This window comes from Budorcas taxicolor, chromosome X (assembly GCF_023091745.1).
Source record: "Budorcas taxicolor isolate Tak-1 chromosome X, Takin1.1, whole genome shotgun sequence".
Classification (NCBI taxonomy): Eukaryota; Metazoa; Chordata; class Mammalia; order Artiodactyla; family Bovidae; genus Budorcas; species Budorcas taxicolor.
This window is the reverse complement of record NC_068935.1, coordinates 90,007,341-90,151,519: the sequence shown is the minus strand read 5'-3', so window position 1 is coordinate 90,151,519 and position 144,179 is coordinate 90,007,341. Positions and strand designations below refer to the sequence as shown.

The 144,179-nt window shown below is 44.6% G+C and overlaps 1 protein-coding gene across 2 annotated transcripts; it reads right to left on the bottom strand.

Moving 5' to 3' along the window:
• Nucleotides 1–40,432: 40,432 nt before the first annotated feature.
• LOC128070560 (P antigen family member 3-like) lies at nucleotides 40,433–119,394 on the bottom strand. Of its 2 annotated transcripts, none has more exons than XM_052663858.1 (5): nucleotides 119,346–119,394; nucleotides 44,857–44,936; nucleotides 44,251–44,389; nucleotides 43,725–43,850; nucleotides 40,433–40,477 (listed from the first exon to the last, which is right to left on the bottom strand). In XM_052663858.1, exons 2-5 carry the CDS (start codon nucleotides 44,926–44,928, stop codon nucleotides 40,455–40,457), a joined length of 360 nt encoding a protein of 119 aa, XP_052519818.1. In that variant the 5' UTR covers nucleotides 44,929–44,936; nucleotides 119,346–119,394; the 3' UTR covers nucleotides 40,433–40,454. The 2 variants fall into 2 exon arrangements, with proteins under 2 accessions (XP_052519818.1, XP_052519817.1); XM_052663857.1 differs by lacking the exon at nucleotides 119,346–119,394 and adding an exon at nucleotides 48,102–48,150.
• Nucleotides 119,395–144,179: the final 24,785 nt, after the last annotated feature.

The window sequence follows — 144,179 nt, the reverse complement described above, 5'->3', positions numbered from 1 at the left end:
TCTTAGCAATAGTTTTTTTGGCATGTCTCCTCAGGCAACAGCAACAAAAGCAAAAGTAAACAACTGGGAGTTCATCAAACGAAAAAGCTTTTACACAGCAAGGGAAACCATCAACAAAAGAAAAAGGCAACCTGCTGAGTGGGAGAAGATATGAGCAAGTGATACACATTGGAAAAGAGGTAGATATCCAAAATAGCTAAAGGACTCATAGAATGTATTTGGAGAAACACCCAAAACCCGATTTTAACATGGGGCAAAGCACTGAAGACATTTCTGCAAAGACGAGATACAGATGGCTAATAGACATATGAAAAGATGCTCAACATCTCCTCATCAGGGATTAGAAAATCAAGACCACAGAGAAGTACTTCCTCATACCTGTCAAGTAGCTGTTATCAAAAGGGAAACAAGTAAGAAATGTTGGGGAGGATGTAGAGAAAGGGAAACCCTCGTGAGGTGTTGGTGGAGATGTATATCGGTGCAGTCACTATGGAGACAATGAGGGTTTCCTCAAAAACTGAAAACAAGAACTACCATATTATCCAGCAGATCCACTTCTCGGTATTTTTCTAAGAATAGAAGAAACACTAGTGACAAAACAGATATGTGCTCCTCTCTTCACTGAAGTGTCATTACAGCCAAGGGGAGCCAAGATATTAAAGGAACCTAAGTGCCCATCAATAGATGAGTCAAAAAGGAAGAAATGGTATACACACACACAAACACACAGTGGAATATTACTCACCAGTGGAAAAAAAGACTGAAATCTTGTCGTTGTCGACAACATAGATGGATCTAGAGGGTGTTATGGCCAAGTAAAACTAGGCACACAGAGAAAGACAAATACCACACCATTTTATTTACATGTGGAACCTCAGAAATAAAATAAGAGAGCACGGGAAACAAGACAGAAATAGATTCAGAGGCACAGAGAACAAACTGGTGGTTACCAGAGGAGGACGAAGTAGGGAGATATGTAAAACAGGGAAGGGGTTAGGAGATACAAACTTCCAGTTATAAAATAAGTCATGGGAACGGAATGTACATATAGGGAATATAGTCAATAACCTTGTAAGAAATCTCTGTGGTGACACATGGTAACTAAACTTATCATAGCAATTCATTTCATGTTTAAAAATATGGAATCACTCTGTGAAACAAATATAATATCATATGTCAAATTTGGGCCTCCCCAGTGGTTCAGCGGTAAAGAATCGTGCAATGCTGGAGCTGCAGGAGGCATGAGTTGGACTCCTGGGTTGGGAAGATCCCCTGGAGGGCATGGCAAGCCACTCCAGTATTCTTGCCTGCAGAATCCCACGGACAGAGGAGCCTGGCGGGCTACAGTCATGTGGTTGCAAAGAGTTGGACATGGCTGATGTGACTTAGCCTGCACAAATGCATGGCAAGTTTACTGAAGAATAAACAGTGAGGGCTCTGAATGGAGGATGCTGAGGTTTGTGGGTCACTTTTCCTCTGGTGGCCTATGTGACTCTGAGCTATCCCCCTAACTTCCCTGTCCTCTGCTTTCTCACCTCATCAATTAGGATTGAGCTCTTCCAAAATGATGGGTCTTTGAAGGAGGAGTAAATAAGGTGACAGAAAGAAATATCTTGAATGTGGTCTGATACCTCGTAAAGGATGAACAACCTTGAAATGCCATGTTAGCCCTGCTAAATGTGCCCACATTGACTAAAGTCATGCCTCTGAGTTTCAAGATGAAAAGCTCCCTTGGAGCTGGGAGACAAGTCCTGCAAGATGGGTTGAGCTCTGAAGCTCTCTGATGAGATCACAAGTTCAGACTACAATAAATATACCTGTTCTCAAGTGCCTCTGTCTGCAGAAGACTCGTGGATTTCTGCAGAAATATAGCTCTGGGAGATATCTGAGAGCACAGACTGACAGACAGCAGAATTTATTTTCACTTCTGAAGAATCTCACAGGCACTTGCTGGCTACACAACACTGGGCTCTGAGTGTCAGGAGGAAAAGTACATTTCATCACTCATGTCTCCTGTAATGAAAAGGGAAGCTATTTTTTACTCGGGGAAAGATGTTTGTGAATCACAGATCTGAGAAAGATCTTATATTCAGAATACGTAAGGAATTTTAAAATTGCAAAGGATAAAATGCAGTGGAAGACAGATCCTTGTGCCAGGGGTTGGGGTGTGGGAAGGGAAACCAGAAAGGTGTAGCACCTGGGCGTTTTTAGGGTGATGGATGTGGCCTGTGTCCTGGTCGTGGTGGTGATCACTGGAATCTCTCTACAGCTCAGAGAGCTGCACACCCAACGACAAGCAGGCCAGGAATTCCCTGGTGGTCCAGTGGTTAAGAATGTGCCTGCCATATAAAATTAGTACACAGAAACCCCTTGCATTTCTGTAAAGTAAGAAGGAAAAATCAGAAAGAGTAATTAAGGAAACAATCCCATTCACCATTGCAATGAAAAGAATAAAATACTTAGGAATAAATTCATGTAAAGAAACAAAAGACCTGAATACAGCAACCTATTAAAAAAAACTGATGAAAGAAATCAAAGATGACACAAATAAATGGAGAAATGTACCACGTTCTTGGATTGGAAGAATCAGTATAGTGAAAATGACTCTACTACCCAAAGCAATCTGTAGATTCATCACAATCCCAATCAAACTACCAGAGGTATTTTTCACAGAACTAGAACAAATAATTTCACATTTCGTATGGAAACACTAAAGACTCCAAATACCCAAAGCAACCTTGGGAAAGAAGAATGGAACTGGAGGAATCAACCTTGCTGACTTCAGACTATACTACAAAGCTACAGTCATCAAGACAGTATGGTACTGGCACAAAGACAGAGATATAGATGAACGGAACAAAATAGAGAACCCAGAGATAAATCCACACACCTATGCACACGTTCTCTTTGACAAAGGAGGCACAAATATACAGTGGTGTAACCAAAGTCTCTTCAACATGTGATGCTAGGGAAAATGCTCAACTATGTGTAAAACAAAGAAACTGGAAGTCTTTCTAACACCATACACAGAAATAAACTCAAAATGGATTAAAGACCTAAATGTAAGATAAAAAACTATAAAACTCTTGAGAGGAAACCATAGACAGAACACTCTCTGACATAAATTGCAGCAAGATCCTCTATGACCCACCCCCCAGAGTAATGGAAATAAAAACATAAATATACAAAAGGGACCAAATTTAACTTAAATGCTTTTGCACAATGAAGGAAACTATAAGCAAGGTGAAAAGACAGCCCTCAGAAAGGGAGAAAATAATATCAAATGAAACAACTGACAAAGAAAGAATCTCCAAAATATATAAGCAGCTCATGCAGCTCAACACCAGAAAAAGGAACGACCTCATAAAAGTTGGACAAGAGACCTAAACAGACATTTCTGCAAAGACATACAGATGGCTACCAAACAAATGAAGAGATGCTGAACATCATTTATTATTAGAAAACTGCAAATCCAAACCACATTGAGGTATCATCTCACACATGTCAGAATGGCCATCATCAAAAAGTCGACAAACAATGAATGCTGGAGATGGCGTGGAGAAAAGGGAACTTTCTTCCACCATTGGTGGGAATGCAAACTGGTATAGCCACTGTGGAGAACAGAGTGGAGATTCCTTAAAAAACTTGGAAGAGAACTGCCACACAACCCAGCAATCCCACTGCTGGGCATATCACCCTGAAGAAACCAGAAGTGAAACAGACACATGTACCCCAATGTTCATAGCAGCACTATTTACAATAGCTAGGACAGGGAAGGGACGTAGATGTCCATCAGCAGATGAATGGATAAGGAAGTTGTGGTACATATACAGAATGGAACATTACTCAGCTATAAAAAGGAACACATTTGAATCAGTGCTAATGAGGTGGATGAACCTGGAGCCTGTTATACAGAGAGAAGTAAGTCAGAAGGAGAAAGACAAATACTGATATTAATGCCTATATATGGAATTTAGAAAGATGGTGGCAACGATTCTACATGCAGGGAAGCAAAGGAGACAGGGACGTACAGAACACACTTTTCAACTCGGTAAAAGAAGGTGAGGGTGGGATGATTTGAGAGAATAGCTGTGAAACATGTACATTACCATATGTAAAATCGATGACCAGTGCAAGTTCAATGCATGAAGCAGGGCACCCAAAGCTGGTGCTCTGGGACAACCCAGAGGGATAGGGTGGGGAGGGAGGTGGGATGGGGGTTCAGGAGGGGAGGACACATGCATGCCTGTGGCTGATTCGTGTTGATATATGGCAGAAAACATCACAATATCATATAGTAATTATTCTCTGATTAAAATAATGATTAAAAAATAAAAGAGATCCCACCTGCCAATGCAAAAACATCACAGTATTGTAATTATCCTCCAATTAAAATAAACTAATTTTAAAAGAGGAAATCTGGTGATATATACAATGGAATATTATTCAGTCACAAAAAAGAAAATTATGCCTTTTGCAACAACATGAATGGCCTTCAAAGGCTTTATGCTACGTGAAAAAAGTGAAAGAGAGAGACATGTATTGTATGTTCTCACTTATATGCAGAATCTAAAAAAGTCAAACTTACAGAAATAAGAGTTTAGAATGGTGGTTTCAAGGCCCTGGGGAAAATGTTGAATACAGGGTACAAACTTACAGGTATGAAATGACTAAGTTACGTGGATCCAATGTATAGCATGCTGAGTACAATTAACAAAACTGTACTATACAGTGAAAGCTAAGAGGGTAGATCTGAGAGGTTATTTCCTCAACAATTTTTATAAAGGATTATGTGAGGGGATAGAGTGCCAACCCTGCCATGGTAATCGTTTTGCCAGATATGTGTGTACCAAATCATCACACTGGCACCTTAAACTTACAGGTTACATGTCAATAATACCTCAAAAAAGGTGGAAAAAATAAGAGAGTCCTAAGTTTTTCTGATGGGAGAGCCCTCAAGTTATATTCTGTGTCCCTCTGACATCTCCCCATCATTCTTGAACTTTCCCTTATTACTGACATGACAAGGTGAACCAGGCTCATTTATCCTTTCCTTCCTCAGCCTGGAAACCCATCGTTTAGTGGAGAAAGGTGTTCAGAAGCTAGGATGTGAGGACTGGTGTCATTATTGCCATTGGAATGTTGCTGTTTCCAGTAACTTGGGAATATATGTGTGTACACAATCACACACACATAGACATACATCTATAGTTATATATCAGTCTAGCCACATATGCACACCGATCGAATACAAGAAGTTTGCATGGAAACCTTGAATTCCAGTAGAATTCCTCAGAATTTGTTCTAGTTTACTTCCTTTCCATACTGGAAATTCCCTTTTCCAGAAATGACAGACGTGGCTCTCAGCATTCTTACGTATTTGCCGAGCTGATGAATGCCAATGCATATAAGTGATCCTTCCTCCACAAAAACGTCCTCCTCACAGTCTATGCAGAACCATCCCTTGCCCTTGACTTCCACACCTCACTCAAGCTTGAATTCATGAAGCAGTTAGCCTCCTTCCCACCCAATCCCCAGGGATATCCTTTCCACCTTGGGCTCTGACTCTCCAGGCAGGGATGCCCCTTTACACATACACATGCCTTGCCTGGCAACACCTAATGGCTTTAGGACTGACTTGCTCAGGCACAAAAAAGGGAAGGGAAATAAAGGGTAGGGACAGGAAAAGGTCAGTATGTCCTAATACAGTCAGCCAATCAACGTGAACTAGGCAAACTCAAGCAATATAATGAAGCCAGTCGTCTTTTTTTTTTCCCCTCATTGTCCTCCAACTTCCCTTCCTGCCTCGGTCCTTTGCCCCAGTTTCTTTTTCTTAAGTCCTCCCCTCCATCAAGAGTGCTAATGTTATGGGGCATGATTCCCACATTATAACTGATCTCTGCTGCTTGGCTGACATTCAGAGTGACTTCCCTGCGGCTGGGACACTCAAACTCTCTCTCTCACTCATCATGGACCAGAGGCTTCACTCCTAATTTCAGAGATAGGTAGGAGAGAAGGTGCAGGGTACATGTTGGAGCCTTCAGTCCTTCATCTTTGAAATGTGGATGATCACAAATTGTGGGAGAAACAGACAGTAGCAACCAGACCCCTTTCAATGAGTGCTACATGCCAAACCCAGTGCATCACAGGACTCCATGACATTCAGGAGCACGCCAAGTAGGTTTCCATGCCAGGACAGTTGCATTCGTTGTTCCTTCTGCCTGGAATGCTCTTCCCTTAGATAACCCCACAGCCTGCTCCCTCACTCCCTCCAGATCTCTGCTCACTTGCCATCTTTCAGGGAGACTTTCCCTCATTACCTTGAATAAAATAATAACATCATACCTACATATACCCTTTCCCCTGATCTAGCATTATCTTTCTTCATAGTGCCTGCCACCCTTGATTTATTTACTCACCACCAAGTCTATGAAAGGACTTCCCTGGTGATTCAGATGGTAAAGCATCTGTGTACAATGCGGGAGACCCGGGTTCGATCCCTGGGTCGGGAAGATCTGCTGGAGAAGGAAATGGCAATCCACTCCAGTACTATTGCCTGGAAAATCCCACGGACAGAGGAGCATGGTAGGCTACAGTCCATGGGGTTGCAAAAAGTCAGACACGACTGAGCGACTTCACTTCACTTAAGTCTATGAAAGGAGACTTGGTCAGTTCTGTCCTGTCACAAACTCCTCCAATAGTGTTCACGTTTATGGCATGCGCTCAGAAAACATTTGCTGAAGGATAGTCTGAAGCCAGGCCCTTTGCACACATCGCTAACACGCACAGGTACCCTGCAAGACGCACACTGGCCCCACTGTACTAATTATGATACATACTGAGATTCCAGGAGACAACTTATATGCTCAACAACACACAGTCAGCATGTCAGGTTCCAGGCCTTGGAATCATGTCTGCCAGCTTCCAAACCCTCAGTTCCCAGACAGAGACCTCTCAGCCAAGAACATAAGAGGTTTTATTTCTGACACAAAGACTCCAAGCAGCTCAGATAGATACCCAGAGACACCAAAAAGAACTCACTGAATCTCTGCACAGACAGAGCACAACTCGTCTCAGACCCTCAAACACAACTGAGACCGTAACCATACACACTGTGACAAAGACCCTCCAAACAGACCAAAGTCTTCCAGACAAAAACAAATGAGAGCTGCACAGATACTTCACATCATGGAGACTGACTCCCAAACCACTCGACACTTACCAATCTAATACCAACACCCCTAAAGGGAAAGACAGAACTTTTAACAACTCAAGAACATCATAGAACTTTAGATAAAGTCCCCGGACAGATGGAAAACCTGCACCCTGTGCACAGATACACAAGCAGTTGATAGTTTACACCCTTAGACCAACACATCCTTAAAGCTGCTCAGAGATATTACAACTTAGAGTCCAGAATCAGAAACTCGAGCTCTCACAAGTTCAGGTGCACACGCCTACACAGAGATCTCACACTCAGGGACTGAAACGCCAGAAAGCTCCAAAAATGCACACCCTGGAATACAGCCACACGCATCCTAGGGGCTCTGTACTATGCCTCACAAAATCCACTCAGATCAATATCCCACCACGCACAACTCCGCCCAAAGGCTCAAGGAGATCAAATGTACCCAAACACCACCTGTGTTGTCACACAAGCGATACACAAGCCCAGGCTCCCTGACACAGGTTACTCTCCAGGGAGAGACAGCAAACTCAAGAGACCTCTCCCTGGACACGAATTGCATGCATTTGTGCGAATAATCGTGCGCTGCCACAGGATCCAGACTGACCGAGAGCTGAACAAGAGTGAAACGCCGTCACCATGCACAGCCAGCGGCTGCACCAAACCTCGCCACTAACCAGGGCAGCTATTCGACCCCTTCGGGAAAAGCAATAAAACTCGCAGAAAAATTTTATGTTCTAAAAAGCCGCTTACGGCTACACGCCTCTCGCCCTCAGTTACAGCTCTGCCATCCCAGTGCCTGTAAGAAACAGCCAGCCAATTGGAACTGGACAGGAGACAAAGCAGGGCGGAAGTCGCGGGACTTCCAGCCCCTACTCGCGCCCCGGAAGAGCTAATTCCGGCAATCACGCGGTGACCAATCAATGCCCAGAACGCTTCCGTGACGCCATACCCCAAACTGGCAGCCCATCTCGCTCCGTAGCCGTCCCCCCTTGGATGTAACCATGTAGAAACGAAGGGGTGGAATTGGAAACGAGACGAAGACACTTGCAGCTTAATACCGGTGTCCACTCGGACTCAAATGCAGCGAGAAGACAGAATGGAGCGAGTGGGGATGGACCCAGTGACGCCATGAAATCTGGTCGATGCCTGACGCGGTGTAAAGGTAGTCTCTTTGTTGTCATACGCCCCCTCGAATGGTACCTTCAGAGTGGGTGGTCCTACCGCTACCCCTCAGTGGTACATCCCAGGACAGACCTGTTTCATCTCGCGCGCCCCTTGGTGGTGAGACTGGGGAACAGCCGATGTAGATGCCCTTGGACAATTAGGGGGTGATCCTCCAAGGGTGGAAAGGCAAAGTTCGGATGAAAACCCCACCGACTGCTGCAATCTTGGACTCAGAAAAATGTCTTCATAAACTGAAGATTACTTCTCTGTAGTGGCCACTGTCGTAACAGGAAGCATTGAAAGCATTTTCTCTGTGCTGGGCATTGTGTTTGTTTGTGCTTTCCTGTTTAATACAGAATATTAGGTCTCAATGGGGAGAGCCAGCCACAGTCCCCCAGCAGGCAGGGGAGAGAAAGCTTCTGCCTGGGATCTGAAGGTCTGGAGTGGGGAAGGCCTCTGTCGTTGATTGCGAGTAATATGTGAGAAGGACAACAGGACTTTCCATTCTGTTAGGAAAGGGGTCAACTCCAAGGGGACCCAAGGACATCACGTAGGTGAGATAAAGACCATGGCTTTCTCACCATCTTGTCACCCCGGAATATGATCTCCAGCACAGTCTTCAGCCTGTTTAGCTATGCCTCTCTCAAAAAGTTTGAATTTGCTTATTCATTCCGACATTCATTCATCCTCTCCACAGTTTCTGTCAAGCACAGCTATGTGTGTTCAGTTCATTTCAGTCTCTCAGTCGTGTGACTCTTTGCGACCCCATGAATTGCAACACGCCAGGGCTCCCTGTGCATCACCAACTCCTGTAGTTCACTCAAACTCACGTCCATCAAGTCGGTGATGCCATCGAGCCATTTCATCCTCTGTCGTCCCCTTCTCCTCCTGCTCCCAATCCCTCCCAGCATCAGAGTCTTTTCCAATGAGTCAACTCTTTGCATGAGGTGGCCAAAGTACTGGAGCTTCAGCTTTAGCATCATTCCTTTCAAAGAAATCCCAGGGTTGATCTCCTTTAGAATGGACTGGTTGGATCTCCTTGAAGTCCAAGGGACTCTCAAGAGTCTCCTCCAACACCACAGTTCAAAAGCATCAATTCTTCAGTGCTCAGCTTTCTTCACAGTCCAACTCTCACATCCATACATGACTACTGGAAAAACCATAGCCTTGACTAGATGGACCCTGGTGGCAAAGTAATGTCTCTGCTTTTGAATATACCATCTAGGTTGGTCATATCTTTCCTTCCAAGGAGTAAGCATCTTTTAATTTCATGGCTGCAATCACCATCTGCAGTGATTTTGGAACCCCCCCAAAATAAAGTCTGATACTTTTTCCACTGTTTCCCCATCTATTTCCCATGAAGTGACGGGACCAGATGCCATGATCTTCATTTTCTGAATGTTGAGCTTTAAGCCAACTTTTTCACTCTCCTCTTTCACTTTTATCAGGTGGCTTTTTAGTTCCTCTTCACTTTCTGCCATAAGGGTGGTATCATCTGCATATCTGAGATTATTGATATTTCTCCTGGAAATCTTGATTCCAGCTTGTGCTTCTTCCAGCCCAGCGTTTCCAATGATGTATTCTGCATAAAAGTTAAATAAGCAGGGTGACAGTATACAGCCTTGATGTAATCCTTTTCCTATTTGGAAACAGTCTGTTGTTCCATGACCAGTTCTAACTGTTACTTCCTGACCTGTATATAGGTTTCTCAAGAGGCTCAGGCGGTCTGGTATTTACATCTCTTTCAGAATTTTCCACAGTTTATTGTGATCCACACAGTCAAAGGTTTTGGCATAGTCAATAAAGCAGAAATGGATGTTTTTCTGGAACTCTCTTGCTTTTTCCATGATCCAGCAATTTGATCCCTGGTTCCTCTGCCTTTTCTAAAACCAGCTTGAACATCTGGAAGTTTGGTTCACGTATGGCTGAAGCCTGGCTTGGAGAATTTTGAGCATTACTTTACTATAGCGTGAGATGAGTGCAATTGTGCGGTAGTTTGAGCATTCTTTTGCATTGCCTTTCTTTGGGATTGGAATGAAAACTTGTGTTAGAGAAGAGAAAATCAACTTTGTCTTCATGGAACTTACATTGTGTTGGGGTCATACAGCCCCAAAAGATAAGTAATTTATCAGGTATTCGTAATGGCTGTGATTAACATTAAACTGGGATAGTGAAATAGACAAAGGGGATGATATCTAGAAAGAGTGGCCAGGGAAGTTTCTTCTAAGATTGTGACATTTGAGCAAAAGCCTGGAGGAGATGCCTATCTGGGAGAAAAGTATCCCAGATAGAGTAAGGCCAGTGGAAAACCTGGGGAGTGGAACTCTGTGTAGTGTTTATGAAAAGAGTGAGGAGGGCTGTGTGACTGTCACAGCATGATGGAGGGAGAGCCAGGAGATCCGATGAGAGCAGTGATGAGGGGCGGGTCCCCTAGGGCCTTCTGGCCACAGCGGGGACTTTGACTTGAGCTGCAGGAGGGTTCTTACCAGAGAAGCCCCCAGGGTTCTTTCAGAGGCCCAGATCACACAATGATTGTTGAGGAGCTCTTGATTCATCCCAGGAAAACCACAGACCTTCTGCAGTTGAATATGCCTTTCCTGGAATCCCTTACACTCAAGGGGAATCCCGCCTACTGCTCCCAGTGAACATCTGTGTCAATTGACGATACCCTCAGGAGAGACAGAGGAAGGACCCTCACGGTGTGAGTGAGGTCACAGTCAGTCTCGTAAAGGCAAAGAGGGAGGATGTAACAGGCACAGAGATGGCAGGGAGAAAGACAAAGATAGAACAGTGGACAGGAACAGAGAGACTATTTCTGGAAGTAAAGGATCCCCAATTAGCACCCACATGTGGGCCCCCAGCCCTGCTAATGGATGATGTACCTGTCTCTACAGGAGAAAAGAAGCTGCTTCCCCACCCCTGCCTGCCCCCCGCCCCCTACCAGGGACTGTCTCTAGGAAATGCCTCAGTTGCCCATGGCCTGGGTCTTAATCATGCTCCCTTGGCACACATCAGGGTCCTCTGCCCTGATCAAGACATGGAGATGTTCCAATCATGGGGAGGCTCACGCTGTACACAGGGTCCCTCACAACCTGTCCAGCCCTGACTGCCCTGCTGCTGACCTCAGTGCCAATGAATGCTTTAATGGGGGAAAGAGAGGCATGGATCTCTGCATTTGTGGTGGAGCCTCATGCAAATTGGTGAATGTGAGGTTTCTCCCCACCTGCTTGGAGGCTCACCTCTGTATTTTCCACCACCACGTCCCCAAGGAATGTGCAGATTACATTCCATACATCAGGTAAGAAGCTGGGTGTGTGATGGGGAGAGACAGAGACATATGCTGACAGTGAGACAGTCACGGGGTCCTTGGGGCCCTGTACCAACGTCCCCCTCCCCCACTCCTTGGTCAGGCTTCTGCTGAGTCTTCCCTGCCTCCTCCAAGGAGCCCAAGCCTGCATCCAGTTCCTCCTGTCCTCATGAGCCATGACCTTCCATCTGCACTGGGCCTTGGGCTCCCATCTGCAAATGGTGGCCTCTTTGTTGTGGGTTGTGCAGATTGTCTGAGTGAATGTGTGTACACAGTTTTTTCACAGGGCCCCTATCAAGGGTGGTAGTCATGTCAGGAAGTATTGTTTTTATCACTATTGTTACCGCGTGCTCCTGTGTACTGCACATGACTTGCCCTCCCTGAGGATGGGGCCACAAGCTTTTATCTCTGTATAGAGGTATGGCAGAAATTGTAGCCAATGTGATATCCCAGGTCTACTTCTAAGACCCAGGAGAGTGGGGTCCATCCAGCCTTCCTCTTAAGACTACGCTCTTATGCAAATCCATGAACAGCTCAGAGACCAACCCTCTGGACAAAACCCTCCCATATAGTTCAGAGACTTCATGCCTGGGACATAGATCCATGAACAGTTCAGAGAGCACTCATCCTGGACAGCAACCCCAGACAGCTCAAATACATCACAGGCTGCAGCCTGTGGACTGCAGCATGCCAGACCTCCCTGTCCATCACCAACTCCCGGAGTTTACTCAAACTGACGTCCATTGAGTCAGTGATGCCATCCAACCATCTCATCCTCTGTCATCCCCTTCTCCTGTCTTCAATCTTTCCCAGCATCAGGGTCTTTTCAATTGAGTCAGTTCTTCGCATCAGGTGGCCAAAGTATTGGAGTTTCAGTTTCAGCATCTGTTCTTCCAATGAATATTCAGGACTGATTTCTTTTAGGATGGACTGGTTGGATCTCCTTGCAGTCCAAGGGACTCTCAAGAGTCTTCTGCAACACCACAGTTCAAAAGCATCAATTCTTCAGTGCTCAGCTTTCTTTATAATCCAACTCTCACATCCATACATGACTACTGGGAAAACCATAGCCTTGACTAGATGGACCTTCGTTGGCAAAATAATGTCTCTGCTTTTTAACATGCTGTCTAGGTTGGTCCTAATTTTTCTTCCAAGGAGCAAGCCTCTCTTAATTTAATGCCTGCAATCACCATCTGCAGTGATTTTGGAGCCCCCCCAAATAAAGTCTGTCACTGTTTCCACTGTTTCCCCATCTATTTGCCATGAAGTGATAGGACCAGATACCTTGATCTTAGTTTTCTGAATGTTGAATTTTAAGCCAACTTTTTCACTCTCCTCTTTCACTTTCTTCAGGGACTCTTGAGTTCCTCTTCACTTTCTGCCATAAGGGTGGTGTCACCTGCATATATGAGGTTATTGATATTTCTCCCAGCAGTCTTGATTCCAGCTTGTGCTTCTTCCAGCCTAGCATTTCTCATGATGTACTCTGCATAGAAGTTAAACAAGGAGAGTGACAATATACAGCCTTGAATTACCCCTTTTCCTATTTAGAACCAGTCTGTTGTTCCATGTACAGTTCTGGCTGTTGCTTCCTGACATGCATGCAGATTTTTCAAGAGGCAGGTTAGGTGATCTGGTATTCCCATCTCTTTCAGAATTTTCTAGAGTTTGTTGTGGTCCACGCAGTCAAAGGCTTTGGCAGAGTCAATAAAGCAGAAAGATGATTTTCTGGAACTCTGTTCGCTTTTTTTTTTTTTTTTTTTTGAGATCCAAAGGATGTTGGCAAGTTGATCTCTGGTTCCTCTGCCTTTTCTAAATCCATGTTGAACATCTGGCCTCAGGTAAATTCATATCCTGAAGACAAACAGCATCACTCACAGCCAGTTCTACAGTTGTTAATTTGTAACCACTGTGGTTGCTGGCCTAAAGTGCATTCTGAAGGAATTTAGGGTGAAAAACAATATGAGACATACTATGCTTTGGACAGGTCGGCCTTTATTTATTTACAGATAGCTCAGGAAAAGCTTCAGTGACCTTAGAGTCTTGCATCTTCCACACACAGAAAACCATGAAAATAATGAATTGTGACAGCTGATCTCTGTGTTTCACAGTAATCTTTTACCAATATGCATGCTTGACTGCATGTACTTCCTAGGAAAAAATCATACTGCCTTCTCTGCTACCTCCTCCAAGCAGTTTCCTCATAAATAAGAGAGTAATTCATACCCAAAATGTTACAGACATTGTTTACATAGTGAAACTGAAAACTGTTTTGTTGTTTTCTGCTTTTTTCTACTTTTCAGTTTTTCTTTAATGAGTATGGAGTTCTTTCATATTTTTTTTTCTTTTGCAATAACTTATTTTATTTATTTATTTTTCTGCTTTACAATATTGTATTGGTTTTGCCATACATCAACATGAATCCACCACGGGTGTACACGTGTTCCCCATCCTGAACCCTCCTCCCACCTCCCTCCCCATCCCATCCCTCTGGGTCATCCCAGTGCACCAGCCCCGAGCATCCTGTATCCTGCATCGAACCTGGACTGGTGATTTGTTTCACATATGATATTATACATGTTTCAGTGCCATTCTCCCAAATCATCCCACCCTCGCCCTCTCCCACAGAGTCCAAAAGACTGTTCTATACATCTGTGTCTCTTTTGCTGTCTCGTATACAGGGTTATCATTACCATCTTTCTAAATTTCATATATATGCATAGTATACTGTATTGGTGTTTTTCTTTCTGGCTTACTTCACTCTGTGTAATCGGCTCCAGTTTCATCCACCTCATTAGAACTGATTCAAATGTATTCTTTTTAATGGCTGAGTACTACTCCATTGTGTATACGTACCACAGCTTTATTAATCATTTGTCTGCTGATGGACCTCTAGGTTGCTTCCATGTCCTGGCTATTATAAAGAGTGCTGCGATGAATGTTGCGGTACATGTTTCTGTTTCAATTCTGGTTTCCCCGGTGTGTATGCCCAGCAGTGGGATTTGCTGGGTCATATGGCAGTTCTATTTCCAGTTTTTTAAGGAATCTCCACACTGTTCTCCATAGTCGCGGTACTAGTTTGCATTCCCACCAACAGTGTAAGAGGGTTCCCTTTTCTCCACACCCTCTCCAGCATTTATTGCTTGTAGACTTTTGGATCGCAGCCATTCTGACTGGAGTGAAATGGTACCTCATTGTGGTTTTGATTTTGTATGCTTTTCTTTAAGTAGACACTACTCTAGCTAACAGGTCTCCTTTAGCTCAGAGGCTTCACCCCCCTCTCCCAGATCCTACAGCCTGCACCCTGGGGCACAGAGCCTCACGTCTTTCCCTCAGGGCTGCTGTGTTGGCATTTGCACTGTTCAGTCAACCCCAAGGGAGAGAGAGGCCTCCAGTCCTGCAGTCCCTGCCGTCTGCATTCATCAGCATTTCATCCTGAGGAAGGCAGATTCATCCTGGAGGTGGGGATTGCCTGAGAGCTGAGGGGTTCTGAAATTGATTTCCCATGTCTGGGTCCTCAGAATGGACTTAACCCACCCTGGTCACCTCTGGTCGTGGCGACTTTGTATCCTGCCCCACGGGAGATACAGAGTGAATCCCAGATTCACAGAATGAGTCCTGGGGACCTGGTCCTCTCTGTCATGTCTCAGCACGCACTGTAGGCTACTGAATTATGGAGATAGGAGAGGTCTTCCCCTCACTGTGCTTATGACAGCTCCTTTACATCCCTCTAATCATCTGTCATTTTCCAGAGTCTGGTGACAGCTGCCACAAATCCTCTCTATCCCCAAATCCCCACCCTCTCTCCTCACCTTCCACCAGGCCTCCTTCCCACTCCAGGAGCCTCTTTAGCCCCCTCTCCTAGCCCTGCTCACAGGGCCTCAGTTACATCCTCACCCCATTTGTGGCTTCTCACCCAGCACCTGCACAGCATCAGACGATCCCCTGAGGACCTTGCCTGCTCCCTGCATTCTGCAGGACACCTCTCTCCTGCCCACACACAGGTGTCTGTCTTCAAGTCCTGGTGAGGGCTGAACTGAAAATCTCTCCAGGATCCAGAGAAAATCCAGACCCAGACCAGGCGTCCAAGGCACTTCCCTCAGGGCTGGGGGGAAAGGAAGGGGGGTCTCTGAGAGAAAGAGCTGGACTCAAGGTCCTGCAGGGGTGACAGGGTTTTCTTCAAGTGAGATGGCACCTTAGAAGTGCATAGGACACTGCAACTCAGACGATTGATTGCCTAGAACTCAAAGATGCGCCCACAGGTGCCAGCTGACTCCTTGAGTGACCTCACTAAAGCAGCCACTGACTGGGGAAGCGTCTCCAGCCTGTTTACTGGGCAGTGAACACTCCTGGAGACTGGATTCCACTGGTCCTCCAGTGCTCAGGCCCAAGACCCCCACTGTGAACTCTTGCCCATCAACCTCAGCACCTAACTGTGTGAGCCCTGGTCTGATCTGGGGTCTCTGTCCCTGTACCCCGTGAGAGCCTGAGCCTGTGCTTTCCACGTGGGCTCCCCAGAGTGGTCTAGGATTCCTTGCCTCCCAAGCCCCACAACCAATCACTGCTGCTTGTGTATCCAAATCTGCAGTGGGCGGGCATGGCCAAAATGGGGCTGGAGCATCCTCCTGGACTTCTGAGAAAGGGGACTCCCCTCGGTCCAGGTTTGAGGCCTGGGTCGCCAGGGTAGCATCCTCCCCATCTGTGTCAAAGGCTGCAGTTGGCCACCCTGGGCAGTGGTGGACGGTTTGTCCTTCCATACACAGTACTTGCATTGTTACCAAATGGAACCCTCTCCCCTGTAGTGCCTTCTACTTCCTGTGGTTATGCTTCCCATCTGTGCAGGCACAATGGAGTGTTCCAGTCTCACACCTCACCCTCCAACACCCCCAGGAGGTGAGACCCCATGGGGAGCCATTTTTCACTCAGGCTTGTTGGTCCTGGCTGGGACCCGACTATTTGCATGTCTAGCCATGCTCAGCCTCCCTCCTACACAACTGGGGAACTTCATGATGAGCAAAGGTCTAAGCATCCTGTTCACTGCAGCAGGGTGTCTGCTCCAAGAATGATGTGACGGGGTAGTAAAAAGCTTTACTTCTGCTGCTTTACTGATGAACATCAGCTTTGCTGATGGACAGCATTTTGGCAGCATCTATGAAAGTGAAAAATCCTTACAAAATCTTTGTCCTTGTTGATTTAATATTAAGAATCAATTAATTTAATACACCACATCGGTAGAATAAGGGAGAAAAACCACATTATCATCTCAGTAGCTACCTAAAAAGTGTTGGACAAAATTCAGCATCTGTTCAAGATACAAAGACTCAAACTAGAAGTAGAAGGCAACATTTTCAATCTGATATAAAACATCTATGAAAAACCCACAGCTATCATTGTACTTAATGATAAAAGGCAGAAGTACTTCCCCTGAAAATCAGGAACAATAGAAGGATATTATCTCTTACCACTTCTATTCCACATTGTCCTGGAGGTTCTGGACAGGGTAGTTAAGCAAGGGAAGGAAATAAAATGAATCTACATTGGAAAAGAAGGAAAACTATTCTATTTGCAGATGATGTAATCTTTTGTGGGAGCTCTCAATGACCTTGTATATATTCCACAGACACAGAGTCTGCCTAGTTGATCGTGTGGATTTAATTTGCAGCTTGTACAGCTGGTGGGAGGGTTTTGGGTCTTCTTCCTTAGTCACACTGCCCCTGGGTTTCAATTGTGGTTTTATTTCCACCTCTGGATATGGGTTGTCCACTGGGGTTTGCTCCTGAGGCTGCCGTGGAGGACTTGGGTTTGCCCCTGTGAGGGCCAGGTGTGGAGGTGGTGCAGCTGCTTGAGTCGCAGGGCTTCTGGTAACACCAGGTACTCAGGGGAGTTGGCGGCTAGGGCAGCAGGAATTATAGTGCTCTAGAGTGAAGCGAAGTGAAGTTGCTCAGTCGTGTCCGAGTCTTTGCAACTCCATGGACTATAGCCTATCAGGCTCCTCCGTCCATGGGATTTTCCAGGCAAGAGTACTGGAGTGGGTTGCCATTTCCTTCTGGCAACCAGTATTGGCCAATACGCTCCAGTATTCTTGCCTGGAGAACCCTCTCCCTGACAGAGAAGCCTGGCAAGCCATAGTCCACAGGGTCGAAGACAGTCAGACATTACCGAAATGACCCTGCATGCTTAGACATAAGAGATTTTTTTTTTGCCTGTGGCAGCTCTGTCCTAGTGGGAGTTGAGCATGAACGTTGCACAGCAGCTTGGCTTGCGGGGACCCTGGTGGTGCCAAGTGTGCAGGGACATGGACTGCCTCTGCCACAGGAGATATGGCCCTATCAGAGTCTTTTCTTCAAGACTCTTGTACCTGGAAATCAGAAGGCCTCTTTGGCCAGTCTTTCTCCATAGCTCTGCTCATTCAGGCACTTAGAGGGCTTCCTTACCTGGGGTCCTTCTCTGTTGTTCATGCATCAGGCACTTAAAAGGGCACCCTGGGTGGGGTCCTACTCTGTAGTTCAGTGCATCAGACGTTTGATGGGCCAGCCTCTCTATTGTTCAGCTGCCAATGCTAGCATGTGGGGGTCCAGAGGCTATGGTGATGGCTCCACCCCCTACGCATGACTCAGCAGTATCACCTTACTTCCATGGCTGCCCGGATTTCCTCCACAGGCATTTCCGACCACAGTCTCCTCCCTCACATCCCCTCCATCTCTCTGCAGTCAGCAGCAGCCCTCACCCTGAGATTGCTCCACAATCCCTAAACTCCAGCTCCCAGCCACTGTGCCATCTAGCATATGTATGGCTGCGGCAAGGATGTCTGATTCTCATTCCATTTAGGCTGCCACAGATGAGCTGTTTCACTCTCAGCCTTAAATGTTTCTCCTCTGACTCAGATAATTGCCCCGCTGTGGGGATCGGACCCCTGCTTCAGTTCCCCCACCCGCCGAGGGCAGGTCCAGCCCTGCTAACACTCCCGTTTTCCCCCCTGGTTCCTTCATCCTACCGAGTTTTGCATGGGTCTATGTATTCTTTCCCACTGGTCAGGTACTCCTGTCCGCACTCAGCTGGTGTTCTGCATGCACTTCTGTGTCTGAGGGTATATTCCTGATGTGTCCGTGGAGAGAGATGTATTCCCCATCCACCTACTCCTCTGCCATCTTGTCGATCCATGATATAACCATGTATATAGAAAATTCTAAAGAACCACCCTCTCCCCACAGAGACTATTAGACCTAATACAGGGGCTCGACAGGTTTACAGAATACAAAGTCATATACAAAGAGCAACTAGATCTCTATACATGCCTTCAAGACTTGAACAATACAAACTACAAAACGTTGCTGAGTGAAATTAAAGACCGTCTAGATAAGTGGAGATTACACTTCAGTTCAGTCACTCAGTTGTGTCCGACTCTTTGCGATCACATGGACTGCAGCACGCCAGGCTTCCCTGTCCAGCACCAACTCCAGAAGCTTGCTCAGATTTTTATGGATTCGGGAGATGACATTTATGGGTTGGAAGACTTACTATTGTGTTAAGATGGCAGTACTCCCCTAATAGAGGCCTATCAAAATTCAAACTGCTCTGTTCCCCCAGAAATCAACAAACTGATCCTAGAATTGTGAGGATTAAAAGGGTCCTGGGATGGCCAAAACAGTGTGAAGAAAGAACAAGTACTTATGCTTCCCAATTTCAAAACCCACTTCAAAGCTACAGTAATCAAGACATTATGGTACTGACATAAGGATTGTATATAGACAGAGAACAGAATAGAATGGAGAGTCAAGAAACAAGCCCATATCTCTATGGTCAGGGGATTATTGTGAGGGGTGTAGAGGCCATTCAATGGCAAAGAATAATGTTTCAACAAATGGTTTTGGGATAGCTGGATGTTCACATGCAAAAGAATCAGTTTCGACCTATACCTCACACTGTATATAACAATTACCTAAAAGTTGATAAAACACCTAAATATAAGAGCTAAAACTATAAAGCACTCAGAAGAAAACAGAGACATAAATGTTAATCTTGGATTAGGCAATGATTTCCTAGATATGATGCAAAAAGCGCAAGCACCAACGGAAACAAAAATAGGCAGTTTGGAATCATCAAAATTAAAACGTTTATCCCTTAAACGATACTATCAAGAATGTGAGACATCTAGGGCACCTACTGGATGCTGGCAGGGAGCCTTGAAACCCAGGCGGACCAGAGGAACACCAGAGCAACCCTGTATGATGTGGGGGTGGGGAGCAAGGGGGCAGTTGTGGAGGCTAGTTGGGGTTACTGTTCCTGAAGGTCAGCCAGGGGAGAAAAGGTTTTCCTACACCTGCAGAGGCACTGGAGAGGATCACTGGGGATGGGGAGAGACCCTTGGTTGTTTTTTTTTTCATTAATCTATTTATTTTAATTGGAGGCTAATTACTTTACAATATTGTGGTGATTTTTGCCATACATTCACATGGATCAGCCATGGGTGTACAGGTGTTCCTCATCCTGAGCCTCCCTCCCACCTCCCTCCCCATCCCGTCCCTCAGGGTCTTCCCAGTGCACCAGCCCTGAGCACCCTGTCCCATGCATCGAACCTGGACTCGCGATCTGTTTTCCATATGATAATATACATGTTTCAATGTTATCCTCTCAAATCATCCCACCCTCCCCTTCTCCCACCAAGTCCAAAAGTCTGTTCGTTACATATGTGCCTCTTTTGCTGTCTCACATACAGGGTCATCGTTACCATGTCTCTAAATTCCATATATATGCATTGATATACTTATTGGTGTTTTTCTTTCTGACTTACTTCACTGTATCAGTCCAGTTCAGTTCAGTCACTCAGTCGTGTCCGACTCTTTGTGACCCCATGAATCGCAGCATGCCAGGCCTCCCTGTCCATCACCATCTCCTGGAGTTCACTCAGACTCATGTCCATCGAGTCAGTGATGCCATCCAGCCATCTCATCCTCTGTCGTCCCCTTCTCCTCCTGCCCACAATCCCTCCCAGCATCAGAGTCTTTTCCAATGAGTCAACTCTTCGCATGAGGTGGCCAAAGTATTGGAGTTTCAGCTTTAGCATCATTCCTTCCAAAGAAATCCCAGGGCTGATCTCCTTCAGAATGGACTGGTTGGATCTCCTTGCAGTCCCAGGGACTCTCAAGAGTCTTCTCCAACACCACAGTTCAAAAGCATCAATTCTTCGGCGCTCAGCCCTCTTTATAGTCCAACTCTTACATCCATACATGACCACTGGAAAAACCATAGCCTTGACTAGACGGACCTTAGTCTGCTTTTGGATATGCTATCTAGGTTGGTCCTAACTTTTCTTCCAAGGAGTAAGCGTCTTTTAATTTCATGGCTGCAGTCACCATCTGCAATGATTTTGGAGCCCCCCAAAATAAAGTCTGACACTGTTTCCACTGTTTCCCCATCTATTTCCCATGAAGTGATAAGACCGGATGCCATGATCTTCGTTTTCTGAATGTTGAGCTTTAAGTCAACTTTTTCGCTCTCCTCTTTCACTTTCATCAAGAGGCTTTTTAGTTCCTCCTCACTTTCTGCCATATAGGCTCCAGTTTCATCCACCTCATTAGAACTGATTCAAATGCATTCTTTTTAATGGCTGAGTAATACTCCATTGTCTATATGTACCACAGCTTTCTTATCCATTCATCTGCCAGTGGACATCTAGGTTGATTCCATGTCCTGGCTATTGTAAACAGTGCTGCGATGAACACTGGGATACATGTGTCTCTTTCAATTCTGGTTTCCTCGGTGTGTCTGCCCAGCAGTGGGATTGCTGGGTCATATGGCAGTTCTATTTCCAGTTTTTAAAGGAATCTCCACACTGTTCTCCATAGTGGTGGTACTAGTTTGCATTCCCACCAACAGTGTAAGAGGGTTCCTTTTTCTCTGCACCCTCTCCAGCATTTATTGTTTGTAGATTTTATGCCAGATGCCATTCTGACCAGTGTAAGATGGTACCTCATTGTGGTTTTGGTTTGCATTTCTCTGATAATGAGTGATGTTGAGCATCTTTTTATGTGTTTGTTAGCAAGCTGTATATCTTCTTTGTAGAAATGTCTGTTTAGTTCTTTGGTCCATTTTTTGATTGGGTCATTTATTTTTCTGGAATTGAACTGTAGGGGCTGCTAGTATATGTTTTAGGTTAATTCTTTGTCCATTGCTTCGTTTCCTATTATTTTCTCCCATTCTGAAGGCTGTCTTTTCACCTTGCTCATAGTTTCCTTCGTTGTGCAAAAGCTTTGAAGTTTAATTAGACCCCAATTGTTTCTTTTTGCTTTTGTTTCCATTATTCTGGGCAGTGGGTCATAGAGGAATTTGTGTTGTCATCTGTCTACGTAAGGAGCAGCTGGTGTTACTTGACAATTTTTAAAATTGATTTTAATTGGAGGCTAATCACTTTACAGTATTGTGGTGGTTTTTGCCATACATTCACATGAATCAGCCATGGGTGTACATGTGTCCCCCATCCCGAACCCCCTCCTATATCCCTCTCATCCCATCCCTCTGGGTTGTTCCAGTTCACTGGCTTTGAGTGCCCTGTTTCATGCATGGAACTTGGACTGGTCATCTATTTCACATATGGTAATATACGTGTTTCAGTGCTGTTCCTTAAGATCATCACATCCTCGCCTTCTCCCACAGAGTCCAAAAGCCTGTTCTTTATCTGTGTGTCTTTTCATATCTCGCATATAGGATTGTCATTACCATCTTTTAAAATTCCATGTATGTAGGTTAATATACTGTATTGGTGTTTTTCTGTCTGACTTACTTCACTCTGTATAAAAGGCTCCAGTTTCATCCACCTAATTAAAACTGATTCAAATGCATTGTTTAATAGCTGATTAATACTCCATTGTGTATATGTAACACAGCTTTTTTATTCATTTATCTGCCGGTGGACATCTAGGTTGCTCCCATGTCCTGGCTATTGTAAACAGTGCTGCGATGAACACTGGGGTAACACGTGTCTCTTTCAATTCTGGTTTCCTCAGTGTGTATGCCCAGCAGTGGGATTATTGGGTCGTATGGCAGCTTTATTTCCAGTTTTTAAAGGAATCTCCACACTGTTCTCCATAGTGGCTGTACTAGTTTGCATTCCCACCAACAGTGTAAGAAGTTTCCCTTTACTCCACACCCTCTCCAGCATTTATTGTTTGTAGACTTTCTGATAGCAGCCATTCTGACCAGCATGAGATCATACCTCATTGTGGTTTTGATTTGCATTTCTCTGATAATGAGTGATGTTGAGCATCTTTTCATGTGTTTGTTAGGTATTTGTATGTCTTCTTTGGAGAAATATCCATTAAGTTCTTTGGCCCAGTTTTTGATTGGGTCATTTATTGTTTTGTTATTGAGCTGCATGAGCTGTTTGTATATTTTTGAGATTAATTCTTTGTGATTTTTTCCTACCAATTGATACCAGTAAGACACTGGGAAAGAGTAAAAGAAAACTAATAAAGACACTGACTGTATTTCTACCGATTGCAATTGGGAGAGCACCACAGACCTGAAGATCAGACTGCCAGCAAGGTGGTTTTGCACTGTACTTCATTCCACAGAGAGTAGTAGAGAAGTGACAGTGGGGACATTTGCAGATGGGAAAACATTTAGGGGAAAATCTCGTCGACAGAGAGGAAATGATTATCTTTGTGACTAGCTAGTATCAGGAGAACTGACTTTTAATCTCCGTTCCTAGTCATGAGACAGAAAACAAGGAGTTGGATGGTCTGTGTCTGCCCTTTAATGACAAGGAGGAAGGTCTGTTCTTGACCTTGTAGTAGGTAAACCCAGGAGTCACTGGATACTTTGGATAAGTCTTACGGATCCGACGGGGAAGGGTGGTACTTTGCATTAAGTCATTTTGGGGACATGAAAGTCTGCAGAGATTTCTTTACTGTGGCTTTTCTTAACAGCTCAGGTGAAGTTGAACTTTGTCAGCACAGTAAATATGAGCATCTTTCATGCCGGTCCCCGTAGACAAGTATAAAGGCAGAGAGGTTCGAACACCCCTCACCTTTTAAAATTGGATTATAATTGCTTTAAATGTTGTGCTAATTTTTGCTGTAGGACAAGGGTGAATCAGTTATAAGTATATACATATATCCCCTCCCTCTTGAACTTCTCTTCCACCCCCCAACCCCACCCCTCTAGGTCATTGCTGCTGCTGCTGCTGCTAAGTCACTTCAGTCGTGGCCAACTCTGTGTGACCCCAAAGACGGCAGCCCACCAGGCTCCCCAGTCCCTGGGATTCTCCAGGCAAGAACACTGGAGTGGGTTGCCATTTCCTTCTCCAGTGCATGAAAGTGAAAAGTGAAAGCGAAGTCACTCACTCGTGCCCGACTCTTAGCAACCCCATGGACTGCAGCCTATCAGGCTCTCCCGTCCATGGGATTCTCCAGGCAAGAGTACTGGAGTGGGATGCCATTGCCTTGTCTGCTCTAGGTCATTACAGAGCACCAAACTGAGCTTCCTGTGCTATACAGAAGCTTGCCACTAGCTATCTGTTTTACACATGGTAATCTGTATATTTCAGTGCCACTCTCTCAATTCAATCCGTCCTCTCCTTGCCTGCTGTGTCCATAATTTTCTTGTCCATGTCTGAGACTCTAATCTTGCCCTGCAAATAGGTTCATCAGTACTGTTTTTCTAAATTTCACATATATGTGTTGATGTATGATATTTGTTTTTCTCTTTCTGATTTATTTCACTCTGTATAACAGGCTCTGCTGCTGCTGCTGCTGCTAAGTTGCTTCAGTCGTGTCCGACTCTGTGCAACCCCACAGACGGTAGCCCACCAGGCTCCCCCGACCCTGGGATTATCTAGGAAAGAACACTAGAGTGGGTTGCCATTTCCTTCTCCAATGCATGAAAGTGAAAAGTGAAAGTGAAGTCGCTCAATTGTGTCCGACTCTTAGCAACCCCATGGACTGTAGCCCACCAGGCTCCTCCATCCATGGGATTTTTCCAGGCAAGAGTACTGGAGAGGGGTGACATTGCCTTCTCCTATAACAGGCTCTAGCTTCATCCAGTTCACTAGAAATGACTCAAATTTGTTTCCTCTTATAACTGATTAATATTCCATTGTATACATGTACTACAACATCTTTATCCATTCATTGACAGACATCTACATTTCTTCCATGTCGTGGATATTGTAGATACTGGTGCAAGGAACATTTGGGTGCATGTGCCTTTCTGAATTATAGTTTTCTCAGGGCGTATGCCCAATAGTGTGATTTCTGGGCCATATGGTAGTTTTATGGGCTTCCCTGGCAGCTCAGCTGGTAAAGAATCCATGTGCAGTGTGGGAGAACCCAGTTCAAATCCTGGGTCGGGAAGACCCCCTGGAGAAGGGATAGGCTAGCCACTCCAGTATTTATGGGCTTCCCTGGTGGCTCAGACAATAACGGATCTGCCTGCACTGCAGGAGACCGGCTTCAGTCCCTGGGTTGGGAAGATCCCCTGGAGGAGGGCATGGCAACCCTCCTCGGTATTCTTGCCTGGGGAATCCCCATGGGCAGAGTAGCCTGGTGGGCTACAGTCCATGGGGTTGCCAAGAGTCGGACACAGCTGAGCAACTAAGCACAGCACAGCACATGGTAGTTTTAGTCCCAGTTTTAAAAGAAGTCTCCATATTGTTCTCCATAGTGGCTGTATCAACTTTCATTGTCACAAAGAGTATAGGAGGATTCCCTTTTCTCCACATCCACTCCAACATTTATTGTGTGTAGCTTTCTGATGGTGACCGTTCTGACCGTTGTGACAAGATACCTAATTGTGGTTCTGATTTGGATTTCTCTCACGATGAATGAGGTTGAGCATCTTTTCATGTCTTTGTTGACAGGTTCCATTTTTACTCTGGAAGTAATCGACACTTGAACATCACTGTATAATTCTCAAAAGGTTTGGTTTTTTGCTAATCTAAATGAAAGGAGCAAAACGAGTCATTATCGCAGAATAGGATCATCCTCCTCCTCAATGAGGAAACTGAGTCACGGAGAGTGTAAGTAACTTGCCCAAGGTCACAGAAGAAATAAGTGGTGGGACCTTGATTCAAATCTAGGTATCTGTGGCTTCATCACCTCCCAGCTCAGCACCACACAGTGATGGTTTCCAGATCCACACATCAGGCTCAGCACTCTCTTCCTGACTACAGACTCCCCTAGTCACTGACAGGGCTGCAGGGAGACTGCACTCAACAAGTCATAGGCAAATTCTGGGACATTGGAGATGCCCTCACAGGGATAAGAAGTGAAAGAGACACTAGGTCCCACAGGCCTCTACCACCCCCTGGAGGGAGTGAGGAGCTACAGGAGGTTCCAAAGGGGGCTGTTTCTCTGAGAAATAGGCTGATGGACTGCCGTTCTGCATGCATGTGACAAGAAACCCTTGTTCCTTTGAGTTTATTTTTCTTTACATTGACAATACATACCACATGGTGAAAATACACAAAGCAGATATGTAAAACCAAGCAGATATATGGATAAACAGATACATTCCCATTTTACTGATGGAATACCTGACAGTAAGACAGCCTTTCTTTGTAAAAGGAGAATATTCTCCTAGACTAAGGCAATGAAACAGGAAATTCGCCTTTTTCTTAATTATTAGTCTCATTCCTCCCATCACAGATGAGGCATCATGGGCACAGAGAAGTTAGGTCAGCTCCCCCAAGTCGCTCTGATAGTACGTGTTTGAGTCCCCCAGGCAAGGAATATTCCAAATGTCCCATCTGCACCCATCCGCCCGCTCCCCGCACAGCCGCACCTCCTTTACCTGTTCCCTGACTCAGTGCAAGGCAGCCTTCTCCCCAGCTGCTTAGGCCAGAGATGCTTAAAGCCATCCTTGCCTGCCGCCTCTCTCTCACCACACTCTCAATCATCAAGCCTCACCTCTCTGCCTCCTAAGTCTAAGTAAGATTCTGTTCCTTCTCTCCATCAGCACAGTGAGTTCCCTAGGCCAGGTCACCCTCGTGTTTCTCCGTGACAAGCACCAGCAATCCTGATGCTTTCCAACACATGGTCTGTCCTGCTGCCTGAGGAAGGGAAGCTTTCTTCAGTGCAATCTGGGCAGGACGCCCCTGCTCAAAACTCTGCACGGGCTGCCTGCTGCCCTTAGGATACTGTCCAGCCTCCTGGACGAGGCTCAGCAGGACTTGTCTGCTCCCAAATGCCCGATCTTCACCAGATACCCTCCTTGTGCTCCATGCCCCACTTGATCTTCCAGCCACCCAGACCTCTCTCTGTTTATCAGATGGCCGGTGTGCTTACACTCGTACTCCCTAGCTGCCCCCCGCCCCCTCTCGCCCCCTCCCCACCCACCGATTTCACAATCTCACTCCTGCCTCTGCCTCCATCTTACCATGCTCTTCCTCCCTCCTCATCTGCCTGATTCCTTCTTAGGTTCAGCTGTCAGGCTCGGTAGAGCAATTTCCATTTTTCCTGGGGAGTACCTGAGATTTGATATTTTTACCAAATGGAAGGTGGTGGAGATTTCACTATGAATCCCTGCTGCACGATGAGCTGATGAGAGATGCAATCTGATGGCAGAGTTTGTCTGGGAAAGGCTTCCCTGCTAAGAATAGGATACAGACAGAAAAGCTCTCCTCTTGCTTTATATGGGCCCGTTGTTGTGTTTGAATATGGCCTTTTGAATTTGGTCAGTGTTGGAAGCATAAAGGGATCCAGGGTGACCACCTGTTTCACAATGAGGAGGGATAAGCCGAAGCATGGAAATTTCAAAATGTCACTTTACACTGTCTGTGACCCAGTACATGGAACAGGACTTGAACCGCCCTACCCAGACACTATGTTTTGCTGAGATTTTCACTATCTCTCACTCTATAGTGTTGAATTCCTGTTAGGACAAGATGAAGTACATTAACACGTCCTCCCAATGCAGGCGTTTGATTTACTAGTTCCTGTGGTCATCAGGGAGGCAAGGATGAGCTGCCAGCTCTATGGGGACCCTCCTAGGGAATGTCACCACACCTTCTTGCACCTCCTCAGGTGTCTCCACCTGGTGCCATCAACCCATGGAGGGAACTGCCAGTTCCTGTGAGGGCCAGTGGAGGGAGCGACCCCACTGCTGCCTCTACCTGCTACAGATTCAACTGTGATGACTGACTTCCTTCACTACAACTCCTCTGAGCAGAGCACCCCTAAATATGAAATGAAGTGTGTGCCTGTGGTATGTAAAGCCAACTAAATAGTTGGACACGACACCAGTTCCACCACCCCCACCGCAAGCCCCACCCCAGCCAGAGGATGGAGTACAGTCTCAGGGGCTCTGGCACGCCTCCCTCCCCACTGACGTGTCCGTAATACAGGGTGCAGTGTAAATGACTCACCTGGAGCCTACTTATGGAGCTTGTGGGAGCCGGGCATGTGGGGTTTTATTCCCCACAGACCCAGGGGGTAAGGATGAACCCCAGCCTTCTCACAGACAAGGAAACAAGCTGAAAGAGCTTAGGTGGCTGATGCAGTAAAAGCTGGATCTGGGTGTCATGCCCTAGTTTCTCTTGAGTGCAAAGCCAGTCTTCTCTGCACTCACAACAATAAACCACAAGTGTTTCTTTTACCGAGATGAAGATGTTGTTCCATGAGAGGAGAGCCACCATTGTCCCTGTCTCCTGTCCACTTGTGAAACACAGGTACCCAGTAGGGCAAAGCCACCCTGAAAGGTCCTAAGCCCCTTTGTGTGTGTGCCTTAGGAGGACCTGCCTTGCAGCCAAGAAACTGGAGTCCACTGGTAGTAAAGGATTGCTCCAGAGGCAACATCAAGCAAGACTAACTTCCCCTGCAAGAGGCACTCTGCCATATCAGAGAGGCTTTGGAACCAACCCCAGCCCCAGTTATGTCTCCACCAGTCTCACTCTATTTATCAAGTGTAAGGAATTGGGGAGGGTGGTCCTCAGATGGCAGAGGAATAGGATGGGGAGACCACTTTCTCCCCCACAAATTCATCGAAAGAACTTTTGAACACTGAGCAACTTCCACAAAACAACTTCTGAATGCTGGCAGAGGACATCAGGCACCCAGAAAGGCAGCCCATTGTCTTCGAAAAGAGGTAGGACAAAATATAAAAGATAAAAAAGAGAGACAAATGAGGTAGGGACAGAGATCCGTCCTGGGAAGGGAGTTTTAAAAAAGAAGTTTCCAAACAGCAGGAAACACTCTCATCGAGGAGTCTGTGGCGAGCCTTGGAACCTCAGAGGGCAACATAGCCAAGAGGATAAATAAATAATTAAAACCCACAGATTACGTGCCTAAAGGCAACTCCCAGCGGAGAAGCAGCACAGAGGCATCTGCTGCCAGCAAACGGGGACTGGACAGATAGGTGCGGGCTGCATTGCTTAGGGTAAGGACCTGGCCTGAATGCCCCGAGGGCAATCTGAGGGAACTAACTTGAGATAGCAACCCAGACTGTGGGATAGCTATTCCGCGAAAATCCCTAACCTAAGACACGGCCAGGCCCGCTCACAGAACAAAGGACTGAGCAGAGCTAGCTGGCTGTGGGCCAGCCCATGCCCTGCCAGAGACAGGCAGGCGAGGGCAGACAGAGCTGGAAGGGGGCAATTGCGGCCCCAGAGAGGCATCATTTACCAAACTGCAAGCCAGCTTCATTGCTAATCAAGACTCCTTGGGAATCTGGACGGTCGACATCCACCGAGAGGGTCACAGCCAGAGATCAGCTCCCCAGGAGAGACACACGGCACGCCTGAGAAGGCACGCTGGTTGTACACCCAGAAAACCAAGCAGCAGGGATGGGGGAGGCGATAAGTCACATCGACCAAGCTCACCAAGCACCTGGTCACCTGAGCTGCTTGGACCAGGGAAGGGCACAAAATGCAGGCCCATCCAAGTCTGTGCCTTTGTGGAGTCCCCGAGAACCTGAACCTGAACAGCTTAGACCTGGGAAGTACATTCAACCCAGGGCCCACATCACAGTTCCCGGCAGAGCAACCTAGATCCTGAGCAGTGTAGACTGGGAAAGCACACATGCCGTGAACAGGGGCAAACCCAGTGTGGCCGAGACACTGGGAGCATTCCCCACAGATGCCAAGGATATTTGTTTGCAGCGTTCCTCCCTCCCAACAGCACAGTTGAACAAATGAGCCTAAAAAACTGACCACCACAGCCCCCCTTGTGTCAGTACGGAAATTAGACACTGAAGAGGCCAGTAAACAGGAGAAGCTAAAACAAACAGAGGAAACCGCTTTGGAATTGACAGGTGCAATAGATTAAAACCCTGCAGTTAGCAGCGACTTCACAGGAAGGGGCCTATAGATCTTGAGAAGTGTAAACCGGATCAAGGAACTATCTGAAAATGAGCTTACCCAACACTGTCCACAATAACACCAGAGAACGACCTAGATATATTTTGACTGTTATCATTTTTTTAATTAAAAATTTTTTAATTTCTAAGCCAACTATTACTCCTTCCTTTAATTTTCATTTTTATAACCTATTAGTTTGAAAAAAAGACCCAATTTTTAAAGCAAACTTCATATATATATCTTTTATAATTTTTGTGACTTTGTTTTTTTCTTTAATATTGTATTTTTGAGAATCTTACCTCTACTCTAGATTTTTAATCTTTGCTTTTTGGTATTTGTTATTAATTTTGTACCTTTAAGAACCCAATCTTCAGTACCCGTTTTTACTTGAGAGCAAGATTACTGCCTGGATTTCTCTCTCCCACTTTGAACTCTCTTTTTTCTCCACCAGGTCACCTCTATCTCCTCCCTCCTCCTTTTCTTCTCTACCCAACTCTGTGAATCTCTTTGTGTGTGCTGGGTTGTGGAGAACACCTAGGGAACTGATTACTAGCTGGATCTGTCTGTTTCCTTTTGATTCCTCCTTTTATCCTCCTGGCAACCTCTGTCTCATTTCTCCCTCTTCTCTTCTCTGTGTAACTCTGTGAACATCTCTGAGGGATCCAGACAGTGGAGAGCACATAGGGAAGTGATTCCTGGCTAGCTTGCTCTCGCTCCTTTTGATTTCTCCTCTTATCCTTCTGGTCACCTCTCTCTCCTTCCTCTGTCTTCTCTTCCCCATGTAACTCTGTGTACCTCTCTGGGTGTCCCTCACTGTGGAGAAACTTGTCATCATTATCCTAGATGTTTTATCATCGGTGCTGTATAGATGGAGAAGTCTTGAGGCTACTGTAAGAATAAGACTGGAAACCAGAGGCAGGAGGCTTAAGTCCAAATCCTGAGAACACCAGAGAACTCCTGACTCCAGGGAACATTAATCAATAGGAGCTCCTCAAATGCCTCCATACCGACACTGAAACCAAGCACCACACAAGGGCCAACAAGTTCCAGAGCAAGACATACCAGGCAAATTCTCCAGCAACACAGGAACTTAGCCCTGAGCTCCAATATACAGGCTGCCCAAAGTCACACCAAACCCCTGACATCTCAAAACTCATTACTGGACACTTCAGTGCACTCCAGAGAGAAGAAGTCCAGCTCCACCCACCAGAACACCAACACAAGCTTCCCTAGCCAGGAAACCTTGACAAGCCACCCGTCCAACCCCACCCACAGCGAGGAACCTCCACAATAAAGAGGAACCACAAACTGCCAGAATACGGAAAGGCCACCCCAAACACAGAAATCTAAACAAGATGAAAAGGCAGAGAAATACCCAGCAGGTAAAGGAACAGGATAAATGCCCACCAGACCAAACAAAACTCTGGCAAACAATCCAACAACATATTAAAAAAATCATACATCATGACCAAGTAGGCTAATTTCCAGGGATGCAAGGATTCTTCCATATCTGCAAATCAATCAACATAATACACCACATTAAGAAATTGAAAAATGAAAACCATATGATTATCTCAATAGATGCAGAGAAAGCCTTTGACAAAATTCAACATCCATTTATGATAAAAACCCTCCAGAAATCAGTAGAATGAACATACCTCAACATAATAAAAGCTATATATGACAAACCCACAGCAAATATACCCATAACACATATATATGGAATTTAGAATGATGGAAACGATAACCCTGTATGTGAGACAGCAAAAGAGACACAGGTGTATAGAACAGTATTTTGGACTCTGTGGGAGAGGGCGAGGGTGGGATGCTTTCGTAGAATGGCATTGAAACATGTGTATTATCATATGTGAAACAGATCGCCAGTCCAGGTTCGATGCATGATACAGGGTGCTCGGGGCTGGTGCACTGGGATGACCCAGAGGGATGGAATGGGAAGGGAGGTGGGAGGGGGGATCAGGATGGGGAACACATGTACACCGTGGTGGATTCATTTCAATGTATGACAAAACTAATACAATATTTTATAGTAACTAGCCTCCAAAAAATAAATAATTAAAGTGGAAAAAATGAAATACAGTTTTGTATATTGAAGGTGGTGATGATTTCATGGGTGTGTACACAGCTTTTTGCATGTCAAACATACCACAGTAAAGTGATTTAAGACAATAGAGATGAAAGCAAAGTAAAAGTATGCCCAAATTAAAAAAAAAGAAAAAACACAAAACCCTCAGGGAATTTGTTGGTAGAACTGGCTTACAAGAAAAACTAAAGGAAGTTCTTCAGGCTGCAATAAGTGAATTTAGATGTTAAGCAGAATCCATGTGAAAAAGCAAAGAGCACAGGTAATGGTAATTATATGAACAAAAATACTTTATTAATATACATTTCACTCCTTTCCTCCTGTATTTAAAAAGCAACTGTCTAAAACAGTATCACATAAATTGTTGTTGTGAAAGGGGTATTTACTCAGTTGTCTCTGACTCTTGGTGACCCCTTTACTGTCGACCACCAGGCTCCTCTGTCCATGGGATTCTTCAAACAAGAATGCTGGAGTGGTTAGCCATTCCCTTCTCCAGGGGCTCTTCGAGGGATTGAACCTGCATCGCCTGCATTGCAGGCAGATTCTTTACTGTCTGAGCCACCAGAGAAGCCCAGTTATTGTTGGGCCAATAGCGCATGGAATGTAATATATTTGCCATAACAGCACAAAGGAGGTGGTTGGGAGCAAAGCTGTATTAGGTAAGGAAACAAGTCTGGATGGTGTCGAATCCATACAAACATATGCAAAGAATCAGAAATCATGACAAAGAAGGTGAATATAACAGAACCTATAAATAGATACCTGATATCCTGCCTTATATCAGCTTTTCATCACATAACATTTTATATAATATAATAATGATAAGAGTATATTAATGGGATTACCCTTTATAGACTTACTATATATGTGACAGTATGAAGCAAAGAGGGAAACCAGAATAGAGCGATATAGGAGTAATGTTTCTGTATCTCCTAAGAATTTGTGTAAATTTCAAGTTGATTGTGATAAAGTAAGATGTTTATGGTGGCATACAGCTAAGGAAATAACTTTAAAGTAGTGGAAAATCAGTAAAGAGTTTTTAAAATGCTGCATTAGAAAATATCCATTGAATGCAAAAGAAAGCAGTAAAATGAGGTCCATAGACCAAAACGACATGAGACAGAAATATATATTGGCAGATGTAAGTCTGTATCAACATTAAATGTGAATAGATAAAACAATCCACCCAGAAGGCAGATGTTGCGAGACCAGGTTTTTTTTTTTTTAAATCCACTGTGTGTTGTCTAAAGAGGACACAGTTTAGATTCTAAGATAGACAAATTACCATGTACGTGTGTGTGTGTGTTCAGTTGCTCAGTCATATTCAACTCTTTGGGGCCCCATGGACTGTAACTCTCCATGACCCCTCTTCACGGAATTTTCCAGGCAAGAATACTGGAGTGGGTTGTTATTTCCTAGTCCAGGGGATCTTCCAGACCGAGGGATCGAACCTGAGGGTCCTGCATTGGCAGATAGGTTCCTTACCACTAGCGCCACCTGGGAAGCCTTATATGGCTCAGCAATTCTACTCCTAGACAATTTTACCCAAGAGAAATGAAAACATGCTCACACAAACACCTGTACTCAAATATTCCACACGTGTATTCCTAATAGCCAAACCTAGACACAATCGAACTATTCGACAACTGGTATGCAGATGAAAGAAAAACAAAAGAGGATACCGATATAAAGGAATACCACACGGTAATGGGCGGGGGCGGGGGGCGGGGAATACTAATACATGTAACAGCAGGATGGGTCTCACCTGTGCAAATGAGAGACACCAGACACAGAAGGCTACATATTATGTGATTTCATGTCAATGGATTTCTGGACACGGCACAACTGTTGGCACAGAAATGTATCTGTGTTTGCCAGGGTATAGGAGTGGAGGAAGGAGTCTGATGGCAAATAGCCCAAGGGAGCATTTTTGAACGATGAGACATTTTCTACATTTTTATTGTGGTACCATTTACACCACGGTATACATTTGTCAAAAATCTACAAACGGTAATACGTTAAAGTGTTGGCTTTTATTGTATATAAATTATACCTCAATATTTTTTTAAAGGAAAAGGAAATTTTAAATATTTGAGTATTGGTTATTGTATCCATGTAGACCATGAGCTCAAAAACATAAAAATCGTATTTTGGAATTCTTCCCAGACCTGGCCAACTTCCAGGATTCCCCATGACACCTTTGTACTCTTATGACAGGACAGAGAAACTTGGTCTAAACCATGTTTACAATTCCCTCTCCTTCACCTCAAGTCCAGATTCTTGCTCAGTTCTGTCCATTTTACTTCGTAAACGTCTCATGTGTCTACATTTTCCCATGTCCACCACGTCTGCTCTAGTCCAAAGCCTCCCTCCATTTAATTGTCAGCCCCCTTCTAACGGGTCTCTCACATCCACTCAGGGTGTCTGTTCCCTCTTCCCGCCCTCTCCCTCCCTTTCTTACAGTTGCAAAACTGTCTATGACTTTGTAGATAAAGGCTACTCTCCTATACAAGGACTTGAAGGCATGGTCTAGCCTCTGCCCACTTTGCTACCAACATCGAAAGGAGAGCTTCCTTTTCTTGTCTCTCTTATCAGGCTTCCTTCACACCCTCCAATTTCCTAAGCTTCTCCACTTAGATTGTCCCCGATTTCTGAAGCCTCCTGGTGAGTAAACTCCTTCAAGCTAGGCTTCACTTTCAGATATACAACGTAGGTTTTGAGAAGGCAAAACAACCAAAGATCAAATTGCCAACATCCGTTAGATCATGGGGAAAGCAAGGGAATTCCAGAATAACATCTAATTCTGTGTCATTGACTATGCTAAGACCTCTGACTGCGTGGCTCACAACAAACTACAGAAAATTCTCAAACAGAGGGCAGTACCAGACGACTCGACCTGTCTCCTGAGAAACCAGTATGCGGGTCAAGAAGCAACCATTAGAACCAGAGTTGGAACAAGTGACTGTTTCATAATTGGGGAAGGAGTACGACAACGCTGTATATTGTCATGCTGCTTATTTAACTTATATGCAGAGTACAGCCTGCGAAATGCTGGACTGGATGCCTCCCAAGCTGGAATCAAGATCGATATTTCTCAGATACACAGATGATACCACACAGCTCAGATACACAGACGATACCACTCTAATGGCAGAAAGTGAAGAGCAACTAAAGAACCTTTTGATAAGGTTCAAAAGAGGAGAGTGAAAAAACTAGCTTAAAACTCAACTATTGAAACACTAAGATCATGACATCTGGTCCTCTCCCTTCATGGCAAATAGAAGGGGGTTAAGTGGAAGCAGTCCATCCTAAAGGAGATCAGTCCTGAATATTCATAGGAAGGACTGATGCTGGAGCTGAAACTCCAATACTTTGGCCACCTGATGCGAAGAACTGACTCATTTGAAACGACCCTGATGTTGGGAAAGATTGAGGGCAGGAGGAGAGGGGGACAACGGAGGATCAGATGGTTGGGTGGCATCACCGACTCAATGGACATGAGTTTGGGTGAACTCCAGGAGCTGGTGATGGACAGGGAGGCCTGGCGTGCTGCGGTTCATCGTGTCACAAGGAGTCGGACATGACTGAGCGACTGAACTGCACTGAAGAGGAAGCAGTGACAGATTTCATTTTCCTGGGCTCCAAAATCATTGCAGATGGTGATTGCAGCCATGAAATTCAAAGACACTTGCTCCTTGGAAGGAAAGCTATGACAAACCTAGCTTGCATGCATTCTCAGGCACTTCAGTAGTGTCCGGCTCTTTACGACCCCACGGACCGAGGCCCACCAGGCTCCTCTGTCCATGGGATTGTCCAGACGAGAATACTGCAGTAGGTTGCCATACTCCTCCAGGGGATCTTCCTGACCCAGGGATTGAACCCATATCTCCTACGTGTGCTGCCTTACAGACAGATTCTTTACCACTGAGCCCCCAGGGAAGCCCATGACAAACCTAGACAACATATTAAAAAGCAGAGACATCACGTTGCTGACAAAGGTCTGTAGAGTCAAAACTACGGGTTTTCCAGTAGTGATGTACAGATGTGTGAGTTAGATCATTAAGAAGGCTGAGTGCCAAAGAATTGATGCTTTCGAATTGTGGTGCTAGAGATGAGCCTTGAGAATCCCTTGGACAGCAAGGAGAACAAACCCGCCAATCCTAAAGGAAATAACTCTGAATATTCACTGGCAGAACTGATGCTGAAGCTGCAATATTTTGGCCACCTGATGCAAATAGCTGACTCATTGGAAAAGATCCTGATGCAAAAAGATCAAAGGCAGGAGGAGAAGGGGGCGACAGAGGGTGAGATGATTAGATAGCATCACCAACCGAATAGACATTAATTTGATCAAACTCAGGGAGATAGTGTAGGACAGAGGAGCCTGGCTTGCTGCAGGCCATAGAGTTGTAAATAGTCAGACATGACTGACTGACTGAACAACCACCACCACCTCCACCTTACCTTTCAGCTTCCCTAAGCTGGCACTGCCCCACTCTCCGCAGGGCTAAGAAGCTTTCTGTGTCTGTCAGTGGTAAAGGCTGAGACTTATGTCTTCACACACTCAGTGCCCCCTGCTTAGGGCTGATGGTGGGTCCTTAGAATGCTCATCACTTCCTCCCAGAGCTCAGACCAGGGAGCCTTCTCACGACAGTAATGCAGCACCCTACCCTGGTACAGAATTGGGAGTTGGAGCTGTTTACCCCCCCTCAATGTGTTCTCTCCCTTTACATTCATTTGCACATTTCTTCTTGAGTCACCGAATCCAACTCTGCTCATCCCCACCTGGTCACTGTAACAAGCTGCACCTGCATCTCTATCAGGGCGGGTGCATGCACCCCCTGCACTATGTATTTTCTTTCTCCTTTCCCTTCAGAATCTCTAGACTCCCAGACACGACCCTCAAAAGGGGCAGTGATGAAGGGGAGGTTGTGATTCTCATCCACAGCCTGGGTCATAGCATGACTGGATTATATATAACCTCTTTCACTCTTAGAATGAATCTTATCTTTTAGCTTTCCTCCTGCTTCTTGGCCACCCCACTCACTGTTTTTTTTTTTTTTTTTTTTTTTTGCCACCTTAGGTCCATTCCCTGTGTTTCTCTTTTATACTTTTCTGTTTATGTGTCTGGGACATCAGTGTGATATTCCCATCATCAACCTTACATCACTGGTCTTGTTGTTTCAAGCATTGCAGATATGTCCTGAAACATGCTAGTAATCACTGTGTATGTACTAAATGAAGGAATATTTTTAATGACTGACAGGAAAAGCATCTCCTCCATGTAGGAGTCAGTATATAGGTGTCATATCTGTAGCACCATACATAAAGCCTTGTGTCTTGTTCCAGACACTGTAGGGGTGTGGCTCTGTCGTCATGCCCTGGTGACCTTGCATGTCCCCACTTAGGCTACCTAGGCAAGGCTAAGTTGCAGGCTGACTTGAATCTTGGCAGAGAACCTACTGATTGGTCTTGCAGCAAGGGAAGATAAGCAGCCTGATAAAGAGCTGCTATGAGGCCATTTCTCACCTGCCTCTTTATCTAGCTGGAGGTGACACGAAGTTGTTATTCATCCATTTCTGGTTTCAGTTGAACATAGGATGGTCTCCGTAGCCCCAGCTGAGAGTACAGCCATGGACTACAGAGCTGCTCAGTGCCATAGGGCACAACTGCGGGCTCCTTCCTGGCAGAGACCCACAACCTGTAGTGCCTGTTACTGAGGCCTTCCAATTCAGTGTCAGACCATGGGACTAGGGACAAGGCAACTGACACCAGGGTCATACTGCTTCTGCATTGTCTGTAAGTTAAAATCTGAATCCATTCGGGGTCATTGCCTCCTTACTGCCCAAGCCCGGAGAAGGTGACAAGCCAAACTAACAGCTGCAGTGGTACACTGTGGCCCTGTAGCTCCTGCCGTGTTACTTAGGGACTGGCTGCCTGACTACGTGACAGAGTCTGGCATTGAGTTGTGCGATGTTGCGTGACCAGAATATTGGCTAATTTTGTCATCACACATAGCAAGCAGCACAGTTTTCACTACATACTATGACTTAGGGTAGCCTTGTCAGTCCTCATTAACAAACCAACCTTAGAATGGATGCCCTATCTGATGCCAGCTATTGAATCAATATATTTATTTAGGCATATGTTTCTGAAGTCCAATTCATTTTAAAAGTTAACCTTACAGTCTACTTGATATTCAAAGTCTGTATCGCTTGTGAGAGAATTATAATTGTAAAGGTAAATGTTTAAATGAAAAAATGGAGAATAAGCCAAACCCATTTGTAATGTACTGCCTACTTCACGTTATCTTGCTTATTCTTCATAACAAATATTTAGTGTAAACTTGTAATTTCCATTTTAGAAATGGGGAAACAGATCCTAAGGATGGAAATACCTTTCTCACCTTCACACAGTACGTGTCAGAGCCAGTACTGATACTCTCAGTTATGCCACGTGCTGTGCTTAGTCGCTCAGTCGTGTCCGACTCTTTGCCACCCCATGGACCGTAGCCCGTCAGGCACCTCTTTCCATGGGGATTCTTCAGGCAAGAATACTGGAGTGGGGTGCTATGCCCTCCTCCAGGGGATGTTCCCAACACAGGGGTCAAACCCAGCCCAGGTCTCCAGCACTGCAGGTGGATTCTTTACCGTCTGAGCCACCAGGGAAGCCCAGTTATGTCATGTCATAGCCAATAAGGAGACAGAGCAGATAAGACTCAAGTCATTTTGTCTCACAAAGTTCCCCTCGTTCTTTTCCCTTTTCTTCTAGCTAGGATCTATCTTGTCAGGCAGCTCCATGACCTAGCGGCTTTTTCACATACTTTTTGGTAAGATGGGATACTCTAATTTAAGTCTCATGGTAGATTTGAACCTCCCATTTTCAGTCCTTTTGGACCTGGATGTTCATACCTCTGTAAGGGCACAACAGCTGCTATTTATAATTCCCTGTTATTCGCTAAGCAGAGTGAATTCTGAATAGGTCCTTTGTTGCAGAAATATATATTTTTTGGTGCATGAGGATGCAGATTGGGCTCAGAGATGTAAGTGTTTTGTTATTATGTTAATAATAAGGATATAAGGGAGGAATCAGATAGCTGAAGGACTTCCCTGTAGCTCAAACGGTAAAGAATCTGCAGGAGACCACGGTTCGATCCCTGGGCTGGGAAGATCCTCTGGAGAAGGGGATGGCAATCCACTCCAGTATTCTTGCCTGGAGAATTCCATGGACAGAGAAGCCCGGCGGGCTACAGTTCGTGGGGCTGCAGAGTCGGAGACAACTGAGTGATTCACACACACACACACATACACCTGGAGGGCTTCTGAGATCTGGTGACTATCAAGCCAATGGACAACGTCATGAAGAAAAAATGTTTGTGGCTGCTCTCTCCCTGCACCCAAAAAAACTTGGAAGGCAAGTCAGAAATGTGTGAAAGATACGCTGTGCCATTTGCCATGGAAATTGACAGCAGTTTTTGTCCTGTCTCCCTACAACCTTTAACAATGGCTTTGGCATTCCATTTCTCTACAGGACAATAGAAATATATTAAGTTTTTAAAAATGTTTCTCTGTCAATGATTTCATCAGGGACACCATATGAGATTTGGGTGGCACATTTTGTAAACCCATTTATTCAAGAGAAGACTTCAAGAGAAGGCTTTTATGAATTTTTTATGTGTGGGTATATATATGTATATATAAGCATTAACATGTAGATTACACCTAAAGCATATGTTATAACCAAATTTTCTTAACCCTAGAAGTGCAAGGGTGGTTTAAATGTATAAGGTTACCAATGCAATTCACCACATTAATAGAAAAATGGAGGGAAAACAATTCTGTGATCATCACAATTGATGCAGTATAAATGTTTGATGAAAATTAATCTATATTCAAGACAGCAAACTAGGAATAGAATGGAACTTACTCTGATAAAGTATATCTACAAAAAAAGCAACGTAAACAGGTTGAAATGGAGACGATGTTTCATTTCCTATTGGGGAAAAAGCCGATTATCACCTGCTTTAGTCAAGACTATTCTGGCCAGGTTTGTTCAATGCTGCAAAATGAGGAAAGGTTTAAGGTTTAAGCCAGTAGAAATTGTTGATATTCAAATCTAATAGTATATTTTGAAAAGCAAAAATAATCTAGATCTAAATTTGTAGAATTAATATGCATATTTAGAGGAATTGTTGGACAGAAAATCAATATACCGACATTCTATCTCTACATACATCCTCAACTAGACAATAAAAATCACAAACCATGAATTTTCAATAACATTAAATACCCGGGGATAAATTTAACAAAACATGTGCAAGTAGAAAATGAAACTTTATTGACAGAACTTTAACAGTCAAATACACAACAGAAGAACAGCATAGATGGTTTCAGTTTCTCTTCATTCAAGCAAATGGTTGCCCTTCACCTATAATATGAATATTAAAAAAGTTACTTAGCACAACTTTATTTCGATGACAGGAGAGGTATACAAAGTTCACTGCAGTTGTAGTTTTATAAAATGGACTAAAACAAGAACACTAAGGGCGACCCTTTGGCTTACCTGCAGTTAATCCTCTCTAGAGATTTTATAGACTTTTCAAGCACATTACCAGTATTTTTAAAAACACACTACTCTTCCTAGTTATACAAGAAAATAAGGACACTGAGTTCAGGACAAATGAAATCAATGGAACCTATCAGAAGGTAGTTTTCAGTAGAAAGCAAAACTGTGTACACATTCAGTAAAATAGCTAAACAAAAAACACCCTAAGGAAAACAAAATACACAAAAACTGAAACAAAAAATCCCCAGAAAGTATCATTTAAATGCAATGGTTTGAAATAATATTCCAAATATAGGATAGCTAAACAGTTGTTATCTCTGTTACTGCTTAAGTGAAGTAAAGAAAAAGGCCAGTATTACATTTGTTTCTTCTCTACTGTGGAAAAGTGTAGAAAGTTTCATTTGTTCTAATTTATGCCTGATATGGTTGTTTTAAGTCAATTAAACATTTGTCCCCCTTTTTACTTGTGGCCCTCATGTCATTCTAAATGTTTCTTTTCACCCTGGAAAGCATTCCAGTTGGTATAATAAATTATATGGTGACGCTAATTTTAAGTCATTACGATCACTGGCGATATGGGGACATCAAAATGTGAAGCAGAAATAGGACTGTTTCTCACAGCCACAGCAAAAATGAAAGAAAAAAAGGAGAGAAGAAAAGGGAGAGCAAGAGGGAGTACGAGTGAGAGAGAAAAGCAGGCGGGAAGAGAGAAGGAAAATCTGGAGAAGCAGAGTTTTTTGTTTGTTTCCAAATGATAATGGCTTTTGAGAGAAAACTCTGACCAATTTCAAAAGTTCATCCATGGTATTTGCGATGTTTAGTTTTTTAGTTACTGTGGGGTATGTTAAATAATTGTTTTTCTACGCTACTAGCCCTTTCCTCAATATGCTGAAAATATTTGAGTTCCAGATTATACTGTTTTAATTCTGTAATATAATAACTGTTAGTCTCTTGTTCTTATTTCTAATTACGTATACTTGGGCTTTGTCCATTTATTTCACAATTATGTAAACTGAGAGGAATGGACTGGCAGTTTGGGGTTGGCAGATACAAACTATTATATTCAGAATGGATAAACAACAAGGTCCTACTATATAGCACAGGGAACTAATGTCCAATCTCCTGCGATAAATCACAACAGAAAAGAATATTTAAAAATGTGTGTGTGTATAAATATATATTAAAAATTATATAAACTAGCACATTATTTATTAGTTGAGTTTATTTTCCTCTTCCTAACAATTCACACTTGTCTTTTATTAAGTATCTTTTTCTTTTTCCCTTAGGTTTATTCTATTGCTCATTTTCTTACCTTTTATGTTGGATGTAGGATTTTATATTTATGTACCTTGTAATTTATGTATTTTCTTTTTAAATACCACACATATTGAGGGCTAAGATTTTTCTATGAGAATATTTTAATCATGTTCTGTAGTTACTTGAAAGTAGTTTGAAAGTTGTATTTTCGTCTAATTGTTCTAATGGAATGGGAAAAAAAATGTAAACTGAAAATATTTAGAAGGCTAATACACAGTAAATTCTTCCCTAACTAGGAAGTTCTTTCTTTAAAATCAGAACCATGCAATTAGTTGTCAGCAATTTGGAAAACACGTATGTGAAAGATACTAAGTTGATTACACGGAAAGAACTAGAGTTACAATCTTTGGCCTTCAAAACTTTTTAAACTCATGTATCAAAGAGGAAAAATAACATACTTGATATGGTTAGAGACGATTATATCACGAGGCTCAGATTTTTATTAGTTCTTTAAGAGTGAGACTGGGGTGTATGGCAAAATCATCATAGTATTGTAATGATCCTCCAATTAAAATAAGCAACCTCCCCCGCCCAAAAAAAAGACCAAACGTGGGGGCAGTTAGTGTGCTTAGCATATGTGTCTTACTCACACTGGCCTGAATATCACTGACTAAGTGCACTCTCTCAACTAGATTAGCCACAGAAACAGGAAACTAGACTATCTTTTGCCATTTTATGATTCAGTCATTTCATGGTTCACTGGGGAAAGGATTAAAATGCAACTAGTTTTTTAAGAGCTAGAGAATTCAGAATTTGAGAGAATTTAACAAACATCAAGCAGAATGTTGGCTCATTTTCTTTTTTAAAAAAATTTATTAATTGATTTTAATTGGAGGCTAATTACAATATTGTGGTGGTTTCTGCCATACATTGACATGAATCAGCCACAGGTGTACATGTGTCCCCCATCAGAAAATGAAATCTCAATTCCCCTGTTATAATTTGATTCATGATTATATTTTATGATAAATACATCATAAAAAACAGAGTATTCTTGTATGCATTCCATCGAAGAGAATCAGAGAATGTAAAAATCAGCATTGAAAAATCAGCATTTTAGTGTATCTGTTCTGAATTCACAACGTATATGAGTAAAGTTGAGTTTAGAAGTTAAGGGATTTCACAGAATTACACACATTATGCTAAAGCTGGTACTGGAACCTATTTGGATGCCTAAGCATATCTCATATAAACTGATATTGATTACAAATGCATTCCATATTTGCTACAAGCAGAAATTATAAAAGAACCTGAAAATCATTAGCTGTTGCTTAAAGTAGGCAATGGCACCCCACTCCAGTACTCTTGCCTGGAAAATCCCATGGACGGAGGAGCCTGGTAGGCTGCAGTCCATGGGGTTGCTAAGAGTCACACACGACTGAGTGACTTCACTTTCACTTTTCACTTTCATGCATTGGAGAAGGACATGGCAACCCACTCCAGTGTTCTTGCCTGGAGAATCCCAGGGACAGAGGAGCCTGGTAGGAAGCTGTCTATGGGGTTGCACAGAGTCAGACACGACTGAAGTGACTTGGCAGCAGCAGTAGCAAAGTACTTATACTCAAGAGAAGAAAACAGTTTCCTATTTTCAATTCGATATGGCTTTGATCCTGTCTGTTTCTTTATTTGAAAGTCTATAAGTCAGGCACTCAGGCATCTGGGGTCTGAACTATCTTTCAAAGAATATGTGAACTCTTATTAAAATAATAGTAATGTTCCCTCTATATTAGTAAAGATATACTATTCTGAAAAACAGAAACCACATAAATTACTTTCTGAATGGATGACATACCTGCTTCTGGCATTTCAACAGGCTCTATATTGGATGCAAACTCCTCCCTGACATCGGGACCATCTCCACCTTCACCCCCAGTCTTTGCCACAGACAATTCCTGGAGATCAGCTTCCAGGCCAGAATCTTTTTTGAAAAAAATGCATCAATTCAGCTGTAAAGCATACAGTATAAACAAGGGAATGATGATATTCATTCCCTCGGTGTTATGAATTAAAAGCCTTAAGTTAGCATGCTAAAAATGTGATGAATAAGAACCTTAGGAACATTATTCCGGGAATGTTTTGCTGGAGAAAAAGAAAAGCAGAATTTTCCGAATGTTATTACCATTTTCCTTTTCCAGGGTTGTCCTCAGACAACTTAGTTGCCCCCCTCTCTGTCTTGAAAACAAGGGAAAATTTGAGCAACCATACTAACCTGCAAACTATACTCTCCTCAGTTTTTTAGGAACTGTCTGAAGTCCTTTTCTAATGTTTCCTCCTCTTACTGGTTATGTCTTAAGGCATGATGCACAGATACACTTTACCTTCAGAGGCATCCTTCTCCTCCTCTTCATCACGATTCACTGGATCCTCTCCATGTACCTCCTCCTTTCTAGGTGTGATATCCTGAATCTCAGCTGGTGGTTCCTCTTGTTCAGGTTGCTCAACACTGGGCTGCTGGTCCTAGTAGAGTGTGCATGCAAATAAAAACGTTTTGCATCTAACAGCATAAATATAAACAATACATAGATATATCTGATCATCAGTAAACCTAACAACATTTTCCCAACACAATTCTACATACTTCCGTTTTAATAAAGTTACTCTTCCCACAGAGAAGAGTTAGCTCCTGTAATACTTACCCACAAAGACTTTGGAAGTTATTTAAATCTGTGTTGGGATGGAAGTATGCAGTCTGTTGTTAATAAGCAGGAGGAGGAAGTCACTTGGCACATTTCCAGGGAATTTAACAGGATAGTCATCCAGGCAACACCAGACTGTAATACATCTGGGTCAATGTTCCTTCCTAAGACAAACTGTCACCCTTTATCACCATGGAAGACCTTTATCACTGCAACTGTACTACTTAACATCATTTTCTCAAAAATAAACTTGTGCTAATAGAAAACATCAAATGGTAAGGTACTCACAACCACAGGTTCATCCAGCTGGGAGGAATCGTGATCTGTACGTTCCAATGTTGATGCCACTTGCCCACTCATATTTCTCCCTGAAAGTAGAATATTGTGATTTAGAAAATGTATTTAAGAGTACAGCTATATTTGAGCACTTTTATGACCATATGTTGACTTTTTCTTTTAATGTGAAAATACTTGCAAAAGAAAACACTGGTTAAGTATGAGTGTACATGCATTTCAATTACACCAAATACAGTCACTTGCAAAGCCATTTGTGTCTTTCCTAAGCTGGCAGAGAAACCACCTTAAGGTACACAGGAAGGCTGAATTTTTATGAGGAAGTTTGATTTCACAACAGAATTCACCATCATGAAGATATTTAGTGAAATACTGCTAGGAATTTAAACACTCGGGACTATTGCTCTTGTCACACTCCTATTCACCAGACCTATTTTTCCCAACGCCCTTGGAATTCAGTTGGAACACGAAGAAAGCCTCAGTCTTTACAGCCTGACTATGGCGATTTTCTCAGTGTCTGTGGCTGAGGTGAGGCTGCATACAGAGCAACCAGTCCAATTCTCTCTTGGCACCTTACCACAAAGCTCGCGATACAGTCACAACCCCACTGCGGTCCGGTTTCTAGGCCTTTCCTTAATCGCCCACCCCGCCCCCTGCCCAGGTCCCACTGCTGGCCCCAGACTCTGTGCTCTGTCGTCAGTTCCAGGGTCCCAATGAACCAGATATCTCAAATAGCACCCCCAAGTCTCCCCCAACCATCATCCTACCCCCTGCCCTCCTCTGCCCACTGCCCTTCCTCTCCGGCCACCAGGGCAAGAACTATGGCGTCGTGACACTTGTGAGGAGAAAGATGGCTACATTGAAGGCCTTCTGCCTCAAAGGCCCCAGATCGCACTGCCCGACCCACCCAAAACTCGCTGGCTCCCCCTCACATACACGCACACTTAAACTCCAGACAGGACACATTTGTGAACCTACCTGGTGAGTCTCAAGTAGTGAGAAAGAACCGCGACTGAATAAACAGACCCGTCTCAGGCCCAACGCTCCTCACAGAATGCTCAGGAACGCGTATGCGCAACAAGGGGCATGCGCAGCAAGGGGTGCGCGCGCGCACAGGAACACACTGCGCATGCTCCCTGCGTTGGGTGTGTGCAGTGCCGGTTGAGGTTTTCCCGCCATTGAGGCAGAGCCCTGGAACCGCAGGGTCTTTGGAGGATGAGAAAGGGGCTTGAGGAATATATTTTTTTCTTTCCAGTGCAGTCTTTCTTATGCATCCACAAACTGTGGTGATAGGTAGTCCCAGGTTACCCTTAGTGGAGAATGTGTCTCAGAAACACAGTCATGACAGAAATAGATATTACGTTTTTTAATATTTATTTTTACACATGCTTTGATAAACCAATTCCTTCTCTGCTTTTGGGTTTTCCGTCATACTCCCAATGGCTTTACTCACTTCCATGGAATAAGTACATAACTAGATACCTCTGTTTCCACTTTTTTCTTGGGGCACTGCACATTTAAATCTCTGAACTGGTAACTAGTTTCTCTGAATATACCTCTGGTTCCTATACAGTATTGTTCTTTTAGCTTCGGACTTTACTTTCACCACCAGGCACATCCACAGCTGGGTGTTGTTTCCACTTTGGCTTAGCCTTTTCATTCCTTCTGTAGCTATTTCTTCACTCTTCTCCAGTAGCACATTCTTCTTATTCTATATAGCGGGAATTTTCCTACTTACCAGGAGTTTTCATTTTCCCAGTTTTACCCAAGAGAAAGGAAAGCATGTTCACACTAGGATCTTTACTCAAATATTCTATTCATGTACTCCTAATAGCCAAAACTAGAAACAGCCCAACTATTCAACAACTGGTATATAGATGAAAGAAAACAGAAGAGTATACTCGTACAAAAGAACACGACACAGTCATTTAAAAAGGAACGACTAAGGCATGTAACAGCAAGGATGCATCTCAGCTGTGCCAAGGAGAAATGTCAGACACAGAAAGCTGTGTATTATATCATTTCATGTCAATGGATTTCTGGAAAAGCACAACTAGAGGCAGAGAACTATATCTGTGGTTGCCAGGGTATAGGAGTGCAGGAAGGAGTCTGAATGCAAATAGTCCAAGGGAGCATTTTCAAACCAATGGGATGATTTCTACGTTCCCTTGTCGTAGTATTTACACAATGGTATGCATATGTCAAAAGTCGACAAATGGTAATGCTTTACAGCATTCACTTCTACTGTATATAAATTATATCTCAATACTTCACTTTTTTAACAAGGAAAAGGATCGCTTTAGTATCTAAATACTGGTTATTGTATCCATCTAGACCTTGAGCTCATAAACATGAAAATCTTATTTGGAATTCTTCCCAGACCTGGCCAACTTCCAGGATTCCCCATGACACCTTTGTACCCTTATGACAGGACACAGAAACCTGGTCTTAACCAGGATTACAATTCCCTCTCCTTCACCTCAAGTCAATATCCTTGCTGAGTTCTGTCCGTTTTACTTCAAAAATGTCTAATGCATCTACTTTTTCCAATGTCCACCGCATCTGCTCTAGTCCAAAGCCCCCCTCCATTTACTTGTCAACCCCCTTCTAATGGGTCTCTCACATCCACTCAGGCTGCCTGTCGCCCACTCACCGCCCTCTCCCTCCCTCTCTTACAGTTGCAGAACTGTTCATGACTTTCTAGGTAAAGGCTACTGTCATACACAAGAACTTAGAGGTATGGTCTAGCCCTTGCCCCGCTTGCTAACAACATGGAAAGTAAAGAATCCTCTTCTTCTCTCTCTTATGGAGCTTCATTCCTACCCTCCAATTCCTCAAGCTTAGATTGTCCCATATTTCTGAAGCCTCTGGTTAGTAAACTCCTTCAAGCTAGGCTTCAACAGTATATGGAATGAGAACTTGCTGCTTTTGAAGAGGCAGAGGAACAAGAGATCAAATTGCAAACTTCATTAGATCATGGGGAAAGCAAGGGAATTCCAGAAACTCATCTACTTCTGCTTCATTGACTAGACTACCTCAAGGCATCTGACTGTGCGGATCACAACAAACTGGAAAATTTTCAGAGATGGGAGTACCAGACTAGCTGACCTGTCTCCTGAGAAACCGGTATGAGGGTTAAGAAGCAACAGTTAGAATAAAACACGGAACAACGGACTGCTTCAAAGTTGGGAAAGGAGTAAGACAAGGTTGTATAGTGTCACTCTGCTTACTCAACTTACATGCAGAGCACATCATGGGAAATGCTGGGCTGGATGACTCACGAGCTGGAATCAAGGTTGCTGGCAGAAATATCAAGAAGCTCAGATGTGCAGATCATACCACTTCAATGGCAGAAACTGAAGACGAACTAAAGAACCTCTTGATGAGGGTGAAAGAGGAGAGTGAAAAGGCTGGCTTAAAACTCAATATTCAAAAATATAAGATTATGGCATCCAGTTCTATCATTTCACGGAAAACAGAAGGGGGGACGCGGATGCAGGGACAGATTTAATTTTGGAGGCTCCAAAATCACCGTGGATGGTGATTGCTGCCATGAAATTAAGACACTTGATCCTTGGAAGAACAGCTATGACAAAGCTAGTATGCATGTATGCTCATTGCTTCAGTCATGTCTAACTCTTTACGACCGCATGGACTGTAGCCTGCCAGGTGCCTCTGTCCATGGGATTTTCCAGGCAAGAATACTTTAGTGGATTGCCATGCCCTCCTCCCATGGGGCATGGCAGGGCATCTTCCCAACCCAGGGGTGAAACCCATGTCTCCTGCATCCCGTGCATTGCAGGGTGATTCTTTTTTTTAAAAAAACACTTTATTTATTTTTTAATTGAGGGATAATTGCTTTACAGAATTTTGTTGGGATAATTGCTTTACAGAATTTTGTTGTTTTCTGTCAAGCATAAACAAGAATCAGCCATAGGTACACCCATGCAGGCGAGTTCCTTACCACTGAGCCACTAAGGAAGCCCACGTCAAACCTAGACAGCTTAGTATAGAGCAGACACACCACTTTGCTGACAAAGGTCCATAGAGTCAAAACTATGGCTTTTTCAGTAGTCATGTACAGATGTGTGAGTTCGATCATTAAGAAGGCTGAGTGACAAAGAATTGACACTTTCGGTTTGTGGTGCTGGAGAAGACACTTGACAATCCCTCGGACAGCAAGGATATCAAAACAGCCAACCCTAAAGGAAACCAACTGAATATTCACTGGCAGGACCGATGCTGAAGCTGAATCTCTAATACTTTGGCCACCTGATGGGAAGAGCTGACTCACAGGAAAAGACCCTGATGTTGGTGATCAGGATGGGAAGCATAAAGCAGGTTAGGCCCTGGTGACTGCTGAACAGGTTGTACAAGCACAATCTCTCCCCCAGGGAACCAGTGCTCAGTTAGCGGAACTTTTGGCTCTGAACCGAGCTCTAGAGTTAAGCAAAGGGCAGCAAGCAAATATCTACACTGATTCTAAGTATGCTTATTTGACTTTACATGCTCATGTTGCAATATGGAAAGAACGAGAGTTTAAAAGGGCAACAAGAGAACGTATTAAGCATTTTAGAGAGATCCAGAGACTTTTAACGAATATATATTGTCCTAAAGAATTAGCTGTTATGCATTGCAAAGGGCACAGCAGGGATGGGAGTAAAGTAGCTGAAGGTAATCAGCTGGGTGACTGTCAAGCCAAAAAAGCTGCACTTTAGGAAACCCCTTCACTGCAGATACCTTTGATCTGGACACGTCTTGTGGAACAGGAAAACCCACAATATACTGAGGAAGAATTTAAAAGATATGAGAAAAAAGGAGCAAAGGTTACCTATAAAGGATGGCTACAGGCCGAGGATGGACGATTAATAATTCCTGAAAATACTCAATGGAAATTTCTTAAGGGTTTACATCAGAGTTTTCGTTGAGGTGTAGAGAGTACTTCAGGTCAGTTCAGTTCAGTTCAGGCACTCAGTCGTGTCTGACTCTTTGCCACCCCATGCATTGCAGCATGCCAGGCCTTCCTGTCCAGCACCAACTACCGGAGTTTACCCAAACTCATGTCCATCGAGTCGCTGATGCCATCCAGCCATTTCATCCTCTGTCGTCCCCTTCTCCTCCTGCCCCCAATCCCTCCCAGCATCAGGGTCTTTTCCAATTAGTCAACTCTTCACATGAGGTGTCTAAAGAATTGGAGTTTTGCTTCAGCATCAGTCCTTCCAATGAACACCCAGGACTGATCTCCTTTAGATGGATTGGTGGGATCTCCTTGCAGTTCAAGGGACTCTCAAGAGTCTTCTCCAACAACACAGTTCAAAAGCATCAAATCTTCAGTGCTCAGCTTTCTTCACAGTCCAACTTTCACATCCATACATGACCACTGGAAAAACCATAGCCTTGACTAGACAGACCTTTGTTGGCAAAGTAATGTCTATGCTTTTGAATATGCTATCTAAGTTGGTCATAACTGTTTTTCCAAGGATTAAGCGTCTTTTACTTTTGAAAGACTGTTGCTGAAGGAAAAGATGCTGGGATTCTTGGCCTCCAGAGGAGAAGAATTCAATCCGTGGCCAGAGACAAGGCTTGATCACTCAGAGCTTTTGTGTAATAAAGTTTTGTTAAGCTATAAAGGAGATAGAAAAAGCATCTGGCATAGGCATCTAAAGGGGGCAGAAAGAGTACCCCCCTGCTAGAGGAAAAGAACAGAATGGGAAAGACTAGAGATCTCTTCAAGACAATTAGAGATACCAAGGGAACATTTCATGCAAAGATGGGCTCGATAAAGGACAGAAATGGTATGGACCTAACAGAAGCAGAAGACATTAAGAAGAGGTGGCAAGAATGCACAGAAGAACTGTACAAAAAAGATCTTCATGACCCAGATAACCACGATGGTGTGATCACTCATCTAGAACCAGACATCCTGGAATGTGAAGTCAAGTGGGCCTTAGAAAGCATCACTATGAACAAAGCTAGTGGAGGTGATGGAATTCCAGTGGAGCTGTTTCAAATCCTGAAAGATGATGCTGTGAAAGTGCTGCACTCAATATGCCAGCAAATTTGGAAAACTCAGCAGTGGCCACAGGACTGGAAAAGGTCAGTTTTCATTCCAATCCCAAAGAAAGGCATTGCCAAAGAATGCTCAAACTACCATACAATTGCACTCATCTCACATGCTAGTAAAGTAATGCTCAAAATTCTCCAAGCCAAGCTTCAGCAATACATGAACTGTGAACTTCCTGATGTTCAAGCTGGTTTTAGAAAAGGCAGAGGAACCAGAGATCAAATTGCCAACATCTGCTGGATCATGGAAAAAGCAAGAGAGTTCCAGAAAAACATCTATTTCTGCTTTCTTGACTATGCCAAAGCCTTTGACTGTGTGGATCACAATAAACTGTGGAAAATTCTGAGAGAGATGGGAATACCAGACCACCTGACCTGCCTCTTGAGAAATCTGTATGCAGGTCAGGAAGCAACAGTTAGAACTGGACATGGAACAACAGACTGGTTCCAAATAGGAAAAGGAGTACATGAGGCTGTATATTGTCACCCTGCCTATTTAACTTATATGCAGAGTACATCCTGAGAAATGCTGGACTGGAAGAAACACAAGCTGGAATCAAGATTGCTGGGAGAAATATCAAGAACCTCAGATATGCAGATGACACCACCCTTATGGCAGAAAGTAACGAGGAACTAAAAGGCCTCTTGATGAAAGTGAAAGAGGAGAGTGAAAAAGTTCCCTTCAAGCTCAACATTCGGAAAACGAAGATCATGGCATCCGGTCCCATCACTTCATGGGAAATAGACGGGGAAACAGTGCAAACAGTGTCAGACTTTATTTTTTGGGGCTCCAAAATCACTGCAGATGGTGACTGCAGCCATGAAATTAAAAGACGCTTACTCCTTGGAAGGAAAGTTATGACCAACTTAGACAGCATATTCAAAAGCAGAGCCATTACTTTGCCGACTGAGGTCCATCTAGTTAAGGCTATGGTTTTTCCTGTGGTCATGTATGGATGTGAGAGTTGGACTGTGAAGAATGCTGAGCGCCGAAGAATTGGTGTTTTTGAACTGTGGTGTTGGAGAAGACTCTTGAGAATCCCTTGGAGTGCAAGGAGATCCAACCAATCCATTTTGAAGGAGATCATCCCTGGGATTTCTTTAGAAGGAATGATGCTAAAGCTGAAACTCCAGTACTTTGGCCACCTCATGCAAAGAATTGATGGACGTGAGTCTGAGTGAACTCCAGGAGTTGGTGATGGGCAGGGAGGCCTGGCGTGCTGCGATTCATGGGGTCGCAAAGAGTTGGACACGACTGAGCGACTGAACTGAACTGAACTGAACTGAACTGAATTGAGCAGTCTGTTACTGAAAGAAAGGAGTCTTAAAACTCAGAATGGCAACAGGCCGGTCATCCATAAGATGTATTTTGGGATAATCTTGGCACCAGAGGATTCATCCCTGGCCAGAGAAACCATTGACTTGAATCTTATAGAAGGGCAGATTACCATACAAACAGTTTCATTTCCATAGATTAGGGGAACAATGTCTGAGTATAACAGACTGGTTTGTGAAGTAGGTTCTGAGCCATTAGGCGGAAGGGACTTGAAGACAGAGTTTGGGGTAATTGCACAGTACACTAACATAACTTAAGACAAGCATTTCCACAAGAAAAATGCATTGGTTAACTCAAGGTTTGAAGATAGTTAACTTCAGGTGAAACCAGGTGTCATTATGGCAACACAGTATTTTAGGAGAAACCTCCTTTAAAATTTGTAATCTGTTGCTGCTGCTGCTAAGTCGCTTCAGTCGTGTCCAACTCTGTCCGACCACAGAGATGGCAGCCCACCAGGTTCCTCTATCCCTAGGATTCTCCAGGCAAGAACACTGGAGTGGGTTGCCATTTCCTTCTCCAATGCATGAAAGGGAAAAGTGCAAGCGAAGTCGTTCAGTGGTGTCCGACTCTTAGCGACTCCATGGACTGCAGCCTGCCAGGCTCCTCCGCCCATGGGATTTTCCAGGCAAGAGTACTGGAGTGGCTTGCCATTGCCTTCTCCATTGAAATTTGTATCCATTCAGCTCATTTCAGTCACTCAGTCGTGTCCGACTCTTTGCAACCCCATGAATCGCAGCACGCCAGGCCTCCCTGTCCATCTCCAACTCCTGGAGTTCACTCAGACTCACGTCCATCGAGTCAGCGATGCCATCCAGCCATCTCATCCTCTGTCGTCCCCTTCACCTCCTGCCCCCAGTCCCTCCCAGCATCAGAGTCTTTTCCAATGAGTCAACTCCTTGCATGAGGTGGCCAAAGTATTGGAGTTTCAGCTTGAGCATTATTCCTTCCAAAGAAATCCCAGGGCTGATCTCCTTCAGAATGGACTGGTTGGATCTCCTTGCAGTCCCAGGGACTCTCAAGAGTCTTCTCCAACACCACAGTTCAAAAGCACCAATTCTTTGGCGCTCAGCCTTCTTCACAGTCCAACTCTCATATCCATACATGACTACTTGTATAGAGAAGGAAAAAAATATTGGGAGTTTGTTTCCTTCTGCCGCTTACGAGAGATAAAAAATGCCTGACGCTTGCAGCCTATTTCTTCCGTTTGGAGACCCCTGGCATTCCTGCCTGTTACCCTCTCTATTTCATGGCTGCAGTCACCATCTGCAGTGATTTTGGAGCCCCAAAAATAAAGTCTGACACTGTTTCCACTATTTCCCCATTTATTTGCCATGAAGTGATGCGACCAGATGCCACGATCTTCGTTTTCTGAATGTTGAGCTTTAAGCCAACTTTTTCACTCTCCTCTTTCACTTTCATCAAGAGGCTTTTTAGCTCCTCTTACTGCCATAAGGGTGGTGTCATCTGCATATCTGAGGTTTTTGATATTTCTCCTGGCAATCTTGATTCCACCTTGTGCTTCCTTCAGCCCAGCGTTTCTCATGATGCACTCTGCATATGAGTTAAATACGCAGGGTGACAATATGCAGCCTTGATGTACTCCTTTTCCTATTTGCAACCAGACTGTTGTTCCATGTCCAGTTCTAACTGTTGCTTCTTGACCTGCATATAGGTTTCTCAAGAGAGTACTTACCTGATGGCTTCTCATTTGTTTGAAGGTAAAAATGTAATGAAAATGTAAAGTACATTATGAAAAGATCGTAGGTTTTTCAGAAAAATAACCCAAAGACTGAAAGCTAGTAAAATCTGGATTACAATGAAGTTGAAAATATCCCAGAGAAGACTGGGAAATTGATTTTACTCATACGCCAAAAGCTAATGGATATTCTTGCTTACACATTTGGGTGGATACTTTTCCTGGATTGATTGAGGCTTTTCCCTGTCGCAGTGAACTGGCTAAGGAGGTTATAAGGATTTTAATCTATGAATTATCCCCAGGTTTGGGCTGCCATGGAGGCTTCAGAGTGACAATGGCTCTGCCTTTAAAGCAGCTCTAACTCGGGGGATGTCTAAAGCTCTAGGAATAGAATATCACTTACACTGTTCCTGGAGACCCCAAGCCTCAGGAAAGGTTGAAACAGCTAGCGACATTATCAAAAGACATCTGTGCAAATTAACTCAAGAGACACAGGACAATTGGATTAAAGTTCTACCCATAGCTTTAATGAGGGCTGGGACTGCTCCCCAAAACGAGGGGCTGTCCCCCTTTGAATGTATTTATGGAAGGCCTTTCTTATGCACAGAGATTTTTATACACCCTGAAGCCTTAGAATTAACTAATCATGTAACTCAGCTCTCAGCTTTTCAACAGGCATTAACGGAAGTCTGGCAGGTGACTCCTGACCCAGCCTCTGAGTCAAGCAAGCCTCCATTTCAGCCAGGAACTGAGGTCCTGAAAAAAACATTGGGATCTGGGGGCCAATCCCTCGAACCCCTCTGGGAAGGCCCTTACCAGCTCTTCTTTCTTCTCCCACAGCTGTCAAAGTGCCAGGAATTGATTTGTTGGTGCATCACACTCGAGTATAAGAGGTGGCACCCTGACCAGAACTAAGTGACGTCATTTTGTGTCTTTACTTTCTATGCTCTCACTTTGTACTTTTCAGATGGGGCTGGTAATCTGTGTGAGCCTACTTCTGCTGACTCCAAAAATCCTGAGTCTGCCGTTTGATCCTCAAGACACTGCCTTCCTGTCCTGGGCTCACTCCTATGCTGCATTCCACAATCGGTCTAACTGCTGGGTCTGCAGAGTGCTCCCTACTTCATCAGTGGAAAGCTTCCTGCCGGGGTCCAGCCCCGGGGGATCCAGGGTAATTCGAAGCGGGGATGGAGTCAGCGTCCTAGGAATTAATTGCTTAATTAAAGATAAGGAGGGAGATTAGAAAGAAATAGTGTAGTAGGAAAATACTAGTGGAGAAAAAGAGGCTGCATAACTTGGTTTACGTGGAATACCAATAAAACTCCAAGACAAGCAGTTTGCACCACCTACATAGGCCACAGGCATCTTTCCGTCCTCCCAAAGGAGAGGACACACTGAGGCCTCCCCGGTCAGACCTTAGAAGCCCAGGCAAAATTAGCAGGCTTGGCAAGTATCTACGCTCCAGATGAGAATTCAGCCAGAAGGGGAAAGAAAGGTTAGTGACCTTTTTCACAACACTTGCAGGCTTAGCTGACCTTCCATCAGGACCTCTCTTCTCCCCTACAGCCCCCTACCTACTGTACCAAAAATCATACTTCTGACTTCAGTGTGCTGATTGGGTTTTCACCTGGCAGGGATACCAACACAACTTTTTATGCTGAAACCTCAAGATACCTGAAGAGAATGAGTTTTAAGAAAGTCCATCTTTCAATTATAATAGAAAAACTGCCTATGTAACATTGAAGATACAACAAATTAAAATACTAATAAAATGTTATTTGGAAATTATCTAGAATGTCACACTTCAGTGAAAAAAAATTTAGTATGTGGTCTATTGCCCTTCAGGTTGAATCTGCATTTAAGAAAATTAGGAGATGGGCGAGGTAATGTCTTCCTGATATTGTATTTGTTGTTCTGTTTATCATTATATTATGTCTATGGTTATGCTACGTTCCAGAATGATGAGGGTGTTCCACTAATGTCTGTCACGGCAAATACGTGTTTAGAGCTTGACATGCACTAGGAACTGTTCTCTGTGATGTGTGCATGTTGACATGACTCCCCACGGGCTTTCATGCACTAGGGAGAAACTGTGTTCAGTCCATAGGCAGATCCATTGCAGGGTTTCATGCGGATGAACATGTTGATCTGCCTTCTGACCCACAGTAGACTAGACACTGCACTGTATTCCAGACTGGGAGTCAGAGACCACACCTGTCTGTTTCTTCTGGCCTGGGCACCAATCTGACTCAGCTCTTGCCAGCTAGGTGACTTTGTGCAAATTCATTCACCCATTAACGTCTGTGTGTCTCTGCTCCTCAACTGCAGAAAGGGATGATAGCATTAAAACTGCTCACCGTACAGTGTTGCTATGAGTACTCAAAGATTTCTGAGTACACATGGAGTATATATGTACGTTGTGTACTTACGGAGAGCTAAGCACAATCCAGAAGGGTGAGCTTTTCTTCTTGTCTCTCTTCACTTCCGTTTCTGCTTGTACTCATATCCCCCTGTCCCTGACCCCATGCTTTTACCTCCCCAATCCCAACTGATCTGTGTCATCTCTGTTCTGTGCCCCTGTCTTCAGACTCTCCATCCCAAAACACAGCTGAACATCTCCTCAGGATTTACCTCGGAAAATATCCATATCATCACCCATGGATTAAACAATCATGAGTATTAGTGGAAGAAAGAAGAAACACAAAAAATCTGGAAATGTGAAAACTACACAAGATATGAAGCATTCATGATGATCATCTGACTATTCATGTTTTCATATCTTCATCAGTTTCAGATCTTCACAATTTGATTGAGAATTTGACTTGATAAAAATAATGGCAAAAAAGGCCATGTGATGAGGTTTCTTGGCCTTTTAATTTCCCTGGGCAATGCTTTTAAAGATGTATATACTCATGTTCTATAACTCTCCAGTGACCACTTGCTTTCCCGTCATGATGCAAATCCTAGGAAGAGGGCATTAGACGTCTAACTTCACATAGAATATTCACTAAAGTTTTTCATACGAGCATATAATGAAACCCAAATATTTCCTTTAAGCTTCACAATATCCCCATAAAAAGAGGGGGATACTCACTGTGCTAAAAAAAAAAAACCCTCCCTCATACCTCATTCACTCCATTCTTAAGGCCCCCAAAACCCTGAAATGATAGTGCAAGGTCCATGCGGTGTGTCAAAGCTGGTCTTGACATTGTGTCTCTGGAACAAATTCCAGGGAAATGTGGAACAGCAATAATATTACCAACAGTAATGACAACAGCTAGAATTGACTTGGAACACACCATATGGCACGTACTGTCCTGACAATTTCCCATGACTTAACATGGTCAGTGGTCTACAGTGCCCCATGAAGTAGTTAAAGTTACTCGAAGCTAGTGTTTCCATGTGGCTAAAAGAGGAATGAAGCACAGAGGCGCTACATAACCTGTTTAGTGTCGCCCAGCAGTAAGGGAGCCACAGGTCTGGACGCGCTGTGGAAAACTCTGGGTGTTCTGCATTTATTCAGTCAAGGGTAAGATCCAACGGCTACAGCAAAATATGTAGAATAACAGCTACCACATAACACAAATGGATCCTACATCATTGAAATGCACACTAAATAGAAATCTGATTTCTTCAGAAATCTTTCAAATGGAGGCTTGACAAGACTGGCATCAGGATGTTTTGCAGAAACGACGGTCTACAAACAAGAGCCTCCTCAGAACAGCAGACAGCATGTCAGTGAGTCTCCTAGACTGGAGGTCTTGGGTTTGTGCATCAGAGAAGGCAGGAAACCCCTGTCACATGCTCTCAATGGAGACAGTGCCTGGCAGTGGGAAAAATAAGACCATGCCTCTGCTCTGGTAGTGCCTAGACAAGTTGTCCATGTCAATCAGAACTGAGGAATTCTTTTAAAAAGTGCAGATTCCATGATCTACACTCAGTGAGTCTCACTCAGTGTGGCTACAACAGCGCCCTAGAATCTGTGAGATTTCACTATACTTGGGAAACTCTCAGGGACTTTATTAAACCCCTTTGGTAGTGAGACTGTCAGCAAAATAAGGAAAATAGAGATCAAAACAGATATTAGAAAAAATATATAGATAATCAACAAAACCCAAAGCTGGCTCTTTCAAAAGGTCAATATGAATTCATAAGTTTCCACCCACAAGAATAAAAGAAAAAGATAACTAAAGACAAAACTTCCCAATATCAGGAAAGAAATAGGTTACAGATTCCACATTTCCTAATCCAATCATTTCATCAAGGTGAATTGGGCCAAATCCAAGCAATGTGATGAAACCACTCGTTTTCTTTCTCATTGTCCTCCAGCTTCCCCTTCCTGCCTCTCTCCTTTGCCCCAGTTCCTTTCTCCTTCTTAAGTCCTGCCCTCCATCAAGAGGAGCAATGTTATGAGGCATGAGCATGATTCCCATGCCTCATAATCCCATGATGATAACTGATGTCTCCTGCTTGGCTGACATTCAGCGTGGATGCTATCATCCCTCTAGCTGGTACACTGAAGCTCTCTGTCTCTCATGATGGACCAGAAGGTTTCACTCTACTTTCAAGTATAGGTAGGAGAGAAGGTGCAGGGCACATGCTGGAGCCTTGAGTCCTTCATCTAAGAAATGCAGAAGACCACAAACTGTGGGAGAAACAGAAATAGCAGCACCAGGCCCCTTTCAATGAGAGCTACGTGCCAAACCCAGCACATCACAGGATTGCTTGACCTTCAGGAGCACGCCAAGTAGATTTCCATGCCAGGACTGTTGCATTTATTGTTCCTTCTGCCTGGAATGCTCTCCCCTTAGGTAACCCCACATCCTGCTCCCTTACTTCCTCCAGATCTCTGCTTACTTGCCATCTTTCACGGAGTCTTTCCCTCATTATCTTGAATAAAATAATCACATCATACCTACATACACCTTTTCCCCTGATCTAACAATATCTTTCTTCATAGTGCCTGCCAACCTTGATTATTTACTGACCACCAAGTCTATGAAATGAGAGACTTGGTTGGGTTTGTCCTGTCCCAAAGTCCTCCAATAGTGTTCAGGTCTATGGCAGGTGCTCAGAAAACGTTTGCTGAAGGACAGTCTGGAGCCAGGCCCTTTACACACATTGCTAACATGCACCCTCCAAGATGGGCACTGGCCCCACTGTATTAATTATGATACAAACTGAGATTTCAGGACACAAGTGATACACTCAACAACACACAGTCAGCATGTCAGGTTCCAGGCTTCGGAATAATATCTGCCAACTTTCAAATCCTCAGTTCCTGGACAGGGACCTCATAGCCAAGAGCAAGAGGTTTTATATCTAACACAAAGACACCAGACAGCTCAGGTAGATACCCAGAGACACCAAAAAGAGCTCATTGAATCTCTGCACACAGAGCACACAACTCGAGTCTCAGACCCTCAAACACAACAGAGACCATAACCACACACAAAGACAAAGACCCTCCAATCAGACCAAAGTCTTCCAGACACAAACAAATGAGAGCTGCACAGATACTTCACATCTTGGACACTGACTCCCAAACCACTGGGACACTTAGGAATCTAATACAAAAGCCCCTAAAGAGAAAGACAGAAATTTAATAACTCAAGAACATCATATAATCTTAAGATAAAGTTTCCGGACAAATGAAAAACTTGCAACCTGTGCCTAGATCCCCAAGCAGCTGACAGTTTACACCTTTAGACTGACCCATCCTTAAAGCAGCACAGAGGCATCACAACTTCGGACCCAGAATCAAAAGGTCAGTGATCTCACATTCTGGGGTGCAGACGCCTACACAGAGATCTCACACCCAGGGACTGAAAAGCCAGCAAGCTCCAAAGATGCACATCCCGGTATACAGGCACACATCCTAGAGGCTTTGTACTATGGCTCACAAAATCCACTCAGATCAAATATACCATCACTCACAACCCCGCCCAAAGGCTCATGGAGATCAAATGTACCCAAACAGCACCCGTGTTATCACATGTAGCAATACACAATCCCAAGCTGCCGGATACAGGTTATTCTCCAAGGAAAGACACCAAGCTCAGGGACGTCTCCCTGGACATGAATTGCATGCATTTGTGTGAATGACCTTGCACTACAACACGATCCACACTGAGCCAGAGCTGAACAAGACTGAAACGCCGTCACCATGCACAGGCAGCGACTGCGTCAAACCTCGCCACTAGCCAGGGCAGCTTTTAGACCCCTTCTGAAAAAGCAATAAAACTCGGAGGAAAGTTGTATGCTCTGAAAAGTCGCGCAAGCCAACGCAGGCGCCTGCCTATACAGGCGCCTCTCGCCCTCAGTTTCAGTTCCTAGACCACAGTGCCAGCAATCACGCGGTGGCCAATCACTGCTCAGAACGCTTCCCTGACGCCAATATCCAATCCGACAGCCAGCTTCTTGCTCTGTAGTCGTCCCACCAACGAAGGGGTGGAGTTGAAAAAGAGACAAAGAAAGTTTCCGCTTAATACCTGTTTCCACTGGGATTCGAATGCAGTGGGAAGACGAAGAGGAGCGAATGGGGATGGACCCAGTGGCGCCATGAGTGCCCCCGCAGGGAACTGTGGTCCATGCCCGACGCGGTGTAAGGGGACCCTCTCTCTGTTGTCACACGCCCTCTCCCAATGGTACCTTTCAGAGTGGGTGGTCTTACCGCTACCCCTCAGTGGTACATCCCAGGACAGAACTGTTTCATCTCGCGCGCCCCTTGTTGGTGGGATTGGAGAATAGCAGATGTAGATGCCTGTGGACCATTCCAGGAGGATCCACAAAGGGCAGAAGGGCAAGGTTAGGGTGAAAACCCCACAGATGGCGGCAATTTTGGACTCAGAAAAAACTCTTCATAAACTGAAGATTACATCTCTATGGGGATCACTGTCGTAACAGAGAACATTGGAAGCATTTTATCTATGCTGAGCATTGTGCTTGTTTGTGCTTTCCTATTCAATGCAGAATAGGTCTCATGGGGGAAAGCCAGCCGCAGTCCCCCAAGGGGCAGGATAAATAAAGCTTCCGGCTGGGATCTGAAGTTCTGGCGTGGAAAAGCCCTGTGTCGGTGACTGACTGATATGTGGAAGAGACAACAGGACCTTCCATTCTGTTAGGACAGGGGTCAACTCCAAGGAGACCCAAGGACACCATCACGTAGGTGAGATAAAGACCATGGCTTGGTCACCATCTTGTTATCCCTGAAAATGTTCCCTAGCAGGATCCTCAGCCTGTCCAGCTATGCCTCTCTCAACAAGTTTAAATTTGTGTATTCATTCCATCATTCATTCATTCTCTCCAAAGTATGTGTCAAGCACAACGCTGTGTGTTAGCAATGAGAAAAATCAACCTTTTCCTCATGGAGCTTACATTCTGTTGGGATCACGTGGTCCCCAAATACAAGTAATTTATCAGGTGTTTGTAACTGACGTGATTAAACTTCAATCGGGATAGTGAAATAGAGAGAGGGGATGATATCTAGAAAGAGTGGTCAGGGAAATTCTAAGATTCTCATATTTGAGCAAAAGCCTAGAGGAGTTATGCCTATCCGGGAGAAAAGTATCCTAGACAGAGGTAAGGCCAGTGGAAAAACTGGGGAGTAGAACCCTGTGTAGTGCGTATGAAAACAGTGAGGAGGGCAATGTGACAGGCACAGCATGATGGAGGGAGAGCGAGGAGATTGGGTGACAGAAGTGATGAGGGCCAGGTCCCTTGGACCTTCTGGCCAATGAGAGGATTTTGACTTGAACCACAGGAGGCTTCTTGTCAGAGAAGTCCCCAGGCTTCTTTCCGAGGCCCAGATCGTACATGATCGTTGAGGAGCTCTTGGTTTATTTGAAGAAAAACCCTTCCTCACCCCTTCTGCAGCTGAGCATGCCTTTCCTGGAATCCCCTACACTCAAGGGGAATGCCTCCTACTGCTCCCAGTGAGCATTCATGTCAACCGATGATACCCTCAGGAGAGACAGGGCAAGGACCCTGTTGCCATTGAGTGAGGTCACATTGAGTCTTGCAAAGGCAAAGAGGGATGATATAACAGGCACAGCGATGGCAGGGAGAAAGACAAAGATAGAGCATTAGACAGGGACGGAGAGACTACTTCTGGCACCAAACTGTCCTCACTTAGTTAGCCCAAGCCCTGCTACTGGATGATGTACAGCACATTTTGTCTATAGGAGAAAAGAAGCCCTTCCCTCTAGGGAATGACTCAGTTGCCCATGGCCTGGGCCTTAATCATGCTCCCTTCATCCGCCATCAGGGGCCTCTGCCCTTCAAGACAAAGACAACTCCATTCCTGGGGAGGCTTATACTGTACACAGGGTCTCTCACAACCTATCCTGCCCAGACTGCCCTCCTGCTGATCTAACTGCCAATGACTCCTTTAATGGGGGAAAGAGAGGCAGGGATCTCTGTAATTGTAGTGGAACCTCATGCAAACTGGTGAATGGGAGATTTCTCCCCAGCTGCTTGGAGGCTCACCTCTGTACCTTCCCCCACCACGTCCCCAGGGAATGTGAAGATTACATTCCACACATCAGGTAAGAAGCTAGGTGTGTGATGGGGAGACACAGAGACATATCCTGACAGTGAGTCAGTCATAGGGTCCTTGCGGCCCTGTGCAAACGCCCCCCTCCCCCACTACCTGGTCAGGGTTGTGCTGAGTCTTCCCTGCCTCCTCCAAGAAGCCCAAGCTTACATCCAATGCCTCCCCTCCTCATGACCTGAGACCTTCCATCTGCACAGGGCCTTGGGCTCCCATCTGCTGATGGTGCCCTCCTTGTTGTGGGTTGGGCGGATGGACTGAGGGAGTGTGTGTACACAGTTTCTGTCACAGGGCGCCTATCAAGGGTGGTAGTCATATCAGCAAGGATTGTTCTTCACAGGCTTATTACCTGGGCTTCTGTGACCTGTGCATTATTATCCTCTCTGAGGCTGGGGCCCCAAGCTTTTATCTCTGTAGAGAGGCATGGTAGAAATCTTAGCAAATGTGACATCACAGGCCTACTTCTAAGACCCATGACAGTGCGGACCATCCAGCCTTCCTCTTAAAACTATTCTCATATGCAGATACATGAACAGCTGAGAGGCCCAACAAATAGTTGGACAAAGGCCCCCCAAATAGTTCTGAGATTTCATGCCCTGGGACAGAGATCTGCAAACAGTTCAGACTGCTCATCCTGGACACCAACCCAAAACAGCTCTAATAGGTCACATCTGAGGACACAGACGCACTCCAGCTCAGAAATTCCAACTGTGGCCTCGGATGAATTAGCATCCCTAAGAGAAACAGCATTGCTCACAGCCAGTTCTACAGGGTTAACTTGTAACCTCTGTGGCTCCTGAATGACACTGCATTCTGAAGGAATTCTGGGTGACAAACAGGAAGAGGCACACTGTGCTTTGGACAAACTGGCCCTTATTTCAGTCCCACGCCTACCTCAGGAAAAGGTTCAGTGTCCCCAGATTCTGGCAACTTCCCACATACACAAAAGCATGAAAATGATTAACTTGTGATATCTGATCTCTGTGTTTCAGTAGTCTCTTGCCAGCATTCATGCTAGACTTCATGTATTTCCTAGGCAAAAATCATATTGTCTTCACTGCTACTGCCTCAGAGCAGTGGTCTCAGAGCTAACGGAGGAGCTGTGTCCCGGGCTATAGTCCCCAGGAGGCCCCAAATCCAACTTAAACTCACAGCTCTTCTGTTGTATGGTTTTCTTTAAGTGGACACTACTCTGGCTAACAGCTCCCATTTACCTCAGAGGCTTCACACCCCTCCCCCAGAGCCTACAGTCTGCACCCTGGGACACAGAGGCCCCACATCTTTGTGTCTTTGGCTACTGAGTGGGCATTTGCACTGAGTCTCTGTTCAGTCAACCCCAAGGGAGAGAGGCCTCCAGTCTTGCAATTCCTGCAGCCTGCAGTCACCAGCATGTCATCCTGAGGAAGGCAGGTTCATTCCAGGAGTGTGGTGTGCCTTAGAGCTGAGGGGTTCTGAAATTGATTTCCCATGTCTGGGTCCTGAGAATGGCCCTAACCCCACCCTGGTCAACTCTGGTCATGGTAACTTTGTATCCTGCCCCATAGGAGGTTCAAAGTGAATGCCAGATCCACAGAAGAAGCTCCGGGGACCTGGTCCTCTCTATCTCAGCACCCACTCTGAACTACTGAATTCTGGAGAGAGGAGAGGTTTTCCCCTCACTGTGCCTATGACAACTTCTTTACATCCCTTTAATCACCTCTGTCATTTTCCAGAGTCCGTCTCCTGGTGACAGCTGCCTCAATTCCTCTCCCCAAATTCCCACTCCTCCCCTCCCCTTCCACCAGGCCTCCCCTCCCCACTCAGGGGCCTCTTTAGCCCCTCCCCCAGCCCTACTCACAAGGCCTCACCCCATTTGTGTCCTCTCACCCAGCACCCACGCTACCTCAGAAGATCCCCTCAAGACCCTGCCTGCTCCCTGCATTCTGCAGACACCTGTCTCCTGCCCACACACAGGTCTGTCATAAAGTCCCTGTGAGGGCTGAACTGAAAAATCTGTTCAGGATCCAGATAAAATTCAGACCCAGACCAGGAGCCCGGGGCAGTTCCTGGGGGGCTGGAAGGAAAGGGAGAGGGTCTCAGAGTCCTGCAGGGGTGAAAGGGTTTTCTTCAAGGGTCCTAGTGAAGATGAAGTAAAATGGCACCTTATAAGTGCTTATGCATACATGCCAGTTCAGTTCAGTTCAGTTCAGTTCAGTCACTCAGTCGTGTCCGACTCTTTGTGACCCCATGAATCACAGCACGCCAGGCCTCCCTGTCCATCACCATCTCCCGGAGTTCATTCAAATTCATGTCCATCGAGTCAGTGATGCCATCCAACCAACTCATCCTCTTTCGTCCCCTTCTCCTCCTGCCCCCAATCCCTCCCAGCATCAGAGTTTTTTCCAGTGAGTCAACTCTTTGCATGAGGTGGCCAAAGTACTGGAGTTTCAGCTTTAGCATCATTCCTTCCAAAGAAATCCCAGGGCTGATCTCCTTCAGAATGGACTGGTTGGATCTCCTTGCAGTCCAAGGGACTCTCAAGAGTCTTTTCCAACACCACAGTTCAAAAGCATCAATTCTTCAGCGCTCAGCCTTCTTCACAGTCCAACTCTCACATCCATACATGACTACTGGAAAAACCATAGCCTTGACTAGATGGACCTTAGTCGGCAAAGTAATGTCTCTGCTTTTGAATATGCTGTCTAGGTTGATCATAACTTTTCTTCCAAGGAGTAACAGGCCAAGTATGTGCCAATTCTCTTGAGTCATGACTACCAGGCTCCTCTGTCCATGGCATTCTCCAGGCAAGAATACTGGCATGGGTTGCCATTTCCTCCTCCAGGGGATCTTCCCGATCCAGGGATCAAACCCCCATTTCCTGCATCACCTGCACTGACAGGTGAATACTTTACCACTGAGCCACCTGGGTAGCCCCAACATTTGTTGAGAGTTAATCTAATATTATGTTCTCACTACACACATACACAGTCTAACATAAAACAAAACTAAAGGGACACAAGGAAAGTTTAGGAGGTGTTGGATATGTCTATTACTTTGATTGTGGTGATAATATTATCACTGTTTGCATATGTCCAAAGTCATCAAATTGTACACATTAAATATATACCATTTGCTGTATATCAGTTCTATTACAATAAAGATGTTTTAAAATGGAGAGCAGAAAAATGTTCTCCCCAAAATTTTACTTACATAAAATGAGAACATTTCTTGAAAAATACTGACGAGCAAAGTTCACTCAAAAAGTAATGAAGATGAATACCTTTATATCTATTAAGCAAGTTCATGCGTGTGCATGCTAAGTCACTTCCATCTTGTCTGACTCTTTGGGATCCTATGGACCATAGTCCGCAAGGCTCTTCTGTCCCTGGGATTCTCCAGGTAAGAATACTGGAGTGGGTTGCCAGGGCCTCCTCCAGGGGTTCTTTCTGACCCAGGGATTGAATCTGACTCTCTCATGCATTGGCAGGCAGGTTCTTCACCTCTAGCACCACCTGGGAAGTCCCAAGGAAGTTAATTCCTTTGTCTCATATTATGAGGCCATTGTTACCTGATAACACACAGCCATGTCATATTCCTTTTCCAGTTTTGAAGCAGTCATCTCTTCCATCTTTGGTTCTATCTTGCTTCTTGATCTGCATACAGGTTTCTCAGGAGACAGGTCGGGTAGTCTGGTACTCCGCTCTGTTTAAGAATTTTCTACAGTTTGTTGTGATCCACGCAGTCAGAGGTCTTAGCGTAGTCAATGACGCAGAAGTAGATGTTTTTCTCGAATTCCCCTTGCTTTCTCCACGATCTAACGAATGTTGACAATTTGATCTTTGGTTCCTCTGTCTCCTCGAAACCTAAGCTCTATATCTGGAAGTTCTTGCTTCATGCACTGTTGAAGCCTAGCTTGAAGGAATTTTCTAACCAGGAGGCTTCAGAAACTGGGGACAATCTAAGTGGAGAAGCTTAGGAAATTGGATGGTGTGAAGGAAGCCTGATAAGAGAGACAAGAAAAGGAAGCTCTACTTTCATTGTTGCTAGCAAAGTGGACAGGGGATAAACCATGCCTTCAAGTCCTTGTGTAGGAGGGTAGCATTATCTAGAAAGACACAGAAAGTTCTGTAACTGTAAGAGAAGGAGAGAGAGGGCAGGAAGAGGGAGACAGACACCCTGAGTGGATGTAAGAGACCAGTTAGAAGGGGTGTTGAGAATTAAATGGAGGGAGGCTTTGGACCAGAGCAGATGTGGTGGACATGGGTAAAAGTAGACACATTAGACATTTATGAAGATGGACAGAACTCAGCAAGAATTTGGACTTGAGGTGAGGGAGAGGGAATCGTAAACATGGTTAAGACCAAGTTTGTGTGTTCTAAGAGTATGAAACTGTCATGGAGAATCCTAGAAGTTGGCCAGGTCTGGGAAGAATTCCAAAATACGATTTTTATGTTTCTGAGCTCATGGTCTAGAAGGATACAATAACCAATATTTAAATACTTAAATGTTCCTTTTCCTTTCAAAAAAATTATTGAGGTATAATTTGTGTACAAATAAAAGCCAACACTTTAAAGCATTACAGTTTGTAGAGTTTTGACAAATGTATGCAGTGGTGTAAATGCTACCACAATAAAAATGTAGAAAATGGCCCATTGTTTGAAAAAGTTCCCTTGGGGTATTTGCCATCAGACTCCTTCTTCCACTCCTATACACTGGCAACCACAGATACATTTCTGTGCCTTTTCCAGAAATCCATTGACATGAAATCATATAATATGTAGCCTTCTGTGTCTGGTTTCTCACAGTTTTTGCACAGTTGAGACACATCCTTGCTGTTGCATGCATTAGTAGTTCTTTTTATTATTATTATTATTACCGTGTACTATTCCTTTGTACAGGTATACTCTTTTGCTTGTCTTTCATCTGTATACCAGTTATTGAATAGTTGGGTTGTTTCTACGTGTGGCTATTAGGAATACATGTGTGGAATATTTGAGTACAGGCCACTGTGTGAGCATGTTTTCATTTCTCTTGGGTAAAATTGTCTAGGAGTAGAATTGCTGGGTCATATAAGGCTTCCCAGGTGGTGCTAGTGGTAAAGAACCCACCTGCCAATGCAGGAGACTCAGGTAGGATCCCTGGGTCTGAAAGATCCCCTGGAGTAGGAAATGGCAACCCACTCCAGTATTCTTATCTGGAAAATTCCATGGACAGGGGTCCTGGCAGGTACAGTCCATTGGCCCCCAAAGAGTTGGATACAACTGAGTGACTGAACACACACACACACACACAGACACACAAACACACACACACACGTACATGGTAATTTACATATCTTAGACTCTAAACTGTATCCTCTGTAGACAACATACAGTTAGATCTCGTTTTTATTTTTTTTGAATGTTTTATATATATATATATTTTTTTATTTTACTGATCTTGTTTTTATTTTTAAACTGGTCTCTCAATGTCTGCCTTGTGGTCAAATAGTTTTATCTATTTACATTTAATGTTGATACAGACTTACATCTGCCAATATATTTTTCTGTCTCATGTTATTTTGTTCTATGGTCTTCATGTTACTGCTTTCTTTCGCATTAAATGGGTATTTTCTAGTGTAGCATTTTAAATTCTTTACTGATTTTTCCACTATTTTTAAGTTATTTCCTTAGCTATAGGCTACCATAAACAACTTCAGTCCAGTCGCTAAGTCGTGTCTGACTCTTTGTGACTCCGTGGCATGCAGCACAGCAGGGCTCCCTGTCCATCACCAACTCCCGGACGTTGCTCAAACTCATGTCCATCAAGTCGGTGAAAAAGCTACTCCGCTAGCTTTGTTCGTAGTGATGCTTCCTAAGGCCCACTTGACTTCACACTCCAGGATGTCTGACTCCAGGTGAGTGATCACACCATCGTGGTTATCTGGGTCATTAAGACCTATTTTTTGTATAGTTCTTCTGTGTATTCTAGCCACCTCTTCTTAATATCTTCTGCTTCTGTTAAGTCCATACCGTTTCTTTCCTTTTTTGTGCCCATATATGCATGAAATATTCCCTTGGTATCTCTAATTTTCTTGAAGATCTCTCTAGTCTTTCCCATTCTATTGTTTTCCTCTATTTATTTGCAGTGATCACTGAGGAAGGCTTTCTTATCTCTCCTTGCTGTTCCTTCAAACTCTGCATTCACATGGGTATATCTCTCCTTTTCTAAAGTAAGTTGTTTATTACTAATGCCACTAATAAACATCTTACTGTATCACAATCAGGTTGAAATTTATACTAATCCTAATGAGACATAGAAACCTTACTCCTATATTGCTCTATTCCAATTTCCATCTTTTCCTCATGTCACAAATAGTAGATCTATAAAGAGTACATCCCATTAATATACTCTTATCATTATTATATTATATAAAATGTTATGTCTATGAAAAGCTGATACAAGGCATAATATCAGGTATATATTTACAAAGTCCGTTCTGTTAACCTTCTTTGTCATGATTTCTGATACTTTGTATATGTTCGTGTGGATTTGACACCATCCTGGCTTGTTTCCTTACCTAATACAGCTTTGCTCCCAACCACCTCCTTTGTGCTGGTACTGCAAATATATTACATTCCATATGTTATTGGCCCAACAATAATTGGGCTTCTCTGGTGGCTCAGACAGTAAAGAATCTGCCTGCAATGCAGGAGACTCGGGTTTAGTCCCTTGGTCAGGAAGATCCCCTGGAGAAAGGAATGGCTTACCACTCCGGTATTCTTGCCTGGAGAATCCCAGAACCCCATGGACAGAGGAGCCTACAGAGGCGGGCTACAGTAATGTGGTTGCTAAGAGTCAGACACGACTGAGCAACTACCACATTCACAACAATAATTTATGTGATGTTGTTTTAGACAGTTGCTTTTTAAATACAGAAAAAAGGCATGAAATGTGAACTCATAAAGTATTTTTGTTTACATAATTACCTTTACCTGTGCTCTTTGTTTTTTCACATGGATTCTAATTAACATCTGAATTCACTTATTGCAGCCTGAAGGACTTCCTTTAGTTTTTTTCTTGTAAGCCAGTTCTACCAACAAATTCCCTGAGGTTTTTTGTTTTCTTCTTCTTTTTTTTTTTTTTTGTAATTTGGGAATGCCTTTATTTTGCTTTCATTTCTGTTTTTTAAAACCACTTTATTGTGGTATGTTTATTGTGACATGTAAACAGCTGTGTACACACCTGTGAAATCAACACCAGCTTCAATATACAAAATTCAACTGCATTTCTATACTAGTGGTGAATACTCCTAATAAGTAAGAAAATTCCAGTTATAATAGAATAAAAAGAACAATATACTTAGGAGTTAATTTAACCAAGGAGGTGTAAGATTTTTACACTGAAAATGACAAAACACAGTTGAAAGAAATTAATGAAAATTTAAACAAATGGTCACTGACTATCAATGGGCGCTAGAATTTACCCTAGAAATTTGCTGTCATTGTACACACGTCTCTGAGCATGTGGGAATATATCCTTAAGGCACATTCACAGCAGTGAGACTGCTGGATCAGAGACTTCCTTGGCTAAACAGACATCTCTATAGAGTGCCTACTATGTGCATGTGCCTGACGCTGTTCTAAACCCCAAGGAGGCATCACAGAATAGGACTGACACATGTCCCTCTTTCATGAAGGCAAATGCTGCTGAGGGTGAGGGCACGATGGAATGTAAATTCTAATGAGTGCTGCCACAGACCCCTGCAAAGGTGTTTTACCAGTTTACACTGGCCTCAGTGGAGCAAGGGAGTGAATGTGCCTTTACTGGCATCTTGGCACCATTTGTAGGGTGGGAAGTCTAGGCAGGAGGCTGGACTCCTTATGTCCAGTTCCCTAGAAGAGCTTCAAGTCCACAACTAGGAATGATCCACGTAGGGATTTTAGCGGATGTGGATACCCTAGGTGTCCATATCCTAGGTTGTGACATCACAAAGTGTATTTGACAAAGCAGGGGAGGTATCTGACCCTTTGGTGGCTCTGCACCCTGAGTGTGCCATCTCTGATCTGTGAACCAGGGATTGAGGGTGCTGAAACCTTGAGGGGTTTCCTATGTCTTGGGCTGTGAACTTTGGGGTTTGTAGGAGCCTGAGGTCTCTTTGTGGTGGCTGCATGGAACATTGTGAAAGAGCTGTATGCGTTCACCATACCAGTGCTCTGTGCAGTTGGTGTGATGGTGTCCTGTGGTGTGAGCTGTGTGATTGCAACTTCTGTGTCCAGGGTGTGAGGTCTCTGAGCTGTCAGGGTTTCCCCTTGGCAGCTTATGAAGTTGCTAAAATACATGTCGGCCTGTATTCAAATTTCATCTCAGCTCATTTCGTGTGTCTTACCTCACTTATCGAGTCTCCAGGAGTTTCAGTTTGGTGGATTGTTTGGTGTTGGGTGTGCAGTGCAGTGAGGTCTGCTAACTGCCGTTTCCTTGGTCTGTATCTGGCCGAGTGTATCATTGAAATTTGGGTTTTGTGACCCATAGTGTGAGGTCCCTGGAGTATTTGTGAGTCTGGATCCAGGCTCTGATGCTGCACAGCTGGCGGGAGACCAGGGTCCCAGAAGGCGGTTGCTCTTTAGTCCTGTGCTGCAGGGATTGAAACCCTGAGCCACTTGGGCTCTCGATTGAGATACTTTGTCACTTGCCAGGCTTCAGACATGAGGCATTTGTGACCTCCTGATGTCTCCATCTGTCTAGAAAGAAAGTGAGAGGTTGATTGATCTGAATTGACTGTGAACTCATCCACTGCTGCTTCCATCAACCAGGCTTCCTTGTCTAGACCGTTGAGGTATGGGGTTGCCTTCCTTGAGGCCCTCCGTGGGGGCCAGTTTCTTGCTACTCTTTTAAAGGTCTCCCTCAGTCACAGCGGTGGAAATGCCATTGTGGAGGACGAGTTTTTTCTGTGACTCTGACAAAATGCAGCAGGGACATCCTGCTGTTTCCTAATATATCCTCTGTGTGACATAAAGCTGCCCCTCTCTCCATAGGGCAGGTCGGCTGCCTGGAAATCCAGAGGCCCAAATCTCAAGAGCAGGCCAGCAACTGAGTCTCATGCAGGGTTTCTCAGGCTGTAGTCTTGAGCCTAAATTGTTTCATCCTCAGGAAGCCTCAGTCCCTGCTCTTAAGCTTTTTTAGCTGTTTGGATGAAGAAACCGCCTCTCTCACCCCTATTATGCAGGGTGATCCATTTCAGTTAAACTCTATTGATTACATGTGAATCACGGATCCAAGTACCTTCCTAGCCTGCCATCTACTGGCTAACATCTGAACAACAGGGCAACAGAACCAAGCCAAGATGACTTTTACTTTCTTCATCACAGTGGGGAAGCAGTGTGCTGAGAGACATCACCTCCCAAACAGAATCTCTAGCTGATGGTCTGTCTCTCTAGCTTTAGTCACCTCAAGTAAAATCTGTTCCCTGGCCTCAGAAGCCACATGAGATAACGAAGGAAACTTAAGGCAGTGGTGAGTTAAACAGAAATTTGGTGTGATATCTTTATTCATTTGGGCCAAGTGACCGCAGGGAATGAAATGGAGTGGGGTGATGCAGGAAATGACATGATGAGTTTATTGCCCCAGCCACCTCCCTGTCCCCAGATAGCCGACTTCAATAGGACTGGCTGGCCTTTGTGTATAGGCTATTAACATCATGTGTGTGGTATGAGACACTCGGTGGGCAAATCAGATAGCATGGCCAAATATTCATTTTTCAGAGTGGATGGAGGGAGAAGAAGAGAGAAAAGAATGATAAACCACAGGTTAGTTGTGAGACAGTTTCTAAAATCTCAGTATTTCTTCACAAGGTGTATGTAAGAAATCTTTTCTTTATCTGAGAACTGACTTTCTATGTGAAGAAGTATCATTGTGAGAGACTCCTTGTGACATGTGAAAAGTGGTTGAGAGTGAATTGGGTTAAGGTCATTTTCCAAATGTTTCACACCAAGTGCTTGTTTAAGGGCCATAGCAGTGGCCCTAAAGAACTCAACTAAGTGGTTGAAATACAGGTTTCAGTTACTGAAATGTGAAGAGGCTCTTTCTGAGATGTGTGTTCATCTTAGCCTGTGGTCACAGGCAACTCACATGATTTGAACCGTGTCTTCCTAATGTCTCTTGTTTCCTGCCCTTGAATGTGGTGGAGGCCACAGTTCCAGTTACTACAGTTCCTAAGTAACAGTCCTCTGAGAAAAGTAGCTCTCTTGAAAAGAGCAGTGCCTGGGAAGCTGATCTAAAGTTTTGATATATCCTGTGATGTAATTTTTGTTAGCTTCACCCAAGATATGATTATTCAAAGACTATGGAGAGATGCATCTACTTTAATAGCTACCATTGGATTTTTCAAATGTGCATACAGGAAGATCGGCTTGGTTTTCTTTCTTCTTATTTATTTATTTATTGTTGGCTGCAATGAGTCTTTGTTGCTGCATGAGGGCTTTCTCTAGTTGTGGAAAAGGAGGGCAACTCTCTAGTGGCGGTGCATGGGCATCTCACTGCAGAGACTTCTCTTGTTGCAGAGCATGAGCTGTAGGCTCGTGGGCTTCAGTAGTTGCAGCAGGCAGGTTCAGTAGTTGTGACATACAGGCTTAGTTGCCCTGCAGCGTGTGGAATCTTCTTGGAATAGGAATCAAACACCTTTCCATTGCATTGGCAGGTGGATTCTTTTTTTTTTAATCATTAGTTTAAGTGGGAATAATTACAATAATGTGATGTTTTTTGCCACACATCAACATGAATTTGCCACAGCTATACACATGTCCTCCCAATCCTGATCCCCTCTCCCACCTCCCTCCCCACCCCATCCCTCTGGGTTGTCCCAGAGCACTGGCTTTGGGTGCCCTGCTTCATGCATGGAACTTGCACTGTTCATCTGTTTTACATATAGCAATGTATATGTTTCAATGCTATTCTGTCAAATCATCCCACCCTTGCTTTCTCCCGCCAAGTGGAAAAGTCTGTTCTTTACGTCTGTCTCCTTTGCTGCCCTGCATGTACGAAAGTTGCTACCATCTTTCCAGATTCCATTATATGTGTTATAATATACAGTATTTGTCCTTTTCTTTATGACGTACCTCACTCTGTAAAACAGGCTCCAGGGTCATCCACCTCATTAGAAGTGATTCAAATGTGTTCCTTTTTATACTTGAGTAATATTCCATTGTATATATGTACCAAAACTTCCTTATCCATTCATCTACCAATGGACATCTAGGTTTCTTCCATGTCCTAGCTATTGTAAATAGTGCTGCAATGAACATTGGGGTACATGTATCTCTTTCAGTTCTGGTTTCCTCGGGATGTATGCCCAGCAGTGGGACTGCTGGGTCATATAGCAGTTCTATTCCCAGTTTTTTTTTAAGGAATCGCCACACTCTTCTCCATAGTAGCTGTACCAGTCTGCATTTCCAGCAAGAGTGGAAGAAGGTTCCCTTTTCTCCCCACCATCTCCAGCATTTGTTGTTTGTAGACAGTTTGATGATGGCCATTTTGACCTGTGTGAGCTAATCCCTCATTGTGGTTTGACTTGCATTTTTCTAAAACTGAGTGATGTTGAGCATCTTTTCATGTGTTTACTAGCTAACTGCATGTCTTTGGAGAAATGTCTGTTTAGGTCTTTTGTTCACTTTTTATTGGGTTTTTCATTTTCCTGATATTCAGCTGCATGAGCTCCTTATATATTTTGGAGATGAATTCTTTGTCAGTTGTTTCATTTGCTATTACTTCCCCCCATTCTGAGGGCTGCCTTTTCACCTTGCTTATAGTTTCCTTCATTGTGCAAAAGCTTTAAAGTTTAATTAGGTCCCACTTGTTTACTTTTGTTTTTATTTCCATTACTCTATGTGCTGTGTCTTAGAGGATCTTACTGTGATTTATGTCAGAGAGTGTCCTGCCTATGTTTTTCTCTTAAGAGTTTTATAGTTTCTAGTTTTACATTTAGGTCTTTAATCCATTTTCAGTTTATATTTCTATATGGTGTTAGAAAATGTTCCAGTTTCATTCTTTTACATGTAGTTGACCAGTTTTCCTAGCATCATGTGTTGAACATACTGTTTTCTCTGTTGTATATTTGTCCCTCCTTTGTCAAATATAACGTGTGCACAGGTGCATGGATTTATCTCTGGGCTTTCTATTTTGTTCCATTGATTGATATTCCTGTCTTTGTGCCAGTACTATACTCTCTTGATGACTGTAGCTTTGTAGTACATTCTGAGGTCAGGAAGGTTGATTCCTCCAGTTCCATTCTTATTTCTCAAGATTGCTTTCAGTTCTGGGTCTTTTAAGTTTCTGTACAAATTGTGAAATTATTTGTTCTAGTTCTGTGAAAAATACCATTGGTAGTTTGATTGGGATTCTGTTGAATCTATAGATTGCTTTGGGTAGTAGAGTCATTTTCACTATATTGATTCCTCCAATCCAAGAAAATGGTACTATTTTCTCCATCTGTTTGTGTGATCTTAGATTTCTTTCGGAGAAGGCAATGGCAACCCACTCCAGTACTCTTGCCTGGAAAATCCCCTGGGCAGAGGAGCCTGGTAGGCTGCAGTCCATGGGGTCACTAAGAGTCGGACACCACTGAGTGACTTCACTTTCACTTTTCACGCATTGGAGAAGGAAATGGCAACCCACTCCAGTGTTCTTGCCTGGAGAATCCCAGGGACGGGGGAGCCTGGTGGGCTGCTGTCTATGGGGTCGCACAGAGTCGGCCACGACTGAAGTGACTTAGCAGCAGCAGCAGCAGCAGCAGCAGCAGCAGCAGATTTCTTTCATCAGTTCTTTATTGTTTTCTATATACAGGTCTTTTGTTTCTATAGGTAAATTTATTCTTAAGTATTTTATTCTTTTCATTGCAATGGTGAGTGGGATCGTTTCCTTAATTTCTCTTTCTGATTTTTCATTATTAGTGTACAGGAATGCAAGGGATTTCTGTGTATTAATTTTATATGGCAGCCAGATTCTTAACCACTGGACCACCTGGGAAGTCATGGCCTGGTTGTCTTTGGGTGTGCAGCTCTCTGAGCTCTGACACACAGAGAGAATCTAGTGACCACCACCATGGACACAGGCCATATCCATCACCCTGAAAACACCCAAGTGCTGCCCCTTTCTGGTTTCCCTTTCCACACCCCAATCCCTGGCAGAAGGATCTGTTCTCCTTCAGTACATTTTATCATTTTCAGTTTTAAAATTCCTTACATGTTCTGAATATAAGACCTCTCTCTCAGATCTGTGATTCACACACATTTTCCCCCTAATAACGAATAGCTTCCCTTTTCATTACAGGAGACATAAGTGATGAAATCTACTTTTCCTTCCCACACACAGAGCCCAATGTTGTGTACCCAGCAAGTGCTCATGAGATTCTTCAGAAACGAAAATGAATTCTGCTGTCTGTCATTCTGTGCTCTCAGCTAGTCCCCAGAGCTATATTTCTGCAGAAATCCATGAACAATCTGCACAGAGGAACTTGAGAACACATGAGTTTATTGGAGTCTGAACTTGTGATCTCATCAGAGAGCTTCAGAGCCCAACCGATCTTGCAAGGCTTGTCTCCCAGCTCCAAGGGATAAGATAAGTCAAGCAGTGCTTTTCTTCCTGAAACTCAGAGGCCTGAATTTATTCACTGTGGGTACATTTAGCAGGGGTAACATGGCATTCAAGTTTGTTCATCCTTTACCAAGTATCAGATAGCATTCTATATATTTATTTCTTTTACCTTATTTAAGCCTCCTTCACAGACCCATCATTTTGGAAGATTTCAATCCTAATTGGTGATGTGAGAAAGCAGAGGACAGAGAAGTTAGGGAGATTGCTCAGAGTCATATAGGCCATCAAAGGAAAAGTGACCCACAAACTTCAGCATCCTCCATTCAGAGCCCACACTCTATTTCTTCAGTAAAGTTGCCATGCGTGCGTGCATGCTAAGTCACTTCAGTCATGTCCAATTCTTTGTGATGACATGTGAGTAGCCCGCCAACTCCTCTGTCCATGGGATTCTACAAGCAAGAATACTGGAGTGGGTTGCCATGCCCTCCTCCTTGGGATCTTCCCAACCTAGCAATCAAACCCAGGCCTCCTGCACCTCCAGCATTGCAGGAGGATTCTTTACCACTGAGCCACTGGAGAAGCCCAAAGATGACATATGATATTATATTCATTTCAAGTGCCCAATAAAGTGGTTCCATATCTTTAAAAATTGTGCAATGTATTACTAAGATAAGTTTGGTTACCATCTGTCACCATAGAGATTTATTACGAGATTATTGACTATATTCCCTGTGTGTACATTCCATTCCCATGACTTATTTTATAACTGGAAGTTTGCATCTCCTAATCTTTTCCCTGTTTTACACATCTCCCTACTCCTTCCTCCTCTGGTAACCACCAGTTTGTTCTCTGTGTCTCTGACTTTAATTCTGTTTTGTTTCCTGTGTTCTCTTATTTTATTTCTGAGGTTCCACATATAAATAAAATCGTGTGGTATTTGTCTTTCTCTGTTTGCTAGTTTCACTTGGCATAACACCCGCTAGGTCTATCCATGTTGTCAACAATGACAAGATTTCATTCTTTTCTTATTGCCGAGTAATATTCCATTGTGTGCATGTGTGTCTTGTGTGTGTATATACCATTTCTTTTCCAGTGAGTCAACTCTTCACATGAGGTGGCCAAAGTACTGGAGTTTCAGCTTTAGCATCATTCCCTCCAAAGAAATCCCAGGGCTGATCTCCTTCAGAATGGATTGGTTGGATCTCCTTGCCATCCAAGGGACTCTCAAGAGTCTTCTCCAACACCACAGTTCAAAAGCATCAATTCTTCAGCGCTCAGCCTTCTTCACAGTCCATCTCTCACATTCATACATGACCACAGGAAAAGCCATAGCCTTGACTAGACAGACCTTAGTCGGCGAAGTAATGTCTCTGCTTTTGAATATGCTATCTAGGATTGGGAGCAGGAGGAGAAGGGGACGACATAGGATGAGATGGCTGGATGGCATCACTGACTCGATGGACGTGAGTCTGAGTGAACTCTGGGAGTTGGCGATGGACAGGGAGGCCTGGCATGCTGCGATTCATGGGGTCGCAAAGAGTCGGACACGACTGAGCAACTGAACTGAACTGAACTGATACCATTTCTTCCTTTTTGATTCATCTATCGATGGGCACGTGGTTTCCCTCCATATGTTGGCTATTGTAAATAATGCTGCAGTAAACAGAGGAGCACATATATGTTTTGTGACTATTGTTTCTTCCATTCCTCGGAAAAATACCAAGAAGTGGAATTGCTGGATCATATGGTAGTTCTAGTTTTCAGTTTTTGAGGAAACCCTCATTGTCTCCATCATGGCTGCACCAATGTACATTGCCACCAACACTGCATGACTGTTTCCTTTTCTCTACATCCTCGCCAACATTTCTTACTTTTTGTCTTTCTGATAATCGCTACTTGACAGGTATGAGGAAGAACTTCACTGTGGTCTTGATTTTCTAATCCCTCATGAAATGTTGAGCATCTTTTCATGTGCTGTTGGCCATCTGTATCTCTTCCTTGGAGAAATGTCTATTCAATGATTGGCCCCAGTTTTACATTGGGTTTGGGGTGTTTTTCCTAATACATCCTATGAGTCCTTTAGCTATTTTGGGTGTCTACCTCTTTTTGGATATATATCACTTGTTCATGTCTTCTCCCAAACAGCAGGTTGCCTTTTTCTTTTGTTGACAGTTTCCCTTGCTGTGTAAAACCTTTTTAGTTTGATGAACTCCCATTTGTTTATTTTTGCTTTTATTGCTCTTGTCTGAGAAGACATGTCAAAAAAAAAAAAAAATCCAACTATTGCTAAGACCGATGTCAAAGAACATACTGGCTATGTCTTCTGGGAGTTTTATAGTTTAAGATCTAACAATTTAATCTTTAATCTCTTGTTGTTGTTGTTTATTTTTGAATGCTGTGTGAGAAAGGGGTCCAGTTTTCCCATAACCATTTATTGAAGAGACAGCATTTTCTCTGATGGATGTTCTTGGCTCCTTTGTCACAGACTAATAAGCCATATGAGTGCAGGTTTATATCTGACAAAGCATCCCCAACTGTACCCTCCATAAAGGCTGGGGTGAAGTGAGAAGACCCGGTGACTTCATTGTCCATCACTAGCGGCAAACCAAGACTGGATAAGATACGTCATTGATGCTACTCACAGCGCACTGGGGTAGGGATAATCATCTACACCTGGCACAAGTTCCCCAGGGTGGGGATGCGATGGGCTCACTCCAGCAGCCAACCCAGGTCGATCCTGCCAACCACAGTCCCTCATTTAGTGAATCATGAAGATTTTCACTGTATCTGTTACATTATCGCCATGCTGTGCCAGGCTTGCTATGAGACAGAGAGGTGAGGATGAATTCCATGGCTAGTCCCTGCCTTCGAGAGTTGAGTCATTAAGCAGAGAGGAGATCTGACAGCCTTAGATGTGATGGTGAGTGCATCATTGATCCCCAGTGGGGCTGCGTGGCTAGCAGACAAGAGGAATGACTAGGATCAGGGTAGGGTGAAGTGGACATTGCAGGGAAAGGGACAGGGTACTCTGGGTCCTTCCTGTGCCAGCCCCAACTGCAAAATTACCCACAGCCTTCATGAGGGTGCCCAGAGGATGGATGGGCAGCTGTATATGAGGGTATCAGCAGTGTCACCCTCTCCCCACCTCAAAGTCTGTATCCCCAACCTGCCCATTGGGTGTTGCTGATCTGGGGGTCACTTGTGAGACAGCATAGTCTCCCCAGTTACAGAGTAGGAGCCAGAATCCGGTGATGGGCAGAGATGTGCAGCACGTCAAATTCTAGGCCGGAGACCGAGCCTTAGGAACCAACAGGCCAGAGAATCCTGGATGGGAGTTGGCTTAAATGCAGTGGCCAAATAACAAATCTGAATGTACCTGTAGCAAGCAACGATACTGAACCATTCATTTAAAGACCTTCCCACAAAGGGAAGTTCTGGGCCCCCTGGTTTCATTAGTGAAACCTATCAAATGTTTAAAGAAGAAATAACACCAATTCTTCACAGATTCTTCCTGAATAGATAGGAGGGAGGAGGGAACATTTCCTAACTCATCCTATAAGAACAATATCACCCCAGTACCAAAGCCAGACTTGACATCACCAGAAAGCTACAGACCCATATCTATCAAGAATAGTGAGGCATACACCCTCAGCACAATATCAGCACACCAAATCGAGAAACATTTGAAAAGGGCTGTGCAAGATTTTTCCCAGGATTGCAGTATTGGATCAACACTCAACTTCAGTTATGGGAAAGAACGTATTAATATAATGAAGGACAGAAACCACCTGTCATCTTAACAGACAAAGAAAAAGCATTTGATTCAATTCAAGACCCGTTTGTGATAAGTAATAACTAAATCAATAAATACGGCTAACCAACTCGGGATAGTAGGGATCATTGTCATTGTGCTGAAGAACATCCCCAAGAAACATCCAGCTCTCGTTATATTACATCTAGTAGTGTTTGAGTGAATGCTTGCCTCTTGAGATCCAGACCAAGGATAGGAAGTCTGCTTCAACATCTCTATTCCACACTGACTGAAGGGTCTAGCCTCTGCAAGGGGCAAAACGAGAAATGAAATCGTGGAGAAATAAGAAAGAAAGAAATGAAACCTACGTCCACACAAATACTTATCCTTACAATGTCTTTCACAGCAGCACTGTTTGTGATCTCCAAATAGTGGAGCAGCCTAAAAGTTTGTCAGCTGGAGAGGGGTAAACGAAGTATTTTGTAGCCATACAGTAGAATAGCATAGATGAATGAAAAGTGATGAACTTCTGTTTTTTGCTGCCACATGGGTGAGAGCCTCCAAAGCATTATGCTAAGTGAAAGAACCCAGACACAAAAGACCACTTCCTACAGCAGTCTGCTTATATGAAATGCCCAGAAAGGACACATCTACAGAGACAGAAATTATATGAAAGGATGCCTGGGCCTGCAGGTCCTATTGAAGATTGACTGCTGATGGGTTACATGGAGCTTTCTGTGGTGCTGGCAGGGTTCCACAACTGCACTGTGGTGGTGGCTGCACCACTGTGTGAAGTTACTAAAAGTCACTGCCCTGGAAGTGATGGGTGTGATTTGTGGTATGTGATTACACCTCAGTAAAGCAGTTTAGGAAGGTAATGCAGATGTGCAAGTGAGACATGTGGGAAAAGATGTGCCATTGCTTCTGTAACAACGAGGAGTGCCCCTGCTCCAGGTTAATTCACCTCATTAGAGCTGATTCAAATGCATTCCTTTCTATGGCTAAGTAACATTCTATTGTGTATATGTACCACAGCTTCCTTATCCATTTATCTGCCGAAGGACATCTAGGTTTCTTCCATGTCCTAGCTATTGTAAATAGTGCTGCAGTGAACATTCTGGTACATGTGTCTCTTTCAGTTCTGATTTCTTTGGGGTGTATGCCCAGCGGTGGGACTGCTGGGTCATATGGCAGTTCTATTCCCAGTTTTTTCAAGAAATCTCCACACTGTTCTCCATAGTAGTGTACCAGTTTGCATTGCCACCAACAGTGGAAGAACATTCCCTTTCCTTCCCACCATCTCCAGCATTTATTGTTTGTAGACATTTTGATGATGGCCATTGTGACCCGTGAGAGATGATCCCTCATTGCGGTTTTGATTTGCATTTTTCTAATAATGAGTGATGTTGAGCATCTTCTCATGTGTTTTTTAGCCATCTGTTTGTCTTTGGAGAAGTGTCTGTTTAGGTCGCTTGTCCACTTTTTGATTGGGTTGTTCGTTTTACTGGTATTGAGCTGCTTGTATATTTTAGAGATGAACTCTTCGTCAGTTGTTTCATTTGCTATTATTTTCTCCCATTCTGAAGGCTCTTCTTTCACCATGCTTATAGTTCCCTTCGTTGTGCAAAAACTTTTAAATTTAGTTAGGTCCCATTTGTTTATTTTTGTTTTTATTTCCATTACTCTGGGGGGTGAATCATAGAGGATCTTGCTGTGATTTATGTCAGCGAGTGTTCTGCCTTGTTTTCCTCTTAAGAGTTTTATAGTTTCTGGCCTTACATTTAGGTCTTTAATCCATTTTGAGTTAATTTTTGTGTATGGTGTTAAAAAGTGTTTCAGTTTCATTGTTTACATGTAGTTCACCAGATTTCCTAGCATCATGTGTTGAAGAGACTGCCATTTCTCCATTGTATATTTGTGCCTCCTTTGTCAAAGATAACGTGTGCATAGGTGCATGGATTTATCTCTGGGCTTTCTATTTTGTTCCATTGATGTATATTTCTGTCTTTGTGCCAGTACCATACTTTCCTGATGACTGTAACTTTGTAGTATATACTGAGGTCAGTAAGTTTGATTCCTCCAGTTCCATTCTTCTTTCTCAAGATTGCTTTGGGTATTCGGAGTCTTTTGTGTTTCCATACAAACTGTGAAATTATTTGTTCTAGTTCTGTGAAGAATACCATTGATAGTTCAATCGGGATTGTGTTGAATCTATAGATTGCTTTAGAAAGTAGAGTCATTTTCACTATATTGACTATTCCAATCCAAGAAGATGGTCACATTTCTCCATCTATTTGTGTCATCTTTGGTTTCTTTCATCAGTTTTTTATAGTTTTCTGTATACAGGTCCTTTGTTTCTTTAGGTAAGGTTAGTCCTAAGTATTTTATTCTTTTCATCATAATGGTGAATGGGATGGTTTCCTTAATTTCTCTTTCTGATTTTTCATTGTTAGTGTATAGGAATGCAAGGGCTTTCTGCGTGTTAATTTTATATGGCAGGCAGATTTTTAACCATTGGACAACCAGGGAAGTCCTGGCCTGGTTGTCTTGGGTGTGCAGCTCTCTGAGCTGTGACACACAAAGAATTCTAGTGATCACCACCATGACCAGGACACAGGCCACGTCTATCACCCTGAAAATCCCCAAGTGCTTCCCCTTTCTGGTTTTCCCTTCCACACCCCAGTCCCTGGCAAAAGGATCTGTCCTCCTTTGCTACATTTCGTCTTTGGCGGTTTTAAAACTCCTTACGTATTCTGAATATAAGAACTTTCTCAGATCTGTGATTCACAAATATCTTTCCCCTAATAACAAATAGCTTCCCTTTTCATTATAGGAGACATGAGTGATGAAATCTACTTTTCTTTCCCATGCTGAGAGCCCAGTGTTGTGTACCCAGCAAGTGCCCATGAGATTCTCCAGAAATGAAAATGAATTTTGCTGTCTGTCAGTCTGTGCTCTTAGCTAGTCCCCAGAGCTATATTTCTGCAGAAATCCATGATTCTTCTGCACTTGAAAAGAGAATACAGTTGAAGCACTGAAACACAGAAACACTTGAAAACAATTATATTTATTGGAATCTGAACTTGAGATCTCATCAGGGAGCTTCAGAGCTCAACCAATCTTGCAAGACTTGTCTCCCATCTCCAAGGGAGAAGGTGAGTCAATCAGGGCTTGTCTTCTTGAAACTCAGAGGCCTGAATTTAGTCACTGTGGGAACGTTTAGCAGGGGTAACACATCATATCAAGTTTATTCATCCTTTACCAGGTATAAGATAGCATTCAATGTATTTCTTTCTGTCACCTTATTTATTCTTCCTTCACAGACCCATCATTTTGGAAGATTTCAATCCTAATTGATGAGGTGAGAAGGCAGAGGACAGAGAAGTTAGGGGGATTGCTTCGAGTCATATAGGCTGTCAGAGGAAACGTGACTCACAAACCTCAGCATCCTCCATTCAGAGCCCACACTCTTTATTTCTTCAGTAAAGTTGCCATGCATCCTTGCATGCTAAGTCACTTCAGACATGTCCAATTCTTTGCAACCACATGACTGTAGCCTCCCAGGCTCCTCTGTCCATGGGATTCTCCAGGCAAGAATACTGGACTGGGTTGCCATGCTCTCCTCCAGGGGATCTTCCCAACCCAGGAATCGAACCCACACCTCCTGCAGCTTCAGCATTCCAGGAGGATTCTTTACTGCTGAGCCACTGGGGAAGCCCAAAGTTGACATATGATATTAAATTCGTTTCAAGTGCACAACAAAGTGATTCCATATTGGTAAATTTTATGCAATGAATTACTACGATAAGTTTGGTTACCATCTGTCACCATAGAGATTTATTACGAGATTATTGACTATATTCCCTGTATGTGTATTCTATTCCTATGACTTATTTTATAACTGGAAGTTTGTATCTCTTAATCCCTTCCTTATTTTACACATCTCCCTCCTCCTTACTTCTCTGGTAATGAACAGTTTGTTCTCTGTGCCTCTGACTGTATTTCTGCTTTGTTTCCTGTGTTCTTTTATTTTATTTCTGACATACCACATATAAATAAAACTGTGTGGTATTTGTCTTTCTCTGTATGCCTAGCTTCATTTGTCATCATACCCTCTAGGCCGATCCATGTTATTGACAATGACAAGATTTCATTCTTTTTTATTGCTGAATAATATTCCATTGTGTGTGTGTGTGTGTGTGTGTGTGTGTGTGTGTGTGTGTGTACCATTCTTCCTTTTTGACTTACCTATCCATGGGCACTGAGGTTCCTTCCATATGTTGGCTATTGTAAATAACGCTGCAATGAACAGAGGAGCACATATATCTTTTGTGACTAATGTCTCTTCTATTCTTCAGAAACACACCAAGAAGTGGAATTGCTGGATCATATCATAGTTCTAGTTTTCAGTTTTTGAGGAAATGCTTATTTTCCCCATAGTGGCTGCAGCAGTGTACATTCCCACCAACATGGCATGAGGGTTTCCTTTTCTCTAAATCCTCACCAACATTTCTTACTTGTTTTCTTTTTGATAATGGCTACTTGACAGGTGTGAGGAAGTACTTCACTGTGCTCTTGATTTTCTTATCCCTGAGGATGAGATGTTGAGCATGTTTTCATATGTCTGTAGGCCATCTGTATCTCTTCTTTGGAGAAATGTCTATTCAGTGTTTAGCCCCATTTTTCAATCAAGTTTAGGGTATTTTTTCATAATATATTCTATGAGTCCTTTAGCTATCTTGTATAGCTACCTTTCTTCAGATACATATCAATTGCTTATAACCTCTCCCACTCAAAGGTTGCCTTTTTGTTTTCTTGATGATTTCTCTTGCTGTGTAAAAGCGTTTTAGTTTGATGAACTCCCATTTGTTTATTTTTGCTTTTTTTGCTCTTGCCTGAGGAGACAAGTCAAAAAAACTATTGCTAAGAGCTATGTCAAAGAGCATACAGGCTATGTCATCTTCTAGTTTTATGGTTTAAGGTCTAACAATTTCATCTTTAATCTTTTGTTGTTGTTGTTTATTTTTGAATGTTGTGTAAGAAAGGGGTCCAAAAAAAAAAAAAAAAAAAAGAAAGGGGTCCAGCTTTCCCATAACCATTTATTGAAGAGACAGCATTTTGCCTAATGTATGTTCTTAGCTCCCTTGTCATAGAGTAATCGGCCATATGAGTGCAGGTCTATTTCTGACAGAGTATCCCCAACTGTACCCTCCGTAAAGGCTGAGGTGAAGAGAAAAGACCTGGTGACTTCAGTGTCCATCCACTGCTGGTGGGCACACCAAGTCTGGATAAAATATGTCATTGATGCTACCCACAATGCACTGGGGCAAGGATAGTCATCCCCACCTGGCACAAATTCCTCTGGATGGGATGTGATGGCTCACTCCAGCAGCCAACCCAGGTCAATCCCACCAACCACAGTCTCTCAAATAGCCAATCATGAAGGTTTTCACTGTATGTGTTACATCCCCCCATGCTGTGCCAAGCTGGCTGTTGATTTGGGGAGGTGAGGAGAAATTGCCTGACTAGTCCCTGCCCTTGAGAGTTGAGTCATTAAGCAGAGAGGAGATCTGACAGCCTTAGATGTGGTGGTGAGTGCATCATTGATCCCCTGTTAGGCTGCATTACTAGGAGACGAGAGAAGTGACAAGGATCAGGGTAGGGTGGAGTGGACATGGTGGGGGAGGGGACAGGGTACTCTGGGTACTTGATGTGCCAGTGCCAACTGCAGAATTAACAACAGCCTGCACAAGGGAACCTGGAGGAATGATGAGTGGTGTAAATGAGGGTATCAGCAGTGCCACCCCTTCCCCACCTCAAGGTCTGTATCCCCAACCTGCCAATTGGCTGTTGCTGATCTAGGGGTCACTTGTGAGACAGCATAGTCTCCCCAGTTACAGAGTAGGAGCCAGAATCCTGTGATGTGCAGAACTGTCCAGCACATCAAATTCTAGCCCAGAGACCGTGCCATAGGAACCAACAAGCCGGAGAATACTGGGTGGGAGTTGGCTTTAATGCAGTGGCCAAATGACAAATATAAATGTACCTGTAGAAAGCAATGATATTGAACCATCATTTAAAGACATTTCCACAAAGGGAAGTCCTGGGCCTCCTGCAGAAATAAATGCAAAAGAAACAAAAGAGACCATAGCAAAAATCAACAAAGCCAAAAGCTGGTTCATTGAAAGGATAAATAAAATTGACAAACCATTAGCCAGACTCATCAAGAAACAAAGGGAGAAAAATCAAATCAATAAAATTAGAAATGAAAATGGAGAGATCAAAACAGACAACATAGAAATACAAAGGATCATAAGAGACTACTATCAGCAATTATATGCCAATAAAATGGACAACGTGGAAGAAATGGACAAATTCTTAGAAAAGTACAACTTTCCAAAACTGAACCAGGAAGAAATGGAAAATCATAACAGACCCATCACAAGCACAGAAATTGAAACTGTAATCAGAAATCTTCCAGCAAACAAGCGCCCAGGTCCAGACGGCTTCACAGCTGAATTCTACCAATAATTTAGAGAAGAGCTAACACCTATCCTACTCAAACTCTTCCAGAATTGCAGAGGAAGGTAAACTTCCAAACTCATTCTATGAGGCCACCATCACCCTAATAGCAAAACCTGACAAAGATTTCAGAAAAAAAGAAAACTACAGGCCAATATCACTGATGGACATAGATGCAAAAATCCTTAACAAAATTCTAGCAATCAGAATCCAACAACACATTTAAAAGATCATACACCATGACCAAGTGGGCTTTATCCCAGGGATGCAAAGATTCTTCAATATCCACAAATCAATCAATGTAATTCACCACATAAACAAATTGAAAAATAAAAGGCATATGATTATCTCAATAGATGCAGAGAAAGCCTTTGACAAAATTCAAGATCCATTTATGATAAAAACTCTCCAGAAAGCAAGAATAGAAGGAACATACCTCAACATAATAAAAGCTATATATGACAAACCCATAGCAAACATTATCCTCAATGGTGAAAAATTGAAAGCATTTCCCCTAAAGTCAGAAACAAGACAAGGGTGCCCACTTCTACCGCTCCTATTCAACATAGTTCTGGAAGTTTTGGCAACAGCAATCAGAGCAGAAAAAGAAGTAAAAGGAATCCAAATTGGAAAAGAAGAAGTAAAACTCTCACTGTTTGCAGATGCCATGATCCTCTACATAGAAAACCCTAAAGACTCCCTTGGCAGATTCTTCTGGAAAGACAGGAGTGAGGAGGGAACATTTCCTAACTCATCCTATAAGAACAATATTACCCCACTACCAAAGCCAGACTTGACATCACCAGAAAGCTACAGACCCATATCTATCATGAATACCAATGCATACACCCTCAACACAGTATCAGCAAACCAAATTGAGAAACATTTGCAAGGGCTGTGCAAGATTTATCCCAGGATTTGCAAAGGGCTGTGCAAGATCTATCCCAGGATTTCAGTATCGGACTAACACTCAACTTCAGTTACTGAAAACAGTGTATAATGAAGGGAAGAAAAAACCTGTCACCTTGACAGACAAAGAAAAAGCATTTCACACAATTCAAGACCCATTCGTAATAATTAAGTAAATAATTAAATCAATGAGCACGGTCAGCCAATTGAGGATAGAACGGATCGTCATCATTGTGCTGAACAACATCTGTGAGAAATATCCAGCTCTCATCACATCACATCTAGTAGTGTTTGAGTTAGTGCTTTCCTCTTGAGATCCAGACCAAGGACAGGAGGTTTGCTTCAACCACCTCTATTCCACACTGACGGAAGGGTCTAGCCTGTGCACCATGCAAAACAAGAGATGAAATCGTGGAGAAATGAGAAATGCAACCTAGGTCCACACAAATGCTTGTCCTTACATGTCTTGCACAAAGCAGCACTGTTTGTAATCTCCAAATAACGAAGCAGCCTAAAAGTCTGTCAGCTGGAGAATGGTAAACAAAGTATTCTCTACCCATACATTAGAAGAACATAGATGGATGAAAAGTGATGAGCTTCTGCTTTCTGCTGTCACATGGGTGAGCCTCCAAAGCATTGTGCTAAGTGAACGAACCCAGACACAAAAGGCCACTTCCTGTAGGAGTCTGTTTATGTGAAATGCCCAGAAAGGGCACATCTACAGAGACAGAAATTAGATGAGAGGATACCTGGGCATGCGGGTCCTATTGGGGATTGACTGCTGATGGGTACACAGACCCGTTTTGTCGCACTGGCAGTGTTCCACGACTGCACTGTGGTGGCGGTGGTTGCACCACTGTGTGAAGTTACTAAAAGACACTGCACTGGATGCATCGAATGGGTGTGATCTGTGGTATGTAATCATACCTCAGTAAAACAGTTTAGTAAGGCAATGCAGATGTGCAGGAGAAACATGTGGGGAAAGATGTGCCATTGCTTCTGTCACAGTGGGGAGTGCCCCTGCTCCTTCCACGGCCTGGGTCCGGCCTCCTCCACATGTGCTAGAGGCTCCCTCCAGAGACAGTCGCCGTGCACGTCAGGACAGAACCCCCAGTGAGCACACACGTCTAGTGTGTCTCTGTGTTTACGCACAGGCGCCCAGTGTGTGACCACAAGTCAGTGGCTCTGGACAGGCTCCCAGAACCCACCCTGCATCTGAAATTCTACATTGCTGTTTTTCCATTCTTCTCAAAACACACGGGCCCAGCTTCCATTTCCTTGGTAGTGGATCTCAGCCCTTACCTCGAACCTCTGGTCACAGGAATACCTGTAGCCTAGTGTGAGGCCCCCTGATGAGCTCAGCACCCCATAAGGGATGCTCAGCAGAGCAGCAACCAAGACAGTGGAATTCCATCCATCTTCCTTCTGCTGCCAGGACTGAGGTGCGTTCCCTCCCCTCCATCTGCCTGAGTGTCTGGTAACAAAGGGGGACTTGGGGGCGTGACACACCACTGAAGCATTGAAATTGTTCTAAATATGGCTGTGAATAAATATGTCAAAAATACCTCTCAGAAGGGCAGACACGTAATTACAATTTTTTAAAATTTCATTAGTAGCAAACATGGCTCTTCAGTTCAGGATTCTACTTAAAACCAGGACGGGTGAAGCATCACGCGATCGTGCTTCTCAACCTAAACTGTGCATCAGATCTCCCCTGGAGAGGCTTTAGAAGAGCCGATGCTGGCAGGACATCCCCAGAGAGTCTGAAGTAGTAGATCTGGAATGTGGCCCTGGCCTGAGCATTATCGGAAAATGTTCTCTTATGAAAGCCGAGGCTGCGGCTGTGAAAACAGAACCCGTTCCTACAGGAGGAAATCAAAAATCGAAAATTTGCGACTCCTCTCTACGAGGAAACCAGGCTTTCATCACGACCCGCTGTGCTTGACAGACATCTTAGGCTGAGGAAAGGGACGACTTGCCCAAATTAACACTTGTTTGAAAACGGACCTTGTGCTTGCTCTGCTGCGTGTTCCTGAATCCAAAGTGTTACAGTTAACACCCTGCTGTTGTTCGTGAAACTCAGTACGTTTCAGTTCTTGTCGGGATCCCTTGTGCCTAGTTAGCTGTATACATCTCCAAAACTCTGTGGAGATACCTTCATGCGACAGATCAGCATAGTGCTTCGAAGATTAAAGATGGCTGAGAATTTAGCTGTTGATGCTGATGCAGCAGGATCGGCTGTCAGCGTATCCGCTGTCTGTGCTCAGTTGCCGTTTTAAACTGCTTCCTGTGTTATCAAACTAACTGCCGTGCTCAGATGAAGACAAATTGCAACAGGATAGTTACTGGGGAAAATACAGTTAAGGAGTCCCTTGTTTGGGGCACACCCATGGAGAGCCACCTCCAGAAATGTTCTCCTTTAGGGATCTCTTCTGGATACTCTCTGGCACGTTTCCCAGTGATGGGCTTACACTGCTGTGTCCTGACTCGTCGCATTGGTAAAGACAGGGCTTTCAACTTCTCAGGTGCATTACAGTGCCCGGGTCCTCTCGGAAATCCAAAAGAGGGTGGTGGCCTGTGCTCAGGACACCTTCAGAGCGTGTCTGAAGAAACAGGGCCTCTGAGAGGAACGGATCCCCACCTGCGGCAACAGGAAGATCTCGGGTCAGCCTCTTCCAGAGCAGCTCCAGGGGAGTCATGGCGCAGCGAAGATCACACGCAGCAGCGTGCCCGGGATTGTGGTTTAAGGAACTGGGTGGATGGCAGTGCCCATCCACGAGACAGGAAACGTTGGCCTGGGGCTACTAGCAGGCCTGCAGGGCTTCTGGGACATCTGAGTGCAGATGGCCCATACGTCTCGGCCTGTGGGGGATCTGGGGCCCAGTTGAGACGTCCTAGGTAGACTTGGTGGTAGGAAAAGCCGTCAGCATACAGAGGGATACTGATGAAAACAAGTCAGATGGGTAAAAGCTCTGGGGTGGGTGACGTGGTCACCGAAGGATCACGTACGGAGGGGAAGAGCACAGGGCAGAGGTTGGAAACCAGAGGAAAACAAAACCAAGATTTAGGAGGGGATCAAAGTAAATGGACAGACAGGGAGATCAGAAGTAATGGACTGAGAGGTAGGGGGAAAGACAGGATGGGCTGCTGTCACAGACTCTGACCAAGGAAAGTGTTTTTGAAAACGGAATGTGTCGGTGGCCAATACAGCAGTGGGTAATATGGTCTGGCCCACGGAGCTCTTGCTCCCAAGAGCAAGGGGATATTCTGTGGATGGACATATGGAGGAGGAATCGAGAGAGGTAACCAGGTAAGGGTGCTCCTGGAGTGTACACTTTCAAGAAGCATGGCTTGAAAGGAATCAGAGAGGCAGGAGACTGAAAGTAGGGGGCTGTGTGCTTGCAGAGTATGCTATTTTCTGTTCCCCAAACCAAAACGACCAGGATGCAAGTTCCAAAAATTCCTAAGAATCTTCAGGACAGTTGACTAGAAGACAGAGCGGAGAATTGGAATGATCCTCACAGGTGAGTCTTCAAGTTGAGGAGGGGGGAGTGTGGTGATTTCAAAGCAGCAGTGCAGTTTCACGAACACTACCTTCCTTTCCCTCTGAGCCCCACTCTGCCTCTGCGACCCATGGTCACAGGAAGAGCCGGGGTAGTGGTGGTGGTGAGGTGGGGGCGGGGGGGCGGGGAGGGGTCGCAGATTGCCGAGATCCCAGTCTCAATGTATACTCCTCAGACGCCACGGGCACTTTGCTCTGTTTGTTCTCGCTGGCTGATCTGATCTTCATTAGTGTTCACCCTTCATACTGGTTAATAAGGGGAAAGCTCCCAATGAATTTACTTCGAACCTGGAAAGTGTGGTTGCATGCAACCAACTGAATATCCACAGATACAAATGCTCCGTTTGTTCTGGTGAAAATGCTCTCTACTTCCTTCAGCGATGGAGCAGGGGTATGTGTCCCTTACAAGGCTCTCGGTGACGTGGGAGGGGGAGTCTATAACATGGCACACCTTAGTTCCTCACGGTGGCTGCAGTGGTCCCTGAGGGAAAGATGACTCCCTCTCCTGGATCCAGCTGGTGATGCTGACCTGCACCACCCACGGGTGGGGGTGGTGAAACTTGCATTTTTGTCTCCCTCCTCTTGCTGTGGACACGGTGCTCCCTGGCCGATTGAGCCTCAGCCACCCTGCTGGCATCTGCAGACCTCTCTGAATCTGGGTCTCATCGTCCAGCCCACCCCTGGGCAGGGATGTTTACCCCTCAGCCTCAGCTGCAAGGTCCCCTAGCCCACTGCCTGCTTAAGCTTCTTCTGGACTCAGTCCCTTTCCACATTTCTCCCTCAGGCGATGCAGAGCCCTCCCTTGGATCTCACCTGCACCGCAGCAAGAACCATGATCAGCTCCAGAAAACGAAATTCCTAAACTGCTAACACGGTTCTGCCCAAAGACTCCGTTGGGTCATTGTACAGTGTGCCCCTGTGAGTCTAAGTGTGAATGGGGTGGAATACTCCCGTTCCTGGTGTTCCTCTTCATTTCTTGTCACACCTCTCTTGTCTGAGCTCTCTCACCTCTGCCTGCCACTGCCTCTGTGGGCCATTCCCCCGCTGTGACCGGGACGCTCCTTGCTTTGGCTTGTCTTTCATTTGACCAAGACTTCCATACAATATCCAGGTCAAAAAGGGCATAGTGTAGAAAGTGTACCTTGTCGAGTACAGTTAGGAGACTCGGGGCTCATAAGCCCCACGCCCCTGGACTATAAAAAAAAAAAACAAAAAACAGAGGGATAAAGAACACAAGAGTCAAATATGCCAAAGGTGCCTGAGATGTTGCCTAAGATGAGCACTGAAGAGTGTCTGTGGGATCAGGAAGTATGGATATTAATGATGGCCTTGACAAGACCAGTTACAGTGGAGTGACTGGGACAAAAGCTCCATGGAAGGGGCCTGAGGAGAGAATCTCTCAGCAGAATTTGAAGCAGTTTTGCTTTGAAGGGCAACCGGTAATGTGCCAGTAGCTGCAGACTAGGGTGGTGGAAGACGGTGGGTTTCCCCCTGTGCTGTGGGATGCTCCGATGTAGAGGGAGCAGGTGCTGGTTCAGGAGAGAGGGATGATAACTGCAGGGGCAAAGTCCCTGAGAAGGTGCAAGGCATGGGATTCCGGGCAGAAGTGAGGGGCTGGGTGCAGTCACGAGCACACTTGCAGAGGGGCAGCAGAGTGCCAGGGCAGAAACATGCAGATTGGGACTGGGAAACGAGAAATCCCACGGGACTGCTTCCATATACTCCACGAATTATTGGCGGGATGGGATGGTGGTCATTAGCATGGAGGAAGGTTACGAGTGCGAGTGTGTAGCGTAGGAGTGTAGCTAGGTGACCGTGAAACTGAACAGCGGTCTACTCCGGCCATGGATTTAAGATGAAACACTTCCGTGAAGTTGTAAAGTTTTCTCCTCGATGCTCAGGTGCTCAGACACAGGCAGGGAGTGAGTAGGCAGGAGGGTGCAAGCCGCACAAGAGGTGTGTTTGTAGGGCCTGGCGGATGGTGTGGCAGGATATGCGGTCGGTGAGCTGGGTCTCCAGGAGGCTGTGGCATCAGCGCAGGGCACTAGAGCGAGGGGGCTGAAGACAGGACAGCATGTTGAGGGTGCTGAGAGGCAGGACTGCTGGAACCAGGACACCATGGGGGCGCGGTCTTTCCTGATGCCCGGGGCGGGACCCTGGGCAGAGGGATGCTCGGGTGGGGCGGAGGGGGAACATCGCTCAGGACGGAGTCTCGGGTGAGCCTCGTGGGCACTGAGGACGGATCAGAAGAGTGAGGGCTGAGAGGAGAAGAGTGAGCGTATCACGGGAGTAACGCGTTCACAGGCCGGGGTGGGCGGGAGGAGAATGGACAGGGGACTTGCACCGGTCCCGCTCGTGGGGGCCTTCGGTATGAGCGACTGGACCCAGACGTCACCGGTCAGGTTCCTCAGCAGAGAGTTCAAAACGCGGTCCGGGAGAAATCTTCCAGCCAACCGGGGCCAGGAGACTGGCACGGGCCTCCCTGGGCTCCTGCGCGCCGGCCCACAACCAGCCAATCGGCGCGCAGCCCCGCCCACCAAGCCCCGGCTCCTCCCTGACGCCCCAACTTCCTGCCCGTGCTGCTATGGTTCTGCGGGCCGCTTGAGGGGAGCCCGCGGTGCTCGGGTGGTTTTGCCCAGCCTCTTCGAGAGGTTCCCTTCCTTTCTCTCAGGATGTTCTCCGGGGCCTCCTCCTTGACTTTCTCATCGGCGCTGTCCAATCCTCTGCGCGAACCGCCCCCAGAAACTATGGATTTTCTACCGGGCTTGGTCCGTTTTAGTTTCCGTGGCCTGCAGGTGGCAGTGTTGCTCCCCAGAATCGCTCGGCAGCTTCTCCCCCGCCCTTCGCGCTTGAAAAAAACGACAGGGTGCTTTTTGCCACAAAAAGCGGCCGACTTTTCCCCTCGTTTTCGCCTGTATGTTGGCTGGTTCAAACTGCATCTGAGCCCTTCAGAGGGCCTTCTGTGAAAACTTTGACCAATCCCATCGGCACTTAAAATTACAGTGAAATAATATAAGCTGATATATTGAATAATAGTGGACGGAGTGGTCACCCTTGTCTTGCTTCTGATCGTAGAGGAAATCTCGTATGTTTAAAGAACTTTATTATGACAGTGAGTTTTGGCTTGAAAATGTTTTCGTGAAGTGGAAGTGAAAGTTGATCAGTTGTCTCCGATTCTTTAGGACCCCTTGGACTGTAGCCTGCCTGGCTCCTCTGGCCATGGGATTCTCCAGGTAAGAATATTGGAGTGGGTTGCCATTTCCTTCTCCAGACGATCTTCCCAACCCAGGGATTGAATCTAGGTATCCTGGATTTCAGGCTGACTCGTTACCATCTGGGCCACCTCCAATAATAACATGACAGGGACAAGTGCCAAGCTATGATCCTGCTGGGTAATTGATGCTGGACATCACCCAAGAAGCAGATGCTATTACTGCCCTCATTTTATGCATTTTGGAACTGTGGCACACAGAGGAAGAGTCAGCTGTCCAGGTTCTCAGGGTTCCTCAGACAGTGTCCCTTCGTTCAGGTCCCAAGTCTGTCAGATTGCAGGATACATTTCCCTCCCCAGTAGAAGAGTGAAATAAAATACACGCTGGGATTGAGGGTAAAACAGCCTCCAATGTTGCGAAAGATTGAAGGTAGGAGAAGAAGGGGGTGACAGTGGACAAAACGGTTGGATGGCATCACTGACTCAATGGACATGAGTTTGAGCAAGCCCCGGGAGATGGTGAAGGACAGGGAAGCCTGGCGTGCTGCAGTCCCTGGGGGTCCCATAGAGTCCGACATGGCCCATCCCCTGGAAAACAATAATAACGTATTTATTACAATGACACACTGAATGAAAGGGGAGCAGGGAGGGAAACCACATAGAAAACGACTCACCCACTCTATCAGGATTATGGCATGATAACCCATTTACAGTGAAAAGCCCCTGGAAGTAGTCAGCTGTTATGGCGTACAAGCTTGCTCAGCTCACTGCAAAGTCAGGAAGGGACTTTAATCCAGAGTGGACTGCCAAGAAGATGGCAGGCCAGTGACTCAAAACAACCATCTTGTTTGGGCCAAGTTGGACCGGACCCAGGTATCAGGGATCAGGTCCCTCACTGGAGAGTTCCAAACAGGGTCGGGGAGAAAACTTGCCGAGGACGCAGCCTGGGAGACTGGCAGCACTGACCTCACTGACCTCACTGTGCTTGGGACGGGGCGGGGGGGTGGGGTGGGGGGGAGCCCGAGATCTAGCCAATCGGATCCCAGCCTCACTCAGCAACACCGGATCTTCTGGATGCCCCGACTTGTTGCCCGCCTGCTGTGGTTCTCTGGGCGGGTCTAGGGGGAACTCGCGGTCCCGGGGTGGTTTGGCCCGGCCCCTTCGAGAGGTTCCCTTAGTTTCTCGGATCCTCACGGGCATCCCCCTTAAGTCTCGCATCTACGTTGTCCAGTCCTCTGCCGGAAAACCGAGCAGAAAGGAACGATGTTCTTCGGGGCGCGGGCATTTTGGTTTCTGCGATCTGTAGGTGGCAGTGTTGCTCCGCGGAGCTGCTTGTCCTGTTTCTCCCCCGCCCTTCGCTCTTGAAAAAAGGTCTGGAAGCCTTTTGCTGCGATAAGTGCCGGATTTCCTTCTTCACTTGAGCCCTTTGCCTGGTTCCAACTGCATCTGAAAACTTCAGTGAGCCCTTTGTGAAAACTTTGACCAAACCCGTTAACACTTAAAATTACAATAAAATATAATATACGCGGATATATTGAATAATAGTGGAGGGAGCGGGCACCCTTGCCTTGCCCCTGATCGTAGAGGAAAATGCTGTCTGTCGAGAGAGAACTGTATTGTGACATTGAGTTTTGACTTGAAACTCTTTACCTGAAGTGGAAGTGAAAGTCGCTCAGTCTTGTCTGATTATTTAAGACCCCTTGGACTGTAAGCCTGCTAGGCTCCTCTGTCCAAGGGGATTCTCCAGGCAGGAATATTGGAGTGGGTTGCCATTTCCTTCTCCAGGGGATCTTCCCGACACAGGGATTGACTCTGGGGCTCACAGGGATTGCATCCAGGTCTCCAGTATTGCAGGCTGATTCTTTACTATTTGAGCCACTACGGAAGCCGATATGAAGGTAAAATAGCTTGTCAAACTTTTAAAAAAATGTGTAATAACATAGTTATTACAATAAAATGCTAAAGGAAAAGGGGGAGGTGCCACATAGAAAATGATTCATCCACTATATCAGTATTATGACACAATACATTTATAAAGTAAACCACCTGGAAGAAATCAGGAACTTTTTCATTTGGTCCAGAGATGTACATTGAAAACAGACTGCTGGTCACTTTTTGGTTGATACTTACTGCAAATACAAGGGTGACGAAAAACAAAGCAGAAAATACAGCACCTATCCGTAGACAGTTCTATTCTATTTCCCATTTAGGTAATGGAATTGCTCTCGCAGGGTTTCTTGAAATGCTGTCTGTTGAATATTTTTATTAATATTTCTTTTGGGTATATATCTAGCAGTGGAATTGTTGGGTCATGTGGTAACTTCGTCTCACATTTTAAAGAACTCCCAAATCATTTTCGGAAATGGTACTGATATTTTATATATATGAGTATTTCAATTTCTCCACATCCTCAGCAGCACTTGTTAGTTCATTAACCCAGAGGATATTCTGCCCAGTGTTTATATAGAGCAAGCTAGGTACCTCTTCCAGAAATCAAGTTTCAAGGATTACCTTTCCCCTCACTGAATAAAACCTAGGATCATCGACCAATACAGATCTAGGAACCAAACAAGGCTCACTCATATTTGTCTGCATACCCCGAGGAGGCTGAGGCCACAAGGGGACTCTGCTGGTATTATAGGAAGACTCCAGATCCTCTTAGAGTTCAGGCTGAGGAGAGGAATCTGCTCTGGTCCCTTTGTCTATCACCACTAAGTGTCGACTTAAAAAAATAGTCACAAACTAAAAGTTGAGAGTTAGTTTTATTTGGTGAAATTTTTAGGACTTCAGGCCCAGGAGACAGTATCTCAAGTAAACCCCAGAAAACTGTCAAGATGAGGTGGGTGGGGGAGGAGGCAGTTATATAGAAGTTTTGCAAAAAAAAAAAATGGCAGGTGGTCTGAACATCAAAAGTTACTGTTAATTAAAGAAAAGCAGATATCCCAAGTTAAGGAATTTAGCACATTTCTACCCTTGGGAAGATGCAGAGTCTGGGCTCACTGAATCATTCCTTTCATATGCATCTCAGTTATCTTGGGGCAAGGATCCTCTGTTTTTCACATCCGGAGCATTGTGGGTTCAACTTGGGGAGTGGCTGTTAGATCCAGTAGTCATGGGTGGATGTGAGAGTTGGACTGTAAAGAAAGCTGAGCACCGAAGAACTGATGCTTTTGAACTGTGGTGTTGGTGTCTCCCTTGGACAGAAAGATCAAACCAGTCCATCCTAAAGGAAAGCAGTCCTGAATATTCATTGGAAGGACTGATGTTGAAACTGAAACTCCAATGCTTTGGCTGCCTGATGCGAAAAGTCCACTCAATGGAAAAGACCCTGATGCTGGGAAAGATTGAAGGCAGGAGGAGAAGGGGACAACAGGATGAGATGGTTGGATGGCATCACCGACTCCATGGACAAGAGTTTGAGCAAGCTCGCGGAGCTGATGATGGACAGGGAGGCCTGGTGTGCTGCAGTCCATGGGGTCACAAGGAGTTGGACACTGCTGAGTGACTGAACTGAACTGAATTGATTAGATCCCAGATATTCTTCTCCTTCTTGACTGCCCTTAGACGCACATTGGAGAGCTGGAATCCCTGATGACTGCGACATTCTCCTTTACTGATAGGGCAGGAAATATTACATTTCTCAGCTCTGATCCCCTACCTAAATGGGAAATAGAATAGAACTGTCTACGGATAGGTGCTGTATTTTCTGCTTTGTTTTTCGTCACCCTTGTATTTGCAGTAAGTATCAACCAAAAAGTGACCAGCAGTCTGTTTTCAATGTACATCTCTGGACCAAATGAAAAAGTTCCTGATTTCTTCCAGGTGGTTTACTTTATAAATGTATTGTGTCATAATACTGATATAGTGGATGAATCATTTTCTATGTGGCACCTCCCCCTTTTCCTTTAGCATTTTATTGTAATAACTATGTTATTACACATTTTTTTAAAAGTTTGACAAGCTATTTTACCTTCATATCGGCTTCCGTAGTGGCTCAAATAGTAAAGAATCAGCCTGCAATACTGGAGACCTGGATGCAATCCCTGTGAGCCCCAGAGTCAATCCCTGTGTCGGGAAGATCCCCTGGAGAAGGAAATGGCAACCCACTCCAATATTCCTGCCTGGAGAATCCCCTTGGACAGAGGAGCCTAGCAGGCTTACAGTCCAAGGGGTCTTAAATAATCAGACAAGACTGAGCGACTTTCACTTCCACTTCAGGTAAAGAGTTTCAAGTCAAAACTCAATGTCACAATACAGTTCTCTCTCGACAGACAGCATTTTCCTCTACGATCAGGGGCAAGGCAAGGGTGCCCGCTCCCTCCACTATTATTCAATATATCCGCGTATATTATATTTTATTGTAATTTTAAGTGTTAACGGGTTTGGTCAAAGTTTTCACAAAGGGCTCACTGAAGTTTTCAGATGCAGTTGGAACCAGGCAAAGGGCTCAAGTGAAGAAGGAAATCCGGCACTTATCGCAGCAAAAGGCTTCCAGACCTTTTTTCAAGAGCGAAGGGCGGGGGAGAAACAGGACAAGCAGCTCCGCGGAGCAACACTGCCACCTACAGATCGCAGAAACCAAAATGCCCGCGCCCCGAAGAACATCGTTCCTTTCTGCTCGGTTTTCCGGCAGAGGACTGGACAACGTAGATGCGAGACTTAAGGGGGATGCCCGTGAGGATCCGAGAAACTAAGGGAACCTCTCGAAGGGGCCGGGCCAAACCACCCCGGGACCGCGAGTTCCCCCTAGACCCGCCCAGAGAACCACAGCAGGCGGGCAACAAGTCGGGGCATCCAGAAGATCCGGTGTTGCTGAGTGAGGCTGGGATCCGATTGGCTAGATCTCGGGCTCCCCCCCACCCCACCCCCCCGCCCCGTCCCAAGCACAGTGAGGTCAGTGAGGTCAGTGCTGCCAGTCTCCCAGGCTGCGTCCTCGGCAAGTTTTCTCCCCGACCCTGTTTGGAACTCTCCAGTGAGGGACCTGATCCCTGATACCTGGGTCCGGTCCAACTTGGCCCAAACAAGATGGTTGTTTTGAGTCACTGGCCTGCCATCTTCTTGGCAGTCCACTCTGGATTAAAGTCCCTTCCTGACTTTGCAGTGAGCTGAGCAAGCTTGTACGCCATAACAGCTGACTACTTCCAGGGGCTTTTCACTGTAAATGGGTTATCATGCCATAATCCTGATAGAGTGGGTGAGTCGTTTTCTATGTGGTTTCCCTCCCTGCTCCCCTTTCATTCAGTGTGTCATTGTAATAAATACGTTATTATTGTTTTCCAGGGGATGGGCCATGTCGGACTCTATGGGACCCCCAGGGACTGCAGCACGCCAGGCTTCCCTGTCCTTCACCATCTCCCGGGGCTTGCTCAAACTCATGTCCATTGAGTCAGTGATGCCATCCAACCGTTTTGTCCACTGTCACCCCCTTCTTCTCCTACCTTCAATCTTTCGCAACATTGGAGGCTGTTTTACCCTCAATCCCAGCGTGTATTTTATTTCACTCTTCTACTGGGGAGGGAAATGTATCCTGCAATCTGACAGACTTGGGACCTGAACGAAGGGACACTGTCTGAGGAACCCTGAGAACCTGGACAGCTGACTCTTCCTCTGTGTGCCACAGTTCCAAAATGCATAAAATGAGGGCAGTAATAGCATCTGCTTCTTGGGTGATGTCCAGCATCAATTACCCAGCAGGATCATAGCTTGGCACTTGTCCCTGTCATGTTATTATTGGAGGTGGCCCAGATGGTAACGAGTCAGCCTGAAATCCAGGATACCTAGATTCAATCCCTGGGTTGGGAAGATCGTCTGGAGAAGGAAATGGCAACCCACTCCAATATTCTTACCTGGAGAATCCCATGGCCAGAGGAGCCAGGCAGGCTACAGTCCAAGGGGTCCTAAAGAATCGGAGACAACTGATCAACTTTCACTTCCACTTCACGAAAACATTTTCAAGCCAAAACTCACTGTCATAATAAAGTTCTTTAAACATACGAGATTTCCTCTACGATCAGAAGCAAGACAAGGGTGACCACTCCGTCCACTATTATTCAATATATCAGCTTATATTATTTCACTGTAATTTTAAGTGCCGATGGGATTGGTCAAAGTTTTCACAGAAGGCCCTCTGAAGGGCTCAGATGCAGTTTGAACCAGCCAACATACAGGCGAAAACGAGGGGAAAAGTCGGCCGCTTTTTGTGGCAAAAAGCACCCTGTCGTTTTTTTCAAGCGCGAAGGGCGGGGGAGAAGCTGCCGAGCGATTCTGGGGAGCAACACTGCCACCTGCAGGCCACGGAAACTAAAACGGACCAAGCCCGGTAGAAAATCCATAGTTTCTGGGGGCGGTTCGCGCAGAGGATTGGACAGCGCCGATGAGAAAGTCAAGGAGGAGGCCCCGGAGAACATCCTGAGAGAAAGGAAGGGAACCTCTCGAAGAGGCTGGGCAAAACCACCCGAGCACCGCGGGCTCCCCTCAAGCGGCCCGCAGAACCATAGCAGCACGGGCAGGAAGTTGGGGCGTCAGGGAGGAGCCGGGGCTTGGTGGGCGGGGCTGCGCGCCGATTGGCTGGTTGTGGGCCGGCGCGCAGGAGCCCAGGGAGGCCCGTGCCAGTCTCCTGGCCCCGGTTGGCTGGAAGATTTCTCCCGGACCGCGTTTTGAACTCTCTGCTGAGGAACCTGACCGGTGACGTCTGGGTCCAGTCGCTCATACCGAAGGCCCCCACGAGCGGGACCGGTGCAAGTCCCCTGTCCATTCTCCTCCCGCCCACCCCGGCCTGTGAACGCGTTACTCCCGTGATACGCTCACTCTTCTCCTCTCAGCCCTCACTCTTCTGATCCGTCCTCAGTGCCCACGAGGCTCACCCGAGACTCCGTCCTGAGCGATGTTCCCCCTCCGCCCCACCCGAGCATCCCTCTGCCCAGGGTCCCGCCCCGGGCATCAGGAAAGACCGCGCCCCCATGGTGTCCTGGTTCCAGCAGTCCTGCCTCTCAGCACCCTCAACATGCTGTCCTGTCTTCAGCCCCCTCGCTCTAGTGCCCTGCGCTGATGCCACAGCCTCCTGGAGACCCAGCTCACCGACCGCATATCCTGCCACACCATCCGCCAGGCCCTACAAACACACCTCTTGTGCGGCTTGCACCCTCCTGCCTACTCACTCCCTGCCTGTGTCTGAGCACCTGAGCATCGAGGAGAAAACTTTACAACTTCACGGAAGTGTTTCATCTTAAATCCATGGCCGGAGTAGACCGCTGTTCAGTTTCACGGTCACCTAGCTACACTCCTACGCTACACACTCGCACTCGTAACCTTCCTCCATGCTAATGACCACCATCCCATCCCGCCAATAATTCGTGGAGTATATGGAAGCAGTCCCGTGGGATTTCTCGTTTCCCAGTCCCAATCTGCATGTTTCTGCCCTGGCACTCTGCTGCCCCTCTGCAAGTGTGCTCGTGACTGCACCCAGCCCCTCACTTCTGCCCGGAATCCCATGCCTTGCACCTTCTCAGGGACTTTGCCCCTGCAGTTATCATCCCTCTCTCCTGAACCAGCACCTGCTCCCTCTACATCGGAGCATCCCACAGCACAGGGGGAAACCCACCGTCTTCCACCACCCTAGTCTGCAGCTACTGGCACATTACCGGTTGCCCTTCAAAGCAAAACTGCTTCAAATTCTGCTGAGAGATTCTCTCCTCAGGCCCCTTCCATGGAGCTTTTGTCCCAGTCACTCCACTGTAACTGGTCTTGTCAAGGCCATCATTAATATCCATACTTCCTGATCCCACAGACACTCTTCAGTGCTCATCTTAGGCAACATCTCAGGCACCTTTGGCATATTTGACTCTTGTGTTCTTTATCCCTCTGTTTTTTGTTTTTTTTTTTTATAGTCCAGGGGCGTGGGGCTTATGAGCCCCGAGTCTCCTAACTGTACTCGACAAGGTACACTTTCTACACTATGCCCTTTTTGACCTGGATATTGTATGGAAGTCTTGGTCAAATGAAAGACAAGCCAAAGCAAGGAGCGTCCCGGTCACAGCGGGGGAATGGCCCACAGAGGCAGTGGCAGGCAGAGGTGAGAGAGCTCAGACAAGAGAGGTGTGACAAGAAATGAAGAGGAACACCAGGAACGGGAGTATTCCACCCCATTCACACTTAGACTCACAGGGGCACACTGTACAATGACCCAACGGAGTCTTTGGGCAGAACCGTGTTAGCAGTTTAGGAATTTCGTTTTCTGGAGCTGATCATGGTTCTTGCTGCGGTGCAGGTGAGATCCAAGGGAGGGCTCTGCATCGCCTGAGGGAGAAATGTGGAAAGGGACTGAGTCCAGAAGAAGCTTAAGCAGGCAGTGGGCTAGGGGACCTTGCAGCTGAGGCTGAGGGGTAAACATCCCTGCCCAGGGGTGGGCTGGACGATGAGACCCAGATTCAGAGAGGTCTGCAGATGCCAGCAGGGTGGCTGAGGCTCAATCGGCCAGGGAGCACCGTGTCCACAGCAAGAGGAGGGAGACAAAAATGCAAGTTTCACCACCCCCACCCGTGGGTGGTGCAGGTCAGCATCACCAGCTGGATCCAGGAGAGGGAGTCATCTTTCCCTCAGGGACCACTGCAGCCACCGTGAGGAACTAAGGTGTGCCATGTTATAGACTCCCCCTCCCACGTCACCGAGAGCCTTGTAAGGGACACATACCCCTGCTCCATCGCTGAAGGAAGTAGAGAGCATTTTCACCAGAACAAACGGAGCATTTGTATCTGTGGATATTCAGTTGGTTGCATGCAACCACACTTTCCAGGTTCGAAGTAAATTCATTGGGAGCTTTCCCCTTATTAACCAGTATGAAGGGTGAACACTAATGAAGATCAGATCAGCCAGCGAGAACAAACAGAGCAAAGTGCCCGTGGCGTCTGAGGAGTATACATTGAGACTGGGATCTCGGCAATCTGCGACCCCTCCCCGCCCCCCCGCCCCCACCTCACCACCACCACTACCCCGGCTCTTCCTGTGACCATGGGTCGCAGAGGCAGAGTGGGGCTCAGAGGGAAAGGAAGGTAGTGTTCGTGAAACTGCACTGCTGCTTTGAAATCACCACACTCCCCCCTCCTCAACTTGAAGACTCACCTGTGAGGATCATTCCAATTCTCCGCTCTGTCTTCTAGTCAACTGTCCTGAAGATTCTTAGGAATTTTTGGAACTTGCATCCTGGTCGTTTTGGTTTGGGGAACAGAAAATAGCATACTCTGCAAGCACACAGCCCCCTACTTTCAGTCTCCTGCCTCTCTGATTCCTTTCAAGCCATGCTTCTTGAAAGTGTACACTCCAGGAGCACCCTTACCTGGTTACCTCTCTCGATTCCTCCTCCATATGTCCATCCACAGAATATCCCCTTGCTCTTGGGAGCAAGAGCTCCGTGGGCCAGACCATATTACCCACTGCTGTATTGGCCACCGACACATTCCGTTTTCAAAAACACTTTCCTTGGTCAGAGTCTGTGACAGCAGCCCATCCTGTCTTTCCCCCTACCTCTCAGTCCATTACTTCTGATCTCCCTGTCTGTCCATTTACTTTGATCCCCTCCTAAATCTTGGTTTTGTTTTCCTCTGGTTTCCAACCTCTGCCCTGTGCTCTTCCCCTCCGTACGTGATCCTTCGGTGACCACGTCACCCACCCCAGAGCTTTTACCCATCTGACTTGTTTTCATCAGTATCCCTCTGTATGCTGACGGCTTTTCCTACCACCAAGTCTACCTAGGACGTCTCAACTGGGCCCCAGATCCCCCACAGGCCGAGACGTATGGGCCATCTGCACTCAGATGTCCCAGAAGCCCTGCAGGCCTGCTAGTAGCCCCAGGCCAACGTTTCCTGTCTCGTGGATGGGCACTGCCATCCACCCAGTTCCTTAAACCACAATCCCGGGCACGCTGCTGCGTGTGATCTTCGCTGCGCCATGACTCCCCTGGAGCTGCTCTGGAAGAGGCTGACCCGAGATCTTCCTGTTGCCGCAGGTGGGGATCCGTTCCTCTCAGAGGCCCTGTTTCTTCAGACACGCTCTGAAGGTGTCCTGAGCACAGGCCACCACCCTCTTTTGGATTTCCGAGAGGACCCGGGCACTGTAATGCACCTGAGAAGTTGAAAGCCCTGTCTTTACCAATGCGACGAGTCAGGACACAGCAGTGTAAGCCCATCACTGGGAAACGTGCCAGAGAGTATCCAGAAGAGATCCCTAAAGGAGAACATTTCTGGAGGTGGCTCTCCATGGGTGTGCCCCAAACAAGGGACTCCTTAACTGTATTTTCCCCAGTAACTATCCTGTTGCAATTTGTCTTCATCTGAGCACGGCAGTTAGTTTGATAACACAGGAAGCAGTTTAAAACGGCAACTGAGCACAGACAGCGGATACGCTGACAGCCGATCCTGCTGCATCAGCATCAACAGCTAAATTCTCAGCCATCTTTAATCTTCGAAGCACTATGCTGATCTGTCGCATGAAGGTATCTCCACAGAGTTTTGGAGATGTATACAGCTAACTAGGCACAAGGGATCCCGACAAGAACTGAAACGTACTGAGTTTCACGAACAACAGCAGGGTGTTAACTGTAACACTTTGGATTCAGGAACACGCAGCAGAGCAAGCACAAGGTCCGTTTTCAAACAAGTGTTAATTTGGGCAAGTCGTCCCTTTCCTCAGCCTAAGATGTCTGTCAAGCACAGCGGGTCGTGATGAAAGCCTGGTTTCCTCGTAGAGAGGAGTCGCAAATTTTCGATTTTTGATTTCCTCCTGTAGGAACGGGTTCTGTTTTCACAGCCGCAGCCTCGGCTTTCATAAGAGAACATTTTCCGATAATGCTCAGGCCAGGGCCACATTCCAGATCTACTACTTCAGACTCTCTGGGGATGTCCTGCCAGCATCGGCTCTTCTAAAGCCTCTCCAGGGGAGATCTGATGCACAGTTTAGGTTGAGAAGCACGATCGCGTGATGCTTCACCCGTCCTGGTTTTAAGTAGAATCCTGAACTGAAGAGCCATGTTTGCTACTAATGAAATTTTAAAAAATTGTAATTACGTGTCTGCCCTTCTGAGAGGTATTTTTGACATATTTATTCACAGCCATATTTAGAACAATTTCAATGCTTCAGTGGTGTGTCACGCCCCCAAGTCCCCCTTTGTTACCAGACACTCAGGCAGATGGAGGGGAGGGAACGCACCTCAGTCCTGGCAGCAGAAGGAAGATGGATGGAATTCCACTGTCTTGGTTGCTGCTCTGCTGAGCATCCCTTATGGGGTGCTGAGCTCATCAGGGGGCCTCACACTAGGCTACAGGTATTCCTGTGACCAGAGGTTCGAGGTAAGGGCTGAGATCCACTACCAAGGAAATGGAAGCTGGGCCCGTGTGTTTTGAGAAGAATGGAAAAACAGCAATGTAGAATTTCAGATGCAGGGTGGGTTCTGGGAGCCTGTCCAGAGCCACTGACTTGTGGTCACACACTGGGCGCCTGTGCGTAAACACAGAGACACACTAGACGTGTGTGCTCACTGGGGGTTCTGTCCTGACGTGCACGGCGACTGTCTCTGGAGGGAGCCTCTAGCACATGTGGAGGAGGCCGGACCCAGGCCGTGGAAGGAGCAGGGGCACTCCCCACTGTGACAGAAGCAATGGCACATCTTTCCCCACATGTTTCTCCTGCACATCTGCATTGCCTTACTAAACTGTTTTACTGAGGTATGATTACATACCACAGATCACACCCATTCGATGCATCCAGTGCAGTGTCTTTTAGTAACTTCACACAGTGGTGCAACCACCGCCACCACAGTGCAGTCGTGGAACACTGCCAGTGCGACAAAACGGGTCCGCGTACCCATCAGCAGTCAATCCCCAATAGGACCCGCATGCCCAGGCATCCTCTCATCTAATTTCTGTCTCTGTAGATGTGCCCTTTCTGGGCATTTCACATAAACAGACTCCTACAGGAAGTGGCCTTTTGTGTCTGGGTTCGTTCACTTAGCACAATGCTTTGGAGGCTCACCCATGTGACAGCAGAAAGCAGAAGCTCATCACTTTTCATCCATCTATGTTCTTCTAATGTATGGGTAGAGAATACTGTGTTTACCATTCTCCAGCTGACAGACTTTTAGGCTGCTTCGTTATTTGGAGATTACAAACAGTGCTGCTTTGTGCAAGACATGTAAGGACAAGCATTTGTGTGGACCTACGTTTCATTTCTCATTTCTCCACGATTTCATCTCTTGTTTTGCATGGTGCACAGGCTAGACCCTTCCGTCAGTGTGGAATAGAGGTGGTTGAAGCAAACCTCCTGTCCTTGGTCTGGATCTCAAGAGGAAAGCACTAACTCAAACACTACTAGATGTGATGTGATGAGAGCTGGATATTTCTCACAGATGTTGTTCAGCACAATGATGACGATCCGTTCTATCCTCAATTGGCTGACCGTGCTCATTGATTTAATTATTTACTTAATTATTACGAATGGGTCTTGAATTGTGTGAAATGCTTTTTGTCTGTCAAGATGACAGGTTTTTTCTTCCCTTCATTATACACTGTTTTCAGTAACTGAAGTTGAGTGTTAGTCCGATACTGAAATCCTGGGATAAATCTTGCACAGCCCTTTGCAAATCCTGGGATAAATCTTGCACAGCCCTTGCAAATGTTTCTCAATTTGGTTTGCTGATACTGTGTTGAGGGTGTATGCATTGGTATTCATGATAGATATGGGTCTGTAGCTTTCTGGTGATGTCAAGTCTGGCTTTGGTAGTGGGGTAATATTGTTCTTATAGGATGAGTTAGGAAATGTTCCCTCCTCACTCCTGTCTTTCCAGAAGAATCTGCCAAGGGAGTCTTTAGGGTTTTCTATGTAGAGGATCATGGCATCTGCAAACAGTGAGAGTTTTACTTCTTCTTTTCCAATTTGGATTCCTTTTACTTCTTTTTCTGCTCTGATTGCTGTTGCCAAAACTTCCAGGACTATGTTGAATAGGAGCGGTGGAAGTGGGCACCCTTGTCTTGTTCCTGACTTTAGGGGAAATGCTTTCAATTTTTCACCATTGAGGATAATGTTTGCTGTGTGTTTGTCTAAGCGCGGGGCAGCCACGCCCGAGGCCAGGGCCCGCAGCCTGGAGGAGCAACCCAAGGAGCGGTGGCTGCGCAGGTGCAGGAGGGCCTAGAGGCGCTATCCCACGTTGAAGGTCAGGAACAGTGGCTGTAAGGAGATACCCCTCATCCAAGGTAAGGAGCAGCGGCTGTGCTTTGCTGGAGCAGCCATGAAGAGATACCCCCACGTCCAAGGTAAGAGAAACCCAAGTAAGATGGTAGGTGTTGCAAGAGGGCATCAGAGGGCAGACACACTGAAACCATACTCACAGAAAACTAGTCAATCCAATCACACTAGGACCACAGCCTTGTTTAACTCAGTGAAACCAAGCCATGCCTGCGGGGCAACCCAAGATGGGCGGGTCATGGTGGAGAGGTCTGACAGAACATGGTCCACTGGAGAAGGGAATGGCAAGCCACTTCAGTATTCTTGCCTTGAGAACCCCATGAACAGTATGAAAAGGCAATATGATAGGATACCAAAAGAGGAACTCCCCAGGTCATTAGGTGCCCAATATGCTACTGGAGATCAGAGGAGAAATAACTACAGAAAGAACAAAGGGATGGAGCCAAAGCAAAAATAATACCCAGTTGTGGATGTGACTGGTGATAGAAGCAAGATCCGATGCTGTAAAGAGCAATATTGCATAGGAACCTGGAATGTCAGGTCCATGAATCAAGGCAAATTGGAAGTGGCCAAACAAGAGATGGCAAGGGCGAACGTCGACATTCTAGGAATCAGCGAACTAAAATGGACTGGAATGGGTGAATTTACTCAGATGACCATTACATCTACTACTGTGGGCAGGAATCCCTCAGAAGAAATGGAGTAGCCATTATGGTCATCAAAAGAGTCCGAAATGCAGTACTTGGATGCAATCTCAAAAGTGACAGAATGATCTCTGTTCATCTCCAAGGCAAACCATTCAATATCACAGTAATCCAAGTCTATGCCCCAACCAGTAATGCTGAAGAAGCTGAAGTTGAACGGTTTTATGAAGACCTACAAGACCTTTTAGAACTAACACCCCAAAAAGATGTCCTTTTCATTACAGAGGACTGGAATGCGAAAGTAGGAAGTCAAGAAACACCTGGAGTAACAGGCAAATTTGGCCTTGGAATGCGGAATGAAGCAGGGCAAAGACTAATAGAGTTTTGCCAAGAAAATGCACTGGTCATAGCAAACAACTTCTTCCAACAACATGAGAGAAGACTCTACACATGGACATCACCAGATGGTCAACACCGAAATCAGATTGATTATATTCTTTGCAGCCAAAGATGGAGAAGCTCTATACAGTCAGCAAAAACAAGACCAGGAGCTGACTGTGGCTCAGATCATGAACTCCTTATTGCCAACTTCAGACTGAAATTGAAGAAAGTAGGGAAAACCGCTAGCCCATTCAGGTATGACTTAAATCAAGTCCCTTATGATTATATAGTGGAAGTGAGAAATAGATTTAAGGGCCTAGATCTGATAGATAGAGTGCCTAATGAACTATGCAATGAAGTTCATGACATTGTGCAGGAGACAGGGACAAGACCATCCCCATGGAAAAGAAATGCAAAAAAGCAAAATGGCTGTCTGGGGAGGCCTTACAAATAGCTGTGAAGAGAAGAGAGGCAAAAAGCAAAGGAGAAAATGAAAGATATAAGCATCTAAATGCAGAGTTCCAAAGAATAGCAAGAAGAGATAAGAAAGCCTTCTTCAGCGATCAGTGCAAAGAAATAGAGGAAAACAACAGATTGGGAAAGACTAGAGATCTCTTCAAGAAAATTAGAGATACCAAGGGGATATTTCATGCAAAGATGGGCTCAATAAAGGACAGAAATGGTGTGGACCTACAGAAGCAGAAGATATTAAGAAGAGGTGGCAAGAATACACGGAAGAACTGTACAAAAGAGATCTTCACGACCCAGATAGTCATGATGATGTGATCACTAATCTAGAACCAGACATCTTGGAATGTGAAGTCAAGTGGGCCTTAGAAAGCATCACTATGAACAAAGCTAGTGGAAGTGATGGAATTCCAATTGAGCTGTTTCAAATCCTGAAAGATGATGCTGTGAAACTGCTGCACTCAATATGCCAGCAAATCTGGAAAACTCAGCAGTGGCCACAGGACTGGAAAAGGTCAGTTTTCATTCCAATTCCAAAGAAAGGCAATGCCAAAGAATGCTCAAACTACCGCACAATTGCACTCATCCTACATGCTAGTAAAGTAATGCTCAAAATTCTCCAAGCCAGGCTTCAGCAATACGTGAACCGTGAACTCCCTGACGTTCAAGCTGGTTTTAGAAAAGGCAGAGGAACCAGAGATCAAATTGCCAACATCCGCTGGATCATGGAAAAAGCAAGAGAGTTCCAGAAAACCATCTATTTCTGCTTTATTGACTATGCCAAAGCCTTTGACTGTGTGGATCACAATAAACTGTGGAAAATTCTGAAAGAGATGGAAATACCAGACCACCTGACCTGGCTCTTGAGAAATCTGTATGCAGGTCAGGAAGCAACAGTTAGAACCGGACATGGAACAACAGACTGGTTCCAAATAGGAAAAGGAGTACGTCAAGGCTGTATATTGTCACCCTGCTTATTTAACTTATATGCAGAGTACATCATGAGAAACGCTGGACTGGAAGAAACACAAGCTGGAATCAAGATTGCCGGGAGAAATATCAATAACCTCAGATATATAGATGACACCACCCTTATGGCAGAAAGTGAAGAGGAACTAAAAAGCCTCTTGATGAAAGTGAAAGAGGAGAGTCAAAAAGTTGGCTTAAAGCTCAACATTCAGAAAACGAAGATCATGGCATCCGGTCCCATCACTTCATGGGAAATAGATGGGGAAATAGTGGAAACAGTGTCAGACTTTATTTTTTTGGACTCCAAAATCACTGCAGATGGTGATTGCAGCCATGAAATTAAAAGACGCTTACTCCTTGGAAGAAAAGTTATGATCAACCTAGACAGCATATTCAAAAGCAGAGCTATTACTTTGCCGACTAAGGTCCATCTAGTCAAGGCTATAGTTTTTCCTGTGGTCATGTATGGATGTGAGAGTTGGACTGTGAAGAAGGCTGAGCGCCGAAGAATTGATGCTTTTGAACTGTGGTGTTGGAGAAGACTCTTGAGAGTCCCTTGGACTGCAAGGAGATCCAATCAGTCCATTCTGAAGGAGATCAACTGTGGGATTTCTTTGGAAGGAATGATGCTGAAGCTGAAACTCCAGTACTTTGGCCACCTCATGTGAAGAGTTGACTCATTGGAAAAAACTCTGATGCTGGGAGGGATTGTGGGCAGGAGGAGAAGGGGACGACAGAGGATGAGATGGCTGGATGGCATCATGGACTCGATGGACGTGAGTCTGGGTGAACTCCGGGAGATGGTGATGGACAGGGAGGCCTGGTGTGCTGCGATTCATGGGGTCGCAAAGAGTTGGACAGGGCTGAGCGACTGAACTGAACTGAACTGAACTGAACTGTGGGTTTTTCATATATAGCTTTTATTATGTTGAGGTATGTTCCTTCTATTCTTGCTTTCTGGAGAGTTTTTATCATAAATGGATCTTGAATTTTGTCAAAGGCTTTCTCTGCATCTATTGAGATAATCATATGCCTTTTATTTTTCAATTTGTTAATATGGTGAATTACATTGATTGATTTGGGGATATTGAAGGATCCTTGCATCCCTGGAATAAAGCCCATTTGGTCATGGTGTATGATCTTTTTAATGTGTTGTTGGATTCTGATTGCTAGAATTTTGTTAAGGATTTTTGCATCTATGTCCATCAGTGATATTGGCCTGTAGTTTTCTTTTTTTGTAGCATCTTTGTCAGGTTTTGGTATTAGGGTGATGGTGGCCTCATAGAATGAGTTTGGAAGTTGACCTTCCTCTGTAATTTTCTGGAAGAGTTTGAGTAGGATAGGTGTTAGGTCTTCTAAATTTTTGGTAGAATTCAGCTGTGAAGCTGTCTGGACCTGGGCTTTTGTTTGCTGGAAGATTTCTCATTATAGTTTCAATTTCCATGCTTGTGATGGGTCTGTTAAGATTTTCCATTTCTTCCTGGTTCAGTTTTGGAAAATTGTACTTTTCTAAGAATTTGTCCATTTCTTCCACGTTGTCCTTTTTATTGGCATATAATTGCTGACAATAGTCTCTTATGATCCTTTGTATTTCTGTGTTGTCTGTTGTGATCTCTCCATTTTCATTTCTAATTTTATTGATTTGATTTTTCTCCCTTTGTTTCTTGATGAGTCTGGCTAATGGTTTGTCAATTTTATTTATCCTTTCAAAGAACCAGCTTTTGGCTTTGTTGATTTTTGCTATGGTCTCTTTTTTTTTCTTTTGCATTTATTTCTGCCCTAATTTTTAAGATTTCTTTCCTTCTACTAACCCTGGGGTTCTCCATTTCTTCCTTTTCTAGTTGCTTTAGGTGTAGAGTTAGGTTATTTAGTTGACTTTTTTTGTTGTTTCTTGCGGTATGCCTGTATTGCTATGAACTTTCCCTTTAGCACTGCTTTTATAGTGTCCCACAGGTTTTGGGTTGTTGTGTTTTCAGTTTCATTTGTTTCTATGCATATTTTGATTTCTTTTCGATTTCTTCTGTGATTTGTTGGTTATTCAGAAGCGTGTTGTTCAGCCTCCATATGTTGGAATTTTTAATAGTTTTTCTCAGGTAATTGAGATCTAATCTTAATGCATTATAGTCAGAAAAGATGCTTGGAATGATTTCATTTTATTTGAATTTATCAAGGCTACATTTTTTGAATTTATCAAGGCTAGATTCCCATGGGAGGTCCAGAGTGAATGCCAGATCCACAGAAGAAGCCCCCAGGACTGGTCTTCTCTATCAGAGAACCTACTCTGGGCTACTGAATTCTGGAGATAGGAGAGGTTTTCCTCTCACTGTGCCTATGACAACTCCCTTACATCCCTCTAATCACCTCTGTCATTTTCCAGAGTCCTTCTCCTGGTGACAGCTGCTACAATTCCTCTCTCTCCCCAAATTCACACCCTTCTCCTCTCCTTCCACCAGGTCTCCCCTCCCCACTCAGGGGCCTCTTTAGCCCCTACCCCAGCCCTACTCACAGGGCCTCCCCCCATTTGTGTCCTCTCACCCAGCACCCACACTACCTCAGAAGATCCCCTCAAGACCCTGCCTGCTCCCTGCATTCTGCAGGACACCTGTCTCCTGCCCACACGCAGGGTCTGTCATAAAGTCCCTGTGAGGGCTGAACTGAAAAATCTGTTCAGGATCCAGAGAAAATCCAGACCCAGACCAGGAGTCCAGGGGAGTTGCTGTGGGGCTGGAAGGAAAAGGAGAGGGTCTTTGAGAGGAGGATCTGTTCTCAGAGTCCTGCAGGGGTGAAAGGGTTTTCTTCATGGGTCCTAGTGAGGATGAAGTGAAATGGCACTTTATACGTGCTTATGCATACATGCCAAGTGTGTGCCAAGTCGCTTGAGTCTTGTCCACCAGGCTTTTCTATCCATGGCATTCTCCAGGCAAAAATACAGGAATGGGTTGCCATTTCCTCCTCCAAGGGATCGTCCCAATCCAGGGATCAACCCCCCATTTCCTTCATCTCTTGCATTGGCAGGTGATTTCCTTACCACTGAGCTGCCTGGGTAGCCCCCAAATTTGTTGAGAGTTAATCTAATACTGTGTTCTCACTGCACACACACACACACACACAGTCTAACATAAAACAAAAGGGACACAGGGAAATTTTAGGAGGTGTTGGATATATCTATTTGTGGTGATGATATTATCATTGTATGCATATGTCCAAACTCATCAAATTGTACACATTAAATATATACAATTTATTGTATATCAATTGTACTTCAATAAATGAGTTTAAAAATGAGGAACAGAAAAATGTTATCCAAAAATTGATACTTACATAAAATGAGAAAATTTCTTGAAAAACTACTGAGAGCAAACTTCACTCAAAAAGTAATAAAGATAAATATCTTTATATATCTATTAAGTAAGTTAATGTGTGTGCATGCTAAGTTACTTTCATCGTGTCTGACTCTTTGCAATCCTATAGATCACAGTTGCCCAGGCTCTTCTGTCCATGGGATTCTCCAGGTAAGAATACTGGAGTGGGTTGCCAGGGCCTCCTCCAGGGGATCTTCCTGACTCAGGGATTGAACCAGACCCTCTCATGCATTGTCAGGCAGGTTCTTCACCTCTTGTGCCACAAGACAAGTCCCAAGGAATTTAATTCCTTTGCCTCATTTTATGAGGTCACTGTTACCTGATAACATACAGCCTCTTTGTACTCCTTTCCCAATTTGGCTTAGACGGTAAAGCGTCTGTCTACAATGAGAAAGACCCGGGTTTGATCCCTGGGTCAAGAAGATCCCTTGGAGAAGGCAATGGCAATCCACTCCAGTACTATTGCCTGGAAAATCCCATGGACAGAGGAGCTTGGTAGGTTACAGTCCATGGGGTCGCAAAGAGTCGGACACGACTGAGCGACTTCACTTCACTTCCCTTCCCAATTTTAAAGCAATCACCTCTTCCATCTCTGGTTCTAACTTGCTTCTTGACCTGAATACAGGTTTCTCAGGAGACAAGTCAGGTAGTCTGGTACTCCCCTCTGTTTAAGAATTTTCTACAGTTTGTTGTGATCCATGCAGTCAGAGGTCTTAGCTTAGTCAATGAAGCAGAAATAGATATTTTTCTGGAATTCCCTTGCTTTCCCCAAGATCTAACAGAGGTTGGCAATTTGATCTTTGGTTCCTCTGCCTCTTCAAAACCTAATTTGTACATCTGGAAGTTCTTGGTTCACATACTGTTGAAGCCTATCCTGCAGGAGTTTACTCACCAGGAAGCTTCAGAAATTGGGGGCAAACTAAGTGGAGAAGCTTAGGAAATTGGAGGATGTGAAGGAAGCCTGATAAGAGAGACAAGAAAAGAAAGATCTACTTTCAGTGTTGCTAGCAAGATGGGCAGGGGCTAGACCATGCCTTCAAGTCCTTGCGTAGGAGAGTAGCCTTTATCTAGAAACACATAGACAGATCTGCAACTGTAAGAGAGAGAGGGAGAGGGCAGGAAGTGGGAGACACACACCCTGAGTGGATGTGTTAGAAGGGGTTGATAATTAAATGGAGGGAGGCTTTGGACTAGAGCAGATGTGGTGGAGGTGGGAAAAAGTAAATGCATTAGACGTTTACGAAGTAAAATGGACAGAACTCAGCAAGAATTTGGACTTGAGGTGAGGGAGAGGGAATTGTAAACATGGTTAGGACCAGGTTTCTGTGTCCTGTCATAAGGGTACAAAGGTGTCATGGGGAATCCTGGAAGTTGGCCAGGTCTGGGAAGAATTCCAAAATAAGATTTTTCTGTTTCTGAGTTCATGGTCTAGATGGATACAATAACCAATATTTACACACTTAAAAATTCCTTTTCCTTTAAGAAAAAGTATTGAGGTATACTAATATACATTAAAAGCCAACACTTTAAAGCATTACTGTTTGTAGAGTTTTTACAAATGTATACCGTGGTATAAATGCTACCACAATAAAAATGTAGAAAAATTCCAATTGTTCAAAAATGCTCCCTTGGGGTATTTGCCATTAGACTCTTTCCTCCACTCCTATACCCTGGCAACCACAGATATATCTCTGCAAATGGTTGTGCCTTTTCCAGAAATCCACTGATATGAAATCATATAATATGTAGCTTTCTGTGTCTGGTTTCTCTCTTTTGCACAGCTGAGATGCATCCTTGCCCTTTTTTAATTATCATATAGTATTCCTTTATGTGGGTATACTCTTTTGTTTTACTTTCATCTGTATACCAGTTGTTGAATAGTTGGGTTGTGTCTAGATTTGCCTATTAGGAAAACATGTGTGGAATATCTGAGTATAGGTCACTGTGTGAGCATGTTTTCATTTCTCTTGGGTAAAACTGTCTAGGAGTAGAATTGCTGGGTCATAAACTTCGTTTTGGGGGGGCTCCAAAATCACTGCAGATGGTGATTGCAGCCATGAAATTAAAAGACACTTGCACCTTGGAAGCAAAGCTATGACCAACCTATACAGTTTATTAAAAAGCAGAGCCATTACTTTGCCAACAAAGGTCCATCTAGTTAAAGCTATGTTTTTTCCAGTAGTCATGTATAGATGTGAGAGTTGGACTATAAAGAAAGCTGAGCACCAAAGAATTGATGCTTTTGGACTGTGGTGTTGGAGAAGACTCTTGAGAGTCCCTTGGACTGCAAGGAGATCCAGTCCATCCTAAAGGAAATCAGTCCTGAATATTCATTGGAAGGACTGATGCTGAAGCTGAAGCTCCAATACTTTGTCCACCTGATGCAAAGAACTTCCTGATTTGAAAAGACCCTGATGCTGGGAAAGATTGAAGGCAGGAGGAGAAGGGGACAACAGAGGATGAGATGGTTGGATGGCATCACTGACTCAATGGACATGAGTCTGAGTAAACTCCAGGAGTTGGTGATAGATAGGGAGGCCTGGCGTGCTGCAGTCCATGGGTTCCCAAAGAGTAGGACACAACCGAGCAACTGAACTGAACTGATAAGGCTTCCCAGGTGGGGCTAATAGTAAAGAACCCCCATGCCAATGCAGGAGATTCAGGTAGGATCCCTGGGTCTGAAAGATCTCCTTGATTAGGAGATAGCAACCTGGTCAGGTACTCTCATCTGGAAAATTCCATGGAGAGGAGTCCTTGTGGGTAAAGTCCATGGGGCCACAAAGAGTTGGATACAACTGAGCAACTGAACACACACACACACACACACACACACACACACACACGCACACACACACAGGGTAATTTATGTATCTTAGAATCTATACTGTGTCCTCTGAAGACAACATACAGTTGGAGCTTGTTTTTATTTTTAAACTGGTCTCCCAATGTCTGCCTTTTGGTTGTATTATCTATTCACATTTAAAGTTGATGCAGGCTTAACACCTGCCAATATATTTTTCTGTCTCATGTCATTTTGTTCTATGGTCCTCCTTTCACTGCTTTCTTTTGCATTAAATGGGTATTATCTAATGTAGCATTTAAAATTCTTTACTGATTTTTAAACTATTTTTAAGTTATTTCCTTAGATATAAGCTACCATAAACATCTTCAGTTCAGTTCAGTCACTCAGTCATTTCTGACTATTTGAGACCCCATGGACTGCAGCACGCCAGGCCTCTCTGTCCATCACCAGCTCCCAGAGCTTGCTCAAACTCATGTCCTTTGAGTTGGTGATGCCATCCAACCATCTTATCGTCTATCGTCCCCTTCTCCTCCTGCCTTCAATCTTTCCCAGCCTCAGGGTCTTTTCCAAGGAGTCAGTTCTTCAAATCAGGCGGCCAAAGTATTGCAGCTCCAGTTTCAGCATCAGTCCTTCCAATGAATATTCAGGACTGATTTCCTTTAGGATTGACAGTTTTGATTCCTTGCAGGCCCAGGGACTCTCAAGAGTCTTCTTCAACACCACACTTCAGAAGAATCAATTCTTTGGTGCTCAGCTTTTTTTATGGTCCAACTCTCATATCCATACTTGACTACTGGAAAAATCATAGCTTTGACTAGATGGCCCTTTGTCGACAAAGTAATATCTCTGCTTTTTCATATGCTGTTCAGGTTTATCATAGCTTTTCTTTCAAGGAGCAAGCATCTTTTAATTTCATGGATGTAGCCACCATCTGCAGTGATTTTGGAGCCCAAGAAAATAAAGTCTGTCACTGTTTCGGTTGTTTCCCTATCTAATTGACATGAAGTGATGGGACTGGATGCCATGATTTACTATTTGAATGCTGAGTTTTAAACTAGCTTTTTCACTCTCCTCTTTTACCTGCATGGAGAGGCTCTTTAGATCCTCTTCACTTTCTGCCGTAAGGGTGGTGTCATCTGTATATCTGAGGTTACTGATATTTCTAAAAGCAATCTTGATTCCAGATTGACCTTCATCCAGGCTGGAATTTTGCATGATGTACTCTGCATATAAGTTAAATAAGCAGGGTGATGATATACAGCCTTGATGCACTCCTTTCCAAATTTTGAACCAGTCTGTAGTTCCATGTCTGGTTCTAAGTGATGCTTCTTGACCTGCATACAGCTCTCAGGAGGCAGATAAGGTGATCTGGTAGTCCCATCTCTTTAAAGATTTCCCACAGTTTGCTGTGATCCACACAGTCAAAGGCTTTAGCATAGTCAGTGAAGCAGATGTTTTTCTGGAATTCCCTTGCTTTTTCTATGATCCAACAAATGTCGGCAATTTGATCTCTGGATCCTCTGCCTTTTCCAAATCCATGGTGTATATCTGGTACTTCTCCATCCACATACTGTTGAATCCTAGCTTGATGGATTTTGAGAATGACCTTGCTAGCCTCTGAAATGCAGTGTCAACCAAAAAATGACCAGCAGTCTGTTCTCAATATATATCTGTGGACCAAATGAAAAAGTACCTAATTTGTTCCAGGTGCTTTACTTTATACTGGTATAATGGATGAATCGTTTTCTGTGGAGAACCCCTTTTCATTTAGCATCTTATTGTAATAATTATGCTATTACACATTTTAAAAAGTTTCACAGGCTATTTTACCCTCATTTGGGCTTTCCTGGTGGCTCAAATGGTAAAGAACCTGCCTGTATTGTAGGAGACCTAGGTGCAATCCCTGTGAGACCTGGGGTCAATCCCAGGGTTGGGAATATCCCCTGGAGAAAGGAATGGCAACCCACTCCAATATTCTTTTTTTTTTCTTCTTTGTTTTTAATTTAAATTTATTTATTTTAATTGGAGGCTAATTGCTTTACAATATCCACTCCAATATTCTTTCCTGGAGAATCTCCATGGACAGGGGAGCTTGGTGAGCTACAGTCCAGGGGTTCACAAAGAGTCCGACAGGACTGAGCAACTAACACATTCACTTTCCCCTCATCCCCAGTATTTCATTCCCCTATCCTGCAAAACAGTGTGCAAACTACAATCTGACAGACTTGAGACCTACATATAGGGACACTCTCAGAGGAACCCTGAGAACCTGGACAGCTGACTCTTCCTCTGTGACACAGTTCCCAAAAGCATAAAATAAGGGCAGTAATAGCATCTGTTTCATGGGTGGTGTCCAGCATCAATTACCCATAGGATCTTAGCTTGGCAACTGTCCCTGTCATGTTGTTACTGTAGGTGGCTCAGATGGTAAGGAGTGACCCTGCAATGCAGGAGACCAGGGTTCCATCCCTGGTTAGGGAAGATCCGCTGGAGAAGGAAATGGCAACCCACTCCAATATTCTTGCCTGGAGAATCCCATGGACAGAAGATCCTGGCAGGCTACAGTGCAAGAGGTCTTAAAGAATAGGACACGACTGAGCGACTTTCACTTCCACTTAAGGTAAAGATTTTCAAGTCAAAACTCAATGTCACAGTACAGTTCTCCTTCAACATACAGCATTTCCTCTATAATCAGGGGCAAGGCAAGGGTGGCCACTGCCTCCACAATTATTCAATATATCAGCTTATATTATTTTATTGTAATTTTAACTGGCAATGCACTTGGTCCAAGTGTTCATAAAGGGCCCTCAGAGAGGCTCAGATGCGGTTTGGACCAGCTAACTAACAGAAGCACAGGAAAAAATCCGCCGCTTTTTGCCTCAAAAAGCTTCGCGGCATTTTTTTCAAGGGCCAAGGGCGGGGGAGAAACCGGCGAGCAACTCCGGAGTGCAACACTGCCACCTGCAGGCCACAGAAATCAAAACGCCGCAAGCCCGCAAGAAAATGCATCGTTTCTTCTGGGTTTTCGCGCGCGGGACTGTACAGCGTGAATGCGAAAGTTAAGGTGGATACCGCTGACGACCAGCGGAAGGAATGGAACCTCTCGGAAAAAGCCGGCCAAGCTCCCTTTGACAGCGGGCTCCACTCGAGCCGTCCACGAAACCAAAGCAACACAGGCAGGAAGTCAGGGAGTCTGGAAAGATTCAGAGCCTGGTGGGCGGGGCTGCACTGCGATTGGCTGGCTCTGGGCCTGCGCGCAGCAACCCAGTGAGGCCCGTGCCCGTCTCCTGGCCCTGGTCGGCTGAGAGTTTTCTCCGGGACCGTGTTTCGAACTCTTCACTGAAGAACCTGACCGGTGACGTCCGGGGCCTGTCGCCCACTGCCGAAGCCCCCCACGTGCGGGAACGTTACAAGTCCCCTGTCCATTCTCCTCCCTCCCACCCCCGGCCTGTGAACGCGCCCGTCCCGTGGTACACTCACTGTTCTCTCAGGCCTCACTCTTCTGATCCGTCCTCAGTGCCCACGAGGCTCACCCGGTCACCCCGGAGACTCTCCGTCCTTAGCGATGCTCCCTTCCTCCCCACCCGAGGATCTCTCTGCCCACGGTCCCGCCCCGGGCATCAGGAAAGACCGCGCCCCTCATGGTGTCCTGGTTCCAGCATTCCTCCCTGTCATCACCCTCAACATGACGTCCTGTGCTCCAGCTCCCTCGCACTAGTGCCATGCACTGATGCCACAGCCTCCTGGAGACCCAGCTCACCGACCGCGCGTCCTTTCACACCATGCGCCAGGCCCCTCCTGGATGGGCTGAGCCAGGGCTGGAAGCTGTCCCCCGCAAGCACACCTCTCCCCGACAAACACACCTCTTGGCGCCCTCCTGCCTGCCCACTTCCTGCCTGTATCTGAGCACCTGAGCATCATCGAGGAGAAAACTTTTACAACTTTGCAGAAGTGTTCTATCTTAGATCCGGAGGAGAACTGCTGTTCATTTTCACTGTCACTTACCTACACTACTACACTACACAGTAGTAACCTCCCTCCATCCTAATGACCACCAGCCCCACCCGCCAATAATTCGTGGAGAATACAGAAGCAGTCCCGTGGGATTTCTCAAGTTTCCCAGTCTCAATCTGCGTGTTTCTGCCCTGGCGCTCTACCGCCCCTCTGCACCCAGCCCCTCACCTCTGCCCGGGATCCCATGCCTTGCACCTTCCCAGGGACTTTGCCCCTGCAGTTATCATCCCTCTCTCCTGAACCAGCACCTGCTCCCTCTACATCGGAGCATTCCACAGCACAGGGGGAAACCCACCGTCTTCCACCACCCTAGTCTGCAGCTACTGGCACATTACCGGTTGCCCTTCAAAGCAAAACTGCTTCAAATTCTGTTGAGATATTGTCTCCTCAGCCCCCTTCCATGGAGCATTTGTCCCAGTCACTCCACTGTAACTGGTCTCATCATGGCCATCATTAATATACATTCTTCCTGATCCCACAGACACTCTTCAGGGCTCATCTTAGCCAACATCTCAGGCACCTTTGGCATATTTGACTCTTGTGTTCTTTATCTCTCTGTTTTTATATTTCAGGGGTGTGGGGTTTACATGACAACAGTGTCTCTGAACTGTACTCAACAAGGTACACATTCTTCACTATGCCCCCTTTTGACCTGGATATTGTATGTGAAGTCTTGTGGCAAATGACAGACAAGCCAAAGAAAAGAGCATCCCAGTCACAGGGGGGAATGGCCCACGGAGGCAGTGGCAGGCAGAGGTGAGAGAGCTCAGATCAGGGAGGTGTGATAAGAAATGAAGAGGAACACCAGGGAGAGGAGGATTACACCCCATTCACAATTGAGACTCACAGGGGCACACTGTACAGTGACCCAGTGGCATCTTTGGGCAGAAAGGTGCCTGCAGTTTAGGAATTTTGCTTTCTTGAGATGATCTTGGTTCCTGCTGTGGTGCAGGTGAGAACGAATACACCAAAGTGACCAGGATGACAGCAGCCCATCCTGGCTTTCCCCCTATCTTTGAGTCTATTACTTCTAAGTCTCCTTGTCTATCCATTTACTTTGATCCCCTCCTAAATCTTGGTTTTGTTTTCCTCTGGTTTCCAATATATGCCCCGTGTTCTTCCATTCTATACGTGATCTTGGGTGACCACTTCACCCCCCAGAGGTTTTACCCATCTGACTTGTATTGTCAGTATTCCGCTGTATGCTGATGGCTTTTCCTACCACCAAATCTACCTAGGACATCTCAACTGGTCCCTGGATCCCCCACAGGCCAAGAATATGGGGCATCAACACTCAGACGGCCCATAAGCCCTGCAGACCTGGTAGTAGCCCCCAGGCCAACGTTCCCTGTCTCATGGATGGGCACTGCCATACACCAGATTCCTTAAATCACAATCCCAGGCATGCTGTTGGGTGTGATCTTCAACGTGCCTTGAGTCCCCTGGAGCTGATCTGGAAAAGGCTGACACAAGATCTTCCTGTTGCCACAGGTGGGGATCTGTTCCTATGAGAGGACTTGTTTCTGCAGACCCACTCTGAAGATGTCCTGAGCACAGGCCATCACCCTGTCTTGGTTCTCCAAGATAACCCAGGCACTGTAATACACATGAGAGGTCAAAACCCTGTCTTTAACAAGATGATGAGTCAGGACACAGCAGTGTAAGCCCACCATTGGGGAAAGTGCCAAAGAATATCCAGAAGAGATCCCTAGAGGAGAACCTTTCCAGAGGTGGGTCTTCATGGGTGTGCACCAAATAAGGGATTGCTTACCTGTATTTTCCCCAATAAACATCCTGTTCCTATTTCATCTTCATCTGAGCAGGGAGTTAATTTGATAACACAGGAAAAAGTTTAAAACTGCAACTGAGCACAGGCAGCAGATACGCTGACAGCCGATCCTTCTACATCAACATCCACAGCTACAATTCTCAGCCATCTTTAATCTTTGAAGCACTATGCTGATCTGTCGCATGAAGTTATCTCCACAGAGTTTTAGAAATATATTCGGCTAACTAGGCACAAGGGATCCTGACAAGAACTAAAACGTACTGAGTTTCACGAACAACAGCAGGGTGTTAACTGTAAAACTTTGGATTCAGGAACATGCAGCAGAGCAAGCACAAGGTCCGTTTTCGAACTAGTATTAACTTGGGCAAGTCGTCCCTTTCCTCAGCCTAAGATCGCTGTCAAGCATAGTGGGTCATGATGAAAACCTGCTTTCCTTGTCGAGAGGAGTCACAAATTTTCGATGTTCGATTTCCTCCTGTAAGAATGGGTTCTGTTTTCACAGCTGCCATCTCGGCTTTCAGAAGAGAACTTGTTCAGATAATGCTCAGGCCAGGGCCACATTCCAGATCTACTACTTCAGACACTCTGGGGATGTCCTGCCAGCATCGGCTCTTCTATAGCCTCTCCAGGAGAGATCTGATGCACAGTTTAGTTTGAGAAGCATATCGCATGGTGCTTCACCCGTCCTGGTTTTATGTAGCATCCTGAACTGAAGAGCCATGCTTGCTACCAATGAAATTTAAAAAAAAATTAATTATGTGTCTTCCTTTCTGAGAGGTATTTTTGATGTATTTATTCACAGCCATATATAGAACAATTTCAGTGACTCAGTTGTGTCTTATGCCCCCAAGTCCACTTCCTTACCGGACACTCAAGGAGATGGAGGGGAGGGAACGCACCTCAATCCTGGCGGCAGAAGGAGGATGGATGGAGTTCCACGGTCTTGGTTACTGCTCTGCTGAGCATCTTTCCTGGGTTGCTGAGCTCAGGCAAGGGGCCTCACACCAGGCTATGACCAGTGGTTCCTGTGACCAGAGGTTGGAGCTGAGGGTGGAGATCTGTTACCAGGGAAATGGAATCTGGGACCATGTGATTTGAGAAGAATGGAAAAAGAGCTAAGTAGAATTTCAGATGCAGGGTGGGTTCTGGGAGACTGTCCAGAACCATTGACTTGGTCACACAGCGAGCGCCTTTGCATGCACACAGAGACACACTAGACGTGTGTGCTCACTGGGGGTTCTGTCCTGACGTGCACGGCGACTGTCTCTGGAGGGAGCCTCTAGCACATGTGGAGGAGGCCGGACCCAGGCCGTGGAAGGAGCAGGGGCACTCCTCGTTGTTGCAAAAGCAATGGCACATCTTTTCCCACACGTCTCACTTGGACATCTGCATTACCTTCCTAAACTGCTTTCAGTTCAGTTCAGTAGCTCAGTTGTGTCCGACTCTTTGCAACCCCATGAACCGCAGCACACCAGGCCTCCCTATCCATCACCAACTCCAGGAGTCCACCCAAACCCATGTCCATTGTGTTGGTGATGCCATCCAATCATCTCATCCTTTGTTGTCCCCTTCCCCTCCTGCCCTTAATCTTTCCCAGCATCAGGGCCTTTTCAAATAAGTCAGCTTTCCATGTCAGGTGGCCAAAGTATTGAAGTTTCAGCTTCAACATCAGTCCCTCCAATGAACACCCAGGACTGATCACTTTTAGGATGGACTGATTGGGTCTCCTTGCAGTCCAAGGGACTCTCGAGTCTTCTCCAACATCACAGTTCAAAAGCATCAATTCTTCAGCGCTTAGCTTTCTTCACAGTCCAACTCTCACATCCATACTTTACTACTGGAAAAACCATAGCCTTGACTAGATGGACCTTTGTTGGCAAAGTAATGTCCTGCTTTTTAATATGCTGTCTAGGTTGGTCATAACTTTCCTTCCAAAGAGCAGGTATCTTTTAATTTCATGGCTGCAGTCACCATCTGCAGTGATTTTGAAGCCCAGAAAAATAAAGTCAGCCACTGTTTCCAGTTTCCCCATCTATTTGCCATGTAGTGATAGGACCGGATGCCAAGATCTTAGTTTTCTGAATGTTGAGCTTGAAGCCAACTATTTCACTCTCCTCTTTCACTTTCATCAAAAGGCTCTTTAGTTCTTCTTCACTTTCTGCCATAAGAGTGGTGTCATCTGCATATCTGAGGTTATTGATAGTTCTCCCAGCAATCTTGATTCCAGCTTGTGCTTCCTCCAGCCCAGCTTTTCTCATGATGTACTCTGCATATAAGTTAAATAAGCAGGGTGACAATATACAGCCTAGTTGTACTCCTTTTCCTATTTGGAACCAGTCTGTTGTTCCACGTCCAGTTTTAACTGTTGCTTCCTGACCTGCATATTGGTTTCTCAAGAGGCATGTCAGGTGGTCTAGTATTCCCATCCTTTTCAGAATTTGCCATAGTTTGTTGTGATCCACACAGTCAAAGGCTTTGGCATAGTCAGTAAAACTGCTTTACTGAGGTATAATTACATACCACAAACTGCACCCATTCAATGCATCCAGTGCAGTGACTTTTAGTAACTTCACACAGTGGTGCAACCACCACCACAGTGCAGTTGTGAAACACGGCCAGCACCACAGAAACGTTCCGTGTACCCATCAGCAGTCAACCCCCAATAGGACCTGCAGACTCAGGCATACTCTCCTCTAATTTCTGTCTCTGTAGATGTGCCCTTTCTGGGCATTTCATATCAACGGACTCCTGCAGGAAGTAGCCATTTGTGTCTGGGTTCTTGCACTTAGCATAATGCTTTGGAAGCTCACCCATGTGGCAGCAGAAAGGAGAAGCTCATCACTTTTCATCCATCTATGCTATTCCACTGTATGGCTACAGAATACTCTGTTTACCCCTCTCCAGCTGACAGACTTTTAGCCTGGTCCACCTTTTGGAGATTACAGACAGTGCTGCTGTGAAAGACATGCAAGGACAAGTATTTTTGTGGACATGGGTTTCGTTTCTCATTTCTCCACAATTTCATTTCTTGTTTTGCATGGTACAGAGGCTAGACTCTTCAGTCAGTGTGGGATAGAGGTGGTTGAAGCAGACCTCCCATCCTTGGTCTGGATCTCAAGAGGAAAGCACTAACTCAAACACTACTAGATGTGACGTGATGAGAGCTGACTGTTTTTGGGGGATGTTCTTCAGCACAGTGATGACGATCCCTTCCATCCCGAGTTGGTTGACCATGTTTGTTGATTTATTTACTTATTTATCATGAATGGGTCTTGAATTGCGTCAAATGCTTTTTCTTTGTCTGTTAAGATGACAGGTGGTTTCTGTCCTTCATTGTATTAATACACCGTTTCCCATAACTGAAGTTGAGTGTTGGTCCAATACTGCAATCCCAGGATAAATCTTGCACAGCCCTTTGCAAATGTTTCTCGATATGGTTTGCTGATACTGTGTTGAGGGTGTATGCATTGGTACTCATGATAGATGTGGGTCTGTATCTTTCTGGTGATGTCAAGTCTGGCTTTGGTATTGGGGTAATAGTGTTCTCATAGGATGAGTTAGGATATTTTCCCACCTCCTTCCTGTCTACTCAGGAAGAATCTGTGAAGCATGGGTGTTATTTCCTCTTTAAATATTTGATATATTTCACTAATTAAACCAGGAGTTCCAAGGCTTCCCTTTGTGGGAAGGTCTTTAAATGAATGGTTCAATATCGTTGCTTGCTACAGGTACTTTCAGATATTATTTGGCCACTGCATTTAACCCAACTCCCATCCAGTATTCTCTGGCCTGTTGGTTCCTAAGGCTCAGTCTCTGGCCTAGAATTTGACGTGCTGGACATCTCTGCCCATCACCGGATTCTGGCTCCTACTCTGTAACTGGGGAGAGTATGCTGTCTCAGAAGTAACCCCCAGATAAGCAACACCCAATAGGCAGGTTGGGGATACAGACTGAGGTAGGGAAGGGGTGGCACTGCTGATGCCCTCATTTATAGCTTCCCATCTATCCTCCGGGTGCCCTCATGCAGGCTGTGGGTAATTCTGCAGTTGGGACTGGCACAGCAAGGACCCAGAGTACCCTGTCCCCTTCTTCACCCTATCCTGATCCTTGTCACGCCTCTCATCTCCAGCAACGCAGCCTCACGGGGGATCAGTGATGCACTCTCCACCACTTCTAAGGCTGTCAGATCTCCTTTCTGCTTAATGACTCAACTCTTGAGGGCAGGGGCTGGCCATACAATTCCTCCTCACCTCCCCATCTCAACAGCCACCCTGGCACAGTATGGGGAGAATGTAACAGATACAGTGAAAGCCTTCATGATTGGCTAAATGAAGGACTGTGGTTGGCGGGACTGACCAAGGTTGGCTGCTGGACTGAGCCCATCGCATCCCCACCATGGGGAACTTGTGCCAGGTGGCCATGATTATCCCTGCCTCAGTGCATTGTGGGTAACATCATTGACGTATCTTATCCAGACTTGGTGTGCCACCAGCTGTGGACAGACACTAAAGTCACCAGGTCTTCACACCTCACCCCAGCCATTATGGAGGGTACAGTTGGGGATGCTCTGTCAGAAATAAACCTGCGCTCATATGGCCTATTAGTCTATGACAAGGCAGCCAAGAACATCCATCAGGGAAAATGCTGTCTCTTCAATAAATGGTTATGGGAAAACTGGACCCCTTTCTTAAACAACATTCAAAAATAAACATTAACAACAAAAGATTAAAGATTAAATTGTTAGACCTTAAACCATAAAACTCCTAGAAGAAGACATAGCCAGTATGCTCTTTGACATCAGTCTTAGCAACAGTTTTTTTTGACATGTGTCCTCAGACAAGAGCAACAGAAACAAAAATAAACAAATGGAAGTTCATCAAACTAAAAAGCTTTTACACAGCAAGGGAAACCATCAACAAAAGAAAAAGGCAACCTGCTGAGTGAGAGAAGATATGAGCAAGTGATATATATTTGAAAAGAGGTAGATAACCTAAACAGTTAAAGGACTCATAGAAAGTATTATGAAAAAAAAAAAAACCCAAACCCGATTTTAAAATGGGCCCAAGCACTGAATAGACATTACTCCAAAGAAGAGATACAGATGGCTAATAGACATTTGAAAAGATGCTCAACGTCTCATCATTAGGGATTAGATCATCAAGATTACAGTGAAGTACTTCCTCATACCTGTCAAGTAGCAATTATCAAAAAGACAACAAGTAAGAAATGTTGGTGAGGATGTAGAGAAAAGGAAATGCTCATGTGGTGTTGGTAGGAATGTACACTGGTGCAGCCACTGTGGAGACAATGAGGGTTTCCTCAAAAACTGAAAATCAGAACTACCATAAGATCCAGAAATTCCACTTCTTAGTATTTTTCTGAAGAATAGAAGAAACACTAGTCACAAAAGATATATGTGCTCCTCTGTTCACTGCAGCGTTATTTAAAATATCTAAGATATGAAAGGAACATAAGTGCCCACTGATAGAAGAATCAAAAAGGAAGAAATGGTATACACAGACACATACACACAATGGACTTTACTCGGCAATAGGAAAGAATGCAGTCTTGTCATTGTTGACAACATGGATGGCCCTAAACAGTATTACACCAAGTGAAACTAGGCACACAGAGAAAGACAAATATCACACAGCTTTATTTAGAAGTGGAACCTCAGAAATAAAACAGGAGAACATGGGAAACAAGACAGAAATAGAGTCAGAGACACAGAGAACAAACTGGTGTTTATCAGAGGAGGAAGGAGTAGGGAGATGTGTAGAACAGGGAAGGGATTAGGAGACACAAACTTCCAGTTATAAAATAAGTCATGGGAATGGAATATACACAGGGAATATAGTCAATAATCTTGTAATAAATCTCTATGGTGACAGATGGTAACCAAACTTATCCTAGTAATTCATTTCACAATCTTTAAAAATATGGAATCACTCTGTTGTGCACTTGAAACCAATATAATATCATATGTCAACTTTGGGCTTCCCCAGTGGCTCGGTGGTAAAGAATCCTTCTCCAATGCTGGAGCTGCAGGAGGCGTGGGTTCAATTCCTGGGTCGGGAAGATCCCAAGAAGGAGGGCAAGGCAACCCACTCTAGTATTCTTGCCTGAAACATCCCATGAACAGAGGAGCCTGGCAGGCTACTGTCATGTGGTCGCAAAGAGTTGGACATGACTGAAGTGACCTAGCACGCATGCACGCATGGCAACTTTACTGAGAAATAAAGAGTGTGGGATCTAAATGGAGGATGCCGAGGTTTGTGGGTCACTTTTCCTCTGAGGGCCTATATGACTTGGAGGAATCCCCCTAACTTCTCTGTCCTCTGCTTTCTCACCTCATCAAAAAGGATTGAAGTCTTCCAAAATGATGGGTCTGTAAAGGAGGATTAAATATGGTGACAGAAAGAAATATACTTGATGTGGTCTGATACCTGGCAAAGGATGAACAAACTTGAAATGCCATGTTACCCCTGCTAAACGTACCCACAGTAACTAAATTCAGCCCCTGAGTTTAAAGAAGACAGGCCCTGCTTGACTTACCTACTCCCTTGGAGCTGGGAGACAAGTCTTCCAAGATAAGTTTGGCTCTGAAGCTCTCTGATGAGATCACAAGTTCAGACACCAAAAAATTCACCTGTTCACAGAAAGCCCTTGCATTCCTATACACTAACAATGAAAAATCAGAAAGAGAAATTAAGGAAACAATCCGATTCACCATTGCAATAAAAAGAATAAAATACTTAGGAATAAATTTACCTACAGAAACAAAAGACCTCTAGTACCCAAAGCAATCTATAGATTGAACACAATCCCGCTTGAAATACCAACAGTATTTTTCAAAGAGCTAGAACAAATAAGCTTCCTTGATAGCTAAGAAAGTGGAGAAAACCACTACACCATTCAGGTACGACCTAAATAAAATCTCTTATGACTATACAGTGGAAGTGAGAAATAGATTTAAGGGACTAGAGCTGACAGAGTGCCTGATGAACTATGGATGGAGGTTCGTGACATTGTACAGGAGACAGGAATCAAGTCCATCCCCAAGAAAAAGAAATACAAAAAAGCAAAATGGCTGTCTGAGGAGGCCTTACAAATAGCTGTGAAAAGAAGGGAAGCAAAAAGCAAAGGAGAAAAGGAAAGATATAAGCATCTGAATGCAGAGTTCCAAAGAATAGCAAGGAGAGATAAGAAAGCCTTCCTCAGGGATCAATGCAAACAAATAGAAGAAAACAATAGAATGGGAAGAAAACAATAGAATGGGAAAGACTAGAGACCTCTTCAAGATAATTAGAGATACTAAGGGAACATTTCATGCAAAGATGGGCTCAATAAAGGACAGAAACTGTAGGGACCTAACAGAAGCAGAAGATATTAAAAAGAGGTGGCAAGAATACACAGAAGAACTGTACAAAAAAGATCTTCATGACCCAGATAATCACAATGATGTGATCAGTCACCTAGAGCCAGACATCCTGGAATGTGAAGTCAAGTGGGCCTTAGGAAGCATCACTACAAACAAAGCTAGTGGAGGTGATGGAATTTCAGTTGAGCTATTTCAAATCCTGAAAGATGATGCTGTGAAAGTGCTGCACTCAATATGCCAGCAAATCTGGAAAACTCAGCAGTGGCCACGGGACTGGAAAAGGTCAGTTTTCATTCCAATCCCAAAGAAAGGCAATGCCAAAGAATGCTCAAAGTACCACACAATTGCACTCATCTCACATGCTAGCAAAGTAATGCTCAAAATTCTCCAAGCCAGGCTTCAGCATATGTGAACCATGAACTCCCTGATGTTCAAGCTGGTTTTAGAAAAGGCAGAGGAACCAGAGATCAAATTGCCAACATCTGCTGGATCATGGAAAAAGCAAGAGAGTTCCAGAAGAACATCAATTTCTGCCTTATTGACTATGCCAAAGCCTTTGACTGTGTGGAACACAATCAACTGTGGAAAATTCTGAAAGAGATGGGAATACCAGACCACCTGACCTGCCTCTTGAGAAACCTATATGCAGGTCAGGAAGCAACAGTTAGAACTGGACATGGAACGATGAATGGCTCCAAATAGGAAAAGGAGTATGTCAAGGCAGAATATTGTCACCCTGCTTATTTAACAGATATGCAGAGTACATTATGAGAAACGCTGGGCTGGATGAAACACAAGCTGGAATCAAGATTGCTGGGAAAAATATCAATAACCTCAGATATATAGATGACACCACCCTTATGGCAGAAAGTGATGAAGAACTAAAGAGCCTCTTGATGAAAGTGAAAGAGAAGAGTGAAAAATTTGGCTTAAAGCTCAACATTCAGAAAACGAAGATCATGGCATCTGGTCCCATCACTTCATGGCAAACAGATGGGGAAACAATGGGAACAGTGGCTGACTTTATTTTTCTGGGCTCCAAAATCACTGCAGATAGTGGTTGCAGCCATGCAATTAAAAGATGCTTACTCCTTGGGAGGAAAGTTATGACCAACCTAGACAGCATATTAAAAAGCAGAGACATTACTTTGCCAGCAAAGGTCCATCTAGTCAAGGCTATGGTTTTTCCAGTGGTCATGTTTGGATGTGAGAGTCGGACTATAAAGAAAGCTGAATGCCAAAGAATTGATGCTTTTGAACTGTGGTGTTGAAGAAGACTCTTGAGAGGGAGATCCAACCAGTCCATCCTAGAGGAGATCCAACCAGTCCATCCTAGAGGAGATCAGTCCTGGGTGTTCATTGGAGGGACTGATGTTGAAGCTCAAACTCCAATACTTTGGCCACCTGATGCAAAGAGCTGACTTATTTGAAAAGACCCTGATTCTGCGAAAGACTGAGGGCAGGAGGAGAAGGGGATGACAGGGGATGAGATGGTTGGATGGCATCACCGACTCAAAGAACATGGGTTTGGGTGAACTCCCAGAGTTGGTGATAGACAGGGAGGCCTGGCCTGCTGTGGTTCATGGGGTCTGAAAGAGTCGGACACGACTAAGTGAATGAACTGAACTGAGAACAAATAATTTCACAGTTTAGATGGCAACAGAAAAGACCCCGAATACCCAAAGCAATCTTGAGAAATAGAAATGCAGGTACCAACCTTCCTGACTTCAGACTATACTACAAAGCCACAGTCATCAAGATGGAATGGTACTGGCACAAAGACAGAAATACAGATCAATGAAACAAAACAGAAAGTTCAGGGGGCAGTCCTAAGATGGCGGAGGAATAGGACGGGGAAACCACTTTCTCCTCGAGAAAATCATTTTAACATTTGAATGCTGAGCAAATTCCATAAAACAACTTCTGAATGCTGGCAGAGGACATCAGGCACCGAGCAAGGCAGCCCATTGTCTTCAAAAGGAGGTATGACAAAATATAAAAGATAAAAAGAGAGACAAAAGAGATAGGGACAGAGATCTGTCCCGGGAAGGGAGTCTTAAAAGAGACGTTTCCAAATACCAGGAAACACTTTCACCAGCAGGTCTGTGGGAACCTTGGAATCTCAGAGGGCAACATAACTGGGGGGAAAAATAAATAGATAAATAAAACCCACAGATTACGTGCCTAATGGCAACTCCCAGTGCTCCAAGCCACCACTAGCAAGCAGGGGCTGAATAGGGAGGCGTGGGCTGCATTGCTTACAGTAAGGACCAGGCTCAAATGCCCTGAGGGCAATCTGAGGGAACTAACATGAGATAGCAACCCAAACTATGGGATAGCCAGGGAGAAAGAAAAAAAAGAGAGAGAGAGAGAACTATACTGCGAAAAGCCCTAACCTGAGGCACTGCCAGGCCAGCTCACAGAACAAAGGACTGAGCCCTAGCTGCAGACCAGCTCCCCCGCTGGTGAGAAGCAGGCGGAGGACAGCCAGAGCTGGAGAGGGGTAATTCTAGCCCTCGAGAGGCATCCTCTACCAAACTGCGAGCAGGCTCCATTGCTAACCAAGAGTTCTTGGGATTATGGACGGTTGATATCCGCCAGGAGGGTTGCAGCCAGTGATCAGCTCCCCAGAAGAGACACAGGGCACATCTGAGAAGGCATGCCCATTGTACACCCAGAAAACTGAGCGGCTAGGATGGGGGAGGCGGTAAGATGCACCACCCACCTGGGGGTGACTGCTCGTCAAGCAACTGGTCACCTGAGCTGCTCGGACCTGCTGCTACAGCTAAGTCACTTCAGTCGTGTCCAACTCTGTGGGACCCCATAGACGGCAGCACACCAGTCTCCCCCGTCCCTGGGATTCTCCAGGCAAGAACACTGGAGTGGGTTGCCATTTCTTTCTCCAGTGCATGAAAGTGAAAAGTGAAAGTGAAGTCGCTCAGTCAGTCCAACTCTTAGCGAACCCATGGACTATAGCCTACCAGGCTCCTCTGTCCATGGAATTTTCCAGGCAAGAGTACTGGAGTGGGGTGCCATTGCCTTCTCCATGCTCGGACCTGGGAAGGGCACAAAATGCAGGCCCAACTGAGTCTGCACCTTTGGGGAGTACTTGAGAACCTGAACATGAGTGGCTTAGACCTGGAAAGTGCATGCAACCCATGGCCCACCTCAGACAGTTCTGGCAGAGCAGCCTAGAGCCTGAGAAGTGTAGACCATGAAAACACACATGCCATGAACGGTGGCAAACCCAGTGTGGCTGAAGCACCGTGCGCACTCCTCACACGCCAGTGATATTTGTTTGCAGTGTTCCTCCCTCCCCACAGCACGACTGAACAAGTGAGCCTAAATAAGTGACCACCTTCACCCCCTTGTGTCAGGGTGGAAATTAAACACTGAAGAGACCAGCAAACAGAAGAAGCTAAGGTAAAGAGAGGGAACCACTTTGGAAGTGACAGGTGCAACAGATTAAAACCCTGTAGTTCACACCGACTACATTGGAAGGGGCCTATAGATCTTGAGAAGTATAAGCCAGATCAAGGAACTATCTGAAACTGAACTGACTCCACACTGTCCACAACAGCTCCAGAGAAAGTCTTAGATATATTTTTACTATTATCATTTTTTAATTAAAATTTTTTATCTAAAGTCCTCTATTACTCCTTTAATTTTCATTTTTCTAATCTATTACCTTGTAAAAGAATACCCTATTTTTAAAACAAACTTCATATACATATTTAATAATTTTTCTGACTGTTTTGCTTTTTTAATATTGTATTTTTGAGAGTCTAACCTCTACTCTAGATTTTTAATCTTTCCTTTTTCGTATTTGTTATCAATTTTGTACCTTTAAGAACCCACTCTTCAGTACCCATTTTTACTTGGGAGTGTGATTACTGGTTTGATTGCTCTCTCCTCCTTTTGACTCTCCATTTTCTCCACCAGGTCACCTCCACCTCCTCCCTCCCCCTTCTCTTCTCCACCCAACTCTGTGAATCTCTTTGTGTGTTCCAGGCTATGGAGAACACTAAGGGAACTGATTACTGGCAGGATCTGTCTCTCTCCTTTCGATTCCCCCTTTTCTCCTATGATCACCTGTGTCTGCTTCCTCCATCTTCTCTTCTCTGTGTAATCCATAAACATCTCTGAGGGGTCCAGACTGTGGAGAGCACATAGGGAATTGATTAGTGGCTAGGTTGCTCTTGCCACTTTAGATTCCCCCTCTTCTCCTCCTGGTCACCTCTATCTGCCTCCCTTCTCTTCTCTTCTCCATGTAACTCTGTGAACCTCTCTGGGTGTCCCTCACTGTGGAGAAACTTTTCATCATTAACCTAGATGTTTTATCATCAGTGCTGTATAGATGGAGAAGTCTTGAGGCTACTATAAGAATAAGACTGAAATCCAAAGGCAGGAGGTTTAAGTTCAAAACCTGAGAACACCAGAGAACTCCTGACTCCAGGGAACATTAGTCGACAAGAGATCATCCAAAATCCTCCATACCTACACTGGAACCAAGCACCACCCAAGAACCAACAAGTTCCAGAGCAAGACATACCATGCAAATTCTCAAGCAACACAGGAACATAGCCCTGAGCTTCAATATACAAGCTTCCCGAAGTCACACCAAACCCACTGACATCTCAAAACTCACTACGTGACAATTCACTGCACTCCAGAGAGAGAGATAATCCAGCTCCATCCACCAAAACACCAATACAAGCTTCCCTAACCAGGAAAATTTGACAAGACACCCGTCCAACTCCACCCACAGTGAACAACCTCCACAATAAAGAGGAACCACAAACTGCCAGAATATGGAAAGGCCACCCCAAACGCAGCAATAGAAACAAGATGAAAAGGCAGAGAAATACTCAGCAGGTAAAGGAACAGGATAAATGCCCACCAAGCCAAACAAAAGAGGAAGAGATAGGGAATCTACCTGAAAAAGAATTCAGAATAATGATAGTATAAATGATCCAAAATCTTGAAAACAAAATGGAGTTACAGATAAATAGCCTGGAGACAAGGATTGAGAAGATGCAAGAAATGTTTAACCAGGACCTAGAAGAAATAAAAAAGAGTCAATATATAATGAATAATGCAATAAATAAAATAAAAAACACTGTGGAGGGAATCAACAGTAGAATAACAGAGGCAGAAGATAGGATAGGTGAGGTAGAAGATAGAATGGTAGAAATAAATGAAGCAGAGAGGAAAATAGAAAAACGAATTTTAAAAAATGAGGACAACCTCAGAGACCTCTGGGACAATGTTATACACCTCAACATTTGAATCATAGGAGTCCCAGAAGAAGAAGACAAAAAGAAAGGCCATGCAAAAATACTTAAACTTCCCAAAAATGGGGAAGGAAATAGCCAAGTCCAAGAAACTCAGAGAGTTCCAAACAAGATAAACCCAAGGCCAAACACCCCAAGACACATATTAATCAAATTAACAAAGATCAAACACAAAGAACAAATATTAAAAGCAACAAGGGGAAAACAACAAATACCATACAAGGGGATTCCCATAAAGATAACAGCTGATCTTTCAATAGAAAGTCTTCAGGCCAGAAGGAAATGGCAGGACATCCTTAAAGTGATGAAAGAGAAAAACCTACAAACCAGATTACTGTACCCAGAATATATATATATATATATATATTCTCATTCAAATATGAAGGAGGAATCAAAAGCTTTATAGACAAGCAAAAGCTGAGAGAATTCAGCACCACCAAACCAGCTCTCCAACAAATGCTAAAGGATCTTCTCTAGACAAGAAACACAGAAAGGGTGTATAAACTTGAACCCCAAACAACAAAGTAAATGGCAATGAGATCATACTTATCAATAATTACCTTAAATGTAAATGGGTTGAATGTCCCAACCAAAAGACAAAGACTGGATGAAGGGATACAAAAACAAGACCCTTATATATGCTATCTACAAGAGACCCACCTCAAACCTAGGAACACATATAGACTGAAAGTGAAGGGCTGGAAAAACATATTTCATGCAAACAGAGACCAAAAGAAAGCAGGAGTAGCAACACTCATATCAGATAAAATAGACTTTAAAACAAAGGCCATGATAAGAGACAAAGAAGGACACTACATAATGATCAAAGGATCAATCCAAGAAGAAGATATAACAATTATAAATATATATGCACCCAACATAGGAGCACTGCAATATGTAAGACAAATGCTAACAAGTAAGAAAGGGGAAATTAATAATAACACAATAATAGTGGGAGACTTTAATACCCCACTCACACCTATGGACAGATCAACTAAACAGAAAAGTAACAAGGAAACACAAACTTTAAATGATACAATAAACCAGTTAGACCTAATTGACATCTATAGGACATTTCACCCCAAAACAATGAATTTCACCTTTCTCTCAAGTGCACATGGAACGTTCTCCAGGATAGATCATATCCTGGGCCATAAATCTAGCCTTGGTAAATTCAAAACAATTGAAATCATTCCAAGCATCTTTTCTGACCACAATGCAGTAAGATTAGATGTCAATTACAGGAGAAAACCTATTAAAACTCCCAACATATGGAGGCTGAACAACACACTGCTGAATAATTAACAAATCACAGAAGAAATCAAAAAAGAAATCAAAATATGCATAGAAACGAATGAAAGTGAAAACAGAACAATCCAAAACCTATGGGACACTGTAAAAGCAATCCAACCTGCTGATGGCAGTCTGAGAGGAAGCTACACCTCTCACCTGTGAAATAAGGTAGCCTGGCTCTCTGAGCTGTATTCATCCAACAAGTATTCCCCCAGTGCCCACCTGGTCATCAATGCCCTCAGCACAGTGCTGAAAGCAGCCATAGCCTAGGACAGACCTCAGTCACAGGAGATAAAGAAGTGCCCAAGATACAGAAGAAAGGGGAAGCCAAGTGGAAAGAGACAGAAAGAGACACTCCTGTTAGAGTGAGGATAAAAGACAGGATGCCCCTCACTCGCTCAAAGGAACAGAAATTTGAACTGAGCATTTTCAGGGTTCACTCATTGACAATTCAGTTGAGAAATGGCTGCTATAATGATTATGCACTAGGAAGGGGAAAGGTGGGTGTTACTCTGGCACAATAAGCTTCTGGACTTTGCAGGGATAAAAAACAGAAATAGCCCTGGACCAACAGAAAAGTGGGCCAAGAGGTTTGCTCTAGCCACTCGTTTCTTATATGTTGTTTGCAACAAACAAATTGACAGCAAAAGAACAGCTGCACTGCTCTGTGTACTTCACCTTATCATCACTCATAAGCTGATAATCCTGTTTTGAGCACCTGTGGTAAAAAGGTCCTCAAGGAGCTCACAGTGGGGTAGGCAGGAAGCCAGACTGAAGACAATGGTGAAACAAGTGTGATGAGAGCCTTGGCCTTGGGAGCCAGCGGAGGCTGGGATCAGGCTGTGAGGAATGGCTTTGCCTGGGGATGGGATAACATATAATATTATTGTCTCCATTTGCAGACAAGGGAACCAAATATCAGGGAGAGTGATCATCTTACTCAAGGTCACACTGCTTGGTAGTGGTCCTAACCATCTTTCATTTATGTCTGTTAAAATGTAATGGTAATGGTCTCTGCACTATTCATTACACCACACTCTCTCTCTCTCTTAATGTCACCTATTTTAATTCACAATCACCACCTCATACATTTCCTTGGCTCTACGTTCTCCTTTATTAGATAAATAATCTGCTGAACAAAGTATAGATTTCCTGTTACCGCGTCCTGTCTCTCCACTGCATAGACAAATTTTCCTTGCAGGGCACATTGGCCCCACCCAAGCTGATGGTTTACACTGAGTTTTTACTGCACCCATATGCAGGGGAAGGAAAATGTATCACAGGGATCTGTAGTTTTACTTACTTATTTCACACAATCTCAAGCATAATTTTAAATGTAGCTAATATTCAAGTAAAAACAGTAGAACAACTGCTTTCCACTCATGAAAGGCTTCATTGAATGTTGATACATTCTGGGCAGGAGACTAAATCCCTTTCAAAGGGAGTTGTACAAATTCTTTCCCTTAAGGAAATTCTTTCTTTTTATATATTTTCTCTGTTGCTGGTTCCCTGAGAGACTCAGGCAAACAAAACCACTTCACTTTTCTGTTTCTGACAAAACAAACAAGCAAAGCAACCCTAACACACAGGCCCACAAACAAATGTAATCCAGCCAATAGAGGTATGTCAAATATAAGGCAATGGTATTGGAAATACAAGGGCTTCCCTGGTGGCTCGGTGGTAAAGAGTCCACCTGCTAATGCAGGAGACTGGGGTTTGATCCCTGGTTCATGAAGATCCCATGGAAAAGGAAACGGCAACCCACTCCAGTGTTCTGGCCTGGGAAATCACGTGGACAGAGAAACCTGGTGGGCACAGTCCACGGGGTCACAAAAGAGTGGGACATGACTTAGGGACTAATCAACAATAATTGAAATACAAATGGAAACCCCTAACTAATCATATATTCAAATTTCTGACCACAGCAGAGGTCTACTGTCCAGGATCAGCTGTACTCCAGAAAACCAAACAACCAAAGATACTCTCCTTTTTAAACTACTATACACTGTCTCTTGTCGATTCATGAGATAAGTTTTCAAAAGCATTGCCCTCCAAGGCAGGACTCAAGAAGCCTATTAAAAGATGTCATATCAGGGCCTAACTCACTCTTGAGAAAGAATGCCTGCGAAGATTTCAATATGGAAAACACACTTCCCCTGAAAATACTGTATTCTTTTGCCTCATTTTGTGAAGTATGGTATGAGGTGAGGAGGGAGGGGATGCCAACTAAAGAGCCAACTTCTGAATCTGGTGAACACCGATTTGAGCCCAATTATCCCAGACATGGACCAACGACCATAGGACATTTCAATATTGGCTTAAAAATGTCTGGTATTCCCATCTCTTGCAGAATTTTCCACAGTTTATTGTGATCCACACAGTCAAAGGCTTTGGCATAGTCAATAAGGCAGAAATAGATGGTGTGTTTTTTTTTTTTTTGAACTCTTTTGCTTTTTCCATGATCCAGCAGATGTTGGCAATTTGATCTCTGGTTCCTCTGCCTTTTCTAAAACCAGCTTGAACGATCTGGAAGTTCACGGTTGGTATAATATAAATTTCAAGCTAATTGTGATAACATGAGTTTATGGTAGCCTATAGCAGCTACTAAGGAAATAACTTAAAAGTAGTGGAAAAATCAGTAAAGAATTTAAAATTAGAAATACATTAGAAAATACCCATTTAATGCAAAAGGAAGCAGTAAAATGATGACTATAGAGGAAAACGACATGAGACAGAAAAATGTATTGGCACATGTAAGTCTGTATCAACATTAAATGTGTATAGATAAAACAATCCAACCAAAAGGCAGACGTTGACAGACTGGATTAAAGAAAAACAACAGGATGCAACTGTAGGTTGTCTACAGAGGACATAGTTTAGATTCAAAGATACATAAATGTACCGTGTATGTGTGTGTGCTCAGTCATGTCCAACTTTTTGCGGCCCCATGGACTGTAGCCCACCAGGTCCCTCTGTCCATGGAATTTTCCAGGCAAGACTACTAGAGTGGGTTGCCATTAGTACTCCAGGGGATCTTCCTCACCCAGGGATTGAACCAGCATCTCTTGCATCTCCTGTGTTGGCAGGTGGATTCTTTATAACTAGCACCGCCTGTGAAGCCTGATATGACTCAGCCATTCTACACCTGGAAAATTTTACCCAAGAGAAATGAAAATATGCTCACACAAAGACCTGTACTCAAATATTCCACACAAGTATTCCTAATAGCCAAACCTAGAAACAATCCAAATATTCAACAACTGGTATACAGATTAAAGAAAAACAAACAGGCATACTAGTTCAAAATTGGGAAAAGAGTACTTCAAGGGTGTGTAGTGTCACACTGCTTATTTAACGTATACACAGTGTACATCATGAGAATTGCTGGGCTGGATGAAGCACAAGCTGGAATCAAGATGCAGGGAGAAATATTAGTAACCTCAGATATGGAGATGACACCACCCTTATGGCAGAAAGCAAAGAGGAAGTAAAGAGGCTCTTGATGAGGGTGAAAAAGGAGAGTCAAAAACTGGCTTAAAACTCAACATTCAAAAAACTAAGATCTGGTCCCATCACTTCATGGCAGATAGACGGGGGGAAATGGAAACAGTGACAGACTTTATTTTCTTGGACTCCAAAATCACTGCCTCCATGAAATTAAAAGACGTTTGCTCCTTGCAAGAAAAGCTATGACAAACCTAGACAGTGTATTAACAAGCAAAGACATCACTTTGCTGACAAATGTCCATATAGTTAAAACTATAGTCTTTTCAATAGTCATGTACAGATGTGAGAGTTGGACCATAAAGAAGGCAGAGCACCCAAGAATTGATGCTTTTGAACTGTGGTGATGGAGAAAACTCTTGAGAGTCCCTAGGACTTCAAGAAGATCAAACCAGTCAATCTTAAAGGAAATCAACCCTGAATATTCATTGGAAGGACTGATGTTGAAACCGAAGCTCCAATAATTTGGCCACCTGATGCAAAGAGATGACTCATTAGAAAAGACCCTGATGCTGGCAAAGATTGAAGGCAGGAGGATAAGGGGACAACAGAGGACAAGATGGTTGGATGGCATCAACGATCCAATGGACATGAGTTTGAGCAAGTTCTGGGAGATGCTGAAGGACAGGGAAGCCTGGCGTGCTGCAGTCCATGGGGTCGCAAAGAGTTGGACATGAATGAGTGACTGAACAACAACAATACTTACGTTCTACAATTCTCCAGTGATCACTTGCTTTCATGTCATTACACAAATCATACGAAGCAGTCATTAGACATCTAACTTCATAGAGAATATTCACTAAACTTTTTCATATGAGCACATGATGGAACCTCAATGTTTTATTTAGGCTTGACAATATCCCCATAAGAAGAGGTGAATACTCATTATGCTAAAAAAACAAAAAACAAAAAAACAAAAAACAAAACCTCCCATATGCCTCATACACTCTGTTCTTGAGGCCCTGAAGGGCTGAAGTGATAGTACAAGGTCCATGCAGTGAGTCAAAGGTGGTCTTGACACGTGTCCCTGGAACACTCTCCAGCAAAACGTGGAACAGCAATAATATTAACAACAGTAATGACAACAGCTAGAATTAACTGGGAACGTACCATATGGTACATACTGTCCTGACAATTTCTGGTGTCTTAACATGGTCAGTGTTCTACACTGCCCCATGAAGTAGTTATATTTACTCCAAGCTAGTGTTCTCATGTAGCTAATGGAAGAATGAGGCACAGAGATGCTATGTAACTTTCTCATTGTCACCCAGCAGTAAGGGAGCCACAGGTCTGGATGCATTGTGGAAAACTCAGTGTGTTTTGTATTTATTATGTCATGGGTAAGATCCAATGGCTATGGCAAAAAACATACAATAACAGCTACCACATAAATTGATCTTACATCATGGAAATGCACTCTAAATAGAAATCTGACTTCTTCAGAAACCTTTCAGATGGAGGCTTGGCAAGACTGGAATCAGGATGTTTTGTAGAATCGATGGTCTGAGAGCCTCCTCAGAACAGCAGACAACATGTCAGTGAGTCTCCTAGACTGGAGATCTTGGGATTGTGCATCACAGGAGGCAGCAAACCCCTGTCACCTACACATGCTCCCAATGGAGACAAAGCCTGGCAGTAGGCAAAATAAGACCATTCCTCTTCCCTGGTAGTGCCTAGACAAGTTGTCCATGTCAGTCAGGACTGAGGAGTTCTAAAAAAAAAGTTTCTTAAAAATAAAAATTCCATGATCTGCACTCAGTGAATCTCACTCAGTGTGACTACAACAGTGCCCTAGAATCTGTGAGTTTTCACTCTGCTTGGGCAACTCTCAGGGACTTTATTAAACCCCTTTGGTATTGAGACTGTCTCCAACCTACTGATTCTTCCTGGGACAAACACACAGTTACGAAGACCAACCTGAGAGCACCAGGAAGACAGAATGTAATGAACACATGAGAGTCAAACCAAGGGCAGGGCAGTGGATCTTCTGAGATGACATCACCACCCCTGCTGGCCTGTCTCTCTGAGGCTTCAGTTTATCTCAGATTCACTCTCTTCGTGGCCTTTGGATGCAGGTGTTGAGAGATGACCTGTGAAATCCCACATGGCCTGGGCTTTTCTCAGGGACCACGTGACACAGACAAGGTGAGGTTATGTGATATTCTCCCCACCTCCTTTCAGCCTATAATTCTCTTTTTACCCTCAGTCCCTCCATCCCACACAAGCCCAGAGCAGCTAGAACTTAGGGCAAATGTCTTCCCTTCACCAATCAGACCCCTACCCCTGATCTGAAGAGGTCATCTCCCTTCTTCTCCTCTCATCTGTTCTCTTCTGATCTCACCTGCTGTCCCAAAGCAGACAACCTTCCCTAGTAGCTTAAAGCCATAGCCTGGTCCCTGACTCTGGTAACCAAACCTGGAGCGGGCTTGTCCTCCTTGAGGAGGAGGACTGTGTTGCTGATCCTGTTCCTGATGGCAGTGGTATTGCTATATCTCAAAGTGCGCACTGTTCCCTGGACCCATGGTAGGAAAGGCGAGAGCTAAAAGGCTTGAAGAAAATGTGAGGAGCCATAGGAACTGCAGACACGTTTCTTCTCTCCTGGCTGGGACAGCAGCCATAGCAGTAGACATAGCATAATACAATATAACTGCACACAATCCTTCAGGGCTTTTGCAGGTGAAGCTTACATATACTTACAGAACAAACGTAGCCCATGACCAAGCGAGTACCTCGTGATGTGCATGCAAAGTTCTATAAGTGATCTCAGCTGTTACATAACTGTGCAAAGTCATTGTTTACAGAACATGGGGTAAGAGGGCATGGGAACATGGGGTGAGAGAGCCTAATTGGCACCATCTTGTTATTTCCCCACAAGGACCCAGAACCAGGAGCCAAGAGTCATGACAACCACAGAACCATCCTTAACTTTTACACATGGGCGGTAGTTGATCATGGAAAGAAAGATTTACCTCACACCCCGCCTGTCCATGAACCACTATCTTATCAGACAATGTGAGACAGGAGGAAGGTGCCTAGAATCCTTCTCGTAGGTTGGGGTATGGGGGAGTCTTGTGTCGGACTCCAAGCTGCCATGCTATTTCCACAAACCAAATCCTGGCAGGGACCATGTCTTTCCCATGTTTTGTTTATGAATCATAGATCTGGGGTACAGCCAAGAAGTCCTATTCTTGTGGTTTATAAACAGTACGTTATATGGTTAATGATCACAGTGATGCACCTGGTAAGTAAGTGGAAGCTGACATAAAATTTCAGAGAGCAGGTTTGGGTGTTGAAATGACTGAAAGGAGCTACTGGCATTTGTAGGGTTAGGGTTACAGTAATGCAAACCTTTTAAAGCAAAGAATTAAAGTGGATTTTCCAGAAATGTAATTTCCCTGTAAATTAAGGGAAACTTGAATGTTGCTCTCTATGGAAACTTACAAAGAATCCATGAATGTTTTAGTAAACATAATGAAGGCAATTATGTTATTGGTTTTGAGTTTGATACAATACACCAATATTGCTTCATGGGTGACACTGTGCATACCTAAAGGAAACAGAATGAGGGGAATCCAACAGGACTGACTAGACGGATCTTCATGTTATGCTGTTAATATAGGTGGGGGAGAAGTTGTGTGGGAAATGTTTATAGTGTGATCTGCCATGAGTTGCTAAACAAAACCAGATAAACCCATTGTCAGTAAGGCACTGAAGTTTGTCTATTTACTTATAGTTTTATTTTATACTGGAGTATAGTGGATTAACAATGTTGTGTTAGTTTCAGGTGTGCAGCAGAATGATTCAGTTATACATATATATGTATTTATTCTTTACTGAATTCTTTTCCCATTCAGGTTATTACAGAATATTGAGCAGAGTTCTGTGTGCTATACAATAGGTCTTTGCTAGTTATCGATTTTATATATACAAGTGTGACATATGCACACTTGTATATATAAAATAGGTAAGTAATAAGGACCTACTGTATAGCATGTATGTGTATGTATGTATAACTGATACACTTTGCTGTGCAGCAAAACGTAAAGTAACACTGTAAATCAATTATACTCTAATAAAAATTTAAAAAAATAAATATATTTTTATAACAGCATATACATGTCAATCCCAACTCCCAGTGTATCCCTCCCCCCACAATAACCATAAGTTTGATCTCTAAATCTGTGAGTCTATTTCTGTTTTGTGATAAGTTTATTTGTATCATTTGTTTGTATTCTGTGTATAAGTGATTATATATGATATTTGTCTTTGTCTGACTTACTTCACTTAATATGATAATCTCCAGATCCATCCATGTTGGTGCAAATGGCACTATTTCATTCTTTTTAAAGGCTGAGTAATATTCCATTGTATGTATATTCCACATGTTCTTTATCCATTCATCTGTTAGTGGACATTCAGGTTGTTTCCATATCTTGGGTATTGTATATAGTGTTGCAATGAACATTGGGGTGCATGGATCCTTTGTATCATGTTTTTCTCCGATATATTGTCAGGAGTGGGATTCCTGGATCATATGATAGCTCTATTTTTAGTTTCTTAAGGAACCTCCATATTGTTCTCCATAGTGGCTGTACAAATTTACATCCCCACCAACAGTGTAGGAGGGTTCCCTTTTCTCCCTACCTTCTTCAGCATTGATTGTAGTCTTTCTGATGATGGCTATTCTGGCTGGTGTGAGGTGATGTCTCATTGTAGTTTTGATTCTCATTTCTCTAATAATTACTTATATAGAGCATTTTTCATGTGCCTCTTGGCCATCTATATGTCTTCTTTGGAGAATGCCTATTTAGGTGTGCCAGTTTTTTGTCTGTTTGTTTTATATTGAGCCACATAAGCTGTTTGTAAACTTTGGAGATTAATCCCATCAGTCGCATCATTTATAAATATTTTTTCCCATTCTGAGGGTTGTCTTTTCACTTTTTATGGTTGCTTTTTTTTTGCTGTGCAAAATGTTTTGAGTTTAATTAGTTCTCATTTGTTTATTTTTATTTTCATTATTGTAAGAGATGGATTGAAAA

What these genes read in the sequence shown, in the direction of transcription:
- LOC128070560 (XM_052663857.1), bottom strand. An exon ending in AGCTGGATGAACCTGTGGTT is followed by an intron (nt 44,390 to 44,856) that starts GTGAGTACCTTA and finishes ACACTCTACTAG; the next exon opens with GACCAGCAGCCCAGTGTTGA. An exon ending in GGAGAAGGATGCCTCTGAAG is followed by an intron (nt 43,851 to 44,250) that starts GTAAAGTGTATC and finishes TTTTCAAAAAAG; the next exon opens with ATTCTGGCCTGGAAGCTGAT.